Raw genomic sequence first — 144,179 nt, forward strand, 5'->3', positions numbered from 1 at the left:
GGTACATGATAAAAAAAAAAAAAAAAAAAAAAAATAAAAAACCTCTTTAAAAGATGGCTGTAGACAGAAGAACAACAAGGAAACTTTCAGGTAAAAAACAAACAACATAAATAAACCATTTGATGAGAAGGGTGCAAGACATCTGCCTTAATCCGACCTGAATTCGACTGTGAATGAAGACAATCAGTGGCTGGGCTGACAGGATATAAAACACACATTACAGCCAATCGTGACACAAAGATCGACTCCCACGTCTCAGACCGTGTGCCCCTGAGAGTGCACGCCTTTCACAGTCAGCCACCGAGCAACAAATGATCAGTGAAATCACAAGTTCTCCATGGCACATTTGAGACTCGTGCACGACGTGGAACTGAAGAACATGACGTCCTGGTGACAGATCTCAGCTGTCTCTCTGGTCTCAAGGTTGAAAATGGCAGCTGAGTCTACGTTCTGTAATAACTTCTGCCTGCTTCATTACATCACTGATATGGCCATGACAGGAGGCAAAGTGACTGACATCAAGTGCTGAACATATCACACATCACTTTGTACACACTTTTACACTGTTCCCAAGCACTTGCTTTTTTCTTGTTGTGTTTCACACTTGTTACCATTCTGCCAATCTGCTGTTTCTTGAGCCATGTCTTGCCATGGACAGGCAGAATTGAATTTGTACATTTGCTGTTTCATTTGTAGCGCATTATCACAAATGCTGTGTTACATTGTCTCATCAAAAATATACTCCTTCTACTCCCTGACTGAGTAAAGATTGTTCTGAGTTCTGCAGGCGAACAAAAGCCTGACAAAAGTCATAGATTCAATCATCACTATTTAAAGTTCAAGTACTTCATGAAAAGCTTATACTTCCTTGGTCAATAACAGTTTCTCTGTGTCCCGAGTCTTTCCCCTTGTCTGTCTGCAGACATGGCAGTGATATTGATCTTTTCTTCAAGCTGTCAGCTGGAAGTCAAATACGGGCATTACCCAAAAGGACTGAAAAAAAAAAAACTAAAAAAACTTCAGTCTGAACAGATAAAGAAAAAGGGCCTGAAACGTTTCCATAACTTGGTCCTCTGAAAAGTGTGAACTGCATTATAAGCTTCCTGAAGATATTTTGTGGTGCGATGCTTTGCTGCCACTCCATCCTGAGAGTGACCAAGCCTGGCGAGCACCTCCTGAGCAGCTGAAGAAGCATGACCCCGGTTGGCAGAAGATGTAAATGGCCAGTATGGCAGCTTGGCTTCTGACGGTGGTTGGAGATAGCAGCCAGCGCCACCAGGGTCAACGTTGTGTCTGCACCAGCCAAAAATATTCGTCCTGGGTGGGAGGCTCAATCTTCACCTTCCTCAGCGAATTTTCTGCACTTGTAGGACTTGAGGAGGCAGCAGCGTTTGGAGAAGGGACCGACTCTGTTTGCAGGAGGTGGTGGAACAGAGATTGTTTATACTTCTCATATACACCATTTTAGGATAAAGAACAGACAGCCTATAATGTCTTCAGACCCGCTTGAAAAGCTCACCATGAGATTCTAGTTTAGTAACAAATGGAGTCTTGAGATGTTTGCTGCTGTTGTCCTGAACATATGTGGGGCACAGTACAGTATATGTCACATTGAAGGAAAACCATCTGCTCTCTAAGCAGTGTCTCAACCCATGAGCATCCACTGTTTTCAGTTCCTCATTTTACGTGTATGTTTACAGTGTGTTTCTCCTCATGCTTCATTTCTAATGTGTGTGGACATGTGGACCCCTGAGGGTTTGGATAAGGCGCAGACTGTTGGAGCATGTTTTCATCTCCAGCGACAATCAGAGGCCAGCTGCAGATGTTTGATTTGACACGTTTAAAGGGTTGGTTCAACCAAATTACGCCAAAACTGATATATTCTCTCTTTCAGCTTAGAACTGAACCATGCTGATTTTGGTTTTATTTGCACCGGTTTTGAGATATCCATCTCTGAGACGTCTTCCGTCACAGCCAATGTTGTCAGTAAACTACGTCCTCTGAGAAATTAGTACGTATAAAGTTAGTTGGCAGGTTTTCTGGGGACAATCTACAGAAAAGTACAGAAAGTTGGATGTTACGAGCGGTCCATGGTCAGACCGTGACTTTAGGACTCTCCCTTTGTTTTTGTTATGAGCATGTTGTTGTTGTGTTTGTTTTTTTGTTTTTTTTCTTAGTCCGTGTCAAACTTTCACATAAATGCACATATTACAAGAAAAATAGAACCATGCAGTAGCCTGTTTTACATTTAATTTCACACAAGCAACAATGTAGTGAATCAGAGGCAGGCTTATAACGTACTGAACAATATCGAATCAGGCGAATTATTGTGTAGAGTGTGTGTTCTTGTGGGTATGATTCTCACAACTTTCTGACACGGTATTTTGCTGTGAAATGGTGATGTAGAATTGAAATGTAACGGTTCATATTAGTCTAAAAGACGCTTTAGGTTAATTTCGCTGCACAGGTTAAAATGGTGGGCAAAGTGGAAGTGAGCGCGGGTGCGTCCTTCACTGTGTGCTGCTTTGTCAGATGCTGCACGTCGCCTGCACATTCTGTAAACTATGACAGAGTATACGTTTAGTGGGGTGGGATCTGAACCCGCTCAGGTTGCCTCTGAGCCCTCTCCTCCTGCGTGCGCTGTCCTATCCGCTGTACTCCCTCCCTCCCTTCCTCTCTCCTCCTCACCGCTCGACGCGCACAGGCACAACAGATGGTACATTACTACAGGCTGCGGGAGCGCAAGAATCTGATGCACAAGTACTTTTATTTTTCTAAACTTCACAGGAACGTTTAGTATAATACGAGTAGGGGTGGGTTTCTCCGAGGACAAACTCGACTTTGACCGTCAGTGGATCCTACGTTTAGAGGTGGAATTTGGTGTCAAGGTAAGTTGTGATGTTATTTTCCCGAACAGCCGTTCAGATTTCGAAATCAATGAACTCAGCAGAAGGCACAGAAGAAGCACACAATGAGATTACTACAAGAACTTTCATTCCTTTTTCGATGCATTTAAATATATATATATATATATTTAAAAAATAACATTAATCGTAATTGTTTGAGTTAGTTACATAATATTTTACAGAATGAAGAACAATGCACTTAGGAAATTGCGCTCTGGCGTCAATTAACCCACCATTATATCGCCTTTACCATCAGGAAAAAGACAAATATGTTTGTAGACAGTTTAATCTAAGCATATTCACTATCTCAATCATGAGACTATTTGTCACCAATGACATGTTTATTTGAAATGGCACTTTGATGCAAACTTTACGGCTGCAGAATGGATAGAAACATCAGACCTTCTCATTATCCTGAATTCTTACGGGAGAAAGAGTCCAGGAGTTACAGCAGGAAGTCTCCACGGGATCCACAGGCACACGTCTTTTTAAGTGCTGATGCTGCAACTCTGTGGGGATGCTGATGCCACAACACTGAGCAACCTTTCAAATATACAATGATCATTTTTAGTGACTCATGCCGAGACCCCCGCCCTCCCACAAGGCAAAGTTTTCATGTGAAAAACCATGTGAGAGGACAGTAATGCTCCCTGACATCGTGTGTTTATGCTCCTTTTCATCTCCTGTGAGAAGCAGCTGAGGTTTAAAACCACAGACATGCTCTCATTGCTCAACATGAGAGGATGTTGATACAAGAGCTCTAAACATGAAGGCGAGAAATCCAGTTATGACTTTTGCAAATACCCTTGTCCTTCTACCTCAAATGTGTAATGAGGTAAAAGACTTTTTGGTGTTAATAGTCATGAAATACCACATGCAAAAAAAAACAAAACAAAAACAAAAACAAAGTAAGAAAGAAAAAAAGAAAAGAAAAAAAGATTTTTTTTGGGTTATTTAAAACAAGTGCTCTGACGACCTTCGCAGAGAATTTTAATGGGCTTTTTGAAAACATGGCATAATCAGTGTTTTACATTTTGCAAAGGCTCCAGTTCGTGAGGAATAACTCCTGATGCCAAGAGCATGCAGTGAATAGATAAAGCGTTTTACTTTAACAGCCTGTGAGACACTGACACTAATCTCTGTGAACTCTTGCATGTCGCCTGCCTCAGAAGAACATTAGGGAACACACACAGTCAATCTGACCTTCAGTTCCGGGACTTTATGAGAATAATCAGGTCTCAATCTGCCTCTTGACATTCATTATTATTATTATTAAGCTGCTACTCCTCATGTATAAATTCAGGTCTGTGCCTTTGGCAGTCCAGCAAGCCATCTGAGCCACAAAGGAGGGAAATAAATTCATCATGGGAGCATTTTTGCCATGGGTTGATGCCATTCATTCATATGTCACGTCCTTAAGGCCCTTTAAGATGACAGATGCACACTGGGTCATCAGTGAGTTGTATGCAGTGATTTGTTCAGCCCCAGAGGAAGTCCAGACCTGCGTTGGACCCCAGGTGGCTGCGTGGCAGCAGCAGCAGCTACAGGAGAGCGCAGCAGATTACCACATAGCCTCACAATTTGTACACAATTAGATCTCGGGGGAGAGCTGCTCGAACTTTGTGTTGCATCCGCTCTTGATTCTGTTGGAGCTTCTGGCACGGCAGAGAAGTGTGGAAATGTGGGGACTGCTTTGAAAATGTGACTGCAGATGTACAAATGTGAAAATACTGCTGAAATAATTAGGGTAACCGTGATGTTAATTTATGGAAAAAAAAAATAGTAGGAGTAGGCACTCCTGTATAAATAGCTGTTGAATCAATTTCTGGAAGTCTGCTCATCCAGATCTCTCCTTTCTCTAAAGGTCGTGCACTCATATATTACAATATACAGTATTTTTATTACTTATTGCTGTTACCTGTCCTGCAGCTCTCTATGCTGTGCAGCACATACTGTGCTGTGAAGTATCCTTGGTCACCACGATGTTATGCACATATTTTTCTCCTCCTTGCATGTGGCTTTATTTGTGCTCATTATTAAAAGTTTTTGTGGGACCTTTGAGAGTCGTTAATGCTTCTGTCAAAAGGCAAGCTCATTTTGCTGGGTGAGCTCTTACATAGTCAAGCAGTGTACTGTGCTATGTGCTTGTACAAGATCAAAACACACACTGTGCAGCAATATTGGAGCATAAATTGGTATGTACCGCAGGGAAGATAGACGTGTGTGTGTCTGTGTGGGGGGGATTATTCAATATCTGAGATACTCTGCTTTTCATTAATCAAAAGCACTCTGTTACAGTCAGAGGTTTCGGGTGCAGTGATGCTTAACAGAGAAGTTTCTGGGTTTATCCATCTTGATATCTGTTTTACCAACTTTTATGTGTCAACCTGGGAAGACAGGGTCATTTTCTCTGTGGAAAGTGAAGTACACATTTTGACACTAAAGCACAGGAATTGTCATCGAGTGGAGGCTCTGCTGCTGACATTATTGGAGTGCCAGATATGCTCTCAGTGTGGTATTTCATTATATTGTAGCTGCTGTTGTGAGAACAGAAGAACATCAAGCCTCTGAGTATGAGTGAGGGACTCGTATTATAGAAGAGAAGGGAGTTTAATGACTTAAGTCAGAGACAACATCCCTCAAGTGTGGAAGGGTTAGATCTAAAGTAATAAGATAGGACTGGCTCTTTTTATGAGAACTGTAGAGTGTGGACTGTGAGTGTAGTCTCTTGCTTTGAAGAGTGGAATCAAAAGCGTGTGGATACTCAGCCACTGCAGAGGCTGACTGTTGTATTGTCTTTACATAACCCACATGTGATGCACACTTCATAAATACAGAGTTTTGCCATATAAACGGCATCGTTTCCCAGACTCAAAAAGCAGCAAGGCATATAAAATACTCCGTTGCAGCAGGAGAATTTAAAAAACGTGATAGAGACTTGCCCATTTGAAAACATTTTCAAACAGCCTGCAGATGCATTCTGTTTCATAAGTGTGATGTCATGCAAATATGAATACGATGCTTTAAATATCTTTTCTTGTGGAGCAAACCGCATCCTGTAAACTAATAAAATAAATTATGTAGCCATTCGGTTCTACATATGTTAGAAATGGTAAAAGCGTAATCTTTAATCAAGGGTGGAATATTTTAACTAATGGACTCTGTTTGATGCTTGTCCAGTTTTACTACTGCTGCTGTCCATACATCAAACCCAAGCCACATGAATCCTCACGATTCAACCGTAGCTGTGCTTGTGCTCTTTCCATTTACAGTGGATCAATTTCCTGCTGTGAAAAGTGAGTGAGAGTAAAATGAGGGGGATACTACAGTGAATAAATCCTGCAGTGATACCTGTAGCAGCTGTGCCATACAGCATCCGACATTAAGCTACTAATCTCAACATGAAAGAGAGGATCCTGCTCTTTGTGACGGAGATGATGGACGCATTAAAAATGAACACACTAAACATGCAGTGTTTGCATACATTACTGGCTGATTGTCAACATCCTTGTTAACAGAGCTCATTCATGTGCATTGTTCTCTGACAGTTAATTATTAATCACAACGTGTCAGTAAAAGTCCGCTTCAACGCAAGCCCTCATTCAGATCATCGTCTCGATGTGAACGCACCTCGCAGAAGTTATCACAAGTACATTAACATTCTTCTCACTTTCTGGCTTACTCTCATTCAGCTGAAGTGCATTCTCAAACTTCATTTTTAATTAGATTTTTCCCTGTGGTGGAGGAGGTGGTGACTATACTCAGCCAATTGAGGAAAATGTGTGTGATGTCATCAAACCACAGAAATGGCCACAGTCACTCCCACGCCTCCCACACAGGCAACAGTCAGCATCTGCCTCTGGGCAAAAAGGCAAAAGAGAGAATATTTCTGTATGCTTCTTGTTGCTTTGCAATGTTAACTCACCAAATGATTCTCTGAATGAAATTTGTGATGAAATGTAAACATTTTACACACCAGTCTGGAGATTATGAAACCATAACCACTCAAGGCCTTATGAAACAGAGTTAAACTTTTAATTAATAATATATAAGGATTTTTTTAAATTTAACTTTTCTAATGTGTTGCAAAATGTAAGATTAAATTTTCAAGGGCTGTCAAATAGATTTATGTGCCTTCAGGCTTCCCCATTGTTGAGCTACATACAGTATGTATCGGGTAACTAATTTAATTTCTGGCTAAATTCAACTTCCGAAGATGATTAACCGCTGTCTGCTTCTTTATTTATATGCTACTTCATTTTTTCATTACTTGTTGAAGATATTTTGTTTCTTTACATCTTAATACTGAAGCTCCTCTTGTCCTTTGCAGACTTACTGAATTAGTTTTGCCACTGAGTGTTGGTTAGAGAGGTATTGTCATCAGTCCATATCCTCTGTAGGTATGGCAAGCTGTGCATTAGAGATGTTACTGATTCCGATGCCTGAACTTCAGTGAGTACCAGTCTGATAACAGTGCATTAAATAAGTTGTTGATGTTGACTCTGCCATCAGTCGTCGGTCAGAACATCATCTACAACAGTTAAGTCTTAATATGTTGCACTGGCTGTAATATTGAAGAAACAATTAGTGTTCATTTAAAAAAAAGAAATACAAGGCTGATTTTATGTCATCAGTCACAATTAAGACAGTGGAAGCATCCATCAAAAAAAATCAAACAGAAGGAGTTTTTCTGCCCTCGAACCTCATCTTTAGTGAAAGGGTTACTTGTGGCACCATGCAGCTTCAAAGAGCCACCCTGCCTAGCACCCACAAATAGAAAATTTGAAGGGGAATTTTAAATGGAAGTGGATTAATATTTCACCTCAACGTTGATTCATGCTGCCACTGTAGACATTTTCATCTGCGAGCGAGTCACTTATGCAAAGGCATGCAGTGACGTTACCACGATCTTGATCTGGCTCATCCTCTCCTTTCCACTGTGCATTAGAAGTAATGGGCCTCCTATGTGGCGTATTGCTGTCAACACCACTTAGACTGTCACCCCAGCTGCCTACTCTGTCATTTTCTCATTCACAACAGTGAAGAGAGATAACAGGGGTTGAGGCGTTAAAGGCTGTGATGGATGAAAGGTATTATTATTGACTTTTGGTGTTTTGATTGCGTCCTGAAGAGAAACACTGCACTTTCCATGATATTTGAGCATATGAGGTCATTTCTCAGCTAACATATTCTGTATCAGCTCAAGTCTGCAGCATGTCACTGCTCTGTGCAACAAAAACTGATGAAGCGCATTGAAATTTCCAGTCAAATCTTCTGTTGCTCACCAAAATCAGCAAAAACAAACAAAAAACCCAACAGAAATAAAAAAAAAAACACTCAAGCTACTGTACATTTCAAATTAAAATGGAGACAGAGATTAAAGGCTTCAGCTTCTGTTTCAACTGTCAGTTTAAATTCCCAGTCCCCTCTCCTTTACATGTTGTACTGGTCTTTACTGCATGTTGCTCAGGTGAAGGACAGGGGAAATCTATTTTCATTAAAGTTGTATGACACAGCCTGAAGACAACTGGCAGTTGCATGACTACAATCGATGTTTCTCCCTCATGCTCTGGCAGTTTGTCACCGTAGTGATGCTGGTAGAGATGTGCTTTGAGTTGACCCTTGGATCAGGACTTAATGATGCCCTGGCATTGGCCTGCCGTAATATACTACTGCGTGGTTTTTAGACATCTTGACGGGGAAGCGCATTGGAGGTTGAGCAGGATTTATGATCTGTGAGTTGTCTGTTTTTGAGCTGGATTTTAAGAAAGCTGACAAGCTCAGCTTTGTTGGTCTGCAATTTTGAATGGCACACCAGTGCAGTTTTGCGTTGTGGCAAAACAGGAAGAGGAGGAGGAGAAGGGGGCTTGGTAACAGAGCAGGCAACTTCTGTGCAGACAGCATGCAATTAAATCCAAAATGTTAAAGGAGGTCTGAGTCACCAGAGGGAACAGAAAGGAGTACATTTTTTTTTTTTTTAATTTATATTTTTATTTTTTAACAATACAAATTAATCATGTGTCCAGCAGGCTTGGTCACTTACATATGGTGTAAATTGCAAAGGAGTGATTTGCTAAAAAAAAAACAAACCAAATGATTTAATGGCTTAATTGCTATTTAAGGTGCATGACCAATTGCATTTATATCTGCCAGTATGTTTATTGCCTCAGTAAAACTGACTTTTTTGCCACTGGGTGGCAGCAGAAACAAGTTTTAAACACAACTTTGACATATCACAATTTAAGTTTACATATTGAACTTTGTGGAAAGCAGTTTACATAGCAGCATCATCATTCATTGAGGGTCATGTGTGCATCTATCCAGTGAATGCCTGAGCTCAGTTTCTTATATCCACCATATCTTGCTCTGTAGTGGCCAAATGCTCCATTGTGTTCACTAGCTTGTTGCTAACTGTGTCTGTCTGCTATTTGGTGCTTACCAGAGAGAGTACAATGGGTTTTCATTGAGCACAGCTGCTTGTTATTGCAGACAACAATGCTATGAGAGCGGTGAAGTGAACCAAAACAGTAAAGTTGTGGGCCAGACAGCTTAATAGTGTGCAGACAGCTGCAGATTCAGCTGATAATTCTTTGCAGGTTCATCACTAGGAGTGTTTCACTTTTCTGCAGGTTTTACATTGTCATTTCATACACTGTTATATAAAAAAAAACAGTGGTTCTAGTAATTTTAAAAAACAACCTTTTATGGTTTGCAAGATATTTCCCTCAATCTTTGCATGGAGAACTCTTTGAACAGGAGGTTTTGTTGACTCAGTCTGTCCCACACCCGAGTCCTCTGTCTAGGTACCCCAGACAGATCTCAAGTGTAGTACAGTAAACTGTGCACACTCTCACTGTGTCTGTCCTTGGATTTGTTGTGACAGAGGGAAGATATTTGAGGATACTATTTATAAAAACCAGAAATATGTTTCTCACCTGAGGGTGCTTTACTAATTGGACTCAAGTTTGCTTTCATGAGAAGCAGAAGTTTCACATTGAATGAGATCCACTTTGCAAAATCTTTGTCAACAGATAAGGAGGAGGGAAACTGGGCTGAGGGAACAGGTGGTAGACATTAATGAGCAGATCAAATAAGATTCATTCAAAGCAACTGTTCCCACACCTCTTGCATGAAAGACACAATAGTAGCACTGATTCCTGCGGTAATGCACATGAATGTTTTAGCAATTTGCTGTTTGAAGACATAAACAAACCTCTTGGACCTGCAAAAGATGAACGAGAAAAGAAAATCTTCTAAATTTAGCAGCAGGCACCACACAACATACACCCTCCTCCAAAGCAAATGATGCTGTTCTCTGCATTGAGCAGAAACGGTACTGTACTATGATGCCGCACTGAAAGACTTTGTAACCAAGGCAACTAACAACAGGCACAGAGAATGGTCAGATTAGCTGGTGAAGTGTGAAGAGGAAGCCTTTCAGATTTTACATAGAGCAAAATGGCCAAGCTGTCTTACAGTTTATTAAAAACTGATATAATCCATTCCACCTTGGTATATATTACTAGAGCCATCCTTATGGTGTTGTGTGTATCAGTTTTTTCAAATTGCATAAACAAACACAGCAGCTTTTGCCTGATAATCAAATGCATTGGAACAAAAAGAGATTTTATTCTACGAATTCGCTGAAGAATATTTAAACAGGGGTCTCGAAGGCTAAAGTCACATAGCTGTACACAAGGCTGGACATGAGATTATTGCATGCTTCAGGAAGAGAGCTTTGGTGGAGGTGGATGCCTCCATTAGCGACAAGGATTCACACCTCAGTCATTCATCTCACCACCTCCCACCGCACTGACCCCCCTGTCACATGTTCTGAGTCACCTGGATCCTTGCCACTCCTCCCTGCTTGTTCTCTCAGCGTGGTACGTCAGCCTCTTTCTTTCTCGCTCTCTCGTCATGGAGCACACCAACACACCAAGCGCAGATTAACTGTACCACTGCCTAGACAAAGCAAGAAAACAGAGGAAAGTATATTTAGGTACAGACTGCTACTATTGACTGAAGAAAGGCCTCAGGGATTGGATTTTCATTCACGTGGGACGAAAACAAGCATGAGTCCAGCTTTGTGGTAGATTGTAGGCTTTTGCAGAGCAGTGAGCCTGTCTTCCTTCCATATTAACTTGTACGAGAAAGGCCAACAGAGGACCAACCCCATGAGCTTTCAGTGTTGCGGCTTCCGTTTTCTCAGCACACATTTGTGCTGTGGACACTCATTTGTTTCCATGCTGCCCGGATTTACATGAGTAAATCAGTTCAGATTGACTCTCTTGTGCCAGCAGTGTCATGTTATCTCTGCCAGGAACATGTCGTCATGAAGATAAAATTAGAATAACAGGCTGCAGCACGGATACGTAATAACAGCAAATTTGTTGTATGTTGCATCAGTAAGGAACTAGAAGAACAATGATGATACAGCATATGGTATACCGTGTACTATTATATGCTATGCGTATAAAAATACAGTGTTTGAGTAGAGGTTCAGTGTTGGCCATGAAACCTCAAGGTCCATTTTGTAATTGTTAATGTGATGTTCATCAGCAGCGTTTGTCCAATTGTCATGAAAATGTAGATGATAAGAAACAAGACTAAGAGTCTAAAGTCATGCCAGCAGCTCTGTGAGACTGTCCTTTAGTTATGACAGTGCTAATCGCTAATGACAGCATGCTAGTATACTTAGAAATACTAAGATGCAGTTGAACAGGAGGGTTAGTGTAAACATCTTAGTTTAGTATGTTAGCATGCTAACAGATGAAACATGCATGTATATGGTCATAAAGAAAAGTATATAAATGTTTGATGGTACAGAAAAGCCAAAGGATTATCAGAGTTATCTTTAGATTCTGACTGTACAACATTGTGACTTAATGGATAACGTTGCATCTGTTGCAGCAAAAGTTGAGCCAGGTTCAACTTTTATGTTGGATGACCTGGAGCTGTTTTCCCCAGCACTGGCAATTCTGCTGGACTGGCTAAATTCAAGTGAATGAGTGGGTGTACTACTTAGTAACTGGACAGTGAATGTCCCTTAAAAATTTCATACTGTTCTGTCTTTGACTGGATTTCACCCTCCATCTACTAATGGAAATGGACCTGATGGACCTGATGGTGAGATTGTTTTTCAGTCAGTTTTTTGGTAAGTTCATATATCGCAATGCTATATGTGGTGCGTTTTCTAAATATTTTATATGATCATACCATAGATCAAACACATTGCGTAATAATGCTGGATACTACTTATAAAAACCAGAATAGTGCTTAATAATTTTATATGAAATAGACATGATCATGTAAGACAAAACTGTGGATATTCAGATATTTAATTCTACATTTTAAGCCATTCATTGCAACAGACCTTTATGTATATGAAGCTGAGAAAATGCAGAAATAAATGAAGTGTTGACTCCTGCGTTTGATGCGTTTGATGCAGAGTGCATATAAAATAGTTTCAAGTAGACATTACATCTTTTTCTTTAACTTTCTTCTACTTTCTTGATTTTAATCCCCCTCCCCAAAATTATTAAATTATTATCATATGATTCTTCATACAAACAAAAGTATAAAAGAGGAAATTTACTGCATGGATTTATTAGACAACAATCGCACAATAAGTAGAGACGAGCTGGAGTGCAGCATAGGACCAGTAAAGGTTTGGACCATGTTCTCTTTCAGTTTGAGGAGGACAAATGTGATCACACTGTGGGTGTGAAACATGCATGAATGCCTAGAACAATTTAAGCATTGGCTGAAATGCAAAATAGATGACGTTTTTTGAGCGGCTTGGTGTTTGCGTAAGTACAACAGGAAATCTAGCCAGCATGGGCATTGGGTTTGCTTGGCTCTGCGGAGGAGCAGGTGGGTCAGACTGGTGGGCAGGCGGTGCTGTGATTCCACTGGGACTATGAAGGCCATATGCAGGACAGCTCAGCACCCCTCACTGGGTCTGTGCTTACAGTGGGCCGCAACACATGTACTCACCCCAGTCTGAAGAACGAGAACGTGTCCTCTCAGCAGGAAAAGTTCTTTCTACACCAAGAACATGTCATCTTTAACAGCTAGAGGTGGTCCTCTTCTGCTGTTTCACCCATGTGACCACTGTGTAACCATGGAGACAGGGCTGTTACCTCGTATTTGGACTGATCTGACACTTTGAAGCCATTGCGGTGTTACTCAGTCTGTTATTATGACTTGGATTTTCTACAAGCCATTCAAAAGTGACTCTGACATCTGTTTACCTGCACACAGTGAGACATACAGCTGCTCCACTCTACTGTAATGTGCAAAGCAGCTAGAAATCTAATGCATGATGGCTTCTCTTGCTACGAATCCAAAAGCAAACAGCAGTGACACGATCCTAATTTTCATGAACATTCTGTCAAGAGAGATTACGCATCCCTCTTCCTGCTGGGTTTTCTCCCCAGAGAGAATAGCTTGTAAATATGATGAGGCTGTGGAGAAAATTACAGAACAGGCTTACATTAAGATAGTCTAGTGATTTGTGTAAAATGCTCGGTGGAAACAAGAGCTCAGTACCATTTAATGCATTTCTTGAAAAAGCCTGAAAGCGTCGAGGTATGACAATGTTTTGAAGACCTTTGCTAACAATAACACGATGAGCCACACTGTGCGTATGATATTTTCCACTAAACATATACAGTAATTTGAGTTCTTCCAGCAAGCTGTAATGCAGTAATGGAGCACTTCTGGCTGCACCAAGTCAAACCATGCCGCAGTGATTTGTATTTCCATTACCAGTTCAAATGGTGCAGAGCCACACCCCAGATGGAGCATCTACAGAGTGGGGCCACAGCCTGCCAGGCCCAGCTCCGAGCAGAGTGTGTGGTAACGTCTTTGCTGAGTGCGGTCAACCTGTGACACCCCCGCCCAAACAAGCATGTGTTGTGAGACTCAACTGCACAGGAGACCAGAGAGAAAAATGCTTTTAAAAGTCTCTGTGTGCTCAGCTCTCAGTGCTTTTATAGGGTTTGGTTCACAGTATGACAAACAAATCCAAGAGGGCAAATGAAGGGTCAAAAAAAAGGCAGTACAGACCAAAGCCAAACAACACAACAAGAAAGCTGGAACAAAAGGCAGGACGGCTTATATACATGAAGATAATGAGACACAGGTGAAACCAATCAGGGCGGGGCCTACAGTGAAAACTGGCTGGAAACTAAACAAAGACTGGAAGTGGGGGTAACAATAAGACAGACCAAATGAGTGCCAAAATAGATTAGGAAACAAAATAATACACAGAAATACCTACACATGACTGGATGTAACATCTGCAATGACTTGGAACAATTATTTTTCCAAATAAACTTTCTTCACAATATATTAAGAAAAGAGATTTCATTTAAATAAAAATATGTGACCTAACATAACAATTATATTTATTATCTGTGGACAGTTGTCATACATAATGTTTATAGGTGTAAGTTTAAAAAAAATGTTGAGTGGCCTTTTCTCTGGTTATTGGTCCACAAGCTCACAACGTATGGACAATAGAAAGAAAATTCAATTGGTCTTTCCATTCAGCCGTGAAAAGTAAATGACTTGGAATTGAAATGACATTGATGTCCTTGAAAGATTTTTTGTAACAAAATGTGAACTTTTTGACACCATTAAGAAGCGACAAAGTGACTATTATTGATCATCAATGCTTGCAAGTCACACACCCTCGGTACACACATACTGGCCCTTGGTGCAACAAGGCACCAAATCATGACTGATTAGTCTTTTAAACAGCCAGGATATTTCCAATCAAAAGAGTTTGCTTCACCACTGGTGTAGCAATAAGGAAATGTATATGTTTAATATATCATGTAATATATGAAATGGAATATATAAGTTGCAGTGTGAATCAACTAATCCATTGATTTGAGATTAAAAGTCAGGTCATACTATACTTACTACTGACATGTTGTGGTCTGTGAGCTTCTTTTAAACCAATCGTACTTGTATGTAACATTATGTCATATTTGGGGTGGGTAATTGTAACGCACTAGCAAATGAACCCATATCAGTGTTTTTCCCCACTGTTTGTTTTGTTTGGCCAACAATTTCAGCTTGGACTGCAGCTGAAACAGCAACAGCACACTGCCAAAATTTCAGTCCTTGCCCTGTTCTTTTTGAGTCTCAGATGAAAGCAGTTTCACTCAAACATTGCATTTTGTCCACCTGAGGCTTTACGTGAGCATTTACCTTGTGGTTCATGACTGGGCTAAAATGTCCAATCTTACCATGAAAGCTTTCTGTATAGGTTGTAATATACATGTGCATGGGCAAGCATACACAATATACATGCACTTGCACAGCTCAGACACGTACAAATTGTAGGTAAATTAATTAAAACTAAGATTAATAAAAGACAAGATCTGAATGTACATAAAGCAATTATTAACAACATTCCCCCCCTTCATTTTGGAGGCCCTTGTGGACAAAAGCCGTATGAGCACCATCCCCTCATGTTAGAAATATCTTGACTTGGCTAGTGAGTGCATTTGTTTTGGATGTGAATGAAATAAACCCACAACTTGCTTGTAAAACTGTTTTCCATTTTTAATAGCTGTTTGCAGAATGGAAAGAGATGATTATGTTATGAGCCAGTTTATCACAGACTTATACCAATGTACATCATATATTAAAGTAAAATCACATTTGGCATTTACTTCAGAAATTAAATAGACATATTACAGTCTGTCTCAGGTGAAAAGAGCTGGCAATTCAGGATCTGTTTTAAATTCTTTCAAATCCCACCGTGGTCTCCACCTGTTGAATCATTGAGCAAGGCTGATCTTCTCTCTCACTGGTTCAAGCTGGTTTAACTCTTATCCCATCTCTTGCACTGGTGTTTCGTCCTGCAGGTTTGGCTGGGTAATTGTTGCAATTGCAATTTCAAAGTTCTTTGTAGTACATTTATGGCACTTTACTGTACTACACTGTGCTATGAATGTTCAGCACCAGACAGAGTTGAGACAAGCATCAAATTAACTAACACGAACCGATACAATATCATTGTTCCATTTTCTAGGCTTCTTTCCAAAGCAGTAAGTGTTAGAGAGATACTTCTCTTTGATTTCACACCAAGTCCTCAGACAACAACAGCTCTGCTGCAATCCAAGCCATCACTTTCTCTCTACTCCAAGAACCTTGTAACACACTTCTAACAGGCAGCAGCATGGAGCCCTGGCCATGAAGTCTCTTCATGCTGTTGAGTTTTATTTGCTCTCCCAGAATAAAAGAGAATTTAAATGAACATTCAGTGTCTTTCAAGACTGGACTTAGATTGAGCTAACAAAATCTAAAACTACTTAACTTGTGAACAATGAGGGCGCCTGTGTACAAGATTTAATCCTTAGCTCCTAACTGGTTTTCATCTGTGACATTACATTGTGCTGATCTGATGCCTTGGAGTGAGCTGGATCGATGTCAGTTCGCCCTGCCTTAGCACAACAATGTTAAACCTTCCACTGCAGTGTTTCTGTTTTTGCTGACTCACTGTTTCGGCTGAATATCAAAATCTGCTCCACCAAAGCTCCAGTTCTGGCAGTTAGTCACAGGACCGAGACAGCAGATCTCTACTGCTCAGTCCTGTTAAAACCCTCGCCTTTTGCCCGATATTATTGACTTGAGCTGAATTTAGAAAATCCTGCAGTTGCATATTATTGTTCGCTTGCTTTTTCTTATGCATATTTTATATACATTTCAGCATAATTTGATTTCTTACATAACATATTTTGAAGTATTTTGCTAAAAAGTGAAGCCTTCACACTGCCCCACTCCCTGCGGATTGAGGCTATTTCATTAACAAAAAGACATCACATAGAATGAATCTAAACCATACAGATACCCACATCTTCATCATGCATGCACTGCCTTTGAGCAATTCATCACAGCACATTTGGTTTCAGTTGCGCTGGACTTCAGACAAAACCCTCCAGATCTGCCTTGTTTTAAACATCAGGCTCCGGGTGCAGCAGCGTCAGCCCCCCCTCTGTCAAAGGCATTTTCATGCTCTGAGTTTCCTATTTTCAGTTCAGTGAAACGATGATATAAGAAGCCTTCTCTCCCTGGTAGAGAATAGAGCTGTTCAAACTGAATGAGAAGTGAGAATAAAAGACGGAGCTAGCATGCAATGCTACACAGAGATACAGTGCAAACTAATGAGAGCATTTGACAAGATATGCTGTGTTTACTTTGCTCGGGGGGGTAAAGGGCAACAGATTGTATGAGAGCACAAGTAGAGGCTGCTGGGAAGAATTTTTTAATTATTTTAGAGTTTAAGTTGTAATCCTTCAGATTTCAGTTCTGGCAGATGGATCGACACCTGTAGCCACTGGTGGTGGTAATTTTACAGATCACATACACTGGGCACAGCAAAACAAACCATGTTTGTTTTAATGAAGAAGTTAAGCTTCAAGTCTGTTGATGACAGAGCACAGTGAGCGGAGTTGGTTACCTTGCTGAGAAGTTAGAGGTTTGAATCCTGTCGCCTGCAGCTCTTCATCCAACATCTGACTGTGGCTGCTTCTTCTTTTTCCATTGCTCCCTGCAGTACTATAACTGATCCACCATCATGCAAAAAAATGACCGTAGTTATGCATTGCCTACATCACATTTCATCTTAAGTCAACTCGTTTTCACCAATTAAACATTTTTAATGTGAAGCTGCAGCATAGCATCAGCAGTAAGTCAACATGGATTTTTTTCTGTATTATCACCACAGACACCCAGTGTTGCAACATTTCATTGGGAACCTTAGATGCTTCTGCAAAGTTTGATGCCAATCTTTTGAGTAAATGCTGAGATATTTCAGCAGATAAGTCAAAATTCTGACCTGGTGGGGGCACGAGATGAAAAGTCAGGGGATTGCCAAATTCATCCAAATTCATTAGTATTCAGCTTCTGAGAACCACGAATGTCTTTACAAAAATTTCAGCACTCAATCGCCAAAAGTAATTTGGCAATAGATAATGGCTCAACAGACATTTTCTTAAATGAAAAGGTTTGAGGTTGTTACTTTAAGCAAAAATGAGTTCTCTTTTTGTGCCTGCAGAAGAGGCAGAAAGATCATATCAGTCTCATACAGACGTACTTTTTTCTTAATGATGAAGCTGTGTTTCATCTTTATGGATGCCAAAGTCAGTCAGTGGATCAGTCCCCCTCTTTGTTCTAAAATGAAATATATGTATAAACTGTTTGATTGATGAAATCATTGATGAGTTGATGACATATTGCACAGACATTCATGGTTCTCAGAGGGTGAGTCCTAAGGACTTTGGTGATTCCCTGGCTTTTTCATGTAGTGTCATGTCCAGTCACAACGCAAAATACATTTTTGCCATGTTATGTGTGTACACCAGTACGCTAAATATAGACATAAAGACATTAAGCCTCTTCTTTGACTGATCTCAAAACTAATCAGAACTTCATTTATTTATTTTATTTTCCTCCAGACTCTGGGCTTTTTCCTGTGTATGTCTAGCTTATCAACAGACAGATTTTTCATTCAAGTTGGAATATTTGCACAGGTGGAGCTACTGGACCTGATAAAATACTGACATTGGTATCCTTCCTGGGATATCATGGCTAAGAGTTGTGAAAGCAGACTGAGGGAGTGGATGAGATTTCATGGCTTTCCCTGCACTTGAGGACTTAATGGAGCCTAAGACTATGGAGCATACAATATATCTGATGCAGAGACAAAGTTTCTCCACTGAGCTAATCTGATTTTCCATCTTTTCAACATCAAGAGATCTCAGTCAAGAAAAGAAATGCTCACATTATTGCAGACAAAACCGTCTTGATCCGAAATCTCTTAGGGTATACCCCTGTGCTCCCCCTCTTGTGTGAAGGCAGGCAGCAGGGACAGGTTAATGTTCTGTCATCTAGAAATATAGCTGTGTTAATAGCCTACAAGGTGTATCTGCACTCTTAACACCCTCTACACACACTATTAAACAGGGACTCAGGGACGATGTCATTAAAAAGTAGGAAACTTTATTGTACAGTGAGTTTAATGCTGTGCCTAACAAGACAATTATGTAATACAGAAATGTCATGAATGTGAGCCAGTGCATACATGTTGGATGATGTGGAGCTAGACGAGTCTACTATAGCCTGAGGTTGCCTTCTGCTGCGGTTCAACTACAGCACAACACATTTCCCTCAAGCTCGCCACAGGAAATAGTTCATCCCACTGTGTGGAAGCATTCATCATTATGTAGTATTATTTGCTTTCAAGTGTTATCAATTTACAGTCTCCTCCTGTCAGTTTCCTTCATGGTCTTTCTTGAATTTACTGCTCATAATTTGTGTCTCTTTTGCGCTATCAGTTACACAGTCAGCACACTGAGGGGACTTCCAATTAGTGTGAGCTTGACAATAAAACCGAGCACGCTTTATTTATCCCTGCCTTTAGATGATAATATTTCATGTAATGTAGATTTTATGCGTGGCAATTAAAGTTTCTGTCCACTGAAGCAGCACAGAGGAACTGAAGGCTAATGGGATCGATGTCGAGGCAAAGGCTTTTGTGTTGTGGAGGAGAAGCTGAGCCACTGGGTCTTCTCGTATAAACAACAAGTCAAGAGGAATTCACATGTTGGCCTGTATCTGCCAATCTTGCAATGATGTGACTTGACTGGGGAATGCAGTGAAACAGGCAGTGTGTAGTCTGTTTTTTTTTCCACAGGTTTTTATTTAAGAATAAGATTTTCTCCAGTGTGCAAGGCGCCAGGTGGCTCCTGTTCTGACTGACGATTTCCCCTGCCTTTTAAACATCCACCTCATGAGCATAATAAAAATTATAACGATAATGATCTTTATTACTAACAAAAATGAATAATGAACACCTTGGACATCCGACGTTGACAGGTTCACTGCTTCTGGCTTGGCCTGTGTGATAATCACCCTGCCTGGCACAAAGATGTCTGCGAGCGCAGCAAACACTTTGACTTTAACAACATTATCTTTTGCACATAGTAACATTAGTTGATGCACAATATTATCAGGTCAGGTTAAGATCAGACGGAAATGCTCCCAAACTTTTGTTTTCCAATAGTAACATTACAGATCTCACAAATGATCTCCTCTAAACCCAACACGCACACACAGCAATTGTTACAGATTAGCTAACATTAACTACTTGCAAAACCTTAGCTTTACATCTTAACACAGCGAAACAACAAAATGTGTATTACACTGTGGCTCTAAAAAATGACCTGTCACTCAAAAACTGATAAGCCAATGGGGTCACACACCTGAGAACCTGCCCGTGTGGCAGGTTTTTGTCAGAATTGCGAACCAAAAGTCACGCAGCAACGCAAACGAGAGAGCTGACTGCATAACCGCAAAGCTGACACCGAACACTCTGACGAGTGAGAAAGAAGCAGAAGAAACCGTAAACAGAAGAAGATAATTATTTTTAAAAAAGCAATCATTTACATGATCACACGAATAATTTGGCCACATGTTATAAGCTTTACTTTTGAGATGACCTTTTTTTTGCCTCAGTGAGTTCACGTGTTTCTCTCTCTCCTTACTCAGTTTTAATTTTATTGTTTCATATTAAATAAGTTTTGTTTGATTATATATTATGCTTCAGCATAAATATGTTGGAGCTGGCTGCACTCTTACAATTAATCTCAAACCCTTGTTGAAAATGTGCTCTTACCGCAGCATGATGTGATTCGCCATATTTACATCAACATTCTCCAGCACTGAACTAAATACTACATAAAGGCACAGGGGTTTTGACAGCCGAGACATTTCTTGAGCTAAAATTAGAGATAGCAACTGTATCCTTTGCAAATAGGAAAGGACACAAATGTCCATAGTATAGTGGAGAATATGGATTCACACTGTGTCTCCACACACGCACACACACACACACACACACACACTGTTCCCTCAGGAAGGATTGTATGTAGCTGTTTTATCAAAACAAGTTGGCCTTTGTTGTCACACACTCTCCCCATAGGGAAAACACTTATGGGCCATCTTACCTGAAGTGTAACATAATGTATTTATAGGCTGTTCGGGTCACGCTGAAGCGCCATTGTGGAGGTCGACAGTGGCCATGCAGCCGTGGGCAGACTACATTTCTAAACATATGATTTAGCATCTCTGGAGGATTCATTTGCCACTGTGACAACAAAAGATTATACAGACCAAACATGGATCTTTTTTTTGTTTTGTTGATTAATTAATTGATTTATATATTGATAGTTATTTGTAAAACACATCAGTAAAGTGCAGCAGACTTGAGTATTAGTTGTTAACAAAATAATATAAATCATACACCAAATATCTACTTACAGCACATTTTAAATGCAGGAACCCCCCTCCCCCCAGGCAAGTCAAGTCCACAATTACCATTCATCCACCAGTAGCAGTGTCAGCTAATTCACTAGCTATTAAAATTAGCAGTTTAATAATTGATGTAAGAAAACCACAACATCTCATATTCACAATGTCTCAATGATTTCCAGGTTAAAGAGAAAAAAAAAAAATAAGCCAGACAAAATGCAGCAAAAGGCCTTTTTTCCCCTGTTTAAATCGGCAGCTTACAGCTCTTGTTAAGTTGCTTCAGCTGTCCTGCAGGTCTTTGGTTATCTGCGTTATACAACCATTTTCTGTGTGGGGAGAGAAATGGAAGATGGATGTTGCTGGTGCTGGTAGCATTCATTAAAAGAAGACACAAAAAAACAGGTACAGTCATCGGTGCACAGTGGACAACTGTGCCGACAGAAATAATAAAGCAGCCACTGCATGTTGCCATCCTGCCTCCTCAGGTTGTAAGACACACCGGCTCTGAGATGTTGTTCACTGTTTTTTTTAATAACATGAGTGTAGCAGTGTATCTACTTTAAAGTTAAATACACTGACTTGTTGAGTTGAGGGCAACTCACCTAAGAAGGGAAAACAAAAGAGAAGTTTTCCCTGATTAAGCTCTCAAGTGTCTCCAAAACAGCTGGTTGCCAAGCAAGTACATACAGTTGCATATAAACGATAAGGACGATACACACATAGTGTAACTAAGACTTACTTCAGCAAACCATCTGTCAGTTACGTAAGGTTCCTCTAACTACTTAACTGGTCTCATCCACATGCAGAAGGTACACTTAAGCGTCAGTATAAGACACACCAGACTTGAAACTTCCTCCAGTGTAAAACCATCTGTGTTAATATGAGATGATCACAGCAACTGTACAAAGCAACATAGACAATCTCAAAGTTGGTGGAGGTGAGGTTTGAATCGACTGAGTCACACACTGGACTTCCACTCAAGATTTGCTTCCTGTGTGAAATCAAACATTACTGATCTTTCCATAAACCTGATTTTGTACTTTCTGCACCTTAACTTAACCAAAGTGGTTTTCATGTTAAACACGTGTTGCAAAGGTTTTATGGCAGGAAGGTTTTGCATGTTGCATACAGAACAACTTGTGTGACTGGTGCTGATATCTGACAACCTGAAGTAAGAACCTGTTGAGTCCTCGCGTCTTCCTGTTGATTCATTATCTTGACAAGACATTTTTCGGAGAGTTCAGCTTCTTGCCTAAACTTTAGGCAATTGATGCTTTTTCCTGTTGTAGATTAGCAAACTCATCACCAGATTCGAAGATCTTAGTAAAGTTTAAGGAAAACTTGCCCCATGGAAATTACACAGACTGGGAAGCTCAAAGGGGTCATCTCTGCAGCTTGATGAATGTCTGGGAGACGCTCATGAGTGTAGGTTTTTGTGCACCATCCTGCCTAATTAAGGCTGTGCTTTTTATGTCCCTGCTTTGGAGCAGAAAAATGCTACAGTGGTGTTGAGAGGGCCGTCCTTTTACAATACATGTGTTGTGATCCTGCACTCTCGCTTCCCCTTTAGAAGCTATCGTAGGAGGAGGCTCTAATTTGCCTTGTCAGTCTTGTAAAGTGTAAGGTTAAGCCTGTGGTGTCGCTGCAAGCAGTTCACCATCGTGAGGCTCCAAGTGTGACCGTGAGAGAGGGACGACGCAGGAAGACAGAAGGAAGTGGGATGGAAGTGAAGTGGACGAGAGCGAGGGTTTTCTCAAGCTCGCGCTCGGCTGCTGAAGAAAACACTGCAGTGCTTTCACGTTCAGTGAGGAAGGCAGCAATATGAGTCAGAGGCTTGTTTTGCATTGAGTGACAGTGTGTGATTGTGATCATTTTCTAAAGGAATGCTTAGGGTCCCTGGCCTTGAATAATTCCTTGAAAAACACATAAGGCTGATTGCATAGCCATCCGATCATCGCAATCCTAGAGAGGTTTGCTGTGTGTGAGGCTGATGCAGACCCTGACAAGCATTGCAGGGTACTGAACTGGGACTAGAGGGGGGCTGTGGAGAGGAGGCTGGTAATTATTACAGCACTGCCATAGCTGCCATGATTCTGCTCCCAGCACACTGTTAAGCAGGCACCTCGGGACACGGCTATTCCTCGATACAAGAAAGACACAAACCACAGGCCTGGTGAGACACACCGTGGAAAATTCCATGAATAATTCATTTAATTGTGCCTGCGCCCACTTTTGAAAACCTTTGCCACTGTGTTTATTCTGATCTCTCTCCACGTGTGCTGCTGATTGAAGCAACTTTCCAACTCTACATTTCTTTCTACACATCTCTGCTGCTGTTACGCTGCTCTTCTCGCCCTGTTGTAGACCTCACAGCTCCACTCTCTTCTTCTGGCCCTGCAAAGGTTAAAACAGCAAGCCTAATATGCTGCATTACAACTTTAATTAGTGCAGTAAAACACCCCTGACACAGTGCAAGCAAACATTTATGTCAACAATTCCAAGAAGCCATTTCTCTTTAAAGTCAAATGTAAAAAGACATAATTCTTGTGGGGTGCAGTAATCAGGCAGCGTGATGATGTTGCAGAATGTTGTTTCTTCTTCCCCAGTGAGTCGCTGAGAAGTGCTTCCATTAATACATAGAGGCACCATTGAGTTAATGCAGTTTTTATAGTTTACTGTGAAATAATATACATATAAAGCCCTTTGATTCACCCATTAGGAACTGATTGAATAGATAGAACTATCTGTTAAATAAATAATAAATAAAACATTAATTTGCCACTGTTGTCAGAGGCTCATTAGATTTATTGTGTAGCATCAATATTCCACCTTGAGTATAATGTTCGTGGAGTACATCTCAGTACTAATGGGTTGTCTTGGCCCTTGGTTCAGCCCTTCATCCATAAAAGTTCATTCAGAGTCTGACAGCTTTGGTGTTAATGAGGTTTTGCTGTAAAGCAAGCAATACTAATCATTAGCATATTTATATTTGCCTGTTGTTGTACCTTTGGAGCACAATAACTACAAGCGCAATATTACTTTTCAGTCAGAGTGAGTCTCCATGTGGTTAGAATTTAAAATGAATCTTATAAATAAATCTGATTATAAAAAGCAAGCGGCTGTCTGAATGTAGTATCTCCGATCATAGAGGGACTACTGTACTTCACTACTTGGTTTTTACAACCACATTGCAAAGCCTGGTCGAACCTGTTACAATAAACTTCTCGGTTTGAAATCTTATTGAAGTGTAACTGTAACCCTTGTATTGTTTAAAAGCTCTTTTACTTGACCCTGGTTTCCTTTCAGCATTGCCTGAATCTGAGGGATATCAGGTCAAGACAGAGCTGACATGCACAGAGTCCACAAGAACTTGCTTTCTTGGTTTGTGACATCCTGCATATAGTTTGCTTCTAGTTCAATTAGCACAGTCTCCTTGCAAGGTCTATTTGTCTCTTTTGGCAGGAAGAGATAGCGGGAGCATTTTTCTCTCCCTGAGCTCTTGTTGCCTTGCCCATTTCTGTTGACCTTATATTTGCCTTTCTGCTGAAGGCACAGTGCAATCACTGTCCCTTTGGCATTCCCAGGAGATCAGCAGGGATGTAAGAAAATGAATGCCAAGGATTTTATTTCCTAAAAGTTGTAGAGTCTGTCGGGGATCAGGCTCCAACCAATCCCCAGGAACAGACTGAGCGACAGTGGGAGGACGAGATGGTGTTTTAGATGGCTGAGCCAAGTCTTATCAAAACAGAATTACTAATTTGTCTAAAACATTAAAGAACTGAGCGGACTCCTGGGAATCAACACAAAATAGTAATGTGGAAAAATGCTCATTTCAAAGTTTTCACCAATTATCAACACCATTTCCTGGTTACCTTTCCACCCAAAATAATCCCCAGAAGAACCTCTAGCATTAGATTTGTGATTGCACTCATTGGTTTTGAATATTAAACCACTTGTTGCTGCAAGCAAACAAGTGAAGTGCCTAGAAAAATCTGAGTGTGTATCTGTTAGATTCATCTGACACAGAGCAATACTGGCGTACATTTGATGTTGTCTTTCGGGCTGCTTGATCATTCTACTCTAAGTGTGATCTTGACCAATTGATGGTGAGAGTGATCCAAAACAAGTTGGAGGCCTTCAAGCCCAAATAATGAGCTGGAATTTGCTAAAGTGCTCTCCAGTATTTATTAATGAATCTCTGTGGGTTTCTCACAATATTAAGGTGCTTGTCAAATACATGGATATATCCTTCTAAGTCTGGTCCTAGAGTTAAGGCCAGACTCCTTCCTAGCGTTCATATTGTGTTGTCCCGTTCCTCTCATTCAGCATGTTTAAAAAGCAATTCAATTCAAAATTTAAAGCACTGGGTGCATAGCACTGTGGACACTGTTGGCATGCCAAGGATACACGCATGGGTACAAGCATCCTTGAAAATTCTCTGAGCGATGGACTTGGTAGAATTTGAAGGATCCTGGACATCAGAACAGCTTGAGGATCCATATGATATTTTATTTGGCAAAGCCCATTCTGCAACATACAATGTGTAACTGTGTTTTAGAATAAGGCCCATGTAATCCAGCATATTTTATTGCTCAAGTGAATGTTGTTTATGTCGAATGTAGTTTGTACATAACTGTTTGGACTTGGACACGGTTTTGGTTCACTTCAGCGAATCTGTAATGGCCTAGAGTCAGCACAAGTGTGATGCATGGGGTCTGATCTTTATTGCGCATCCTCATTAAGGGGCTGTTGAGCCAGAGGGAGGATGAAAGAAGGACAGAGACAGAGATGAAAACAAAATAGTCAATAAAAGATTCCCAAAGACGAGGAAATGCTTGTCTGTCTCTGAGAAATTTCATGGTGGGATTAGTGCAAACAGCTGCTCCCTCACATACGAAAAGGCTTACCATACCAAACAGATACCTGCCATTTCCCCAAGGCGTATCTCAACATTATACCATAGCAGCAGGTAAAATAATCCCCCTTACTGCTACGTTAAACAGTCTTGACACAACGAACACTGCTTTTAGCCTAATCCTAAGCTTCACCCAGACGTGAACGCTACAAAAGTTTCTCACTGATTTCAACAGGTACAAGAAAAACCTCAAATGCTCATCGGCTTGCCTGGCCGGAGGAGCGCTTCGCTTAATAAGCCCAAAATCTTTATCGCTATCCATCTTCTATCCTGTAAATCTTCACTGTATCTGCAGAAAATCCGTTATGTAGCGGAATGGCCCCATGTGGGCCCTGCCAACAGACACCATAAAGCATTGCTAGACATCGATTGGTTCTTCTCTGGCAGATAACACTCTGAATATGAGGCCATAATGTTTGAATGTTGCGGATGGTAGTCAGTCCAAATGGGCCCATTATGCAGCCTCTGTTATATGATACAGCCAGCATCCTGCTCTTTCTACTTGAAGTGCTTCAGATATTCTTCATCCATGATGGCGCGTCACACTTTTGGGAAAATGGCTGAGCAAGATACTTTGATAAAGTACTTTTAGGTTTTTGCTGAACTAATTTGCCTTTGGATTGTGAAAGCTTTTCCAAAACCGAAAAGGCTATGTTTATTATTAGTTGTATTCCCTCGTTAGATTTATTACATTTTATCATCACCAGAATTGCTCTTTCACTCTCCTTTTCTCCAGTCTAGTCGCAGAATATAAATTTTCTAGTATAATTTAGGTTTTTCCTGACATGGTTTTTTTAAAGCATAGCTTCTGCTTACTTGCTCAGACCTAAGCCACTGGCCTTGCAGAATTTACCTTTTCTTCTTTGTGGCAAAGCATTTACCACAGAGAGTACACTGAGTATGAAAGAGAGAGATAGATAGCCAAGAAAGGTCAGTTCCTCGCACTGACTGAATAACACAGAAGTCCAGAGAGAGCAACGTTTTCTCAAGGCAATATGACACGTCTCTGTGCTGAGCCTCATTCGTTTAGACTGGAATACGAGCGGGTTCACAGAGCTACAGTGAACAGATTGCCCTTCTTACACATAATGCTATACTTCTCACGCTGGCTGCGCTCATTTACATGTGAACATCCATCACCCAGACTGTCCTCGCAGATGGATCTTGTGTGGCTATGAAATAAATATTTCTTACACTTTATTCATTTGGAGAAATTTTGCTGCACCGCCCTGCTTTATATTCACACAGCTTCACATAAAGAATATTCACGCCACTTCAGAGCTAGTCAGTAAGGTGGCAGTGATGCACTATAGTATTATTGCAGCATTACTGGAGTAATAAGCAGAGCAGTGCCTTCATCATCGGTGATAGAGGTGACAACCTCTTTCCTCATGATGACTATGTAACTTCCTGGAGTCAGTCAGACTGTTTGTCCTCATTCTTTCTCCCTTTTTCTCAACCACAAAAAAAGGAGAATGTGTTTTTTCTGTTGTGCTATAGTGTGTAGACTAGATTCTATGTTTTAGCTACACTGCTCCCATTCATACACACACGCTCACACAAACATGCACAATGTTGTATAAGCAGGAGAGGATGTTGTATTTTTGCATACTCCAGTTGATATCCTATTTTTCTTAGCATCTGTTGCAGCACAGGGAGAGAAAATGAAGAAAAAATCTTCCTTGGAAACAGACAACTCTAACTATAAAAGCTTTAATTTTCAGTAAGAAAAAAAAGAAAAAAGGTGCAGTAAAGTTGCAAAGGCTGATCTCAAATTTCACTCCATGCTGTTTGAGAGAGAGTCACAGGGAGGCTGTACCGCAATTAGGTGTTCAAGTGTTGGTGCAGAGCTGGTAAAGTACTGTAATTCCTCTCAGGGTCCTGGGCTGCTCTGCCTTTAATTGCTGGCTCCCTTTCTTGATTAGAAATGCTTCACTTGTTGCTGCAGCAGCCTCACTGGGCTCTCAGACCACATTAGCCTCTGTGCCTTCTGCTCCCTGATCCCCATTGTTTTCAACTTTCACCCCACAGAGGAGCACTGGTACATTCAGTCCAGACTTCTGCTTCACCGCAAAAAACATTCCCTTCACTGTTTTAATACTTACATACATTAGACAAAGCTGAGCCCACTATGGCTCAGCCCTTCATTAACGCAGGATCATGAAAGGCTCTGTTACAGTAATTGAAACAATCCACTGCACTCGCACTGCCTCTGGTGGCTCTTTAGCTCTTGCACTTTTGAAAGGCTTTCGTAGCATTAATGAAGTAATTCTTTATGACTGACTGAGGGACGGCCACAGTTCATTTTTCATTCCAAAGTTATCAACCTCTTCTGTTTCTCTTTCTGTTTCTCCTACCACAGGTCAGGAGTGGCCATGCCATTTGGCTGTTTGACAATCGGGGAAAAGAAGGATTATAACAATCCTTCAGACGTGACAGATAAATATGACATGGGCCAGCTTGTTAAATCGTGAGTGTTTCAACAGTTTCTTCAGACATCATCTATACAGATTTCTGACTGACGTTTTATCTTTTTCAAGACACCCTTACAATCTGTGTTTGTATCTCTGTAAATGCTTCTTTTCAGGGAGGAGTTCTGTGAGATATTCAGGGCCAAGGACAAAACCACAATGAAAATGTACACATGTAAAAAGTTCCTGAAAAAGGATGGAAGGAAAGTCCGCAAGGCTGCGAAAAATGAGATCCTCATCTTGAAGATGTAAGTTATTCACTGTGGTAAATGTTCTCCAGAGTCTTTATTTCTGAGTTAAATACTGCATGATTAGTTTGTGATGAGACTACTTTTTTGTTTTCCCTCTTTGCTACCCCTTGAATACTAATTTCACAGACAATAACAGTTTTTGTGATGAAAAACAAAAAAACAAATCGTGGTGTTTGCTTCATTAAAAAACAAAACAAAAAAAAATGAGTGAACATTAGTTTGCTGAGAGCTCGCACACAGCTGTTGTTTTGTATCTTCTGCCTTGATGTATCTGAGACATATTTTCTCATCTTCTCTGTAATTATTTTATTTGCCAACAAACATAATCATCAACCTAATTGTTTGATTGATATTGTCAAAGGCAGGGGTTAATTGCTGTCAAAACATAAAATGCAGTCTGAAAATGGACAATATTGGCATACAGGAGTTTTGTTTTTTTTTTGTTCTTTTATTTGTATTTTTTTGGACAAACTATATCAGCAAAAAAAAAAAAATATCCAAGCAGAGTATTTTAAATATATGTCTACATGGGATATTTTATGGTTCATTTTGTTGAACAGTGATACTGGAATGAGTAGCCCAATCCTATGGAATTTTTCTGAGGTTTAGATGAATGGACTAATGCATGCAGTACACTCACTCCTAGTTTCATTGTATACAAGCATACAGTGCTTACAGTAGCATTCAGTGCAGTGGCAATGCACTTATGAGCTGCAAAAACGACTCCACTGCCTCACGGTACCTGCTGGACTATATTTATTGTCCACCATTCTATTCCAGTGTTCAAATTTTAATTTCAGAATTTATATTCATGAGCTCTTAGAGATCCCAACAGTGAAACAAAAAAGAACAACACTGTGTAGCTTCAAATATTATAGCTTGAAATTCACCATGAAGTTGCCCATCTGGTACTGTGGTTGGATGCAGTCATCTGCTCTTCACCATGTTGCTGCATGTTTGTCTCTATGCCCACATGGATGCTGCAGATTACAGAAATTTGGCTATCTATGGATAGGCAGCTGTACCTGCAGGTCTCAGTGTTGTGAAGCAGTTAACTGCTTATGTTTTGCAATTCTTCATGGTCTCCCTCTGTTGGCCTGTTGTATGCTATTGTATGATGTTATTCACGAGCATTAAAGCAGGCATTCACATTATTCCTCGAACTGAATGAGTGATGCAGACATCATCTTCTATACGACTCCTGATATCATTCTGTCTCTTTGTGTTTCTCTCTCGCTATGTTTTGGGCTTTGTGACACATCCCCTCAGGGTGAAGCATCCCAATATTCTCCAGCTGGTGGACGTCTTCGAGACCAAAAAAGAGTACTTCCTCTTCCTTGAACTGTGAGTTCAGATGTCTGATGAGCTGAGGGAAAAGGCGCTCTGCTTGTCTTTGCAGTCGCTTGGGCCTGCTGAACTCAATGTGTTGATTATACACTCGTGGGGAATGAGCCGTTGTAGCCTGAGGCCTGGTAGATATGAGAACAGCTCTGAACTCCCCTCATTTGGTATTCAGATATTGCTTTCTAGCTGCTCCATTCTCATCAGCATGTGTTCTTGGGGAATTTGATGCATCTCTGCGTGTGCTAAATGTATGCTACTCGTCTCGTCCTTAGAGAACACTTGATTAGCAGGTTTAGGAATTCTGTCTAGAAAGAAAATAATCAAACTCATAAGAAACATCTGTGGGGTAAAGATTAAAAAAATTTCCCTTTAACAGGTGTTATGTGTTATGTAATCTTTTCAGAAATGTTTATTCTTGGAATAACTTCATTAGCATTTCACTGTGAATATAAAATCTAAAATTGCAATCAGAGGTTTCTATATTGTTCTCCTTTTGGCTTTTTCTGAATAGCTGTGAGTTTAGAGCAGATGGAAACCTGGGAAGGGGATGACAGAAAGGTTCTCAGTCATATTTAAACCAATAACAATGCGGTTACAGGGTGTTCTTCCACTACTGAGATAAAAAAAAAAAACAAGCATATAACACATTGTGGACTTTCATTTTCCACAGTGCAACAGGCAGAGAGGTATTTGACTGGATCCTGGACCAAGGTTACTACTCAGAGCGAGACACCAGCAATGTGGTTCGCCAGGTGTTGGAGGCTGTCGCCTACCTGCACTCCCTGCGTATTGTTCACAGAAACCTCAAGGTAACATGCCACAGTAGCACAGGATTTAGAAAATATAGCCTTGGCTGTTGGCAGAAGTAAACAAGTCACCATTAACTGTGGTGGGAACTCACTGTTAACCTGAACAATAAAACTGTAATTTAACCACTTATACCCACAAAAATGTCCAAGAGATTCTATAGAATCAGTTATGCTGTAAATCCAAATGTTAATGAAACAAAGACTCCAATCTAAGAAGTGCAAAACCCATCTCGCTCATTGCTGTTGTCAGCTTCTCCAGCGACAAACTTCAGCAGAATCCACAAGCTTTTGCTCAGTGAAATTAATATCACATAAATTCAACTGAGCAACCTGCTTATGGTGCATATGTTTGATGGTGTAGATCAGCCGATCAAAGCCAGCATCACACTGTGATGGCTGCCTGCAGTGTCCTGTTGGCTTGCAGATCCCTCGCAAGCTGAACCATAATTTTCAGTTTCCAATTTCAGATTTGTGGTGCAATAGACAACACAGATTCTCCTGTGAGGAAGACTATCAATGTCTCACACAGAGGACAGCCTTGTGTTAAATGGGAATGAAAGTGGGTAGCTTGCCTATAATGCTAAAAGTGTGATCGGCACACCCACAACACGCTGGGCAGGGGACTCAGAGTTCGTGAAAGGACAGCTCTTAATCTTGCTAGTCTGCTATTCAAAGCATGACCTTGACTGGCTTCTCTGCCTTGACACCTCTCATGTCTCTCTGTACAGGACAGTCAGTTAAAATGTAAATCAATGCATTACTTAAGTGGTAACACATCAAGATCTGGTTGAGGAATTTAGCTTTAGTCCAGTCAGAATAAAAACTGTCTCTCATTTGATTTGATTCACTTTAATCTGCGTTGGACAATTAAACTTTCGGAGATTCAAGTCCTCTCATTATACTTCTGTCAGAAAGTGATCTCACAACTGAGGTTTTAGCTGTGAGTTGTGTTCACCAGATGATAAACTATGGAAATGAATACCTTAGATATGAATATTATATGAACTATTGTCACTGTAATGTGTTTTTCTTTTTTTTTAGTTGGAGAACTTGGTCTATTACAACCGCCTGAAGCACTCTAAAATAGTCATCAGCGATTTCCATCTTGCCAAGCTTGAGAACGGACTAATCAAGGACCCCTGTGGGACACCAGAGTACCTGGGTGAGAATATTAATTTGCCAAGTGGCAAGTAAGACATTGTTACACAGGCATCCCACTGGCGGATATGATGTGACGTATCTGTGCTCTTGTGCAGCCCCAGAGGTGGTTGGCAGACAGCGATATGGCAGGCCTGTGGACTGCTGGGCAACAGGTGTCATCATGTACATACTGTAAGTTGTGACATAAAACATGAAGATAGAAGGTCATTACTGGTAATATAAGAGATAAGCTCCTTACACCCCATTTGGGGAATCGTTTTGGTGAAATTCAGACATGGTTGATAATGATAAAGAAATAATGTGATATTGCATAATAAGCTTTGCTTATATATGCAGATATTTTTTGACTCTTCGCTCTTTTGTTTCCTTTCACCTCAGGCTGTCAGGCAACCCTCCCTTCTACGATGAAACCGATGACGATGATTATGAAAACCACGACAAGAACCTGTTCCGAAAGATCCTGGCAGGCGATTATGAGTTTGACTCTCCATACTGGGATGACATCTCTGATTCAGGTACTTTGAGGGTAAACTTAACACTGTGAAGGAACACAAAGACAGCTTGCTGGGTAACCATTTCGAATTTGAGAGATTTTCTCCATTCTTACCTCTGTCATATTTACACTCCCCATCCTAAGGAGAGCAAACCTTTTTTTGTTGAGCTTCCTCTGTGATTTTTCTCTGACAGCTAAGAGCCTGGTTGCTCGTCTGATGGAGGTGGATCAAGACCAGAGACTGACAGCCCAGGAGGCTATAAACCATGAATGGTAGGCAACAATATATTGTGCAGACCATCTAAACCAGAGCAGTGTAATCAGACTGCATTAATGTGATCCAAACAGCTATAAAAGAGCAGATTTACTCATCATTTATTAGGCTGCAAGCTGCCAACAACATTGCTGCTTTATTTAACAATAAATCAATGCCGCTTGCCACATTAGCAAACAGATACTGAATGGATTGGTAGAAAATTTAGCAGAGATTCATGGTTCCCATACAACGTATTCCACTGACCCTGGTGATCCAATGACTGTAGTGCCACCATCATGTTAACATTTTCTTCTTCCTATTGAAATGTTCTGATCAATATTGGAAGGATTGCCTTTAGATTTGGTACAGTCATACTCCCCAAGGATGAGTTTGTGCAACACTTTTGTCAATAACTCAATGCCTGAAAAAATAATGGCATTCCTGTGATATTCAGTAATTAGAGTTTACTGGCAAACATTGGCATGCTAACACACTTAAACTTGTACTTGTATATTTTTTGGCTGCTTGGGGTCATGGAAAGCGATTTGTGGATGCAACATTTAAGTTGATATGGTGAGCTTGGTAGCAATCAGTCACATTTACACATCCAGCAGTTATGGAGGAACATTATCAGCCATCTCAAGTCATGTTTGTATCCACCTGGTAAATTTAAGTTCAGTATTCATTGTCTTTTAACTCTGTTTTTGGTCTTTCTCTGTTAAATGACCCACTAAAATGACTGGTTTTTGTACCTTTTTCTCTGAAAACAGCTGCCTGCTGCCACCTAAAATGACTGTTACTACTGTTTTAGATAAACAACAACAGTAGAGTTGCAGCAGATAATAAGCTAAAACTCACTATAATCCATAAAGCCAGGAGCAGTTGATAATTCCTTGCTGGGTCATCACTACAAACAACTTTCACATTGTCACGCTTCAGAGTGCGTTATTTCTTACGTTTCTTGCTGGTTGTTCATTTTAGACTATTTGAAGACATTATTGTATTAAAAAGGCATTTCCATCAAACCACATTTTGAACACAAATCAATTGTCACAGTGGCAAAAAGCGGCAATTTTATCAGGACAATTCTTAATGGCTAAACAGTTCTTGCAGAAAAAACAAACAACTGAGTAATACTGTGTGCAGTGGACGGTGACATCCAAAGATATGGGAGGTGAGCATAAAGCTCTGTTGTGAAAATGTGTTTGTCCCATTTTGTACTACAGGATCTCTGGCGGTGCAGCTTCGGATAAGAACATCAAGGAAAATGTGTGTGCACAAATAGAGAAGAACTTTGCCAGAGCTAAATGGAAGGTAAGACCTTTTGTTCTCTCTTTCAGGAAGTTTTTCTTCACAAAGAGGGAAGTATAATAGTGTACTGCTTCATATTGTGTAAGAGTTAAAGCAAGCAGTAGAGAGCTGATTTTCTTTTAGCAAGTTTTCAGGTTACAGCACCTATTTGAGTTCTCCTCTCCTTACAGAAAGCTGTGCGGGTCACCACCATCATGAAGAGACTGAGGGCACCTGAGCAGAGTGACTCGAGGGCAACCAGTCCTGCAGCAGCTGCCCCAACAGACACCGCAGCTCAGCAGCCTGCCACCGACCCCTCCGCAACTTTATCTGCTGCGACACCTGAGGGAGCGCCCGCTGCCGTCACAGAGCTCCCTGCCAGAGTGGAGATGAACCAGCCGGCACCCGAGGCTGGAGCTGGAGTGGCAGCCTCAGCTGCAGAGCCACAGCAGCCCAGCCTGGCGCCACAGGACGCCGAGCCCACATCGCGTTGTAACGGAGAAGCTTCGACCGCTCTCCATGCACCCACCGAGGGTGGGGATGAGCAGGGTTAGATGCCCCTTCCTCTCCTGTGTGACCTCTGCAGTCCCCACCAACTCCTGCACACTGTACATTAGCTGCTAGCATGGTGACACTGACTCTGCTTCTTTCTCACTTGCAGCATTAGTATCATCTCATGGAGGCTGTGTGCTACCTTTCCTGAGTGCTGCCTTGCTTTGGCTTTCTTTTACCATGTTTTGTGTCTTTTTTTCACTGACCCTCCAGTGTTTCATGTCAGATTATATAAACCACGTCTATCTCCGCAAACTTGAGGTTTTTGGGGCAAAAACAGATTTGCTGTCAAACTGTGGCTTACAGCTAAAGTCTTATTTCTGATTCTTCTCTTAGTGATGAGAGAATATAGGAAGACATAATTGCGTTGAAAATGGCTGTGATTTCTTTTTGATGAGCCAATCTGGGAAAGTTTTCTCTGCCAGTCTTACAAGTGAAGTACTTCTTCTTAAAATCAGGAGAAAAGTTTTGCTTCTGAAATTTTGACCTTGTACCATAATAATCAAGTGCTGGTTCTCACAAATGGAAAAGGTAATATGGTTGTCTTTCTCATCTGTTATTGTCTACACTAACCGATTATTGTGCGTTAAACAATGCTGGTGACTGGGAGTTATTGTGCCCAGTGATGTATTTTGAACTAGGCAGCTTCACACATAAGCACACGCACAAACACAATGTTCCTTTGCTAACTTCCTGCTCAGGAAAGAACCTCATAGCTGTAAGTGTAAACATTCTGTATATAGAGACCTTTGTAGAAGTAGCCAAAACAGCATGCGTTCTCACTTTTATTCATTTTACATTTACAGCCACTTGGTGGATAAAAACGTGCTACTGCCAACCTCGTCACTGGCCCCTGTACCCTCGCCTCCTGCCACAAGCCATGTTAAGGCTAATCTTCTTTTGAAAAGCACACTATACATTACTCTGTCTATTGCTATTGTTCATTTAGCGCCCCAAGCTGTCAATGTAAGCTATATGAAAAAATGTCTTTAAAAAAAGTCATTACATCGCAGTTCTATGCATCCAAATTAATTTGTAGCTTTTCTTTTTTAGAAACGTCACTTCATGGCATCTTTATCCATCACGTTTTTTTTTTTTTTTTTGCTAGGTCTTAGTCTACTTGTATCTACCTTGGTTCAGTCATGTCCTCTGTGTTAGGATATTGACTAAAATGCCATACATGTCTTAATAAATGGTTGTAACTGTAAAACAAAATGTGCATTAATTGACCACATGCGGCTGTTAAGGGAAGACATGCATCATCATTGTGACTTCGTGGTAATGAGGGTCATCTTCATCAATACAGCTTTGCTGACTTGTATTGAACTGATAAAATGTATGGAGCACATGTTTGACATTTCTGAACTTATTGTTTATTTATTTGTTTTTTTTTATTATTTCCCTCTTTGCCTTGTTTTTTACTTTTTTGTTTTTCCAACTTTTTCAGTTGTTTTTCAGCTTATACTTGACAAACAGTAATAACAATCTATCCTTTCCTGTCACTGGTCCCCTCGAGCATTAATACTGGGCTACAGATGGAGTTCTCTGTAATCACTCTAGAGGAAATTGAGCAATATTCGACTGGCTGCAGAAACTGTGATTTCTGGTGTCCTTTTCGATACAGTCCATGTACTTGTAAGTAGAAGTCTATAGTCCTCGCCACCTGTCAGGCCCATCAGGGCCACTAACACAAGGCTGCTGTCAGATAAGTGTGTGTGTGTGTGTGTGTGTGTGTGTGGAGGATGGTGAATAAGACCATATTTGCTCCTCTGGCCTGTGAGTGTCCACATGATACTGGACAATGGGCTCTCATACCCTGGTCACATAAAGACAGCAGCCACTGTCAATCTGATTATTAGATGATATAATTAAAGTATAATATGTTATGACTCGTGCACCACTTTGTCTGACTCTACCCAGTCTGTTGTCAAAAGTATTTACTGTGAACACCTGTGAATTTATATGAAAATGTCCATTTCAGATAAAAAGGGGCTCTGGATAAAACTTAAATTTATTAACCGTAGAATCTCAAGTTTAACTTTGTTGCTACAGTCTTTTATTTATACATGTATCTCCTTTACTTGTGCTACAGTAGATTGGTAGACACACCAATGATTCAGATTATACAACTATATTATTTCTTACATTGTTAAAGATAAATATTTAGATTTTAATGAGAGGCTTAAACAGACGAATATCAGAGATTTTTTTATGTGAATAGATTATTTTATGTGGTCCGTTCTCTTTGTTTAGATGGCAAATAAACACTGTTTAAATACTGTTCCACAGTTTAAAGCAATGCTTTTTTCCAATACATTTCTCATTGTATTTAATATTCATGTCTGTTCATTTTGCCATGCACTTACAGGTGTATTTGTAGATGTGATGTTTGCCAGGACCAGCAGTCACCTGCAGGTCCTGGCTTGCATTTGTGAGCTCTGTACTGTACTTCTTGACTGAGTTGATAACTTTGATGGTAATAAAATTCTAATTCATCTGTTTATTCTTCTGTGGCCCTCTTCATTTCTCGTCGAAGTAGGCAGTCAGTGGATCGAAGAGTGGGGCACAGCATCTCAGAAATGCAAGCTCTGTTAAAGATCTGCAGGATTATTTAGAGAAAATGTGAGAAAAAGCCTGCGTCATCACACTCGGCTTTTCCCCCTAACCCGGAGGACAGCATCTGTGTTACACGGTCTCAATTAGCACAAGCTTAGCACCCATCCTGGTGGGGTGTGAACTCGCATTTGAAGAATCCCAGCAGTGCCATTTGGTGACACTTTCCAGGATACTTGAATTGCATCACACTGGAATAATAATGTGGGAAGCTCACTTTCTAGGCCCTCTGGGGTTTCAATAGGCTTCCTCTTCAGAGATGTTCTCTTTTTCAAGCCCATTGTACAGTGATATGCAGCCAACCATAACCTTACTGGGGCTCAGGGGGATCCTAACTCTGTATCTCTCTGTGTCATTGGATGACTTCATTAAGAATGGTAGGGTGAGAGAAGTGTCAGTTTCCTGTTTGTCTCAACTAGCAAAGTAGAGATGAAAGACTGCTGATCGGTGTCCTTGCCGAGAGGAAGAGAGCATTTTAGAAGGAATACTAAAATATAATATCCTCTGGGCAAAACCAAACCGACACACTAACTAAATTAAAACAGCAGCTAAAATAGCTACTGCATGTTGAGCGGATATGTAGGAGAATCGATACAGAAGTACTTGAGTAACGGCAAGCAAGAATTAATCTACTTACATAACTGACTGGGTTTAACACAGCTCTGTTTATTAGAAGCGCCTCCATCTTTCAGTTAAATCGGTCATACATCAGATTCAAGCTGATGACAATATTCCAAGTGAAGAATTGAGATAGTGATGGATGGATGCATGCAGTATGTGCCATTGATTTATTTGAGTGCTGAGGTTAAAATGCAATCAATGACATCAGTTCCCCTGCAGAAGTCCTGCAGACAACACATGAATGGATGCAGTTTTTCCATTAATAAAATGTAATTAATAGCAGTGGATGTGCTTCATCAATACTGAAACATGTCAGAAGCAATCAAAAGCAAATCAGCCTACAGTAATTAAGTTTTGTATTATAAGACTGGTTGGCTAAATGGGTTAGATGGGATGAGAATGCTGTGCAATTACAATAAACTGTGGTTTACCAGCGAGTGATTGTTACACTTTCTATAAATTTAAATGTTGTAGTGCATAACCACTATTTTCAGTGGAAAGTAACTAAATCAAGTGGTCTGCTTAAGTACATTTTGAGGTTCTTCTACTTTGCTTATACATACACTTCAGTTCAGAGGGAAGTGTACTCCACAGCATTTGACAGCTGATTGTTTTTCAGATGAACATATTTAAAAAAGCATATGACACAAAATGTATATAAAATATATGTGTAAAATAAATGTACATACAAAATCAGCGATCCCCAATCTTTCTGGCTTCTGGACCCTTCTCATGTTTCGAATGTCTATGAGATGCAAGCAGTTCCAGCAAAGAGACATTTCCCCACTGAACTTTGTAGATGGTCTTTCATGTTCACGGCCCAAAGAGATAAAATTATCCAACATGAGAATACAGAAAAGTACAAAAGTACAAAACTGTTTTTTTGTAGTAGAAATGTTTAACCTCTTCCGTGCTTCATTACTGGTAAATAACCTCAAGACCACAAATTTTTCTTGTGACCCTTTGCAGGGACCAGCCTCTGTTTGGGTTACTACTTTAAATGCACTTTGATGTACTTTTACTCAAATCTGGTAGCAGGACTTTTACTTGGTATGGGGTAATTTTACTTGGTGAAAATATCTGACTACTTCTTTCAGCACTGACTAGTTTCATGTCCAACATATCACAGACAATATAACAAGACATATATTCATAACTTTATACATATGGCTCAGTTTATTCTCTACATGTTTTAATATAAGATTTTGTATGCTCAAACAACAAGGCTTATCATTCCATATGAACAATACAGATGATGCTGTTGCATCCTGCCATCTGCTGGTTGACAACATGTAATGCCGTTTTGAGCAACACTCCAGTTGTGGTTGCATAGAAGCAGCAGAGAGCAGTATTGCTCCTTCTTTTCACTGCTTTACTTTGGAGGGCATTGGTGGTCGACAATGGCTATTCCACACTTTCCCCAGAGTCTCATCTGCGTATAGTTACTTCATGAGAAAGTCTGACAATATTAGAGTTGGGAGTTCATCAAGGCCAGTATGTGGTGTATCAGATAAAACACCCAGACATTTTAAGAGCTTGACTCTTCAGCTTAGTTTGTGACAAATCCCAGGTTGAGGTATTAAATGAATGTCGGCTCATCAAGCCTGAAATGCACTTAGTTTAGTTTTCAACAGTGGCCAAGTCCATAGGTCTTCAGAAGGATGCCTGTGAACAAAGAGCCAGTTTCATGGCTTGCCAAATGTCTGCCTCTCACTAGCCGACTTCTGAGCGTCTGAGCTCCAACAATGCAGTAAGTGTCGGGCAGCTCTCACTGCAAGAGAGACGGAGCAGATAACCAGAGAATGTCATGACTGCCTCTCTGCCACCAGATCAGACGCAACGATAAGGTCCGAACTGGATGCCACATCTGAAAAGTCAACTGAATGATGCTAGTGATGCCATGTCTTGGCTTTATGTCATGCGATATGCCATCATGGACATAATGCCCCACAGAACTACATCTCTGTTGTGTTGTGAAGAATGGTTCACAGAAACGTCTGATCATTTTCGAATCGGTCAACCTTTCCTGTGGGCTGTTTTGAATTTCCAAAGTGTGGATCAGCTTCTTGGTTTTGAGCCTGTTTCTGATTCAGATGCGGAGGTGGATGGACTTAGATTGATGTGATGTTGATACAGATATAATTTTAACAGCCACTGTGGGGGAGGCTGACCCAGAATATTAGTGCTCTCTATTCAGGACTATTCAAATTCCCACCATGTTCTCTCCTTGTCTGCTCTGCTGTGTCTTGGTGGGGATCAGATAAGCAAAGGGAACAGAGCCTGGTCTATGGGGAGGAATGAAAAAGGGGACAACAGAGTTCTGTAGAGCCCAGTTGTCATCTGATGCCTTGAATGGTCCATGATGGTTTTCAAAACCGTCTGACCTAATGCCTGCATTGTCCTGAAACAAACCCATGCTTGGGTGAAAAGGTATCTCAAGTTATGTTCTCTTCTCTGTGTTTTACAATATGGCATCAGGGCTAAACCGAGCAGATAAAGTTCTCTTTGTTAGATGGCCTGTGTGACAGACACATTGCATGAAAGGTAAGGTATGTAACGAGGGTTGACAAATTTGTGGAGTCACAGTCAGATACAGGAACAGAACACATGCAACTAAGGAACACATGTTATCTGCACTCTTGTCTTCATTATGTATGCATGTAAAAACAAGAATGCAACATGTTTTGCATCACTGGGTTTCCCGTTTCCTCATTATGTCTTAACATACATGAATTATGAACCATCTGAGTTGGTCTGAGAGTTCAGCAAACATTTATTCTTATTACTTATTCACATCCCAGTTTGTTATGGCATCCTTTACTTCTATATTTAAACTTGACGGTGCCATGTGTGGCATTTAAGTATCAGTACATTCTATTACAGTGCAGTAAAAATTATAAGAATTGTCTGCAACATTCATTTGACTGATAGTCTTTATGAACCAAACCACTAACACTGTATTTGCTGAGCTTTATCAAAATGACATTGATTTTGTGGCATATCAGAGATATTAACACAGATGTTCCAGGGAGAACAGGTTCTCAGCCTTTTTTGCACGTTACTCAATAATATTTTGAGACCCCTTGCAAGTGTCAAGGCGAACAAAACTCAAGCACGCACAGATCAATAGTCTTCTTGTAAGTTCTCTTATTCATCATGCCGATGATGGCTTCTAGCTGAAATATGTTTGTTCTCATGCCCACAGTTAATAAGACTATTGATCTGTGAGTGCTAGAGTTTTGCTTGTTCTGATTTCTGCCACTACTGTGCACTCAATACACTGTTCCAGGTTTTGAGCAGTGCATGCTGCTATTATTCAGACCATTGCAGTCAGACATTACTTACAGAGTAAACTGTGAGCAATTCAGTTTCATTTGAAGTGTTTTTGGAGGTTTGAAGAGATATAATTATAAAATCAAAGAGTAGAAAAAATTATTTCATGATCTCTTAAGGCATTAGTATTCTTCAAACAAACTGAAAGCACCTCAAACTGTTAGGTTGTTTTAGACTAGGACCCCAAAGCAGAGACAAACTCACTGGTGAGAGGGAACAAAGGTTCTTTTAATAAACTCCACAAACTAAATACAGGAACTAAGCAGGCTGTGGAAGCAAGGCGCTGGCTGACTGAAGGATAACCTCGACAGGAGAATCCAGGTAACTTCTGATGTGCATGCATGGGTAGAGCGAGCAATAATCTGGCAGCAAGCAGGAGTGAAGGCCAGGTTTAAATAGAGGAGAGAATGGGCTGATACAACTCAGGTGTGTCTAAGCTGTCAACAGGAGGAGTCAGCCACACCCCCTGCCACCACAGACTCTGCAAAAGGAACAGAAAATGGAAAGGTAAACAGAGAGAACACAAAAAGAGAAGCACAACAGAAAACATGCAACGCCAAACCATAACACAAACACCCTTCCACCATACCTTTCCAACATCAGAACTGGGGGATCAAATTGTGTTTTCTCCGAAATGACAATTTGACAAGCACTCTCAATTCTTCCTGGTGTGTGAAGTTTGTATTGTGACATTTGAACTTGGCCCAATCAATCAAATAAATTCTTGAATAATGGGATGTTCTTTTATACCCCTAAACGCAACACCATGGCCGCCTTCCAGGACAGACTGTACCATATTCAGATTTGTATGATCATTGCTTTTGTCCTTGTTTGTCTTGTCTGAGAGGGAACATTTGGAACAGGTATAAACACGTTTGCCCTGAACATTTCAAGCATACTCTGACCTTTAGATTCTCCTGATGACCCTTTGTATGGGTTCCACTGCTATAAAGATTAACATTGTCTTAAATATTCTCACATTTCTTTGATATATTAATTACACCAAGGTATTCCAATTAATGCTGCATATGATCGCCTTTTAGTATGAGATTGTATATGCATTTTATTTACATGATAACACACCTATGCTGCCCTTGAAGATATTGGACTGGACACAGTGTATGAGGTGCTCTTCCTGAATAGTCTTTGTCTTTTCTTTCTCTCCTCTTCTTTGCCACTTTATTCCTGACCTAGATGGTTGTAGGAGAATATGAGTCACTCTTGGGCTGATCAGGTTAGCCCCGCCATCAAGGCTTTTATGAGCTGAGCCCCGATATGCTTCAGTAAAGCAGGTGTGCTGTGAGCCAAACTTGCTTTTATGAATTTCCATCGCACATTTATTATTACTCATTACGGGATGGAAGCAACGCTGCAGACCAAGTGTTCCTGATAGTTGTAAACACAGAGATTCATGCTCAGTAGATGTAGAAAAATTGTAGGCCATAATGACCTCATTTAGGCATATACTGACTGTAAGAGACTCTGGTGTTAAATTATAAGTGCATTTCTCAGGCACTTAAAGGGGCAGTGAGTAATTTTGTTTGAGATCCTTGAGTCCCTGAAGGGCCATGAGGTGTGTCATTTCCTTTAAAGTCCGGAGAAGTGGGGTGTACCACTTCCTTTTCTGACACAAATGCATAAAAGTAAATGGGTTTACAAATAAGTTACCATTAATATGACTCTTCTTTTACAGTAGGTCTAAGGTAACTTCAGTGTCAAAAATCTACTACAAGTGAAATGAAATTCCATCTGTTAAAGTTAAATGTTGAGGTTGAATTTGCTGTGGGTGTGTTGATTGAGCAGTGGCTGAGACACAGGCCTCTCACAATAAATACGTTGACTTGCAGAATACACCATGATAACTCTGTTTTGTTATTACCCTCTGCACTACACTTTATCAGTGAGCAGTTGAAAATGTGAGATGGTGTGCTTAGTGCGATTTTTTTAAATGTAGACTCATCGCTTCTGCTCAGTTTGCTGAGAAATCAGTATTGATTAACAACCGAATTGATCTCTCAATGGTATATTCTGTCCAGCACTATTTAACATGCAAAATCAGAGTTAATGAACCTTTAAGTACCACTCAAGCTTCTTCTCAACATATTAACCGATGGGTATTAGGAACTCAAATAATCCATACCTATTAGGTCCAGAGGTAAAGACGCTCTGTTGGAAACCAATCTCTTCCTGTGTCCTTTCACTGGAGGTGTTTTACCTTCCAATAATGTCATTAAAAACACAAATGCAGTGTGCATGTTTTATACAAATGTGCATACATGTCTCTTTAACAGGTACAACTTTATTCCAAGGATCCAGAGGATTCTGGGCAGAACATGGAAAACATCCAGTATCAAGCCAATCACAATGAAGGGGGGGAGCATTCCATTCTTATAAAATATAGAGCTTTAATTTATTAGTCTGCAACAACAATGGAAAGGGAAGATAGAGTAATTTACACAAGTCATTACAATAACATCACCTCTGTGCATTTTGTTTTTTTTTCCCATAAAGTTTGATGATGCAAAAATACAAAACAAACAAAAACACTCAAAAACTACAGACACAGTTTTTTTTAAAAAATACCAACAAATTGTACAACCTCTCTTTGCAGTTTTTGCTGTATAACATCTGGTCTCGTGTGAAGGAGACAATCAGGAGCTGCGATTGAATTCAGACAGACATCCCAAATTGAGGAGTGGATACAGATACCCCCTGTATGAATCATGGATGCCTCCAATTGTCAGAATGATATGAAACTAATTTCCACCTCATTCCAGAGTTTTTTTTTTCCTGTTAATATATTCTTATACAATGAAAATGTCATCCTGGAGGAGTGTTTTTAATAGCACGGCATACTATGTGTGAGTATAAAAATTCTAATCAATAGAACTATCACTCATCTTGTATTAACAGCCCTCTGATGAAATCCAAACTATCTTTGTGTACATAATTAATATGCCACTGTATGATTTGTAGACACTTTCCCATATTAATGTGTTATCCAAAACACATACTCAAGATAATTTCACTGCATACTCTGACAAAACCTATATCATGCTTTATACAGGGTATATCTGAAATGAGGGCATCTTTAAAGCATTTGTTTCCCACATTTTCCCATTCTGAAATGGACAACGTACTGTACAGCCCTAGAGATGATAAACAGAAAAAAACGACCACACAGTATCTTATCAGAATTACAGTACAAATACAGGTTCATGCACACAATGAAAGCCAGCTTCCCAATATTTTGGTTAGTGTCACAACATTGTTACGATGCTCTGTTGTGTATATGGGCAGTTATTTTTTTCCACATATGAATGTCAAAGGAAGAAAGAATAAAAGATGTTGCGTGTGCTCTTAGATAACAACGGCTGCCTGATCTGGACTCCTCTTACATCTTAATCTGGACTTGTTTTTTTTTTTTCTTTTTCTTTTTACAGAAGTAAACTGTAACTTGCCAGAGTGTGTTTGTAGCATTTGGCCTCGGCCAATGTCCCTTAAAGTAAAAGAATAATGCCCTTTGTGCAGAACCTTCACCTTTTATTGCACCTCACTGCAAAGGTTGTTTGCATTTGAAAAGATCCTAACCACTGTGTTTGCTAAAAGATTTCAGAAAAATGGAGCTGATGCTTGTTTCCTCAATCTACATATCTTTTTTAAAGTTAATGGCCACAAGAAGCCACCACAGGTCACTCACAAGTACATCTGGGATTTAGGAAATCATAGTATGTGGGCTGAAAAATAGCAAAAACGTTGTATCATTTTACAATCAATCCTCCAATTAAGAAGGCAATAGAAGAAAAATAAAGGTTCCTATTGAAAAGGCCAGATTATACCAGTGAGAATTTCTGAACAGTCATCTGAACATCTTGGTTCCCATGGGGAAAGGACTGTTTCCCCACAATAACTGGGACCACGTATCGATGGTCCCCTTGCAATATGAAGTCTCTGTCCACATGCAACCATGAGGAGATTGCGTCACAGGCATTCCTGGAGTGTCCAGAAATAAAAAAGTCTTGGCGTTGAGGCAAAGTAAGCACGAAAACAACAGAGATCCCGTCACCCCTCGTCAACATCTCGTTTCCCCGTTATGGAGAGCTCCTCTGAGCTCGCCCCCACAGCTTACACGCCTGATAACACATTCCAAACAATCTGACAGATGAGCTTTGTGATGACAGTAACAGCAACAATAAAATTAACAACATCAATAATAACAATAATATTTGCCCCAAAGGTACCTATACACAAAGAGCATGTTTTTTTTCTATAAGTACAAAGAAATCCACAGAATGATACTATATACAACCTACAATAAATACTGTGTATCATATATCTTACTGTTTGAGAGGATGTATGTGGGGTTTTGTGTGTGTGCCTACTTTTTATCAGTTTGCTTTTTTTCGGTTTGTGGATTTTTTCACGTTGCTACTCTCAGTGAGTCTCTCCCAGTCTTCACAGGGTCGGGGGGGAAGGGTGGTTGAGGGTGTTTCAGACACAAAGCTGGGCTCCTCATGTCTCTACCTCCTCCAGCTCCTCTTTCTCCTCCCCCTCCCCGTGATGCCGGCGGTTGCGGGGCTTCTTTTGCTCCTTGAGCTCTTTCAGGTCTTTAGCCTTGAGGGCACCTAGCAGCGGGTCTCCAAACTGCCAGTAGTCCTGGCAGTATTGATTGATCAGGGTCATCTCTGGCTGGCTCAGGATGGTCAGCAGGTCCTTGTACTGGCCTGCGCTGGGGGTCCATTGGGTGCTGCTGGAGTGGAGAGAAGACGACACCAACCCTCCTGCGCCCTCCACCAGCACGTTGTTGACCGCCCGGCTCGACAGTACCACCAACTGCAGCTTGACCAGTGAGTGTTTGAAGTTCTTCTCTGTAGCCGTACACTGGTACATGCCAGAGTCAGAGGAATGCAGAGACCGCAGGAGTAGACCTTGCTCTGTCTTCAAAATTCGACCATCAGAACGCATCTGCAGAGACAGAGTGAAAAACAGTTTGTGAAATCAGCTGCTTTAACTACCAGCAGTTCCTGTTCCCTCACTTCTGATTGTGATGACTCTGAGCCAAGACGTTATACAGAGTGACTTTTTATGTGATTTCCAAACAGATTTATGGATACCTGGCCTTGATGGTCATCTGAGACTACTGTAAACAGTGAATTATATTTTGTATAGGTTTTTCCCACTAAGAGCTGTCGCTATTGGGTTTATCCCTCGCACCCATGCACAGTAATCCAATAGCAACAGCTCTTAGAAGGCTATGTCTTTACTCATAGAATCCAGGGATACAATACGTAACCAATGTTCAATGTGTATACTGTCTCTGGGTTTTAATTTGACTGAGAAGTGTTGGAATGCAAACTGTGTAACAGGGAGATGGGCTATAACAAATATTCCTGCAAAGAATGTCAATGCTGTTCGTATCGGTTCATATCCAAATAATCTTTTTATTCCTTTACATCTGTACTGCCTTGGCCTCTATGCTAGTATTTAAAAAAATCAGTCGACAAAAATGTAATCAAACAGTAATCCTAGGTGTGACTCTAGCAGTCCATCTCTTTCTGTACATCCACATCCTGATAAGGTGATGACAGCTTTGCAGGTCATAATCAGATGTCAGAGTCAGCTCTGCTTGTAGGAAACAAGACGATCCAACAGAATAGTCAATAAAAAAGAGGCAACTGCACTACATAGCTTCACAATAAAACTTTAACAGTGCCTCAGGGTTATATATCTTAGCAGAGGGCTTTTTCATAGCTCCCTTGTATGTGTCCTTCACTCAGGCCTGAGGATCGTTGGAGGTCTGTGTGAGAAATCAGCCAGCATTCAATCAGAGCCTGAATTACTTAATTGTATTTACAGATGATCGGAAAAGAATTATTCTGGGGTCATGATTTAAATGTGTCACACTGCATATAAATCTCCAGCTCTCCATGACAACAAAGTAACAAAATGAAACAAAATATTGTGATTGTTGAGCGGCTCACCCCCACATGGAAAAAGACGAAAAAATAACATTCATCTTTGGAAAATACTGTGCTCAAAAAAATTATGCATTTGAGTAAACAGACTGAAAAAAATATGCTTGATTAACCACCATTTTTGATAAATACACTGTGTGGCAGCACACCTCTTTCCTGCGGTCGCTGTTATCTCTCTGCAGATGCCACTTGATGACAGCATGTGGAGAGCGGGCCTGACACTCCAGGAAGGTACTGCTTCCCTCCACCCCATACTGCACCATCTCCAGAGTGTTCTTATTGGCTGCAGGGCAGAGAGAGAGAGGGACATCCATAGCAACCAAAACACTCATTACCATGAACTCCTTATGAAAATCTCATCTGTGGCAAATCAAAGTCCTTTTAGTGATACAGCCTTCACAGATTACCATAAAGCTGCCAGAATACAGTCATTACAGCCCATAACAGTGAAAACCATGAGCCGCTTGGAGAAGCAATAAGAAGACATGTAATTATTTTCAACCTTCTGTGTTCATTAATAAGCAAACAGAAGCAAAAGAAGCACAAAAGAAAATTCAGGAGGTTAAAGAACAGGCAACTCACCGTTAGAGTTGAAGCCTCGGCACTGGCGGATGGGGTTCCCGTACTTGACGTCCTGCCTCCGGCTACGTCTAAAGGGGTCAGACCAGTGTTGCCGAATAAGGAGAGAAAAAAATCATAAAGCAACCGCAAGCCATTCAAAGCCATTCAACAACATATAAAGTCACTAAAGTATCAGATTTAACAACACAAACCACAAACCACCACCTCATCATGCTATCATGTTACTACATTACAAGGAGGTGAATTTACAACACTTAAACTTTTAAAAGTATATGATTAATCAATTAGTAGTGCGTTAATCACAGTGCCAATTAAACAGCCATTCAGCCACCCAGGCAGTCGAATGTGAGCTTCATTCAACACACCAACTGAGTCAGTCATTTAGTTATGAAATTAGTTTGGCTCATGCCAATACTGCTGTTGGTGCTCACCTCTTCTGCGAGGCGGAGTAACGGGAGCAGGACTTGCCATCCCAGGCACAGTAAGGGTCTCTGGCCAGACAGCAGTCAGCACAGGCCTCACCGTACACATCACAGCGGTGAAGAGCCAACTGGGTCAGCCCTACCACAGATGATACGTATAGCTGTTGCTGTTGAGGGGAACAGGATGCAAAATGGCATTATAACACTTTCATATTGAAACTGAAATAAGAGAATGAGAAAACATCCCGAGGTTGAGCAGAGCCAAATATATGTGAGCAAATAATGGCGTCAACTTCAAGCTGTGCAATTTCTTGTAAATTGCTGCATTTCAGTGAGCTCAATTCAAATCTAATTATGCAAGACCAGCCAAACAAACTGGTCACCCAAATGCAAACACTAAAATTCAAGATATGAGACTGAGTTCTGGACATGTTGGATTCCAAGGACCTCCAATCAAGCCTGGGTACTTCAATTTTCTATCTGAATTTGTGAACCCTAGAAAAACATGGTAAGACTCAAATCTTCATGGCCATTATTTACTTCCATACAAAGACTTCACAGACCCAGATGTGTGTAATGAGATAAAATCATGGTCCTGCACTGTGCTGAAACAGCAGCAGCAGATGATCTGAGAGAATATTGAGCTCATCCCTCTCAGGTTGCCATCATAATTTTATGATCAGCTGTTTGAAATTCATCAGTCTGGCAGGCTGTCTGTGAGATGATCTCATACCATGTAGAATAGGCCAAGTATTTTAATCACATTGAAAGACAACACTCTCTTCATTGTCTCCCTCAGACTTTCAGCTATTGTATGACTTATGAAGAGAAGTAACAGTGAAGTACAACTGTGTACATGTAGCTTGTAACCATTCCAAATTACATTAAATTAATTGCACTTGTTTGGAAGATGGTTTCTTTTCTGTTTATGTGAGTGAAGCTGAGGAGCTCAGTTGTACAAACATGCTTACTCTTTTGGACGAGATCTTCATTGTTGTAATCGGAGTAGGGACCTTGACAGAGAAAATAATTTATTGTCAGTACACCTTTATAGAGCGTGAAAATGTGTATACAAAGAGACAAGCTAATATGGGGAAAAAAAGATAAGAAAGGGCCAGAAAATTATGACAAAGCAGTGAGCAAACCAGAGGACAAGGCAAGGTAAGATAAGGTAAAGTGCAGCGATTTAGAATAACAGAAAAAGTATGTGTGAAAAAGAGTGACTAAAAGCGCACCTTGAAAACCTCTACCTCCTCCAGGACCAGCTCCTCAGTCTGCAGGTCATCTCTGGGCAGAACGATGACTTTCTGAACTGTTCCCTTGTCTGTGGGCCACAACACATACCTGTCAGCTACATTCCTGCAACCACACACCCCTCTGCCTTTCAACAGCCCCTTAGATAACCATTTTATTCTCTCAGCAACCTCCAACAAGGGATAATCCTCATATCAAAAGGTTCCACTGTACTCTTCACCTTCACTATGTAGTTTCCCCCTCCAGTTCAACCTTTACTCAGCAATGTGAAGCTCTGTTCCACTTTAGTGTACTCACTGCCTCCATCATGACAAACCATTTCCATCATCCTCAGCTCCCTTCTTGCCTTGACCTATTCATCTGAATACCATAAGACATTCCCTAGCCTTCTCTGGTATGTTTGATTTCTGTAAAGAGTACGGCATTCCTGTGAGCGGGATACCTGAGATTTATTATGACTTCTGCAATGAGCCCCAGTGCAGGGCTGAATGGCGGCCTTTGACAGCAGCTGAAAGAGCATGCATTCCTCCTCAGTGGCCGCCATCACACACAAACCCATTAGTCTGCTCCTCGTTATGCACACATGAACAAAGAAGTCAGTTAAGCTGTGTCATATGCAACATGTGAGGGCTGCATAATGTACTGTCGCTTCTGTTGTCATACTGGGGCTTTATTAAAGGTTCAAGACATGCAGACAAACAGATAATCTCTCTTACACCAGTGGGCAAGATTAAGGTGATGGATATCCTAACTGTAAGCCCCCTGTACTTCCACCTCCTCCTCTCCGTCTTACCCCCCATTTCTTTTCTTTCCCTGTCGATCCACCCCTGCCCTCCAGGTACAAATCTCCTGTTGTTTACTTCATGTGAATAGAGAGAGGTACAAACCCTTTGGTGGTTAACTTTTCACTCAAGCACAAAAGACGAGAATGCTTTTCTCTTAATGATAAATGATTGCAGGGGAGACAAGCCCTCCACTTACATGGGATTTATTTCCATGGGGGGGGGAATTTTTTCCCTCCATTATTCAACTTCCCACTGTCATTCTCCATTCTGACTCTGATCAAAGGGTTCATGGTCTCAGACTGACTTCATGCTCACGTTAGTCACTTCAAAATTAAGTTTAAAAAGCTGGATAAAACACAAAAGAACAGGCATTTGTCTCCTTCCCTCATTTCATAAATCAAATTAAATCAAATTTAAAGTCTAGGAAAGACTCACCGGTTCCTAAGAAGAGTACTTCGTAGTTGCCATCTGCAGCTGTCACCTGGTCCACAGTGATGGTGGTGAACTCGTAGTCCACGTTTGTTCGAACCACCAGGGGGCGCTTGTGTATCGGGTACACAGCATTGTACATGGCAGGGTGATTCCTCATGAAGTTAATCACTTCATCTGGATAGTCCTTTGTGGACTTCATGTTGGGGGTGAACGTACCTCCAGGGCACTGAAAGAAAAAGAAAAAATGAACACTGAGTATAGGGCCAAACCCAAGGAAAAAAATTAATATAATCTTAGAAAATAGGTTATTTGAGAGCCTGTTTTGTAACTATAACATCCTGCATTCAGTTGTGCTGATGCCTGCATCTTATTCAGATGGTTTCTATTTGAGTCTATGCCATCTTACTGTGGGATCCACATGTGAGGTCAATGAGGATTTGAAACTCACTGTGCCAGGTCGAGGGTAGGGGATCTTCCCAGTGTAGGCTACCCACTGGTAATTTGGACCCTCTTTGTGGGCAAAGGGTCCGTTGAAGACCATGCGGATGTCGGCCATGGAGTAAACACAAACTGCTGAGCCTTTAAAGACAGAGCTGTGAAGAGAAAGCAAAGAAAGAGACAAATAAAAAGGTCAGGAAAATCTATCCAAAAAAAGAACCAATTTGGAAAATCTTAAAACAGAGCCAATTACACATGTTGTGCATGTACAGTACACTGACCCAGAGACTGAGAAGACTCCATATATCACAGGATTTTTTGTGTCCTGTGTTGGTTGTATATAAACATCTCCTGCAAGAGAAAAGAGAAAATCACATCACTACAAACAGAACTGGTGAAGGAAACATCACGCTTCATAGCACAAGCACTCTTCTTTACTAATATTTACACAGCTTTCAGTCATTCCAATGTCTCTTAGCAAGAGAGACCTTTAGGCTAAATGTCGCCGGAAAGGCAGATGCGCAAACAAAGAACCTGAACCCCATCTTTGCTGTTTTGCAGCCCACTACTGGATTTAGATAATGAGTAAAGTGGGATCTTGTGTTGTGTATTTATGTATGTGAGAGTCCATGAAATCCAGAAGAATTAAGGGTCAGGGGTTCATGTGAGAATTTTTGTGCTGCCTAGTAAGTGTTTGTGTGAGTCTGTGTGACTAATCACCTTCAGCTTGGCCACATAACAAGACTAAGTCTACAGTCGTGGTAATGACTCTGTATACACAGCAGCAGTTATATTGCAATGTCAGCATGCCAACATGCTCATAATGACAAGGCTATTATGCCACTGAGAGGTTATATGGTTCATCGTACTTATTAATTTAGTAAGTTAGCATGCTAACATTTGCTAACTAACCATAACAAACCAATCAGCTGAGGTTGGTTGAAAATGTATTAATTTTGCAGGACTTTGGTCAAAAAGCACTGGATAAATTAAGATTTTGACCCACTGATGGCGCAAAATAAAAAAATATTGGTAGTCAATTGTTCAGACTTGGATAAAGGATCTGAATACTTCTTCCACCACTGAAAACAACACATCCAAACTGAACCTTGAGAAACTTTACCACCTAACCATCCTTAACAAAGCACTTCAATCCAAGCACCAGAGCAATGATATTCAACAGTGGAGCAGTTAAATCAAACAGTCTGGTTCTCCACAGTCTAGACTGGAACAACATGATTGCTAAACCACCTGAGACTGCTCCTGAGGAGACAGAAAATTTAAACACTGTGTGGTGAGATTCCCATCTTCCTGCATCCATAGTTCATGTCTTCCACTTCGAGGGAAAGGAAATATCTCCCCTCTCCCAAAGGAGAACTGCCATCATATCCTCTTAAGCCAATTGTGGAGGTCTGTAAATCAACTACTCTGTCCTACAGGGCTCTGACATTGCACACTGCCTGATTTAGATTATCCTTTTGTTGATGCTGAGGAAAGGTCCACAGCAACAAATAAAGAGGAGCTAAACACGTGATGGGTGATAAGTCTCTCTCTCCTGTTCGGTACCTGACCTAAATACTCATCCCAGGGGGCATGTTCACTGCCAACAATAGAACGAGGGCCTTCAACACAAAACAGAGAATGTGGCCTCAACCTATTTGGGAGGAAAATGACTGTAGAGTGCAGATGTGATTGGCGAGAGAGTCAACAAGCGAGAGACAGAAGGTTCAGCCTATAAAATATAATTAGATTTCATAAAGTGTGAAAACAGAAGGAGAACTAATTGATGCAAAAAATACAAATTCAGATTTATGGACTTGTAGTCCCATATAGACCAGCATGAGAAATTAGCTGTGTGGCTGCTGTGAGGGGGCTCAGATTGTGTTTGAATCGGTACTGATGGGATCCACTTCTGTTCACGTTTGAGAAGTAAAGTCTTCCTGTGGGGACTGTCTACAGTCATGAGCTCATTCCTGAAGAAAAGGATAAAGCTGAGACATAACAAGCAAAATATTCATATATCCACAAGTTACCAAATTCCCCAAAGTCACATCTAGACACACACAGCACCATCATGCCATCTTCCACAGCTGCCATAGTCAGAGCAGTGGAACGGTCATGGATTATCATGGACACAGCGTGGTGGGCTGTCATGGGTGTCACACAGCAGATGATCCTTGTCATGGCATACAGCTGTTGTGCTGCAGAAAAGGCCGATTTGCACGCAAGAACACGTAAGTGTGCATATATGCATTCAAGATATCGCTGAGGCCAAGATAGAGCTATCATAGACAGACGCTAAAAACAGATCAAGGCTTGGGGAAACATGGTGGAAAAAAGCTATGTCATTTGCAATAAAAGCTATCTTGACAGGGCAGTGATGACTTAGCTCCAGGGGATCTTGTGTGTTAATAACAACTAGGAAAAGATCCAGATTCCACAACCATTTCCTATGTTTGTACGGCAATAAAATCTCAGCCACTATATATCCCATTTCTTCCAAAAGATTGTATTGTTTGCTTCATCAGCCTTTGAATCTGAATTGCCTGTTCCTCTCAGTCTCTCCACTTCTTTCTCATCTTGTCTCTTTTCTCTCGCTCTCTGCCTTTTCATCTCTAGGTATTGATTATAGAGCTGTTTTAAAGCCTTCCACATCTAAAATGCAGGAGAGTCTTACTATTTTTGTAGGCTATATTGAGTTAAAAAAAAACAAATTAAAAAAAAACATTTTAACACTGTCCCTCAAGTCATTATGGGTCATTTGGTATAATGTTGTCAGGTATAGCCAATAAGTGCTACATATTTAACTGTAATAACTCCCCCAGTTCACAGGTGTACTTTGCTATAGTGCCTTTTAACATGTGACAATCATGGCAGGAATAAAGCTGGTCAGGACATTTCATCAAACTTCTTAGAAATGACTTGTAGAGGTGTTTTATTAAAACTCTTAAAGAAAAGTGAGGACGTTTAAGAATCTTCTCACTCAGGCACGGCACAGAGATCTTTCTGAACTTGTCCTGGCTTGAAACCGTCTTCAGCTGTGTAGTGTAAAGCTTCTACAGTGTCTCATTACTACATGCCATGTGTATGTTAGAGAATAAGTTTGACATTTTGGGAAACATGCTTGTTAGCTTTTTGCCAAGAGTTCGATGACTCAGTGTCATATCTATATGGGAAATATTAAGCACTAGCCGGCAGCCATTTAGTGTAGCTTAGCATTAATACGGAGAATGGTAGAGCCAGTATAGCTCCCTCCGAAGGCAAAAACATTCACTTCCAGCACATTTAAAGTCCATTGCAAGCCAAGTGTAAAAGACACTGTTTGTGATTTTATGTAGAGTTAAAGTGTGCAAGAATATTCCTTAATCAGGTGCAGATACTTCCTGGAGTCTCCACTGTTTTCTCTGCAATTTTACCACAGATCAAACTAACCATACACAACATGTTAGTCAGCTTCAGTTAAGTGAGCCTCTGACATATTGGTAGGTTGATTTTGTTACCTTAGGATGTAGTCTGGCCAGATGTTTACCCTGTCTCCAGTCTATATGCTGTCTCCTGACAGTTGTTCCATAGTAGTTTCATATTTAATGTACAGTCATGATATCAGTTATAATATCTTCTTTTCTAACTCTCAGCAAGAAAGTAGAAAGGCAGATCAAAATGTCCAACTATTCAGTGTGAAATAGTTAAAAGACCAATTTGCCTGTGTGAAATCCTTAAAATCTCCACTTTCCTCTATAAAGACAACATGTTGTAAACATTCAAACTAGTCAGTAAATGGGAAGCCATTAGCACGAAACTCAGTCATGTCCAATTTACTGTCCCCTCTAAGAGTCCTTGGCAGGGATGGCTGCTCTGCAAACTGACGTGCAGTCTTTCCTTCATGTCTACCCTGTCATGCCAGTCCTTGGTCATTCCTCAGCCTGTTCCACTACACATTTGCAGCCTAATTCAAGCAATATCCAGAAAATCATCATCAGACACTGACAACTGTGCACAGCACATCCGTGTAAAGACAGTACCTTCCCAATCAGAGCTGCTTTCACATTATTTAGGCAGCTGACCACACAATAAGTCCAGAATTTTTAAGTGTGTGTCATGTTTTCAGTTGCTCAAAGAGGGAAAAGATAAATGTCACCTGTAACAGCAAAGCAGTGGCAGTGTTCCTAGAACTGCAGTCAGGTTGACATAAAAGCAAGAAATATGTCAGCCAGATAAAGAGACAAAAGACTATCATCTGATTCGACCGGCATGGCACTTTTCATTCTTGAGATTAGTTCAAGAGCAACAGTGGCCCCACGCATCAGTCCTCTGTCCTCTATCTTTTCTATTTTAATCCTGTGAGACAAAAAAAGCTTCTCCTGGTCTCAAAGTCAAACATTCCTACTTGGAGATCTGATCACCATCAGGCCACAGCGACACACACACACACACACACACACACACACAGAAGCAACACGGAGGCTTTTGTTTAAAACATTTTGAAAGAAAATGACGACAGCAGTGGTGGGATTATGTGTGTCATTCTCATTTCAGTACACTGTATGGGCCATAGGATGGGAGTGGGCTGCCATATGGGCCAAGGACCGAGGTATGGCGTGTGTGAGTGTGTTTGCACAAGTATGCTCTTGGCAGGTGCTGCTGTATAAACTGCAGTAGACTGTTCACTACTTAATATTTCAGATGTGATCATACATGACAGGAACCTGAAAAGGAATATGTCTGAAATAAATCCAGTCATGTCATTTTTGTGTTTTTCCTTTGCCATTCGATACCCACTGTCAAAATGATTAACTGCACAAAGAAGGAGATTTCGTTTCTTTTTCAAAAAATTGGGTGTAACAAAAGGTCTTGGTTAATAAAAAGGATTGGAAATACCGATCAAGATTTTGAGAATTTTGCCACTTGCAGTCACAGATATATTTAGAAATGTTTTAATAACTGAAATATATACATATAATCCTTTACATTACCTGTTCTAAAAACCTGATTAATGTCAGATAACACAAAATAAATCTCTACAGCAGAGATATTTTTAAATTATGATAATAATAATAATGACAATATTATCAATAATAATAATCATTAGCTGCAGCCCTGGATGCGTAGGATGTAATCTGGCAAAAGACCAGTGACACAGCAGCTACAGAAAAATCAGAGGAAAAGACATCACTAGGCTGATAACATGTTTGATTGAAAGGGAGGCTATACAACACCCCCCCACCACCAAGCAACCTGGAGTTCACCACCTCATCTTAAAATAGTGAACAGAGCCACAGAATAATCTCAAGGTCTTTGTACTCACGGAGCTCATCGAAGTGCGTCTCCATGCCGTCAGCCCCTGGCACTGAGCAGATGAGCCTGGCCTTCAGGAAGGTGCTCCACTTGTTAACCAGACAGCAGTGGCCTCCATCATCATTCTGTATTTGAGAGGGTGGAGACACAGAATAGTTTCTCCATCTATCAAACTCACATCCTCCTCTGTCTTCCTACTGAAAACAAATCCAGGTGGAGCCACCCACACACACACTCTATACAGTACATGTTGGTTTGGAAAGCCAGGAAGCTAAGAGGAAGGGGGTGGGGGTGAGATGGTAAACACTGTCTCCTCCTATTTAGTCTCCTCCATCTGTGGTGGAGTGAGGCCAGAATCTATCCCAGTACGAAAGAGCTGAGACCAGTATGTGCTTCATATTCCTCATCCTCTTCTGCTGAATCCCGTTTTTGGGAGATGAAATGTTTTCGCAGTTTCCAGAGTAATTACAGTATAATGCTGAGTGTATTCCTGGTGGTGTGCAGGGTGTAGAAGAATGGCAGTAAGAGCATCCAGATGTGTGTCCAAGTAAGAGTGACAGGACCGGGCCTCTGGAGGCCGTGGCAGAGCCCACTGAGAGGGGGATGAGCGTTTGTGTGCTGGGTCAGCGCCTGACCCCCTTAAATAAATACAATGGTGAACAGCTGAGGCGACGAGCACACGTAAGCAACATTTTCTCACTCGTATCCGTGCTCCTACACTCACTGTGATGCTCAAACATGCACGCAAATCCAAAAGGCACACATACACTCACATTCACACCGTATAAACACTATACGATGCCCTGTGAGCTTTCCAGAGACATCTGTTGTAATCTTTAGCGTGGTTCACTTTGCATTTCGAGGGCACCCAGGCTTTTGTAGAGACTAAATGAGAACTTTTTTTCAAGTCTGTGAGTTATTCACTGCCATGTACACTAAAAGCTCCAAGCAGTTTAGGACTACCAGGGAGAAGAGGTCAGAAGATCACAGGGTCAGAGGTCGGAGGGCAATCTCACAGACAGAGGGATGCATTGTAGACAGGAAGGTTAAAGACACATGTGGATTCCAGCACATCAGCGTTGACCAAATACTGGTTCCGCGCCTGTAAACATTCGAACACAGTGGGTGACTCGCCTCAGGAGTCTCCGGCCTGTTTTTCCATATCGACGCAGGTTTTCTTTTCATTATGTTTACGCCACGAAACAAACATGCCTCTCACTGTGTACACACCAGGCAGATACGTCCAATACGGGACTGGGTCACAGGACTCTGGCCCATCTCTGAGGACTTCTCCCGGAAGAAGAAATACAGTTTGTCGTCGTTTCTCTCTGCACTGTCAGGGATGAGGTGTACATGGATGAAACTGGGGTCTGTGGGGAGAAGAGGTGATGAGATAATTAGGTGGAAGATGAATTTGGGAAAGCATCTGGCTGAAATCTTTTATAAACGGTCAGCATTTCCCGTTTATCGCTTGTTGAAGGATTCTAAACATATGCACACATCAGACTCTTTACATTTTAGCCATACATTCGGAATCCTGTTTGTTGGAAGGCAGGTTGGTTGAAGGTGGTTGAAAGCCCCACAAATCTCTTGTAGGCTACATAGGACAGTTACCATTTAACCATCTGGAGTTGTACTGATCCGTTCGCATGGCAGTCTTTGTCCCCAAAGTACGGAAAATGGCAGAGTCTGTTCCCATAAAGTCAACATAGACCCCAGCATACAGTTCACCATCTGAGAAAGAGAGAAAACAGTTCAGTTTAGTAAAATTCCTCGACTCTGACATTATTCCAGCACCACCCTTGGCATAAAACACCAAGGCTTCTATTTCAAAATGTATATTTAGAACCCAACATCTCAGGACTCCTTATTCCACAAAGTCATCATCTACACATTTGTCTTCATTTAGACACAAACTGGGTGGAAGTGTAACTCAAGATGCAAGTGATCAATCCTTGAAAGTCTGCAAAGCAGAATGATACTTCATTTCATGGGTCCCACAATTTATTAAAGTTTCCTAGAAAAGAGCTTTTAATGTAACTGTGCTATGTAATTTGTTATTAATTAGGGAAAATGGAAACAGTGTTCAATTGACTATTCACCAAGCACTCTGATCCTTTGCCTGGCAAACTTTGTATTCCCGCTTGCGAAAGGAGGCATTTCGCAATGAAAGTGTGGAAAATTTACCAAAATATCTCATTAATTTTGGAAAGAATTACTCTTTGACTTCACAAAAACCTGTTTCAAAAACTTGTTTCAAACTACCATACGTCTTGTCTGGTGAAATGACGACTGTCACACCCGTCATTTACTTTAACAGTTACCTCACATCATCAAAATAATGTAGTTTGGAAATGATGTTAGACTACTTCTTTAGGTAGTGACATGCTAATTAATTACAATTATTGGTTCTGTAACCTTCCTGTAATAATGTTAGTTTTACCAAATTTTTTGTTTTTAATTTGTAGTACAGTTGTAAATTGTGCACAAGAATCATAAATAACAAATGTAGATAATTACTAAACTAAGCTTTAGTTAAAATGGCTCTTTATTAGTTAGTACTGTTATTAATATCTAATCATTTCTGTTAAGGTATTTCCTTTGGAAATCAACAGCTGTGTGTAAACCCCTCCCAACTACTAAACCACTGTAACACTTTCTGGTTCCTTTTCTAGTTTTCTTCTGAAAAATTTTCTAAAAATAAAATAATAAGTCAGATAACACAAATTAAATCCAAATAAAAATTTATGTATGGGTATTTACTACATTTACTGCCCATATTTTCCCTGTAATTAGTATCAACTTACATTGTTCTTTCCAGGAAACCAGTACAAAATTACAGGGCGTAAAATAAACCGTTACTGAAACCATCACTCAAGCTCCCTGAAGCAGCTTTCACACACACTCCATAAAGACATAAAATATGAGCACATCCATGTGTGCAAACTGACAAATGTATGCAACAGCCTTGTTAAGCCACAGGAAGTCAAGGTGCTGGTTCTCCAGCTGCTGTAAGGGCCCCACTGGGGAGCAGGTGTGACTGTCAGAGCTCACGGAGATGGAGTGAGGAGACAGCAGGAGGTGCAGCAGAGGAAACAAAAAACATTGTCCTGCCACCATTATATTCAATGTCATGGTCCTCAGCAGCGCTATATGGAGATTGATGACATATCATTAAAATGTTCACGGATGATGGGATGTCTAATGTGGTGGAGAGCTGTTGCAGCACAGGGTTTTGTAATCCTTATCAGCACTAACTACAGTGTGGCTTGAATGATGCTAACTGGTGGAAGTGGGAGGTAAATCCATCTTGGATGACAGTACTGGTTCCATACTGGTCAGCTGGCACTGCGCTAATGTGGGAAAGCAGTGCCAGTGATTTACACCCGCTGTCTCACCCCACAGAGAGATCGCCTTTCACTGGTGGCAACTGTGTGGTCCGGACCTGACTAAGTGACCTTGGGCAAAGGGACAGAGGACACTGCCGTGAATGTTACAACAGATGATAAGCTACAGTATCCAGACTAAACTGTGTCACATGTAAATTTACTAGTACAGGATGGATAGACAGTGAATAAAAGTGGGATCCACACTTTATTTTTGAGTCTTTGGCCCAGTGGCTTTTCCTTTTAATTCGCACTCACATTATAACAGAGTACATACACATGTGGAGAAAATGAAATGAAAATCCAACAGTGTTCCAAAGTGTTTTTGTAGGGTTTTGATCAGCTTCCTGATCGTTGATTCTAAAAACAGTCCTCTTCTGGACACTACTTCTGCAAAAAATGTTCTCTCAGTGTTTTGATTGTTAAATTTATTGTTTTTGATGGTGTTAGTGAATGTATGATGATCCAAAGTCTCCCACATCGGCTTAAGAGCTGGTAACTTCAAAGACATGTGAGTCACTACTCATTGAAACAACCAGTGACCCCTTCATTCCCTTAATGGAAGAGTTTGTCTTTGTTATGTTTTTCTACCCATTTATTCTAGTCTTCTCTTTAATTTGTCATCCATCTGTAAATATGATAGTTTGGAAGTATTTGTGAAAATACTTCAAGGTCCATGCAAAGATGAGAATAAAGAGTATTTTACTATTCAAATGTTGTTATAATCATTGAAACATTTTCCAAACATGCCGTTCGTGTTCTCATTGGAAGCCACTAAATCCCAAGTGAAGGATTCACATATTAATAGGCACATATTATTGCATTTACATCCCCCTAATGAGAACGAAAAGATCCTCAGGATATAATGATTAGGCTGATTAGACTAAGCAATTCACTGTGGGAAATAGGGACAGGATGGAAAGGACACTTGGCCCGACCTTCTTGACTTCTTTTTTGATGGCAGACAATAAATATTTTCTGTTAACAAAGTTTGCCAAAAATATAAAAATTGTGCTCATAGAAAAAGCCATATAAAGAAACAGGAGATACAAGATGAAGAATCCATATGGGGGGGACGACACTGCCATTGCTATAAAGCCCACTGGGTCCAGACAGTACCCATGCCTACGCCCTCCTGTGACCAAACTAAGATGATACTCACTGATCAAAGCTGACACACTGTTAAGCTTCGGGTCATAAGAGCACTTTCCCTTCCCAGATTCCACTTTGCCCGGCTCCAAATGGAAGATTTCTTCCTGAAATGGAAAAATCACATGGAGACGGCAATAAATTCAGCGCTCTTCATCTTGTCACTGTGGTTCCCTTGTGTAGGGAAAATGAGGCAGGGAATGAGCTCCCCTCGACTCCTGTGGGACAAATACGGCCTGATGGGGGATGAAGTATTAGAATAATGAGCATGCGTTCATACAGAAAAATACATGCGGGGAAAGTAAGGAATTTCTAATCCATCTCTATGCCATTCTAGTGCGGAAAACATTGTGTCGTGTGCTGCTTCTCTTGGTATAATAAGCTGCATGCCAAACATCTTTCAGCCTCTCGGTGCCTACTGCTGACGCTTATAATCCAGCAAAGGGAAAACAAACCTGGGATGGAGGCTAGATAGCTGATGCTCACTGCTTGTGGCATTCCTGCATGCAAGCATTAAAAGGAGATTGGCAGGAACTTGTGAATGAGAGTGGGGGGAAATGAATCAATGGCATGTGATGACATGTCCTGCAGCTCCACCTCAAAGACCAGAACATGTCTAATCCCCATTTTTTACTCCCAATGGGTACAAAGATGGAGACATGTCATTGTCCATCAGCACTAAATCAGGGGAGAGAATATGGCACAGTGCCAAACCCACATCATTCGATCACAGACACACCCTTGTGCAATACACTACTCATCTTTGATTAAAATCACCACTCGTGCAAATAAGAAGGTGCCAGCAGCTCACTCCCAGCTTTGCCACATGTTCATGTGTAAAAAAGGTCACAAACATTTATGTGTACCAGAGGGAAAGTGTGTCCTGCACATGTTTTTACAGTTCAGCTGTAAAATATGACCCCTTAGAAAAGTTGCAACATTTGAACGAAAAAAATGGAGCAGAAAAAAAAAATCGAAGTGTTCCACTTCAGTTAAAGCCCTTATGTCCTTCAAAAGTCCCTTTCTGTGTTTTAAAGTGCTTGGAGAGCTCAAACAGTGGAGATGTGTTCAAGTATGTGGCTCTTTTATTTCCTGCACTGCACAGCTAGTTGGCTACAGATGGCTGGTGTTTGCTCTGGGCTAATAGAGCCTGCTGTGGGAGTGGGTCAGATGCTGACTAGTCCTGCCGCTTCTGTGGGAGTGACTGCACCACATTCCTACAGAAGGTGGAGGGCTCAGTGGGGTGAAGGACTGATGGATGGGACATCCTGCATTGTCTTAGATAAGCGGGATGAATGATTCTGGTATCTGTCATTAAATAAAGGCTAAATAAATGCTACATAAAATGAATATGCCATGCATTCAACCGCAGTGAAAGCCTATTTAATTAAATTTGTGCCTAACAAAAGTCAACAGTATTTTTTAGCAGCCTGATAAGCCATTGCCACTTGATAACCCAGCTCTCATGCAAAATATGACATTTAGCACAAGAACAAAAAGGACAATGTCAAATAGGAAAGGGTGCTTAGACAATGAGCCTTGCACAAAGAAAATGTGGGTGAAACGCTGGAGAGACAAAATGACATGAAATTAAATGCAGTTCCACATTACACAAGACCTTAAGATTGTGCAGCGATGGGAAAAGATGCATGCCAAATGTTATGGAGATAAACACATGATGGGCACGTTTAAGACGGTGTTGTTATAATGTGCTCAGACACAAAAAGAGGGAGCATGCTGCTGGAGACCACGAGCCCAGGCAGTATGCAGGGCTGCGGTGCAGACAGGGCCCACATCGCACCTTTAGTCCAAGTGTCTCGTGCACCGCACTGGGTTCAGCTGCGCGGTTAGCCCTTCCTCTGGATTGGGCCATCTGCAGATACATGGACGTCTAAAACAGGAGACAGCAACACAGTCTGGATGTTACGCCACTGATGAGGAAGGATCAAGGACCTTCCTTAACTTTGCATCGCTTGAATCTGTCCTGACTTCCAGACACAGCGAGAAACTCCTCAAAGCAATACTATTACCATTATTATATTGCAAGTGCATGAGGAAAATTTATGTGAGTGCGAGAGACTGTTAAGGGAATGTCTGTAGTTTTATTTGAACATATGGTGGGAAAGGCAACAACTGTTCTCTTTCCTGTGGTTGAGTCAACAAAGGCTCTCACAGTATGGCACATATTCTCCTCAAAGCTTATGCCAAAGTAAAACATTTGGCTATTACAGTTTACAAAAGCTACAAGGCTCCTACTTACAACTCTGGATAACTTAAGAATCAGCATATGTGTGTGCATGCAACTGCATAGAGTGTATTATTACATGTTTTTGCAATCATAGTTAACTCCCCAGCCCAGCTGAGAAAGGTGCTCATGGGGAGACAACTCAGACCTGTCTGTTAAATGTGACGGAGAAAACCAACCCTCTTGTTAATGGTCTAGAACTGGAACATTCCACTGGCACCCCATAATGGGAGCTCCCACATCCAATTACCCAACATCTCACATGGTGGAGGCTGGCGGGTGGCCTGAATGGTTGCATGAAGGGGTGCACGGATAGGTGATGGAACGGATGGAAGCCCTTCATTAGGTCAGGATGCAACAACTGACTGGTGCGAGCTTTGCTTACCGTTGCAAATTTTCTGCCCAGTACTGTATATCTCAAGGAAGAGTCCAATGAAATGTGTTTTTAAGAAGTCCCTTGGTCATCATTAGGGAACAAGTGTGATATTTAAAGAAGAGTGAGGTGTTAACCAGGAGCACGGCAAAGTAGTGATGTCTGGCTTGATTTAGGAAATTCAAGAGGTCCCATTAAAGGTTGAGACTAAACAGAGTAGCTTTAACAGCTCACTGGGGATGACAGCTGTGTGCTGGTGAAGCTGTGCTGGCTGCCAGACGCTGAGATATGGTACCATGGGCAGGCTTAATGATGGAGGGAAATCATCGTAAAAGGAACCTAGCATAGGGTGGATGAGAGCAGGAACTTGGGTAAAAAAAAGAAAAGGGCAAAGCTATGCCATTCAAAATGCGGATGGAGAAAGCTGTTTGCTAAGCTGATGTACTGGGAGATCACCTTCCTGTACATTCCACACTTTTTTAATCCTAACCTGAGGTTTGCGTCCGCGATTGACAAAAGTGCAGACTGGATTGTAAGCTCCTGTCCCACAGACGTACAGCTGAGTGCGATTCCATGGCTCGATCAGACGGATGAAGTTCGCACACTCCTCCTGGAGATACAATGAAAAGAATCAAATGAAATCTTAATTAAAGGCCAGTTGTAACCATAGTTTCCTAGAAAACCTTCTGCTGGTGTATCCAGTGCTCAAGTCTAAGTGATAAAGAAAGTATTGCTGTACTGCATATATACATTTGGACAATATATCAAAATTTAGGTGTGGGGCTTCCCACCCTGGCCTGACAGAGGAGGAATGTCAGACTGACAGGGCTTCTCTAATCCAACCCAATCCATGTAACCTTTGGCTAGTCATAAAGGAACCAGTGTTTTTACCGAACCCCACAGGTGAGTGGAATTTTTCCTCACATTAAAGTGCACAATGGACGGAGCTCTGCTATTTAAGCTATACATCTGAAAAACCACATATTTTCTTTTGTTAGTCTATCAAGTTGATGAAAATCACCTCTGCCCAACAATCCTGCTGAGGTTCTGAATGCTGTCGACTGGCATACTTACATTGGCGTCCTTCCCACTCACAAGGCACTCCATCCTTCTTCGTTCGGAGACTGGCCAGTGGATCTGCCAGGGGTAACAGAGGACTTTTTATAGTTACAGTCCAACCGGTTATACATCACTGGCATTTATGAGATTTCTGGGCTAAAACTGCAAATGGGATATCCACCCAGACTAATATTAGTCCTGTTGGGATTGTCATAACCCAATTAATATGTTTTAATGACCCAATACAAGAAAAAGTGCACTCCAAAAAAAATAAATGCAAAATAGCTAAAATGATTTGCTGCTGGGGCAATAGCAGAGAACACTCTGTCCCTGGGGTGGCTGTTGTAATGCAAAGGTGAAGGCATTTGCTTCATCCCAGTATAACAGCATATTTGAGGGGCCAGAGTTTAGGGTTAGAAGAGGCAGGGCATGGGAATGGTCTTACGATATGTGGGTCCTTGTTGATGTCATGGAGGTCCAGGGACAGGATGTGGTCCTTGCTGCCAACATACATGCGGTCATGGTCCTCATCCATACGCAGGATCCGGTAGTCGGATGTATTGAGGAGGTAGGCGAAGTGATGAGCGGTACCGGTGGATCTCAGCTCTGTTTAGAGACAGAAATATATCCATTAATGACAGCTGCCGTGCACATGCACAATTTCACACACACATGCATGCACAACTGATACATTCCTCATGCCACTCCTGCATACCCGTGTGGAGTTATCTGATGGTTTCCCACAAACACTGCTGTAACTTAACACCGCACATTAGACACAAGTGCTACTGAGAGTCTGTCATACTGTGTTGATGGCTTAATACCACCTGAGTGGATCAGAAGATCTAGTCTCTCATCATCTCTCTGTCTGTGACTTTGAGTTGGAGCTCAGGAGAGAAAGACAAATAGTTTGACAGACACAATGTTTACTATAAATTCACACTATAAGGCAGGGCAAGGTGGAATACTGAGTTTAGGTGGGTTTAAACTGTTCCATCCCTGTTCGGACATGAGGTCAGAGGAGTATGTGGCTTTGCTGACACAATGCAGTCGACACGTCCTCTCATGTCGAGAGTAACCCAATCTTCCTATAGCTTTGTGTTGGAGTGTTTGTTTGATATGTTCGTCTTGGTTCAGCAACCACGTACAGGCAGGGCAAAGAGGCCACTGCTAAGAGAGCAGAAGGCCCCACGCCTCACCATAGACAAACACACTCCTTCACAATCTATAGGGGAGAGGCATTAGAGGGTGCATACTGTAGGACAAACACAGGTTTCACTCAAACAGCAGGAAAGCTTTGTTTCACTGTTCAGCTTTATTCTACAGCCAGCAGACCACAGAGAGCTGAAACAGAGAGCCACACTTTGAGGTTAATCTCTGTTCTTTAGTGTTGATTTACCAGCCAAAAGTGTGGTGACCGGAAACCAGAGAATAAAGCGTCAGTTAGCTTTATTCGACTGTTTCCAAATGACATATCAGAACGGGGGTGTGGCCTTGTATATTAAAAGGAAGGAAGTGCTAAATGTAGTTATTGTGAGGTGTCAGACTTGAAAAAAACACCTCAGACTTCGAAAAATAAGAGTTATTTTAAGGTGGTTGTGCGAAAGAGGTCTGGACACCGAAGCATGCAAAGCCATCAGCATGTCCACCATTGAACCTTAAAATAAACACCATCTAGAGACGTTTTTAAACAGACTCCGTATGGAATCCGATATTACCAGTCTTTCCAGCCAGATCTAAAATTAACATGGGGTTACGTCAATAAGCAAAGATTAATAGCGTCAGATTTGCTATATTTGTACAGTTTGATTTAATAACTGTGCCCACCAGAGGAATGTTTACAGGTCAGCGGAGTGATTGACAGCTGCCAGAGCCCAGACAAGAGGAGCTGCAACATGTGGTGGACTGTGGTGATTATTTGTGTTGGAGGCTTAGGCTGAATGATGAGTCCCACTACACTCTAGCTGCATTTATGCGTGTGTGCAGGGCAGAGTGAACCACAGATAGGACTACATTGTACACACACACACACACACACACACACACACACACACACACACACACATTCCAAGGGCCAGTCGAAGCCCTTCCTGAGGCAGGTTGTCAGCAACTCCACAGTGTGTGTTTGCTGTTAGAGGGTAGCTGGATTGGTCCAGCTGTCAGCTGAAGAGGGAACATGAACTGCACATAAAAGTAATACACTCTAAAGAGCACCACACAATGAGAAACAAACACATATGTAATCTAATCTCATAATCATATGATAACTGCCCCGGGTTTGCTGTGTGTGTGTGCACGTCACTTGGGTGGATTAAATGCAGAGCACAAATTTCGTTGGAGTGAGTTCCCTCCAATGACAAAATATGTCACTTTCTTCTTTCTTCTTCTTAATGCACAGGTAGTCTGTTCTCGGAGTACACCACAGCATGTCCAAATTTTATATTTTCCTGCTTCACTTATCCTCCATATCTAATTATAATATACACTACGGCACAGGGAACTACACCTATTAGATGATGGTGCCACAGCTGAAGCAGACTTTCTAAGACTGTGTACATGTGGAGTTCCTGCCTAAATGCCACTGGGCCTTCTGATACCATAATGAAAATGAAAGTGTTGAAACCTCTCTCCACAAGTTTAAAAAAAGAAAGAAAAACAGTGAAAGAAATCTGGTCCAAAAAGTGTGAAGTCATTCGTGCTATTACACATCATTCCCTTGCCTTTCTCAATTCAGTCCCAAAGTCAACCTTCGCCTCAGGCAGGGGCACACGGCATTGTGCTCATATGAAATGTTGATCGAGGACGCTTAATGGCAGCAGACTGCTACAGTGCTTCGGAGGTCAGGCCGTCTGTGGAAATAAGCCCAGCAGGTCCCTGGACTGAGACCGGTGCCAGGCAAACACCCAGTCACAATCAGCTTGGACCGTGGGGAGACGGCGCTGCTATGTGCCAGATCAAGACTGATGCTGAGGAGTGGCTCTTGTGGTCCCTCCGTTGAAAAGGAAACGAGAGATCTGTAGGTTTGGGTTAGAAACCGCAGAGCCATGTTTTTCCTGCATTAAAATTTGAAAAGCTTGCCGTAAGCTAGTTTCAAATGACCATTCAATTTGCAAAAAAAAAAAATCCCTGGTGTATTCAATCAGTCATATATTATTGAGCTCAGATATATTCAATTGTATGCTCAATCCAATGCATCCACTGCAGCACACAACTACATTCTGAGAGATTACAATTCGAGCAGGAGAGTCCCACGGAAGCTGAATTACTGTGCTATTTGTCAGCAACATTAGGGCATGGCAACATTCTCTGCACACATAGACTTATCCTGGAGATTTAGAGGCTGAGGGTAGTGTACAAGTGTGTCTATTAGAGCCAGATAAACTCTTAAAGTAGCCCATTACTGCATGTATGGTTTAGGTTCACTCTGGGGGGTCGACGCACACACACACACACACACACACAGCGGGTGCTTTGTTTCGAGGAACGCACCCCCCCCACCACCACCACCACCACCCATGGAATGGCAATGGCTCTATTAGAGGTGAAAGTAAGCTGGTGAGGGAACCTGATCCTCACATTCAGTGTCTCTGCCTTTACTCTCACTCATTCACATATATATGTACATATATATATATATCTACGCTTGTACTCCTGCACTTCATTTTACGACTCTCACATAGAAAGTTAGGTTGGATTTCTCTGTCCAATCCATGTCCACTCTCCTCAGTCTGTCGGCCACAGAAAACCTTCTCCTCCTTCCCAGCATCTCAAGGTGCTACTGGCTGACATAGCCAGGTGCCAGTTCCCTCAACTCCACACTCTGCTCTGGCTGCAAAAAAAGGTTTCTGCCAGTGTTTGAGAGCAGGCAGCTGAGTAACATGACTGCTGAACACATGCAAGTTTAATGGCAGCATCAGTGCCAACAGACTGAGTCAATAACATGAAGTTTCTTCTACTATCAGAATCAGAAATACTTTATACTATATTGGTACTATCTTCAGTTAACAGCTGTAATCACTTAATTGATTGTGATTTTACATAAAAAAACAAGATTATCTAAAATACAGCTTTGTTGTTGGAGATTAAACCAGTGTTCAAACATTTTTGGTGTGTTACCCTGTACAAAAAAGCTGTGGCCCCCCGTCAGGTTTCAGACTGTGAGCTGTGAGGACTTCCATCAAAGAGTGACTTGGATTTAAAACTCTTGGAAGGTTTCGTCTCAATAACTATTCACGGGGTCTTTTCTTAGATCACTTTTTACCTTTTTTACTTTTGTTGAGACAGCGAGAGGCACACAGGAAACAGGAGAGAGTGCTGCTTGGAGGGGATGACCCATAATTTGGAACCACTAGCTACTTCCATATAAAGTAGTTGGGACATGTTTCCTTAGAATGAATTTGGTATTTTAAGTAAAATCAGCTACAACTTCTGTACTTCTACACTGGATAAAATAAAATACCGGTACCCAAACCAAATCTTTCTTCTTGAAACATTTAACAATAACCCTGTCCATAAAAAAGCTCCAAAAGCTCATTTACTGTCCAGGGTTTATGATTAGAAACATTGGTTCTTTGCACAGATTATAATACTAATGGCATCTGGCATGCATGTTCATACATGTACAGTTTCTTCCAGGGAATACTCATGAGACTCTCCGCACACTTAAACCCCTTAAAAGAGATACTTATCCTCACACTCATCAGGCCTAAAACATCTCACACACCTTCACTACCTGAGCCAACTCAAAATCTGATCTTTTGAAGTTACTCGCTTTATCTCTCTGTCTGCACGAACAACTGCAACATCTCATCTACAAATATGAAAAAAATGCTGTTTTTTCTTTAGCAGGGAAGTCTATCCCACGACACTGAAGCAATGCCAACACTGAAACAATGAGCCAAATAACAAAAAGTACACAGATGGTTTATTTTATTTATTGTCCAATATAGTTTTACTGCATTCATAACATTTTCTGGGATTGAAAAAAAGGTTGCTTTGACCAAGTTTCCGAGCACTTGTAAATTCTGTTTTGGTAAATGCAACACTGTCTGCCTGTGTGTACATTAACGTCACGCTAATGTAAAGTTGGTCAGTGGCTTGTAGTGCAATACAGAGGTTGGACTGATAAACACTCGATGTGTTCCACTATATGACTGCGGCCCTTTGCCCTGACCATTATAAATAAGTATGTATTTTTGTCAGTCTGCCTGGTTAAATGAGGGATAGAAGCACAGTAGAAAGACATGCCTCGCTGTCAGACTGAGCCAGGCCTCCTCCTCCTGAGAGAATACTTGGCTGCTGACAGTGATCTCAGGGGCTGCAGGCCTGCATGTTATAGCATATCTCTCCATTTTAAATTAATAGCCAAAGGGCCGAGTTTACTTTGGAAATATGTTTGGACAGGAAAAGTTCATCGGCATGCGGTGCACTCTCAAGATCACATCTCCAGAAACAAGAAAGCACACTGGTTAATTGTATCTGATATAAAATGATTTCCCACCGTACTGTCGCACAAGGGAGAAAGGAGACTGGATTTGATGTATCATATTCAGCTGTTAATGCATCCTACTCTGCCGGTAACATCAGAACTTCCTCTCATTAAGGAACGATTACTGCACTGAGCGTGACTTAACAGTACACAGACAACCCCACTCATAACTTTCCTGGCAAATTCACAAGAAGCATCGGGGAAGTGACTGGATCATGGAAAACTCTGAACTGTGTTTTGTTTAAACGCTGAAGAGAGAGAGAGAGAATCAAGAGAGAGTAGATACACATCCTGCCACTTGACAGCACAGTGCACACTTGCAACATGACACCGATATGGGTGTCCCACCCCACTGCATATTTCTCTGGTTTCAAATTGGGTAAATTAAAAGCACAGGTCGCTGCCAATGACACGCAGAGCATGTTACTGCTTGAAGCCTGCACTACTCCCTGTAGAGAATTACGAAAGGTAAAGAGAATGGGGGATGGTTAGAGGGAGAGACAAAAGTGTGTTGCTGTGACACTCAACAGGAAGGGAGTGATGAGCAATGAGGAGCAAAGTCTGCAGCGATCACCTGCTGAATTCACAGGCCTGTGGTTTTCCCTTGTGGGAAGTGTGGCTGATAATGCAGCCACTGTATCATCCCATCCATTTGTCCAAAGATCAGTTAGGCACAAAAGCTGGAACACATACGTTTTAATCTAATCGACCACAATGACACCAAATTGAAAAATTGTCGTGCTGTATAGGATTTACTTCAATGTTCTAAGGCTGTGTGATAAAGTGACAGAAATATCCCGTTAGCCCCTGGCACATCGTAAACAAGCTGCACTACCTGAGCAGTGTCCTGAGGCAGTTTCCAACTCGTCAGAAAGAGGTGTGTTAGTTCACACACACCGGAGTGGCAGGAGTGATAATTGGGGTGTTTAAGAGGGGGCGGGAGAGGTGGCATGCTCTTACACATCAAAGGTAGCACTTGTCAGGAATCCCGGCCAAATATTTTAAATGCTGTCAATGCAGAGGAAGAAAACTCCAGTTAAGACAGTCTTGTTGTTCTTCAAAAGGCACACTTCATTTTAACAACAATGACAAGGTTTTGCACAATAGCAGGCTGCCTAGTTGGCAGTTGGGTCAACCTTTCAGGGAAAAGGAGCAGCAATGAATTGAGAAGCCACAGGTGACAGTCCCTCAGGTTTGAGAGACTTGCTTGAAATGGCACTCATTACCTAGTGGAAGTCTCAGACTTTCTCAGGGTCGTCTAATGTTGTTTCAGCAAATGTCTGTCTACTAATTTATTAGAGACATGCAACTCTTTTTTTATTCAGAGAATATTTTGGGCTTTTCTGTGGGTGATGCTTTGGCTCAGACTTGAATAAGTTGGGAAAATTACTATGTAGTTAAAGAAAATTACATTTTATGTGAGCATGTTGACTGACTGTGTGGCAATTAATTGTCTGGGATGGATGGATGGATGGATGAATCTGGATCCTGACAAAGTCATGCAAATCATAAAAGTGCACCTTCTTGTACACCAGCTTTTTGTGTGTACATCTCACGAAGTTATTTTTTAGATGCGTTCTTATTGTTATTGTTATTCAAAATGTTACTAAATTTACACCGTAGGAGTGGAGTTGGCTTGTATCCAGATGATTGTATCTGAGAAGTCCAGTGATTTTCTCTCTTATCTTAATCTAGTAAAACTTTCTCACAGTGATTTCCTGTATCCACTGGATAAGGAAGTCCCTAATATAGGGACAGTCACTGACCTCACAATCATATTGCTCATGGACAAGTGTGTTGCTGCTAGAAGACTAAACTAGCACCTGCACTGCTATCTTGTTAGCAGAGTCACCTCTAATCAGCCATTCTCTGGGCTCACAGTGCCTTCCTTTGCTCCCCTTCAACAGCTCCTTTCAACACAACTTGTCTTCATGTCAGATATTTACAGGAGTTATTCGGGTTTGTGTAAGCTGCACGCTTCAAAGCCAGTGGAGAAGTGACACAGTTGTTAAAGAATGCCTGTGTGATTACTGGAGAGTGGGTATGAGGTTAGCTGTGCTGCTAAATGAAAAGGAACGATAACAGCATGTGAACACAGCAGCTGCTTGCCTCGGCTTAGTCACTCTGTGGGACGAAGGATAATAAAAGCAGCCAGGGGCTCGGCCACTGTGTCACATCAGATAGGACGCGCCATTCAGCACATAACAAATATGCAAGGGCACAGGATCCAGAGATATCATCTGACCCACTGGTAATGCCAAAGAGCCTGGCCCACAAAGGAATGATAATCTTTTGTGTTGTGCTCTCAGCGACGTGGTCAAGCTTTGCTGAATCCTGTGTGTGTGTGTGTGTGTGTGTGTGTGCATCTTGGGAGGCACTGTAGCTTGCTGCTAGGGAGAGAAAAATACAGACATATCAGCATGCCTGTACAAACACTTGCCTCATACATACTTACATAGGGCTGGGGGACCCCAAAAAAAATTTTGTTTTAAGGGGAATCGTAGAGATTGTGGTATTTAATGTTGTCTTAGTGTTTATAGTTATTCCAGGTGGCCTCAGCCAAAGGCGGGACAAAATTTACCTGGTCCAGCTGCAAGACTATGTAAGATGATGGCACTCAGTCAGTCTTCCACTCTCCCCTGACTTCTACCCTTTTTGATTTTGCTAAATTCAGTTTTGTCTGGTTTTTGGTTACACCTCCTGTGTGGCCTTTGCTCTTTTGTCCAGCCAGCATTCACAGTGCTGCACTCACTCGTACGTATGAGAAGTACTTGTGTGGAAAAAGAAATGAGACCATAAAAGAGACTTTTTCACCTCCGCACACCTGGTCAGTCACTGCATGAAGTAGGCGTGAGTTTTGGATTGCTGGTTTTGGAAAGTTACAAAAATTGTCAGATGCATTTTCAATTCCAGTGTCAGTAAGGTATTGGGGGAGGGGGTTTCAGGCTTTATTTGACCAGATGACGAGCACACACTTTTTGTGCTCTCACAGGCTGTATCAGTCAAACTGGAAACACCTGACGTTACATGCAGATCCCACATACTTTAACAGTGCCAAATGAATCCCAAAACAGAATATTGCTAAACACATCAAAGTGTGACTCCATGCCAGGCTTCACCAGCGATTAAAGCACAATAAGGCAAAGCTACAGAACTATTTTTGGCATGTTGTTTGTATTCTGTTGCTGTGAGCTCCCTCACTAGGGAAAAGGTGTGACCCTCTCTTGTCTCAACACATGTTGAATGTGATCCATCATAATGGATACGCACTTAGAGCACTCTCATATCACACTTCATTAAGCAACACACAATATCCAGAAAGTTGCACCATGATGCTCAGTGAGACATGACACCTTACTGTTTACCATCGTTGTCACCTCGTTACCACTGCACCCCCTGCACCCACCCACTTCCCTTTGACTTAGTGGGGCACACCCAGTCTATAATTAGGAGCCACTGTAGGGCCCCGATCCTTCTCTGTCCAACCCCACCCCCCTTGCTAATGGCACCAATTTGTAGTCACTGTCAGCTCTGATGAGCTCTCATGCGGAGAGATGGCCTTATCACAGGGCCTCTGGCTCCCATCACCTAAGCCCCTCTCCTGCTGCCTGCCAAGCCCAGCACATTGATGGACAGACAGAGTGGATGCGGTGGTGGGGGTGTTTGTGGGGGAGATGGCACATATAAACTCTTGTATCATCAGATAAATGTGCTCTGGTATGAAATTGGTTGAATAATCCAAAAAAGAGACAATGAACAATGCTTTTTAATCCTCCACTTGTTTTGACCTCAAACTATAGCCCTTAATACATTCACAGCCAATCATGTGTATCGCTAGACCTGAGTTCTCTCTCCAAAGAAATGCACACCTTTCCTCCTCAACCTAGAAATGTATAAAGGTGGAGGTCCAGCTGAGAAGGATGTGAAATGTGGAGAACAAGTTGGGAAGGAGATCCTCCCATGAGACTCTTGATCTAATCGCACACATCTGCACAAACAGGATTCTGTTTTAACTGACGTGTTTTATTAACAGTCTCCAGATCAACAGTGACACATCTTGCCTCAGTCCCATCCCACATGTCAATTCCTGCAATCATTCTGCAACGTCTACATGCCAACTGTTGTTGTGAATCAATTGCATTTTTCTGTCAGAGTGGACTTTACTATAACTTTGCTGGCTTCTCCCTCCATGTGAAGCAATCTGAGCTCTTTAGATTATTTTAAATGGTACAGATGCTGCTTTCCCAAGTGCTGGTCAGCAGAGCTACAGCAGCCTGGGCCAGGAGACGTGAGGAGGTCAAAGGTTGCTGGGCAGCAGTAGTGGCGCTTTATGTTCTGGTTTAATCTGGGATTAGCTCAGGGTCAGGGTTATCTCTCCTCAGCCTGAGTGGAATCAGGAAACAGGGATTGCCTGGGGTAAAGTGGCATTACTGCATGGCCTGTCCAGAATTGCAATGAGCCTGTGTTCAACGGGGATAACGGAAAGAAAGAGGGAGAGAGAATGTCTAACATGACTTGCCGGGCACAGGGTTGTAACCACTCTGCCATCACTCTAATAACACTTCCTAGCCATGAGTTCCAGCTCAGCAGAGATCTGCATGCTCTAAGACTGAATTACTACACCCACTGAACCAATGAATCACTGGTATATGGTATCTGTCTAGCCACAGTTATGTGCATACCTTCTGGTTTCCTGAGTACATTTAGCATGGTAAATTCATTTTAATGCTGATGTAGTTCAGAAGCCACGGGAGGTAACAGGCAAGCATGCACTCAAGTGTTTGTATCAGGGGAACAAAGGAGCAGCACTGCAGAATTAGGGGAAGAACTTCGAGGGAGCTGCCAGAAAGACTAAACATAAAGCCCTGAGTGAAAGAGCCCTGTTACCTTTAGCCTTGCTTATCTTAACCTGGCATGTCTCCGCTTCGTGTCAGACTATAATCCCCACATACTGGACACACTCAAAGGCAGTGACACACTCCACCATCTCTGGCTCTGCTGTCTGGTTCCAGAAGGTAGTGCACCTGGGAGCTAGAGACCAGCTCAGCCTTGTTGTAATGAAGATGGATCTCCCTCGGTCTCCCTCTCTCTGTTAAATGTTAAAGCAAGTGAAAATGGAGAGGTCTTAAACTCAGGCTCTATGGGAATGCTGAAAGAAAAAAAAATGAACCCTGCTGTGCTTAACCAGAAACAGAAGTAGAATAGATGGTAGAGAGACTGAAAGACAGTACTCCACGAGAACTGAATTAATCTACTGTCAGTCGTGGGGCAGTCGTGGATCAGCGGTTAGGGTGTCGGACCCGTAACCGGTGGATCGCTGGTTCGATTCCCCGTCCCGGTGTCCATGGCTGAGGTACCCTTGAGCAAGGTACCTAACCCCCACTGCTCCCCGGGCGCTGCACGCGGTCGCCCACTGCCCCGGGTTTGCTGTGTGTGTGTGCACGTCACTTGGGTGGGTTAAATGCAGAGCACGAATTTCATTGGAGTGAGTTCCCTCCAATGACAAAATATGTCACTTTCATCTTTCTTTCATCTTTCATCTGTCTTACAACACTTAATGTCACAAACTCAACTTCTACAAAATCTGTTGTCAAGTTTCAGTTCCAAAGTGTTTTGTTTTGTTTTGTTTTTTTTATAACTGAATCTACAGTCTGTCACTTTTGTAAAAATTGGCTCTAGGGGTTTCCATGGGAAAATGTTTACTTTTATCATGAACAATACTGTATCTCATAAGTATTATTCATTGTTGATCTTTGTGGTTAATATCAACTGACAGACACGACAAATTGCATCAAAAGGCATTAAAACAGGCTGACTTCCACCAGAGGTTTCTTTTTTGTTATTAACTTCATGTCAGTGTTTTCCACACTGTGTGCTCTGGTAAAGTAAGTCTGTTCCTCTGCAGTCCAAGTAGTTTCCATCCAAATAGAGAAAGTAACTATTTTTTTTAAATCAGTGGAGCAACATATTCTCTTTGAAAAAAAAATAAATTTATAGAAGTCTTGGTGACTTGAATCCACCACTGAAAAAACTATGTTAGGCCGTGCTGACGAATGTCTCAATTCGACAATACATCTTTGTGTCTCTCAGGTGCATCCTGAAAGGCTGGTGAAAGATTTACAATTGAACAGACACAGGATTTGCTAACCAAATGTATGTGACACTGGTGACCCACCATCATGCCCTGTGGTCATGAATGCCGTATTTGTTGGAGCGGTATGGGGTCGCAGTGTAGGAGGCCAGTTGTTGTCCCTGTTCCTCCTGAGAATGACAGGAAGGCAGGAAGGATTGTGACAGCAGCCATTGTGGCTCTTCTCCAGGTCTCTTCCTCCCACAAGGCTCCCGCTGCTTCTTCACTCTGAGTGAGTGCACACGGTGCCACCTCAGCACTTATATTCCTGCTTCTTGGGGGGCAGGGTGAAGGAGAAGTTGTCCGTGGTGGCAGGAAAGAAATTAATTCGCCATGTAGAGTTTCTCTGGCTTATCAACATACATCAGCTTTAAAAAGAGGCAGATGATGTTTCAAGGAATCAAAGGCTGATGGCACATTTCCTTTGTTCATCCCTTCTTTGAATGAAGGCAGGCAATCGGTTGGCTTCCGATGCGTCCCTGATTCCCAAGCCTTGCGGACAGGAAGTAGGATTAGAAGACAAATCCCATTTTCCACACATATGACAGCAGTGTCATCGTATTTTGCCTCATCACTTACTTTCTCTATTCAAAGTGCGCTCATCTGAAATGAAGGTGATTAGCCTTTTATAAACAGCTTTGTTCTCGGCTACAGCTGCATCACTGGGCCCGTCAGCCAGAGTAAGCCCAAAATGGCCTGCATCTCTAACACATGCTCCCATGGGAATGGAGAGTCACGGGGATACAGCGGCCATGATGATCATCAGAAGTGCTTGTTTGATGGTCAAATGGATGGCAGGTTGTCCGCCAATCTCTGTATCATTCTGAAACTAGAAACACTGACTTCCACTTCACACTGCGATGAGGGGAGAAGGAAGCCAAGAGTCCCCCCCCGACCGCCTCATGACTCCAAATTCCAGTGTGGCCATCCAGGAGCTATAAACCCAACTGATTTCCGACATGCTGTACAAACTTCTGTTCAACAATATCCTACCCGAACCCCGTCTGAGCCAGTTGTGTAGCCACTAAAGGAGACCTGTTCAGAAGTCACAACACAGTAAAGAGCAAAAGTCACCGATTCCATCGTGTTCTCTGAGTCTATAAACCTGCTGTTCGTAAAACCATGGTCGTTTTAAGGACCTTCTAAGACTCTGCACTCTTATCCTCTTTCCAAGTCAGAACGAGATAATAGGTTCCCTTAAGACTAGGAATCAGTCTGCTGGGAGAGGCTCTACCCCACCTGACCAATTTAAGTTTCTGGGTCTTTTCAGTGTTTCTATTTTGGTTGGTGGCTTAAAAGTATAACTCACACTTTTGATAAATTAATATCTGAAATGTCAGTTGTTATTAACAAATCAGTTACCTCTATTCACTATGAGTTGCACTATGAGATCATTACGTCGGACTGGTTTTTTGTGTGTGCATCATTTTCATTCAGGTTTCACATACATAGTTCCTCCAAGCTTTATCAGTGTTGAGACTGTTATTTTGGCAGAGCACACTCTATGCCCATGTAAGGTGGTGTTAAGGAGATAGTAGGCACAGGGAGGGGGTGGTGGTTTTCAGGGTCAGCGAGTTTACCAAGCCGATTTAGCCATCCCAGTTTGTCACTGGTAATCTCCCTGCAGCTAACGCCGTGATAAAATCAGCCTGATAACTGCAGGAGATGGATAAAGAGAGAAGCAGACAGAGTGGGTGAGAGAGCTGTGTGCATCTGTATGTGTGTGTGTGCATGACTTCTTGGACCTCATCCCTCTGTTTCTCACACACACGTACAGATAATATGCATAGCATGCACAGAAACACACGCAAGTTAAGTACCTCACACACAAGTGTGACTCATGATGGTTTAGACACGTGGCAGCTGGAGAAATTTAAACACAGTGTAATCATGAGATGCAACAATGCTGTAACTGATATAAATGGAAAGTGTCACAGCAGTTCCTCTGCGCATGCAAAACCAGCAAGCAAACTGAGCAGAAATGAAGTAAGTCCAGATGGAAGATACAGAACAGGCGAAAGCAAGAAGCGTGTGAAAGGTTCATATTGGTTCCTCTGAGGTGGAATATGGAGGTGTTTGCTTTGGAAATGTTGACCAAAACCTCAGCCCTTGGAGAGCAAAAGAGCGACACACAGCCAAAGCATCCTCGCTCTCTTCTTTTAACCCCCCCACCCCTGAATATGGCCTCTTTTTGCCCCATCATAAACTCTAAATTTCTATCCCAACTCAGGCAATATGTTTTCTAAATCAGGGCAAGCTTCTTGTTTTCTCACATATTCCCCACCAAACAGAATTATTCTGAAAAGGCGGAACATTTCTAAGCAAAACTCTGCCTGTCTGCGCTGGGAGTTGTACAGAAACGTAATCTTAAGTAAGAAGCACATAAGGGGTGAAGTTGATTGGTTCTTACCTTTCACTGACAGCACAGCAAAACCTCATTTACTCACTAGCTTTCATTTCAACACATTTGGAGGAAATGTGCATGTCAGAATGTATTTAGTGACTTCAGGTGTAACCAGGTTAAACAGTAATATTTAGCAACTTTTGGGGTGAAATGCCACTCCACAGGCTGAGCTGGCTGACCTCTAACTACAGGGCCATGCATGTTGTTTTCAATAATGTGTATATATTACAGGAATCAAATGGCTAAGAATAACACATTCAGAAGTGTGATTTACTCATTCTGACTGCACTTAATTGCACAGAAACTGCACTGTGGTTGTGTCTCCCAGTTCAATTAGCTATAGCTGCAATGGCAGACTGAAACAGCACCTCCAAGCAGCATTAGGTATGTCTAGCTGGGTGCAGATATACTCATGGCACAAAGATCGATTTTCCTCATTTCTCCTCTCAGTCGTGTTCTGTCCTGCTCTTGGAGCTGAAGTACTACCGTGCTTGAAAGTCATTCTCCCAGCTCGACCTCGCTCTAGTACTGCAAAATCTAAAGAGACAAAGCAAACCCTCTTTCTCACTCATCATTTGATTGCCCTGCAGCTCTTCTACACACTGAAATTGGCAAAGTGACCTTGATGAGGGAAACACCAACTGTCAATCAATGATTGCCAGGACTTTTTACACATTCACTTAAGGGCTCCCCTTTCAAGTTTGATCAATATCAGCCAAAAAGTAGTCAGAGGGTAACACATAGGAGTGGCTATTAATGGAGCATTGAGCCTCAGGAAAGACAAGGCATTTTAAATGGACAACCTATGCAGGAGAATGAGACTGGGAGGTCCACAGTACACAACCCATCAAACTGTACCAACAATTCTCTAAAATAAAGACCCACACATAATCCATTCACAGACTCATACAACTAATGAGTCTCATTTCTGTCATGATGACCATCATTTCTATCAGTTATGACACCATTGCACTAATCAAGTTTATTAAAATCTGGGAATGCAGCTCAAAAGAAGCCCAAAATGTGCAACAAACACAAGCAGTCAGATCGTCAGACAGGTTGTTAGCAAACCTCCTGGTTAGCCAAGCTTATTTGGAAGAGTAAATTGAAGTCAGGAGTTAAGTTAATATCCCAACTGTCTGTTGTAAATGTCCATCACACACCAACTGCCTGGCTCACCTTTGACCTACTGCACACAAGGCTTTCTGTGCAATGACAGATTATTACCAATGTTCTTCGTGTGCACTTAAATTGTAAATAAACCAAACTGATCCTTTAAAAGCTTTCAACAGTGAACTCAGCTGGGTTAAAACACCTGTTAAGTATCTATCTTTTGCCAGCCAGTTTTTTTGTCAACAGAAGCTAAGTCCTCTTTTCACATGAAAGAACACCTGAAAGCACAGGGCAAAGAAATGAGCCAAGCTTTACGTGTAACCATCGCATTCCACAGAAAAGCAGAATCCATAAATGGGAATTAAAGTAAACCATGTCAAGGTTAGAAATCCAATGGCTGCTCTGCCAATCTGAAAAAGTGTCAGGTGAAAAGGTTGATGCCCCGTTTCATTTTTCCTGGATAGCATATTTGACATGGAATCAACCGTTAATCCACAGAAAATCCTGTTGGGTTTTTCTACCAAGATGGCCTCACTGAAGGTTGGTGGGAAGTGGCTGAGGGATTGGAGCGTTGATGCTAAGCCGTGACTATAAGCATCTCGCTCTGGCGGCGTTTGCGGCCAGAGCTCTGCACTCCCCATAATGACTCATTGATCTGAGCTTCTCAATCCTTGCCTGCCTTATCTCAGCTAATGGGGCGGCATCATGGTCTGTCACAGGCAGCAATCTCTCCGGGAGACTGAGTGCACTTAGAGGTCAGTACTGCCGCTCCGCTTACCAGTTGTGCTGCACTACAGCCAGGTGGGAAAAAAAGCTTTTCATATCTTTCTGAACACTTGTTCTTCTTCTTTGACAGGTCTACACTCCCTCCAACAACATTTCTGTTGTTTTTTTGGAGTGGGAGGATATACTATCCCTCGAGGACTTTCTTTTATCATTTCAATAACAAACTCACACTTCACACATCCATGATTCTTTTGAGCGCATGCCTTGCCTTGACCCCCCGAGATTTGAAGCTTACAAAGGGACTCCCCTACATAACCCCATGAAAGGCTCCCAAAAACACAGTCATTTATAACTTTTGACGCTGGCATGACAGCAGCAAGCAGGAGGGGAGGACAGGGCTGATGGGAGGAGAAGAGTAAATGAAGAGCCGAAAAGAAGCAGAAAAGTTCACTGTACTCAGGATTTCCCATACATCCATTTGTTTGCAGCGGCAGAATGACGCCATCTGTGATCGATTAACTAGTGGGCAATCTGCCTTTGCTCTGCCCCTCCCATCGACTGTCAATCGCTCTGCAGAGAAACATGGAGACACATTCACTGGTTTTACATCCCTGGAGAAATGCACTGATTATGTCATGACCGCTCCTATTTAATGTAGGCCTGCTTGTGCCATTGTTTTAAGCTTGTATGAGCACTTTGTTGGTGCAGTGTCATTCAGTACCACATTGGCTTCAGTCATTTTGGTAGGGTATGTCATTACAGACAAGTGTCCTCCACACACAATCAAAAATTAAATCACAGCTGAAAAAAACTGTAAATCCTGTAGTACTCAGTGCACAAAAACTCCACATCCATTAACTGGTCACAACATCCGAGGTCACCATCACATCTACATAAAAAAGAGAAGAGCTGATCACATCTCCCCCGACAGCTCCTCATCTCTGTCCCCGCATCATCATTCCTCTTCCTCATTAACCCAGAGGAAAGCTGTCTCTCTCAACCTCATGCCTGAGGTGACATCCACACGTGGCAGCAGACATACAGACAGCTTGACAGCTGCGGAAATATACTGAGCTTCGGCAAAAATCAAAACTCTGCCTCCCTGTGAGATTTTAATGACTAGTCAGTCATTTCCCGCTTGGTTTTAAATCTGTAACAGTGAGACACACCTGACAGCCCTGACGTTTGACTGACAGGCAGGATATCCTGTGCTGTGACCCTGCAGTACTCCTCTTGAGCAGTTCTGGCAGCGGGTAATGAGCTATGGGAGAGGTCGGAAGTATAGACCGCAAAGTGGCCAAAATACAGCTTTTGTTCAGAGTGAATTCCAAGATGATAAAGACAAGAAACCAGCAGGGAAGAGGTATCCCAGGCACAAAAGTTATTCAGTGGGAGACAAGGGTATCTGACATAATTGCAGTTATTTTTCCGTTATCCCAGTTTGGGGCAATACTCTGCTTTGACAGACCCTGAGGGCTCCTCTTTGCAGGTAAGGCCTTAGTGGGTGTTCAGATAATATATAGCATGCTGTTAAAAAATGCAACAATCTGTGTTCATGGAGTGTGTTGTTGAAGGTATAGTTAATATTAAATATGTCCTAGGAAGTTCAGTTTGAGAGCTAGGTCCAACAGTTTGAGTACTCATCAGCCGCAACACAAAGCACAGTTGGTCATACTATGCTGGAGTATCTTATGATAAAACTTATCACCCTTCTTATCTACCATGAGAGTAATTGTACCATAGTCATTAGTGTGAGTGAGCCAGTGAGTAGATCTGTGTTGTGACAAAAGCTGAGTTAAACTTTTTCGCTGGATGACTCGCGTTTGCTTTCTTCATTCTTTTCAGACATTATGCAGATTATATTTCTCAAAGCATCTGTGATAACATTCTTTCACTTAGTTTTTTACATAAATAACGGAGGGAGGATCTGCCTTGTTTCACTACCAAATATGAGAATATTCCATGCAGTATTTAATGATGCTTTATTTATTGTGACAGAGAAACATCACAGAAGTTTTGCTAAATGTGTATGACTGAAAGGAAAAGATAAAATAAACTTTTGCAAGACTGAACCACAGACTGCATTCTCAGCAATGTCTGAGACTACATACAGAGTCCTGATGAGTAGTTACATTTTTTTGAGGCGGAACCTCTTACAAACACACTTGAATCAAACTATGGGTTTTATTAAGTACCAAAGAGCCAGCATAATCCACCGCTGAAGGAATTGCCCTGTTCCCACCCCCCTTTCATGGCCCTGCAGCATTCAGAAATTAATCACCAATTTTGGTATGAAACCCGTCATGCGGTCGAGTCCTTCTTGTCCCAGAAGACAATATTAATAGATTTTTTACACTTTGCCAAACAGAACAAAACTCTGCTCCAATGTTTAAGCAGTTAATATGGCATGTTATCATTGGCCCCACTGATGCACAGCAGATACACAGAAAACCATGGTGATAAATAAAGTCCATCTTACTTCACAGTAGATCTAGACTCCCTTAAGCAACAGCACACCAGGCTTTATCTCATGCTTTACACACTCTGCATTTACATCTTGGTGACTGCTATCTCAGAACTGTATGTTAAAAGGACTTGGACAGGAAAACATAGCTAATGCATGTGTTTGGCTGCTCTCCACATTAGATACCCAGCAAGCCAACCTCATTTTCTCTCACTCTCTCCACATCAGCACTGCAGGCAACGCACAGCTGTGAACAAGACCGAGCCTCTCACGCTCCTTTCCTGCCTACATGATGCTTCTGAAAAATATTTTAATTGACACAGCAATTAAGCAAGACAAGTCAAAACAGTGCTCCTCTGGAACCTCCATGTGAGGAGAGAGTAATCTGCCTCCCTTGGCAAGTTTATCTTGAGAATGTCGAGTATTCACCAGAGAAGCATGGCTAGTGTTTCAGAGAGTTTACTGCAAAGAAAATATTTGGGAATAATGTGTAATTGACTGCAGTATATCACCACTGAGTGTGAGTGAGAGTGAGAGATGGAGATGTGGGAGTGGGAGATGAATTTTTGTGTATCACCATTCAAGGGTCCTGCCAGTGCTCTCATATATTTTAGTCCATTTACTACAAATCAAGCCTGTGTTGAATAATTGCTGACCTTTAAAGAAACCAGATTATTCATTTTAATCCGTTTTTATAAACTTTCTTGCAAGTTTTCTTTCACTTCTGTGTGAGAAACTACTTACATAGGCTGGAAACTTGCTGAAACAATTAGAGATCATTTAACATAATGTCCAGTTTTATTTTCATACAACCTCCAACTTCAAGACCAAAAACTGCACATGCAAACACAAACTTTTACGTGTGAAATTATTGAGAATTCCTGGAGTAAAAAGGTTGCTATTCAGAAGTTAATTCATAACTCTGACCTTCATTTACTTGGAACAGTAATTATGAAATAGAATCAAAGCTGACAGCATCTCAAACAAGTTTCAGTTTGATTTTCAAAAGCACACTCATGTTGGTGGATGTCATGAAGCGACAACATGACACACATATTACAAAATATAAAATTCATGGTTAAGATTATGGTCAGGAGTAAAGTCAAGTGGTTGGCAGTTGGTGGAGTAAGACATACATTACTGGAATGATTCTTTAAAGACCATTTGCATAAACTGCTTTTGGTTTGGCACCGACACAATGTGGGTGAGCTGCTCTGTACCACTGACAGAAAAGACCTGGGAACATTCACTGTAGTACTGTATTATGATGCAGACAGTGAATTAAAAGATATTTTACATCTGCACATTATGTTTATTTTACTCTATATTCCCAAAGATAATATGATGCATAGCTTTTATAGCAGCAGTTCCAATAAGTAGTTTTCCTGGCATGAAGGAGGTATAAGTCATAAATAAATACCCACTCACTCAATAGTCCAGTGAAGTTAACAATGATGTATTGCTGGTAAGGGCTCTTTTTTCAGATGATAGCTATCACAATCAACCTCAAGGCCTTTTTATTTCCTAACAACCATGTGAAGGATGAAGTCTGAACCGAGGCTGCAGCCCATTTAACACAACACTTCCCTTCATAAACATTCATCTCTTGCCAGTCCTTATTTTCACATTGAAGTGAATAAAGATTTAATAGAAATGGGGTACAGTCAAGTATCTTACATCTCCCATGGACATAGCATTTAATGAAAGTGAAATGCAAGAGATTGGTCACAGTAGACCTAAAGTGAGACACACAAAGAATGATAATGTCCACAGGCGTATCAACACGTATTTAATAACACATAAAACTATCTGTCACAATAAACTCACATTATAAGGGTGAAATAAAAAGGAATCTCTGACAGGTAAACTATCAGGTGTGTCAGTGGTCATCCAGAGTCATGACAGATCCCTAGAGAGCTAATTCAGACTTTCCCTACGATCAAGACATGAAAGTAAATTTTCTTGACATCTCAAGAGGCGACCATTGCCAAACAGCTGAAGCATGCTGCTAAGAGAGAGAACTGGGGATGTGTAGAAGGATAAAGAGGCCCCAGCTGTGAAAAGAGTCATTGCTGCATCTCTCAGCATTTTTTTTGGACCTTGAATTCTATAAGAAGTCTTTCTTACTGCCATGTTTTGACAAGATGAAAATAGCAAGCTGATATTACACAACTTAAATAGCATATAATTTAAAAACACTATGGTCTATACTCCCTTGTTGATTTAATTTCATCAGGTTACAATATGCTGTTGCTCTGACTACCACCAGATTGACGTTCCTCTTTTCCCTCCAAGCATGTAAATCATAATAAATGAAGCCATCACGCAATTACTTGAGTTGTGGACGTTATGTTGTGTTTGTTCCAATCTTGAAACAGAATGTGATGTGTCAGTGTTCTTTCTGGTGAGAAGCCATAGACACATATAGGAAAATTAGCCGCACAGTTGAATTGTTCCTGTCTCAAAGCTGTTCCAAAGCTGCAGGATTACGGTACATGCAACAAGTCTCTGAAAGCAGGAAGCACTCCTGAAAAGGTACAAGCAAAACAGACATTCCCAACAGTATTTTTTTTTTCCAATGCAATACTTCACCACAAAAAAAGTCTTTCGGATCGTAACTCAAAAGCAGCTCAAGAGTCAAGACAGAAAATTTGCTTGATTTGCCCATGATTTCCACATACTCCAGTGCAGCCAGTGAGTCCCAAGGTGCCTTGGAGATTAACCCACAAACACAAACACATGACTGAGCTTTACCGTGTGCTTGCACCCTCGACAGTCTCACTGAAGAGTTAATTCCACCGTGCATTCCGTCCCCACAGTGCATCATTAAAAGCGCAGCATCTCACCTAACCATCATTTATCTCTCCGCCGCTAATTAGTTCCGATCAATTTCCTTTACTCAATGCTGCTTCCACTTTTATGAAAACAGGAAGAGCTGCTTATTCATTGCTGCTCTTTTGCCAGTCTTTTAAATATTCCCTCGGGTTGGTTCCACTAACTAGGGCTTTTTTTCTACTGGGAGGCCTCCATTAAAAAGCCATCGCTCACCACTGGGTCCAACATGTGACAGAGGTGGGCGCTGGGACCCCCTGGAGCCCCTCTCCGGTCGTGCATTTTTATGGGAAAAAGGGAAGGTTAACTGACTTAATTAGAGGCTTTAAAACAGCAAACACTCATCACAGCTGAGCTGCATTTCTGAGTTCCATCTGACAGAGTTATGAGCTGGAGAGGAGAAACACTGCAAAGGTGGGTGATGATATCAGTCATTATCCACCTGAGGTGGAGTTGGAAAGTTTGCTCTAGCAGTGAATGCAGCAGAAACACAAGCACAATAGTGACAAATGCATGGATGTCTGCCTGATCACACACCAATGGAGCTCAACTCTAGATAAGTGAGGGTCCAAGAGTGTACGGTTACCGACAGGACTCTCTGTGATGGGAAGCTCATCCAACAAATTTCTTCTGCACTTTTTTCTAACTCCATTCCTCAGTGAGCACCCTTGCTGGCTGTCTTTTATTTCCAGCCTGGAAGATGAAACATAAGCATGTCAAAACCGGGTAGGTGGGAGAGAACAAGTAAGGGTAAAACTTGATCCACACTGTAGCCCACGAGAGAGACTTTGGACTGATTCAGAGCTTGGAGGGAAAGAAGTAGGAGTGAAATCCTAGCCTGCACTCTCTTCCTCTCTCTTCCCCCTTTTCTCTGTCTCTCCCTCCCTCTGTCAGAGTGGTTCATCTTGGACTCTCGGCCCGTTTGTCTTCTCACAGAAAGGAAATGCAAAGTAGGCTACTCCGAAACTCTGGGAAACGCCACAGGACGTCCCTGAGGGGACATTAAATACGGCCACTAAGATCCACAGAGTAAAGTAGCAATAAAGTATTCATTAACCCTCTATTGAAGAGCTAAGCAGGAAAACAAGCAACTGAGTTAAGAAGTCAAACAGGGATTTAGCGCACACAGTAACACCACCCCCTCTCATCGCAAGATTCACAAAACAATAAGAGGACTTGCAGAGCTCAAAAGTATGTACATCTCGCTCAGACAAGCAAGGAGATCAGAGAAACAAAAGGGGGGTGGGGGTGGGGGGGTGAGTGGCTGAACAAAGTGAACATGATTAGGGCATTAACAAATAGTTTCACAACAACTACCCTTGATACTCATAATCCTCAGTGCTTTCATATTGCAACACTTGGCCCACTACTGGTTTGGCAGCATGCCAGACTGGAGTAGAGGATGTAAACAGTGACCACCACTCCTCTTGACTTTCATTTTCCCTCCATACGAGGACCTCATTTTTCACCTCCATTCTAAACCGCTGTCCTCCCTTTGCAGCTCCACAGTGGTGCTCCTTGGACCTGGACTGAGGAATCTATAGGCAGCACAGAGAAAGGCCTGCGGGATGCTGTGCACCGCATTAATTGACAAAAAAGGCCTGATGCCAGTTTGACGTCCACCCCCAGGTCTCCCAGAATGTGAATGAACTTCTGTGAATAAGAAGCAAACCTACACAAACACCCCTGCAGCTATAGGACCTTCACATGAGGAAGAGTGTGTGGGCGACGCCAAACAACAACAACAACAACAAGGGGAATTGCATGCCAGGGTTCCTCTTTTTCACTCCTTCACCAATCAAGAGGAGGCACCGACGCAGGAGGGGGCTTGAAAGGATGGGTGGTTGACAAAAACGGCCTGTCGGGGGGTCACCACTGGCCCCGGTACAGCCTCAATGGATGTGAATGAGAGTCCATCCCCACACACTGCAATTAACACCTACTCCACCAACAAGCAGGAGGCAGCAATAGGGACATCTCAAAATCAGCATTTCAAAACCACACAACTACAAAAGCATCAAAGTGCATGCATTGTAATATGCCTGAGTGCTCTTGTGGGCTGAACTCTTCAGTGTGTCTTCCAAATAACCTCATTTCCCCTTACAAAAGTGGAAGAGTATATGACCTCATCACTGACCAGATGAGGAGGTGGGAAGCAGTGACAAACGTGCTGAAGGGATTGGGTGAAATGTTGACTGCAATTTACAACTTGAGAGAACTTAAACAATGATCAGGAAAGCACCCAGTTTCTGACAGAAAGCTCCTGACTTTCTCACAAAACCATATGAGTGTGGCTTGATACGAAGTACATGTTGGTCTGAAATACTGAGCTATAGCTTGTGAACTGTGAATCTTTATGTTTCATTTAATACTGAAAATGCTGCATTGTGTTTGCATTTGATCATTTAGGTAAAAGTCTTTGAGACTTGTAATATAAAGTCACACTGCACCATGTATGGCTTCAATCAGTCTATGTTTCAGCTTTAGATCCGATACCTAACCGAACCAAACTGTCAATGCAAAGATTAACTACTGATTAACAGCAACCAGAGACATCATGCTCTGAGAACAAGGAGCAGAGGGAGAGTTTATTTATACAGGGATACTATTCTTGCATACTAAACATTTATAGCGATGTGTTTGAAAATGCGCAGCCAGTGCAATAACTGCTTAATCCACATTTCAGCAAATTACTTCTCTGGTATGACATTGATTGTAATCAGCATTTGTGCAACCTTTCAAGATTATCATCAGTGGCAGCTAAGTGTAAACAATTTATTTGCTGTTTTTATTATTCAGTAAATAACTTCGCTTCACTTTAAATTTTAAATACTTAACTTAAATCTTAACTTAAAAACTAATACAAACTAATGCTTCTGTCTATTGAAACCTCCCAACTGTTTACCTGTTACGTAGTACTAACTTGTACATGTTGCAAGTTCTGCTATATAGCTGCATAACTAACTATAACTTTTGCCAAGATTTTAGCAAATGTTTAAATGGAAATAGACTCAACTGTATCTTTGCAGGGCCTAGCACACACTTGGTTAGTATGCACAATATTTATGTCTCAGCTATAAACAAAGTGATTGTCCAGTGCAGCATTTAGCTGCACTGGCAAAATGTGAAGCCTATCAATGGTGCATAGACTGTAAATGATATACGATTATCTTCCACCTCAATCTGAGGTTACAGCATAGTCTGCACTGTCTAGAGTATTTACTGTAGACTGCAAAGAAGAGCGGTCACATGAGTGGGCCCAAGTCTCAACTCAGAGGCGGCAAAACACATCTGAAACTCAATCGCCCACTGACAGAGGGTGAGAAATTATGTTGAGGTTGTAGATCAGAGAGGGGCAGTGGCCTTGACCTCCCCAGTCAGGGTCACACCCTCCCACTTGACCTTTCTGAGAGACTCTCTTATACTTAACAGCTTCAGGGATTCATACATGCATGAGGAAAGGCTTTAAGCAAACCTTCACTTTCACTCCTGTTGACCAGGAAGTACACAGTCATCTACACAGATCAATCTTTAACCCAGAGCTTTCGAAAACATAAGAAAATCCTCAGATGATCTGCATTTACATTAAAGGCCAACAGAGGACAAATATTTGAAGCAGTACTATGACCTTTAATCTTAAAGTAACAAAATTACAGAAAGCTGCTCCTAAGGATTGACAGGATCCAATACATGCTGTATGCCTATAACTACAGAATGTCCATGTAAAGAAAAAACGGTGAGTAGTAAGATAGTGAAAGTAAACAGTCAGATCTAGGGACACAATTAGAGAAACTAGTGTGAACGAAAGAATTTTGAGAGAATATGATTCAGAGTTTCAAAAGTGATATGAAGTACTTCTGGAGACGACAACTTCAAAGCCTTTAACTGCAGAAGGGAGTGACTCTGCTGTTCAGAATGAAGTGCTGTAACCATTTGGGAGCCAGAAGGAAGGAACAAGAGTGAACAAGTGATGACTTGGCTCTTGTAGCAAAGAGTGAGCTTCTTGTACCTTAACACAGAGGAGAGAGGGGGTGGTGTGGTGTGTAGGACTGGAGCCACAGGCCTGGAAGTATGGGGTTGCAGATCCCATCAAAAGCTGGTATGCCACCACTGGACTTCGAATATGATATGAGGGACGATAGACAGCCACCGGAGGGAGGGAGTTTTTATGGGAGAATTTGCAGAAATTGAAGACAAGGCAGCCTGCAGTATTCAGGATGAACTGTGGGACTGAATGAAGTAATTTGTTGGGTTGGTTATTTGGCAACTGCTAAAACCCAGACAGAAGATGGCTAAAACTTTAATATTACCCACATTTTTATGCACTACATTATCAAGCACAATACCTTGTCTGATGATCTAAGATAACACAATTTGTCTGTGAGTAGCTCATTGAGTCCAGACAAGTGTCACAATACGGACTGATTTTGCCTTGCATATTTAAACCCTACCTCTACTGACTCTACTTCTCTTCTTTTCTGCTATTTCACTTTCAGAAAAGATCTCAAAGTAGGTAACAAGTCTAAACCCTTTCTGAAACTTGGGTTGGATCCATGAACACGTCTAATCTGTCTGGACCATTATTCTACCTGACACCTTAATCTGCCACAAGAGAAACACTAGTGCTAAGAATATACAGTGTTCAGCCCCATTGGTGTTACAGAGACAAAGCTAGTCTGAGTCCCCAACCTGTTTATCCAGTCTCCACTAATGCCCTGTTTTCACAGGTAAGAAAAGACACAAAATCCCACAGGAAGTCTTAATTATGCCAACTAGAAAAAGGACCAACCTTGAAGCTTGGCAGTTGTACTACATATCAAGTCACAGGATCAGATAAACCTGGTTGCCCGCTTGGTACGACCAATATGTCAAGCCTGAGAATGCTACATTAATGTCTATTAACACTCTCCTGAATAAAGGGATAACATAACAACAAAAGCTGGTGAGTGACAGTTTTCTCCACATCACTGAAAAGTTCCATAAAGTTAATCACACCTGACGGGTTCCCATGATGTGACCGACATGGTCTACTGCAACATACTGAATGAAAAGCTTTGCTTTGGCAGGTTTTGTGATTACAAGAAATAACCAGTACTGACAGTGGCTCAGGAGGCAGAGCAGCCATCAACCAATCAGCAGACTGGTGATTTGATCACCAGTCTACATGTTAAAGTTTTCCTTGGCCAAGATACTGAACCCCAAATTGCTCCTGATGGCTATTCTATCAGTGTGTGAGTATTTGTGTGAATGGTTATCGCTGAGGAACAGGTGGCTCCTTGGGTGTAGCGTGTGTGTGTGTGTGTGTGTGTGTGGATGGGTGAATGCTGGCTCATGTTGTAAAGCACTGAGTGGTCTGTAGACTGGAAAAGCACAATATAAATACAGTTAATTTACCATTCTATTTACTGCTCCAACATATTTGCCTTTCTTCTGCACAGACATAAAATACATTACTGCATCAGCTGGTTGTTCCAATTCTTTCATGTAAAGCTGGAAAAAGTACAATTGTAGTTCGATAAATAAAAACACAGAGAAGGAGATGAGGAGAAAGTGAATCATATTATCTGAACAATTTGGCTGGTATTTTCCAGTCTGGTCTGAGGAGAGGTTCAAGGGTGGGTGGGTGGAGGAGTGACAGATGCAACAACATGTCCATGAAAGACAAGACGGACACACAACACTGGGTCCTCAGTCTTTTTGAGAGACGATCTTGGTTTCACTGGAGGCAAGGCTTTGACAGAGACTGTAACCCGACTCAGGAGACTGTTCCACAGGAAACCCTGACCAAAGCGGGAACACCACACTCTCAACACAACATAGCCTGCTTCTGTAGATGCTAAAAGAGAACAGGATTTCCATGCCAGGAATCTCAAAGAGAAGAGAAATGAGTTGTAAAGGGAAGACAGACAGAATTGCAGCAGGAAACCAAGCATTCAAAAGAAGAGTTACGCTATATTTAGATGGCACTCTGTCACCTTCAGTTTCCCCTGCCTGCGATAATCCCCTGGAGATGTGTAAGAACCTTGTTACCTACTAACACACCTGCACACACAATATATCTAGTAACCACTGGCTTGATGTTGGAGAACCCAGAAAAAACACCAATACTGTTTCCCCTTCTTATCAAACATCAGGACCACCCAGGCTGCCTGCGATGCACTTAAGAAACTTGCAGCCATATGGCATGAGAATCAAGTAGAGCAAGGTGCCAAGTGGCCATATTCTATAACACTCAAATACAGTGGCTCAATTCATCAGCCACCATAAAGAAAGGCTTGTGTGCATTTAACAACCATGAGAAAGAGAATAAAACAGATATTCCAGGAGCTTCAGCATCCGAGCTGGGTGGGAGGCACAGACAGCATTAATGGCTGGCTGACACAGCTATGGGATGACACCGTGACCGCGATTTTATTTGCAGAGGGAAACTGGCACCATCGGAGATGGACAAGAGATTACTGCTGGTTTCGGGGGCAATGTGCTGAAAGGCGCCAACATGCTCATCTTTTTTTGAGGAATATCACACTTCTGTCCCACACATACACCTGACAACGAGAGGGGTGAGAATAGGAGCAGTACTGTCTTCTATAATATGATGCACATAGCTGACAGATTTAATAGATTGGATTAATTGCAAAGCTTGAAGGAGATGGATTTGTGTAACGTAACATTGCTTTTTATTATTGATGAACTGGTGAATACTTGTCGTCACCATGTTGGAGAGGTCAAGATCCACGAAATGTTTTCTTTTAATTGTCTTTAACATTTCTCATTCAAACTATGTCCCATTCAACACTCCATTATCCAAGTGTGAAGTCAATGGAATGACCAGCTCTCAAGATATGTGAAGGACACAAAAACAGACATTCCTTGCTTTATAGTTGGATTAATCTCTACACCAATAAGCAAGGAGTGGAGGTTTGCTTAAAAAGCAAAGGTCGGAATTGTATGGACCTGAAGTACCACACAGATAAATCAACACCACTGATGTTGTGCTTGAAATATGATCAAGGTTTTTCTCTTGCTTTCTGTTCATCTTCACTGCATTCCAATGAAAACAATAAAAAATACCAATTGGTCTGGAAATAAGTGTAAACATGGCCCTATCAGTCATACACCAAACAGGGTGAAGAGTTTAGGTAACAGGGGCTCAGAGGCTGACAGCTAATCAATTCCTGATTTCTGACTTGTCAATCTAAGACTACTGGACGTACGTTTAACGATTACCTCTGACTAGATAATCATCCATGCTTCGAGTATGGATGACGACCAAGGCCAGCCAGCAATTGCATTTCATTTCAGGATGATTTGCTGCATGATTTCGATGGAAATGAACTGAGGAGTACCATGACAGTTTCAGAAACAAAACAACACGGTCTGAATTCGGCTTTGTCAAGGAGATAAATGCATTTCACTCTGACATGTATTAAGAATTTAGTTCTTTCAAAACATCTCACTGCTCCTTGCACAGAGATAAGGTAACATGACTTTTTGGTCTAAAAAACAAGTAAAGACACGTTTCATGCATCAATTTGATATTGTTACATTGTGACTCATTTTCCACTCCATAGAGTTGGGGAGCTGCTGTTGATAGGAAAGCACACATCTCCACATGCATTAGGTAGACTGGATTGTGATTCTAAAGTCATGTGCACCATAGTAGAGGATTAACACGGTTTCTGGAACATTGGGCTCTCAGTCTGGACCTCTCAAGGCAGCCTCCTTTTGCTTCAACAAGTACTATCTTCTCTACGCCTCTTCAATCAAGCTTGTTTTACACAGTTAAGGATGGCTTCAGGGCCTAACTGTAAAGTGACAGTCTTGACAGCTGAGTCACAGCAGAGAGCAAGCTGTGCTGGACCAATGCGAGCTGCATTTGTACTTAAACCACCGTCACCACCCCGCCGGCCGTGTTCAATGGTTAAACATGGTGCTACAACTGACTGCTGTGTTCCTGCTGAGAGAGAGAGAGGAGTTTTACACTAAATATAACCTTGCTTAGCCACTGTGGAGAGAAGCTGAGGTCTGGGATATGGCCAATGTAATAGTGGTTGTCAACGCTTTGTCAGTTATTACTTCGCTGCCGTGGGATATGGACCCAGCCTCCACAAACAGCAATTAGAGATCACGGCCAAGCATCAGCAGCAGTGCCAGACAACAAGGCCAGTGGTGTTGTGGCTTCTACATGTAGTTCGACAATACTGCAATATTACAGTTTGGATGAAGGTGTGCCAATATTATTGAGGTATCCTGCAAGTCAGAAAGAGAAAGAGAGAAGAGAAAGAAACCACATTGTGGTTGTTCAATCAAACAGTCAATATTGACTAAACACTCAGCTCAGGCCTCAAAAAATGCATGTTGTCACAATCAGCTCAGCAGTGACAAGAGTGTCAGATAATTCTGACCACTAATGTATGCCTCTGGAAAAGAAGAAAGTGACCACTGCGAGGTATTGTGTGAACAACAATAATAACAGTTTAAACATTTACTACTCTAAGTGTTAAGGCGGCAGTAAAAGGGGCAAACCCACAGATGAACTGATAGCAAAATGCTGACTTATAAAAACAACTACCTCACTGTATGGATGCACTAAGCTGCTTTTAACTCACATTTTCAGATTTAATCCTCATCTGTTGTTACTGCATGAAAAGCTCCCCAAAAAGCACACAAAAATATAACTACTGCATAAGGGCTAACGCATATCAGAGTGCCTGCCATTTAACCCCAGAGGGGGGGTTTCTAACCCTCTACACCGCCAACCACTCACACAAACACACACAATCACACAGAATGTTGACTAAAGGAGGAATATAAATAGGAGCCTGCCGTTGGCCCTTCACAGGTGAGAGCCCAGATGAGAAATATTTGGAAAAATGATGAGCCAGAGCAGCTTCCTTTCATTGCCACCTGCCCTGGCAACAGTGAACCTGTTTGTTGTGGCAAATTTGTCCCAAATTCTGGTGTCGTCTCTGCGGATTTGGCCTTGTGTTTACTCAGTAGGGTGGGGGATGCAGGGGTGGGGGGTGTATTCTCTAATCCTGTGTGCTGTTATGGACTCTTCCTTTGTACTGACAGACCATAATTCCATTGCTGTAGTTGCCAGAGGAGCCGTTTCAAATTTCATTAACACCAAGTGAGTGGTGTGCTGTGTTAATTCTCACATGGCTCCACCCTCGACAGTATATTACATCTGCGTAGCTTTTCAAAGTGAAAATTTACTGTCATTAAGATTCTTGACCCTGTGCCTCCATTCATTTGGAACCAGTGTTTACCTGCTGTCTGTTTATCTAAGCAGACGGACAAAAACTCTTGTTTACAGATCTATAAAATGTCACTTAAGGCTTTTAGTCGCCGGCCTCCTTGTGAACAATTTCATAACAGGCATGAACAGCACCTTGCTTCAATCAGTAATGGAGTTGTGTGTAGTGCAATGATGTTTTGTAATGAACTGATGTGAATGAAGTTGTGGCAGCCAGACGAGGCAGGGGTTCACGCGTGGTTTGAGGCCTAAGACAGCAGTGCCATAAGTGTGGATTTAGATTTCAATCTGCTTAATGCATGAACCCAATGTGCCATAGAGGGAATGTGGGCCAACAGTAGTTATGTTAACAACTCTTCCAAAACTTCCCTCAGGAGTGCTTTGTCCATTCAGAAAATGTTGTGCTTTCACACAGTGCGATAAAAAACCAAGGGTCTAAAAAAAAAGACCTGCAGATATAAATCAGTTTACCTCTTAATGGATTTATGCTACAAAGGCCTTGCATGACTTATGAGTGTCACGGAGAGGCGATGCTGGCACACAATCCCTTTCACATGTTAATTCAGTGTTTCACTTAAGTGATGGACAGCTTAAAAAACGGACCATTTTGGTAGCACTAAATTTGAACTGAATTAAACCAGGCATGATGGCCCTGCTATATGCTTCACTATACTAGAATTCTGCTCATGGACACAAAGAACAATCAGGATCACTAAATTACGGCTCCAGAGAACAGAAGATGTCAGATTGAGATTGTTTCGTTGCCAAAACGCCTGTCACCACAAAATGTGGCCAATTGCAAAAATTGCTACTTCAGTCAAATGTCAGAGGTATAACCTGCAGTTGTTTTGATGTGCTCATTTATGTTTCCTATATGACACCAAACTGAATAAAACTGATGGGTGACCAAAATAAGTGATTCGAATACATCACCTTGAGCTGAGACATTACAACAGACATTTTTTGCAATTTTCTGACATTCCATCTGGAAAACAATTTATTGACTTATAGAGTGAATAACCAATAGTGAAAATAATCATTACTTATAGCCCTCCCTGAAATAAGAGAAAAAAAATGAGATTCTCCCTAAAAGTGAACTGTTTTACAATCAAAAGTTGTGACTTCACCTTTCTGGCCCACAGATTTCTTACATTTGATGCCGGGAGTCACTTTGAGTGTTCACTCAGATCAGAATCAGATTCTCAGCACTTGCAGGTTGACTTTTTAATATGAGTCCTCTCTTGGGGGTTACTGGCGACAGCAGTCTTGTCTCAACTAACCTTAAAATGTCAACTGATTATCTATGGCGCATTTGCTTCACTCGCTCTCCTCATTCAGTGAAACACCCAGTTTGCTCATCTGACACTGATTACACTTGCTTGCTGTCTAAACTCAGACAGACTTCTTTCTTCTTACTAACTCTGCCCTTTCTCCTCAGCTTACTCACACAGAGGAGGTGATAAGCCTGAACAAAGTCTACTTCCAAGGTTTATATGCCAGACTTGACAAACTCTAGTGTTACTGAAATGCGATTTTATTTCATCTTCTATCCCCTGAATGTTTTGCGTCTTCCCAACACCACAGAAGGTGTTCTCCACGCCATAAAAGTTGGGCACGCTGCTTGAAGCCCAAGCACAGCAATTAGGTCCCATGATTTACTCTACCTGCTTTAATAGGGAAGTGTGGGCCTCCCAGATGGAGGTCATGGTTCTTAACCTCACTCCTTTGCTACCGAGTTAATCAGTTTGAAACAAGTGTTTAGTTCAACGCGGAGAGAGAAATGTTCACCTTTATAACAGCAATTTAGCTTTTTCTTCACAGTGTGACACGCTGCCATAGTGATCAATAATTAAAAACAAGGGCTAATAATTGCCACATTCTTTCATTCATACCTGCATATTGTCCACACTTTTCAGCATACTGTGTTCCATTAAAGTTGCTGCTCAGAGGCAAAAAGCCTCCCCAAACAGCTCAAGCAAAAAACTTAACACCATCATGATGCATCAGGGGAAGTGCAGCCAGCTTGCCAAGGTAAGGACTACATGGGCCTCTCAAAAAGCAATTAAGGGAGAGAGAGTCATAATATTGAATGGAGAGGGGGTGCATTCCTCTGAGAGAGGCAGCTGCAGTAGACTGTGAAATTCATATTGACTGGAGAGGCAAACACACACAGGTAAGCAGGAGACGCAAGCCTTTTTCCACCCTGCGTGTCAGCCGAAGAATAGTGCCTACAGTCCGCTGCTCTCAGACATATTTCGGGTGAGCTCAGCCATCCAAAGATGCACCTATAAACGCCTATAGAGCAATAGCAAAACACAATTTGCAGAGTTCTCCAAAAACAACACAGCGTTTGTGTAAAGAACTGACTAAAATGATATTTGTTTAAAAAAAAAAGTGCTCAGCCCTGGATGTGAGACCACTGATGTGTTAAATCCTACTTGATTAAACCAGGAAAACGCCTTCAACAATGGACTGTGCCAGTCCACTTAATTAAGTCAACTTGTACTATGGAGCGCTGGGAAATGGAAAGCAAAGCAAACAGGGGCGCTGCTGCTCGCTCCCTCGGCTTTTCTCTGGATGCTAATCAAAGGCTTGATCTCCGGGCAGGACAGGCCTCGGGGACGTCGCTCTGCTTGGCTGATCCTGGCAATTTGCTCTTGATAATACCCTCTCTCACTCTGCACCCCTCAGAACCCCGCAACCCATCTCACCTAATCTGCACAGCCGCTGGAACGCACAAACACAGTCCCCCTAAAGTACACGTCTGCCTCACCAGGGAAAAAAATCACATAATGGCTATAGAGTTATTACATGCTCCTTATTATCCAGTCTCTCTTTGTGGCTCCAATTTAGGGATCCCATAATAAAGATGATTGAGGATAAAGATGCATGCATATCATTAACTAAAACTATAATCATGTATACTGTTTCAAAATGGGAACAAACAAGACACGCACAATATCTTCAAAATGCCTGCTCAGTCACTGTTTGCGTTTTTAATTGTTTGGACAATATACGAGAGTGGAAGCATCTGGTGATTATTACAATGCCTGGGGGTCTGAGGAGGGGGCAGCAAATGAGAAATGCATGATTTGTTTGCGGTCTGCTCTGTGGTGTAACATGAGAGTCTGGTTCTTCCTCTGCAAAAGAAAACTTCAGCACTTACCAAAACCTCAATCGTTCCTATTACCCAACTGTCATGCCATCAATCATACACTAAGCAAACAGAGTTTAAGAACAGAATGAGAAGAGTTGGAAACGTCAAAACACCAGTTGCGAATAAAGACTGAGAGACGGGTGGGAATAAGAGAATAAGAGAGAGGAGGATGAAGTTCAGGTTCCTACCCTTGAAGGAGATGAAGACGCGGGGTGCAGCCAAAGGCTCGTTGATCACTGAGCTCCCGAGAGCGAAGCTGGACAGTGCCAGGAGGGCGTGGACCGTCCACAGACCATCCAGCTGCATGGTTGACCAACCTCCAGTAGCGCACAAAGAGCGTCTTAAAAAAAATCTCTGCAGAAACAACAATAACAAAAAACACATGAGAAGACGCTTTCTGAGCTCAACATTGCAAAAAAAAAAAAAAAAGCTACCACAAGTCTGTTTTTGTTGCATTAATTTATGTGACATGTCAAATCACTGGCTCCCAGGGGCCACATCCCTATGAGTTTTTGGTGATGCAGCATTGAGGTGTCGAGATTACGCCCAGAGCTTCACAAAACTGATGAGTGAGGAGCCAAGCTGTAAGAGATGTGCACACACTTCCATTTGGTAAAAATTATGCTTGTTTTTCAAAGTGTGTGCCTGTGTGACAAACTGATGGGAAGATCACGCTGACTCCAGTGAGAGAAGCGTTTCTTCTGCTCTTCTCCAAGCACCCAAAACGCATTCCTACTTCATGACACTATATGTATGTGCTGCTCTGTAATTATAGCTTGAGCCAATGCTGAGTTACACCACGTCGTCAGAGAAAGACACAAAAAACACTGTCACTGGTGCAATCTAAAATGATATATTAACTTTTGCTAAAAGGCTTGCTAAAAGGGGTTACAAATGATGACGGGCTCTAACGGTAAATGCAACAGTTTAACAAGTCTTCCAAACAATGCAGCGGTGGTCATCAGTAAAGATTCGAGTTAATGAATGATGGACACCAGGGAGCAACCACAATGATCCACACATATGTCACAAACCATCAGAAAGACTTGTCTAGCAGGTCACCTCTTGCCCTTGCCCATTCTCAATCAAATCGGCTCACAAAAACTCCCATGAAACTTTTTTTTCCCACCACACTGTAAGCCCACAACATCGTCCTGGCCTCGCTGGTCCAACCCTCACAGTCCACACAGCTCTTCTCCCCACATTCATTACTACAAACACTGGACGTATGGGTCGGGTCTCCTTCTCTGACACACCTTTGGAGACATCAACACATCCAAAGAGTCCTCAGACTGGTTGCCTGAAGTGGCTTTATGAGCAAAACCAGCTGTTTAAACCTCGGCGATTTACTGACAATTTGTTTAGCTGTTTATTCTGAGACTGCAGCCAAGTCCTTCACACAAGCAGATGAAATCAAACAAGGCACCGCTCACAAACGACACTGAGGAGCCCGAAAGACACAGAGAGCCCAGTCACACCATACTATAAAGGTAATTACATCTACTCTGAGTAGTTTGTGTCATAGACTGAGCAAATAAGAAAAAGTTCATGTTATGTTGGATAACAATAAAAAAAGAACCATTAAAATCCATGTTCAAACAGCTTTCTACCTACTGAAGAAAAAACATATCACATCCACTGATGATGATGTCTTCAATGTTTGTGTCTGAAAGTTATTAAGTGCCACATGTTGGACAAATGTAATGAAACCATTAAAACTTATTCTGGTCCAATACAAAAAGCACAAGTTGGTCAGGGCTCAGCTTGTTAAGTCGTAATATCAAGCCCCTAACACTGAACAACAAATGAGACAAATGAAAAGACTCCATCCCCAGTATGAATGCCAAAACTGAAAACAATATCAAACTTTATATTACTATATATATTTATATATATTCATTTATTTTCATTAATATATTATTCGGTAAAGTATAAAAAAGGAGCAGAATTTTTAAAATGTTGCTGAAACATGATGCACGTTGACTGAAATCTGTGTGTAACAGACTGGCAGCCTTGGCTACACATGGACGACAGAACTGTAAACAGTCTGGTGTGGTATTAGAGCGCACGGTAAACTGAATGGTATTTAAATAAACAGCAATAACGATTCCTGTGCGAATTATGGTTGTGATCTATCGGAAATTAAAATTGTGATTAAATATTCCCATTCAAATGTTTATGAGAGAAAACGAAACAATAATTGTGGGATTTTCAAAATAATAATATCAGAAATAACATTTTTAAAAAGCGTGCAGCTGCAAACAGGTAACCCTTTTTATTTTTCCGTTAATAATATAGCAGGTCAGATCGAAAATAATAAGCAAAAACAACAGCACAGCAATGCTTACCTTATTATTACAGCTTTCCTAATATAACTTCCGATCCAACCCTACAAGTTACTGAAGAAACCAATTCCAACAGATCGGTCACTTTGGTCTCCAAGTTGAAATCAGTAATAACAATAGAAAATCCCGGTGCAGCCTCTGGACAGTCCCCGTTCAGGAGGAGTGCAGTGTTACCTGTGCGCACTGCGCGGTTATTGGCCCCGGGGTTGTCAGTGTACAGTGAGAAAATGACAGTTAAAAACAAAAGAGAAAATGTTTCTCTAGTTCAGTCTTGTGCGAGACGGCGACGCGAGGAAATATCGTCTCCGCACGACCGCAATCACCATCTCGTGGGGGAAAAACAGCAGTTGGAAACAAAGTCCCCGTGGCGTTCAGAGGTCCAGGAACGCAACGCGTGCTCCTCGGGAAACTTGGGCGCTCCTGAATGTAAGGAGGCAGGGCGCTAGCAGGTGGATGCAGAGGCCCATTTGCCTTAAACACACCCACAGGGCGGGCAGCGCTCAGCCGAGCCGCCCATCAGCCAGCCGGAGGGAGACGTGATTTACTACCTTATTATAGCAGTGTGTCCTGTCAGAGGAGCATGCTGGGGCTAAGAATGGATTCTACTCACAGAAGAGTCCGAAGTTTTATAATTACTAATTTTTTAATTGATAAAATTGCAAATATTTGTGGTCGAGGCTACCACTTTCAAACAAGGTGCCTTTAATTAATCTGTAATTAATCGATTATTCAGCGAGTAGTGATTAATGATTAATGTAATTTATGGGCCAGTTACAAGACGTTAAAAACTGCTGATTGTAAAAATGCAGTTCTAAATGTTAGTAATCCCTCCATGTTTGTTGGTTTCTCACATAATAAGCCACAAAGTCTGCAGTCAAAGGAGGCTGAAGTTTTGGTCCAGATTGTTAGTCCTTTACTTGAAATAAATGCTCAAATCGTCTCACAATCAAAAGGAGTTTCCACATCCTGCCAGCAAACAATGTTGTCTTATTTATGGCTTCTAACTGGCCTACAGTTCAAAGCATTAGTAAATACAGGTATGTCAGTTTACTAAAATATTACTTGTATGGGCACTTTTTAAAAGCATATGAACACATGCACATGAGATTCACTGGATCCAGTCTGTACAACATAAATAAAACATAACATAATTATTGTTGATCCTTTGGACATATACTCAAGCACACAGACAGTAAATTAATGTTTTACCTCATCACCTCCATTGATTTTTTGTAAATAAATGCTTATCGTGAATCTGCTGCCAGCAACAGATTTTAAACAAGTTGTGACAGGAGTAACAAATGACTGGGAAAGTCACTAAATGCTCAAAACAAACAAAAAACACCACTTTGGAATATTCCAGCAGGTACATTGGTAACAAGTGATTGTATCATGATTGGTTATGAAAGGGACATCCTTGAAAGTCTCCGTCAGCTAGGCGGAGCTTCACCAAGTTTGGTGATAATTCTCTGTGGGTTTGTCACCAAGAGCCACACCTTTCACACTGCACATTGTCTGAAAAGCGATAAGCTGCGAGGTGTGATGAACAAAGATTTCTGATTTATTGATTGGCTGTGGCGATGAGATGCTGATATTCAGCAAGAGTATATATTGCTAGCAGTTACCAGGAAAACGCAAATCTATACAGGCTATACATACAGACTATACAGGATATAATGCAATTGTTAATCCCATCAATTAATTACCAGGATGCTTGGATGCAAACTGATAAAAGAAATCAGCTCCCGTGTGAATACATGATCAGCTCAGCTCTCCTGTCCCTTCTGCAGCTCCTGTAATACGGCGGCGCGTCCTTCACAAAGACGGTGTTTGAGTCAGTCTGTCTTCTATCGCTGTGACAACCAGCAAGCTACCATCTGCCGCCCACACACGAGGTGTGGAAGGAAAATGTTCAGCAGGATTTGGCTTAAATGGCGCCTACGTGTGTTCTTTCAATCAACAAGTGAGTGTCTTTAATATAAATCCTTTTCACACCTTGTTACGTGCCCACAAGTTCACTTTAACTGATCTGAGTTATACTTTTTAAAAATGTGTATTATGGAGACCATTCAGCAGGGAAAAGTTTCATTAGTTTATCACAATGTTGTACTGACTTCATTCCACTGGATATTTGACCTACCAAGTTAATTTTAGTGACTTTGGGTGCAGACAATGTAATGATTGTTGGGTCCAACTTATCAGAAATTAAAAAGTCTTATCTTGGTTATGTACCCACTGGTTTGAAAAAAAAAATGGTAAAAATGTAATTCATTTGATGATACATGGAAATGGCAATTAAAATGCTTAATTTGCTGCTCTATTCAAACACTGATTGGACGCTTCAAAGTCGCAGAGTCACGGCCTGTGAAGATTTTCTAAAGCTCATTGAGAAAATTAAACATCTTCCAATTTTTAATCATATTCGATTCAGTGCCTTTTCACACCTGCATTATCTGTCCCTCATTCAATCTGGAGCTTTAAATTATGTGTACTCAATTCACCATTAAGCCTATGAGGAGAGAAAGTTTGTCAGGTTTTCATGAGTTGGCTCAATGGGATCAAAAGAAGCTGTCCAGCTGAACTTTTCTTCCATATGAAGACGAGACGTTGGCTCTGTAGCCTTCACACTTCAGTCTGACCCAACATAAAGGTTCTTTTTTTAAATGTGACTTGGCAGAAGTCAAATAAAAAGCAGACTTCTTCTTCTTTAGGACAAGTTATCTATTCAGTAAGGACACGGCAGATTTTGTGAGAAGCAGGGCCTTTAGCTTCTCCAAGGCCACATCGCTGCACATTGCTCATACGGTCCAGTTTTCTGACAGAAGCAAAACAACAACAAAAAAAAAAGTCAGCCATCAGCCCTGATTATCTGTAGTTGATTTTTTCCTGCTTGATGGAAACCCAAGGTGAGCTGCTATACATTTCTCAGAGAGATTTCTGGCTCCTCAGTGGGCCTGAACTGTAATATTTGAGATGGAAATCTTGCCTGTGCATGATTCCAAGCTGCTGTTGACATCTATCTAAGTGGTGTATGAAGTTGTTTTAATGTTCTGCAGAGGAACCTGCATTCCAGCTGAGGTGTGAACAGTGCTTTCTGTGGGGCTCTGCCTGCGGGGCGTGAACAGATGCCAGGCGTTTGCCTCATCTTTTGTGATTCTTACACAGTTCAAGAGATCATCTGTAATGCAATCCAAGTTTCAGTGTGTGTGGAGAGATGTGTCACTTGCACGCTCTATAACATTTGTCTTTATCGTAAAGGTTCAAGCTTGTACCTTGGCCTGGTGAGGCGAGAATGAGGAGATTCCTCGAGTCCTAAGTTGTCAAAGTAAAAGTAATAAGTCGTTGGGATAAAACTAATGTTACTACTGAATTTCTCATTCTAATCACTACTTTTTGCTGGCAAAGGGGAATCACGTTATAACATGCTACTCAGTAATGCCTTTCTGATCACAGCCTGAAGTTCTGGACAGACCTTGGTCTGAAAAAAGTGAATTGAAACCACAATGTGCTCTTTGTAACACGTTGGCTACGACCAGTACTAACTTCCAGGCATCTGACCTTAATACCGATTCCTGAAGTATTATGTCTGCAGCTAACACACACTCTATCACACGCAAACACACCCACATATTTGTGCGCATGGACACCTCCAAAAACCTTTCAAACAAAGCTAAAAGCGCCTTGTTGAGCCAACAAGGAGTTTTAGTGGTATTTCAAAATCAGCAGGCAGGTGCTCACCTTGTGCTGCCACCAGATAGGAAAAAGCTTTGCTCCCAGCACTTTCTGTAGATGATGTCCTCAAAGCTATTAGCATTTAAATGAGAAAAGAAAAGCATCGTATCTAGATCACAGAAAGACTCTCGGTAATATAAAACTTGTTCAAAAATTCCAGTTGTGTTTAGAACAAACTTTTCTCATCTCCTGAGGTGAGTGACTGCATGTGAGCGAGTTAGTGACTCACTTAAACAAGCAAATGAACAAATTAGGTGGGAAAGGAGGGAAGAGGGGGATTTCAGGCTCTGTGATCACACTGAATGAAAGTATGCAACTCCTCGGAGCGGAGATTACAATTCAGCATTGGACCACCTTCCTTTTCCTCCACATGCGGTTGGTGACTTTGACCAACAGTTTCCTCTGTTGTTTTTGGCAACGTGTGGTGCTCCATACACTTCCCAGACTCTGCAGGCTCAACGATACTTTACTGCCAGTCTCGCCCCTCCAGCCCCAGGGAACCACAACCCACATAGGCCAGAGTGAAGGAAATGGCTTTGATTTCCTTCCACTTTTCACACATCAAATGGGGAAGGGAATGAGCAGTGTATGCTGGTCCTGACCGAGCTGGATAAACAAACTCGCGCCACAGTGTGTGCGCATATGTAATTCTGTGTCATTTAAATTTTGTGTATGTGTTGGAAACAATATAATGCGTGTGTAGGGGAACAGGTGAGTTCATTTCTAGCCGCCGCTGCTCTACATCAGTGTTGACATTATGCGAAAGGTAAATACTCTGTAATTGAATAAAATCACAAACCGAGACATCAGCTCAGGGAGAAATGGCCAAGCCACTTTGAGATTCTCAATACACCTCTGTTCTCCGAGGCTGGCCGCCTGGAGTCTCTTTTTGGCTGTCACTGCAAAGTTGAGTGGCAAAATTTGAACAAATAATCCTTCTACCCAAGTTTGACTGGTGATTTCATTCAGTAGAGGACTGGGTCTGATTGTAAAAAAAAAAAAAAAAAAAACCCAAAAAAGAAACAGTCCTCTAGGTGGGTCATATGTGATTCATACTTAGTATGTGTCATACTTGTTCTTCACATGACTTTCTGGGAGGTACTGAATAGGACAGAGTTTATGTTGTGCTGCAGGACCCCTGAGAGAGGTAAAAACTGGATTACATCACTGAGCCGCTGAAGCTTTTAGATACGCTCGTAGCAGAAATCATTTCCACACATGCAATGATTGTGTATCACCAACTGTAAAACTAATTATCTGGAAGGTCCTGCTACCACCCCAGGACAATCTAACCATAAAGTTTACAGAAAAATGGGACAGATTACTATATACTGTGAGATACCGCATGCCTAACTATTTGAAAAGACTGGAGTATTTCAGCACCAAAAGGATTGTTTCTGCCTTGAGCTTCTCTGTTGATTACATTAAAGTCTCAAATCTTAGAATTTCATGTTTGAATGTGGCCCAAGATTAAGCTATTCAACTGATGGCTTTTTAAATATGTCAAAGAAAAATCGATTGTTCAACTAATAAAACATGAAATCTCTATTTGGTTAAAGCAACAATTTGACTGAGATTATTTATGAATTTTTTTTCACTTTCTTGGTGAAAGATCAATAAAAGGATCAATTTCAGTCCTTGCAAAAACCCATCAAAAACACATCATTTTAAATTAAATTAAACAAGATATAATGTGTTATTCAGTGATCTTTAAAGGTGCCAGAGTCAGGCTAACTGTTTCAAACTGTTTCCTGTCTTTATGCTAAGAACAACCCGCTGCTGGTTCAAACTTCAACGTACACGTAAACAACAAATAAACAGTTTTGTATTGTTTATATAGCGCATTTCTACCTTTTAAGTACATCTTTCTCTTTTTTCGTTTAGGTAGTTCCATTGCCAGATCAGGGGGTGGTCAGTTTATTCCATGTTTCTGATATGTTGAAGTGTTCCCTCATCTTGTGCTGACCATATTAAAAAGCAGGCCACATAATACCCACTTTGGTCCCACGGCTGCAGTAGTTGATACTACAACTCTCAAACGCTTAGCAGAAAGCCATTACCCAACCACCACTCTAATAACTACTACCACTCATTCTGCCTCAGTCAGCAGCCCAAGTATTGTGCGTTCTCTTCAGGGTGACAGTCAGGCTTGCTCACAGGAAGCAGCAAGTCCATGTCATAAATTTACCTCCACAAAGTTAAACCTTTCTCTGCTCTGCCTAAAACTTGACAAGCACAATGGCTTTGCAGTAAAAAAAACGTGTGCACTCTTTCCCACTGGCTTGTTATCTATTGTGTTGGCTTGGCACTGCTCAGCTTCATGGATTCTTCCTGAGGATGTCATGGGATTCGTACTGGGTGAGAGTGCAGTACTTCCTCTAGACACAGATACATTTCCTGCCTTTCGATAGGACTCTGAGGTCATGACCCCATCAATCGAACCAGAATTCAGGTTCTAGTAATCTGACTGAGCTCCTGTTGTGTTTGCTTTGGGGGTAAGTGCTGTTCAAAACCTGCTCAGCCAGTTGCACCTTTGGTGCATGTCATGATTTGATTGTCGACATCATTAGGAAAGACAGATGAGTTCAAATGAATGTCAACATTGTTAACATGTACTGAAGCACAGTCAGAGAGCAGATCACCTGAAGGACCAACCCCATGACAAGAGCCTGATTAAGCACACTGCATCTGAAAGTAGAGTGAAGGATGACTTGAACCTGAAGCTTCCTCTTTGATGTATCATTTTTATTTTCCATGTTACTATTCATTTATGTGATTCAGTGTTCAGTAAATCCCTGACATCACTTATTGAAAAAGAGAAGCTAACCATGAAAATTCATTGCATCTTATACGTTTCTGAGCTTTACTTCTTCGCTTTCCTTCTAAATGAACTGAAGAAAAAGCTGAAATAGTTCCATTCCTTATCGATACTCAATGCAACAATCAGTGGAGTGAATCCACCCACGAAAACCACAAACATGGTGCCACTTTTGTTTTTCTGTGTGTCTATTTCCATGCCAACCATGTAAACTATAGCTTGTTGATGTGTTGGGAGTTGGTGCAGCCAGAGCTGAAAGGCTATCTTAAACTCGCCATGGGAACTAATCCTGCAAGCTCTCAGTACTGGCTTGTTCAACTACTGTATTGTTTCTGCACGGACAGGATACTCCCTTCCTCTCCCACACCCTCACCCATTGCACCATGAAGTCACCCCCAGAATCTTAACCAGTTATATTTACTTAATTTTATTCCAGTCTGCAAGCTGACTGCTGTCGATAATAATAATAGTATTAATGATAATTACACGTCATGTTACCGTGGTGGACATTATACTCATTTTCAACCATCATATTCAAAATTTAAAAAAAAACATAATATATATAATATCATAGCAGGAACAGGGTTATCTACTTGTTCATTTCTTCAGGAACATAACCTCAACAGACCAGAATGCAATAAAGCTTCTAATAAAGGGCTTAATTTTTTTTCACCAGGTAAATCTCGTGCTCTTTTGCTCTTATTATTGCTATCTCCACCTAAATGAGGAGCCAAAATGCAGCTGGAGTAAAGGTCAGGCGTGTCCTCAAGGAGCTGGAGAGTTGCTTGAGGAGATCTCTAAAAGTAGAGGTAAACAAAACAGTTTAAGGTGAAGTGGGCACATTCATCACACTTTAAAGTATAGATTTCATATTTTGTGTAACAGAATACGAACTGTAATGATACTAAAGCTTTGGTGCATATTGTATTGATTATCCAAAAGAGGACAAAACCTTTTTGACATATGCATTTATGTTTTAGATGTGTGAGTGGGTCCTTTGAATGAAAGGGGCTGACTTTGCTTGAAGACCTGCTATCATCTTCCCTGGTTCACTTCTGATTGGTCAACAATTAGAGAAGATCAGTTGTACAGACTAAACACCCTTTCTAAACACCCGCTCTATTACTTTTTGTTCATGTTTCATTTCAACACCTAAGAAATCTCCTGTGCACTCAGAGTTCATCAATGAAATGGGTTCTTGTCTTTTAAAATTCACAGCAACAAGAAGTCATGAAACCTCAGCAGTCTGTGTCTTAATTTGTGTGATAGTGATAGTCATAGCTATTTTATTGTTGGTCCCCATATCGTCAATTGGAATGAAAAGTTCATGTTGTCTGGTGAACAATGTGAGAGTGCTATCATAACGGAAAAATAAATAAAGCTAAAGATGTTCTTGTCTTTAATAAATTTTAGGCTTATTAAGACCAAATAAGTCTAAAAAAAACCCCATCAAGAATATAGTATCTAAGCAAAAACTGATTTTAATTTCAATTCAACTTTACCATGAAGCAGATCATCTCCGTCATAATAAAGCACTTGCTCTCGGGTCTCATGGGCTGAGACATTAAGAGTATTAAGGCACATTATCCAGAAAGTGTTTTGATAGAAAGGTGTGTTCTGTTAACGAGGATCGTTGCAGACCGTTAATCATATCACACAGTGAAACCATAAAGGAAGGATGATGAAGTACCCTCCCTGTTTCCCCTTCCCTACGGACATTGGCCTCTTTCCTCTTTAACAGCTCATAGGATACCAGCGTTATGGTTGCCATGGTTCCAGTATTCAAGGGTGTGCCTTGCACACATCAGTGGGTGACTTCCACGTGCACCACCCAATACTGATGGAAACTTATTATAAAGGGCATAAGTTGTTACAACATGGCATCCCGAAACCAACTGTTCCTTTCCGCGCCAGTTCCATGTATGCTGACTCATATCTCTTTGTCGCTGTGACACTCTGACTGAGATACAGTAGGTATGAGCCTGAGGAAATAACAAAAACACACGTACTGGCACTGGTGTCTCCCATAAATCTCTCAGCAAGAGTCCAATAAAAACTGGCAGCAGGAAGTACTTGCACACTCATTGTCAAAATTATCTTGTAGCCATCTTCAACTGTAGCACTTAGACATCCTTCACCTTAACAATAACCCCACATCACCCCACAAGGACAGCATAGATAAATGCCTGCATTGGAATTTTGTATTGTGAAAACTCTTGGTCTCTATATGAGGTACTGGAGTGTTGTTTGCCATAGGGCTGGAGGGGCTGTGGGCCCTGCATGTCTGGGCTTCTACCTCTCAGTTTGTAGACTACACAGCGCCAGCAGCACTAAAGGCCAAATCCTGGAGTGAATTAATTTCTTTGGGAACTGAGTAACACTGTCAACATCACCAAAGGATACACATACTTTAACACTTTGAAGTTTGGATTTATATTTAATCACCAACATAGATTTTAGCGGACTTTACACAAACATGATCGATCCTTTTTAATACATTAGTCCTGAACTGTGTTTGGGTGTGAACAAACCCCGCTGGGATTGAATGATGTCATGGGAGTGGCTGCCAAGATGAACACTGTGTGCCCCTGGATGTCTTCAGCAACACTTCATGGCTTTTCTGAAAAGACAGTGATATGACAAGGGCAATTATCAGGTGTTAAAACCAAAAACAGCAATGCATTACCAAAAAAAATAAAAGGGGCCGTGCTGGTGTGAATATGTTGTTTCCCGTAGCTTCAAAACAATGAAATACACTCTAGATAAAGTCACGTTTGAGTCACAGACTTGTGAGTTTCATCGTAACTTCCATGGTAATACCATTGTATGCTATCATACAGCCCTATCTTGGAGGCACTGCCATGCCGTTACATGCATGGCAAACATGAAAGTTGATCTTAAAACAGTTTTGATATTTGTGTGCATCTTACATCTACCGGGAATCTGCATGCTTTTACAGAAATTCCTAGATTTCAGTTGTCATGAAACTGAAATGAACTTTTGACACCCAAAATCTCAAAACCTTTGCTTTTCTAACATCATTTAGGCTATTTATCTACGTATAACAAATGTATTAGGTTGATAGTGCAGTATGTAAAATTAGTACCTTCAAACCAAATTAATATGGGATCTCCAAAATATGCTCATGATGATGTCCCCAAGGCAACAGCCAAACAGCTAATCAAGGTCAGCATTGAAAGTGACGAGTTAAAGGAGGAAGACATCAGCTACTGTATGTTCCATTCCCACTGTCAAAATCTCAGAAGTCAACTTGACAAGTGAGAAAGTGTTAAGCAGTTGTTAACATGTAGTGAGGCTTGAGCTCCTGCATATCACATCCCTGTGCTTGCAGGAGTCCATTTGTGTTTGCAGAAATGGTTTTCCCCTCGCAGATGCTGTTCTGTTGAGACAAATTAAACACTATAGTTCCAGATAACCCAGAGATCTCACTGTGAGCAGTGTTCACTGGGATTACTTTCTACCCAGAAAAAGTCCTTAACTGCTGACAGTATGCTCTGTGGACTCTGCTTCTGGAAAGAAATGCTGTTGTTAAACTTTTGCAGTTTTTCAAGGCTGTAAGCTTCAGAGACACCTCATCTCTATTGTATTAGTGTGGCAATAGAAATCTCAAAAGCCCAGATACCACTACAGCTGGAAAATATGATTTTTTTCTCTTTTCTTTCTGTTCCTAATTGGGACAACCCAAGCCTTTAATTACAACCAATCGTATTATTTTTCCATCACAGGCAAATTTGTATTCTTTTCCACTAACAACAGTAAAGCGAAGTCTCTGAGAGTTAGTTCAAATGTGAATGGACGACCCAGCAGACAGCTGGAAAAGACATCATGATCAGATGTCATCCCATGCCCATATACTATAGATGTTTTACCCAGGGTTTCAGGTAATTAGGCTTTATGCACTTCTACTTATTGAGTGCCACAGTGGATGGCCCTGTACTAAGATGATGTATGAGTAAGTTACATGAAGAGCTATGCCAAATGCCCCTACCCCATACGCTTCTCGACACCATCTGTCATGTCCTTTAATAATAGTCAATTTAGCTCCTGTCAGTAACATGCTGTTTGAAATGACACTGGCTTTCATTTTTTTCAAAACAAGAACAGGAGACTTAATCAAACAGTGCTCTGCATGAACCTTTTGAACCGCAAACTGTTTTGGTTTCAAGGCTTGGCTGGATTTTTGTCCTTCCCTGGAAACCCTTTGTGTTTTCCTTATATGACCTATTGGCACTGCCACCTCGAGAGGGTTTTCCAGCATGGATCTGTTCCCTGGCATCAAACATTACCCCAATGCACGAAATTCACAAAGACTTTTGGCATGTTAGCATGACTCATACTCGAACACCCTTTCACCCACCATTAGAAAATACTTGTAACTTCAAAGCTGCCTCTTTGGTTTTGGATAAGGAAAACATATTTGCACAACTGCCTCAGGAGTTTATATCTAATTATTTTATACAGTGTGAAGGGATTTTGGGGACAATGTAAGAATGTCACCAGGTCGGACTTATGCCAGGTCATTAAAACAGGCCACAGATGGAACATATTCAAAATACACTACTTATTTCCAAGGGTGGGTCAGTTGCCTTTTGTTCTCTGCCAGCAATATTGATGACAGGCAAAGCACTCTTTATAAACGTGTCATAAAAAGTAAAAGGAAAAAATAAATCTGCTGTGAAGATAGACTGTCCTGATCCATTACGTGATTGATGAGCACCTCACTGCAGCGCAGACTAGAACCAGTTGCTAAGCATGCTGGGCTGGATCTAATTGAAGGGAGGATTACTGTTTGCATGTGTTGGGGTGAAGGTTTAAAAGATCTGTCCCGACTTTGCCTACAATGTACAGAACTTTTGACTTTGATTTAGAAGTAAATAGACAGTGCTGTTGTTATATGGCCAGTATGTTAGTGTGCTATCTGACTTGAATGTTTATACCACTGGTAAGTATTACAGTAGGAAATGACCTACTACAGGAATGTGTTAGCAAATATCTCCAGGGCACACAGACATTACCCTCTCGAATAAGAAAGGATGAAAGGCTCTTTTGTTAGACTCTGAGGAAGAACTTTTTACCGTGAGAAATACCTGCAGGGATGCATGCAAATTTATGGGTTAAATAGTGTCTGTCAAGAGTTGAGGAACTTGAGGACTGTCCCTACTTAGCAGGTGAGAAAAGGTAATGAGGGAACACAACGGAGGGAGGGCTGAAGAGGAAAACACCACCTGCAACTAAAATGTGCAGCTTTCCCAGAGAGTGAGGGAATGCAGCGTGGAACAGGTGATCAGATAATCCCCGTATCCCAGCAGGCAGCCTGGCAGTATACTCAAGTATTAGCAAGTACCTCTCTGATGGAGGTCTGGATAGTGACACACAGCTGAGCGATAAGAGAGGAAAGATGCTTTATTGAACATAAAAGATAAAAGAGACGGATGTAAAAGACAACACCACTTTATATAGTCTTTATATTTTAGTATATATACACAATATGGACAAAAGTATTGGGATACCTTGCCATTACACCAACAGGGACTTTAATGACATCACATTCTAAATACATAGACAACAGCTTGTAACAGCTTCCACTCTTCCAAGAAGGGTTTTCACAAGATTTGGTGTTGTTTCTGTGGGATTTTTTCCCATTCATGCAGTAGAGCATTTGTGAGCTCAGGCACTGATGTTAGATGAAAAGGTCTGGCTCACAATCTCTGTTACAGTTCATGTACAATATGTTCGATGGGGTTAAGGTCAGGGCTCTGTGTGGGCCAGTCAAGTTCCTTCACACCAAACTCATCTAAACATGTCTTTATGGGTGTTGCTTTGTGCACTGGGACACAGTCATGCTGGAATAGAAAAGGGCCTTCACCAAACTGTTGCCACAAAGCTGGAAGCATAGCATTGTCCAAAATTTCCCTTCATTGGAAGTAAGGGGCCGAGCCCAACCCCTGAAAAGCAACTCCATACCACACCAGAATTCAATAATAAAAGTGTTTCCCAATACTTTTGTCTCTCTGTCTATATATATATACATATACATATATATATATATATACATATAGTTTGTTTGTTGGTTTGTTGGTTTGTTTTTTTTAACTACTAGAGAAATAAGTGCATTGTTGGTATCAATGTGTGATTAGTGTGTTGTTCAGAATTTGCAAATTAAATGTTTCTAGTTTTAACATTAAGAAAAGCTGTAATTATCTATTTTTTCGGTATTCTGAAACAATTTGCTTGTGAGAAAAGCCACAGGGATTTGTTATGATAAAACAACAATTAAAATGAACCAGGTATAATAATTTATACACGAATTAATAATACCAGGCTAAGAGTCTGCAGCCAACCAGCAACTCTGTGATGCTGTTAACAGTGACAATGCTGTTAGTGATTCATTTGTTTCTCCAGCAATCTACTTGGTCATTAACCAAATTGAAAATTACCTGATGATGGGTCTAAATCACCAGAGTAATTAAATGTTCCTGCAAGGAGCACGGACATCTGTACACCTCTGTGTAAAAAATCTTAGAAGAGTGAACTAAATTTGAAGTTAGAGGAAACCTGGGAAAAAAAGGTTCAGCAGAACTGAGATATTAAGTTGAATCCACAAACATTTAGTTATATGGATATTCAACAATCAGATCCTATAGGACCCTGCTGCTTTGGCTGAAATCATGTCATCAAAAATGTTGAGCAATATTTAAAATGGATGTAATCATAAGTAAGAATTTGTATCAGCTGATGCGCTGATTAAATAATAACAATATCACAATGTATTAAGCCTGTCTGATTTGTTTGTTGAACGATCATTTACTGTTACATATAACTTTCAGTCACTAATGACTGACAGAGGTTGTAGTGAGTATGTTGCTCAGTGAACTCTGACCAGAAGTCTTGCTCTGTCTCTTTCATCCATTCCTCTTATTGTTTCTTTCCTCTTTCATGCTGACACTCGCACTCCACCCATTCATTTGACCACTACCTGTGCCTCACCTCTGGTCTTTCCTGCTGTGTGCGTATTTACATCACAAGCAGCTGCAGGACGCTGGTGGTCCATTGAGAGGGTAATGCCTTTCATTTGGAAACGGTGCAATATTAACCCGCACCACACAAACATCAGTAAAAGCGTCTGTGCAGGAGCAGCAGCTCAGTGTTGCATTATGGACTTTTTCTGTTTTTTTACTTTCACAGTTGCTGACTGCTCTCCTGCCTCAAGGTTTTTCGCTTGTTTGCTTTTGATGTGAGCTGGCTTTAACATGATATATGCATTTATGTGTCATGTCCCTTGTTGTTGTTGTTGTTGTTTTTTGTTTTGTTTTTTTTTTACTACTGCTGCTGCTGCAAGGTGAGTTTCACTGGAAGGGACAATGAAATGAAGTGATGCAAAAAGTGAAGTCAAAGTTAGCCCTGGAATAAGATGTTGTTCTAACTGGCTAATGTTGTATAACGTGAATAGCACAATTGCATTTAGGGTGTATCCAACTTCCTTTTGCTATGGAAAAAAGTAAAGGCACGAAGCATTAAGAGGTTGTATTTATTCTCTTAATTAATCATATGTGTGTTTTGGTTGAAACATAAATTAAACCAAGGAGGTGTTAAGGGATTAACCCAAACCTCTGAACAGAATACAAAGGTCCTTTCAAATCCATATCGTAGGTCAGTAGATGTTCCTGTGGTCTTCTTGACCTCCAACTAACTTTTTAAATTAAAAAAAAAAGTAAGACTTTGGCCACGGCAGGTTAGGTGAGTTGGAGCTGACGAGCTGCCACTGTTTGATCCAGACTGACATGGAGATGGAAGAGGCGAAATGAATAAACCAGATTGAAATTCTCCAGCCTTGCACTGTTGCTCCCTGGAGAGGCAACCAAGCAAAAGGAATATCTGATAAAAACAGAGAAGAGAAACAGGCAGCGAAACTTTGGGCTTTGAATTATTGAGGCATTTTGAGGTTGTAGCGTGTGCATAAGATTGTATTTCATGTAGGAGACCTCATGAATGGATGTGTACAGGCAGGATCGTAGTAACACATGTTGAAGGAGTGCTGTGGAGTTAACATGTCTGACTCAAATTCAAATCCCTCCTAATCCAGTTACACCTCCAATTTTCATCATGTTCAAAGCAATATTCGTGGCTCATGCATGACAAGATGAAGTCGGTAACAGTCGGTTTGATCACGACCTCCATCCTGAGATAGTTCACCGGGCATGAAGAGTCAAAGCTTTCATTTCTGATGCTTTGAGATGGATTTCTGAGGTAGTGTGGCCTTCACACAGTGCCATGTGGAGAGTAATAGAAATTGGTTTTGAGTATGTGGTATCCATGGTGACCACCACATCGTTAAAGGAAGGAATTCTCTGCCAGCATTGTGTGTCTAGACCATGCAAGTGTCTCCAGTTGGGTGAAGCAAGTATGGTGCATCTCGCTTTCATGTGCTAGATCAGAGCCATGCTAATGTTACTTTCAGCAGCGTTAGCAGCTCTCAGCTCAGCCTCACTTTCATTGTCATGTGCCCATAGCAACTGATGATTTTGAATAACACATTTGGCTTTTTATTTATTGGTATAAGAGCAATGCCAAAATCAGCAGGTCACTAAACCTGTTCCCTGTTACATTGTGATTTCAGGACCAAATTTAGAAATTAAAACTGAATACTAAAAAAATCAGTTTTCAAGCTATTTGACAGTCTCACTGGTAAGTGGCTCACTTGAACTGAAGCTGCAATAAATTAAACCTGTCATCTTATTTTGGAATACTATGTTTGTGCATGAAAGAAACATCCATGTGTGATTTTTAAATAATGTCTTTATTTCTGAGCCCTGAACCCACTGAAGTGAGGCATCTTTAAAAGAGAAATCAAACTTTTACCAGTGAGAGAGAGGCCATCAGAGCAGGTTTATGAGCACTTAAAAATTTCCTCCTGCACATGCCTGATTTTATACACACCAACAGACTTGCTCTGCATATTGTAGACCTACAGCGTAATCAACATGAAATCAGAGAGTCATGAACGAAGGATAGTTTTTGCTCCTGACTCTTCAGTTCAACACAGATCTGCCAAGTCTGTCCTATCATGCACACATTATGAATTATGAATAGTAATAGTAATTAACAGCTTGTGTCTTGTAGAGCTGATTTGTCTCTCTCATAAAAGGCTATTATTCACCACCCTGTCATGTCAGCAGTGTGCCAAACATTCAGCCTGACCGCAAGCAGACTTGTCCAAGAGCAGCACTGATGTCTGCTATCTCTGTCTGATATCTCGAAATGTGGGTGTGTCTAGGTAGGAGTGGGCATAATACATTATTGGCCACAGCACAATATGTTATTGTTATAGGAAACCTAAAGACATAAGTTAATCAAATAAGTATCTTTTAAGCTCATAACCATTTTATGAGAAACACACAAGACATCTTGCCTCACTGGGGAATTTAAAGGTCATATTTCTTATCTTTCTTGCATTCTGTGCAAACTAAAACTCACACTGCATAATACTTCAGATACATAACAATGTCTACAAAATAAAAAATGCAGTGCCGATTTTGCAATTGGAGTCTTTATTTTTCTCAGAATCTGAGCCAATATAAAACAAGTTGCAACACTTCTAGATTCAGCCAGACAGCAGGAGAGCAATACGGTAACATGTAAATTTATTCATCCTTTCTTCCAGGGCAGCATCAGGTCATAGAGCTCATCGGTGTAGCCAAAAGACTCATAAATAATAAAATAATAATAAAACATAGTCTGTTCTGGTTACAGTTGCTTAATTGTACGCTTTTAGTCCAAATATATTTAACTGCTGCCTTTCCAAGAAAACTGAGAGAGCACAACTGCTCATTCAAAAATCAGTTCACCAATGTAAAAACGTGAATACACACTGAGGGATTTGTCAGAATTAGGCCTGTATTTGGGAAGATTTCTGCAGATATGGCACTTTGAAGTTATGACCTGAATACCTGTGAGCAGCAATAGGATGTAAATCTGTCTATTAGGAAGCTACATAAACTACCGAGTTACTTTCTCCCAAAAAATATTACCCAGTTTCACTAAAATCTGTGAAGGAATTTGCAACATATGAAGTCGCATTTTTGTACAGTAAGAACTGACGCCCAGCCGCCAGTATCAGTGTTTTTCCAGCCTGTTTCTTGTGGTCTTTTAAAAAGTATTTGAATTCTTCTTTGAATTCAGCGCCAAATATTGCTATTTCCAAAATTACCCCAGGATCGATGTGCGGGGTAGGAAAAATTAAACGCACACTAAAAATATCAAGCTGGCGTCTTCTTAGTTGAAGACCCAAACGTGCTGGTGAGTAGCATCCTGTGATGTAAAGTGAGATCGTACTCAGGACCCAAAATAGTGCTAGAAGAGGTTTTAAGGTAAAATAGCTGAATAATGTTTCTTTAGGAAAGTGTTATCATGAACATGGTAACACTGATTATTTACCTGTGATCTTAGGATCCCATAGACATGAATTTCCTTCTTATGCATGTTAACACAGCCAAGACAATAGCCCACAAAATAATAACAACAATAAAACAGAGTAGTTACATTATATTAGGCAAGCATCTGCAGACTGGTGGGGTTGGGGAGGGGACCTCTTCAGAGTCTTGATAAGCATTTACCACCTGTTCCCCAGAGCCGCAGATCTTGGCATTTGATAGCAGCTCAATCGACATGGCATTACTGGTATTTGGCAGCGTTATCAAGTGACAGATAATCACCTCATTGTACTGCATCCATGCCCTGCCACCACGCAATACCAGGGCTGGAGTGAAATCAGCCAACCAGCAGTGCCCCTTAATGAAATACTGTATTCCAGCATCGCTCTGCTAATCCAGTCAGGTATCTCATTAGCTATCTGGTTGTGTGGTATTTGGAGCAGGTGGGCAGCCTTGTTGCGGATGCTGACTGACATCCCCTTTCATCTCAGGCCCAGACCTGCTCTTTCTTCTTTATGTCTCAGAAGCTACAGAAAAAGAGATGGAGACTACATTATATCTCGGCAGCAACAGTGATACACAATACCTGGCTTTTTATACGGCACAGGAGGTATGGACAAGGTTTTTTGGCTAAAACAGAGAAACTCTGGAATACTACATACATGCTTAACGCTTCAGAAAATTTAATGCTGTTAAATCTGGGACAAACTGTATCGTATTGATCTAACAATGACTGACGAATGTGTTAAAACGCTGCTTGTCACAGGACTATTCATGGTATCTGGGGCAGCCCAGGGTTATGACCTATCACACACATTCACACACACGGACTGACAAGCTTTCCCACACACTGATCTCATGGCTGGCACACATGTTACAGTGTTTTATCATGGAGTCGTAGAGGCAGGAGACAGCTGTGGACACAGCAGGACAGTAACACGCACAAGTGACAGGCAACACACAAAACATAAAGTAGACATAAATTACAGGTGTCATCTATAATTTATACTCCTGTGGAACCAATCTCACCACTGCTTAGGGTCTGCAGCTGCATGAAATTATCTAATCATCAGTGAAAATAAAATCTTTTTATTTTATATGGGGAACTGACTGTATAATACATACTGTTCCTAGCAACGTATTTTATCATACTTAAGCTACAGAACTGCAACTATCAGAGATTATTAATTCAATTATTAATTGAGCTTAAATGTCAATTAATTACTTACCAAATATTTATTTAAGAGAAAATAAAATAAAATTCCAAGAACAAATTTTATTTAGTTTTGTTAACTTTCTTAGTTAAATTGTTTGTCATCGTCAATAGTCATCAGTTGATTTTCTTTAAATAATAACTCACCACTGCTAAGTATGACCTGAAAGGCTATGATTGTGTTTTAGTTATAATGCGTATTGCATATCATGGATGATAATAAAAGTGCATGTTGTAAACACAGACCTTACTGCACTTTAACTTCTCTCTGTAGATCTGATGTGGCTTTTAGCTTCTAGTAGTTTGTAGAAGGAGTGGTTTTACAGAGGAGGCCACAAACTGGAGATTTGGAGATCTCAGATGTAAGAAAACAAGGAGGACAGCAAAATAGGACATTGGTAAAAAAAAAAAAAAGGTCAACATTTTCTAACGATGGAGTATTAGGACTCTGTCCAAGTTAATCAGCAGACACAATTATCCAGATTCACTGTGGAACGAGCTATGCTGATGTGAAACAACTCTAGTTTTAATCAGCTCCATATGGTAAGCAGATAAGGTCTTTAGATGAACTGCAGGTCAGACTGTGTTTGTACTGAGCAGCTTCCAGGTGTGAACGTGTAACTGTGTAGCTGTGATGAGAGCAATCCTGACAAAACACGGCAAGAGTCTCAGGGAAGCGTCCCTGAAAAAATAAAGGTTAAAGTAAGTAGTGTTTTGTGTGGCCCGTTATGCAATCGTACCACTATCTCCACATGTCAGACTCTAAACATCCATTTTATTAAAAATATTGCCTTCTACATGATGACAAGGTAAGACATGAAGATGTTCCCAGTGTGAAGAGTCACCTCTGGATCACAGTCGGTCTGTAGCAGGTAGCAATCTGAGGCTATAACAGGCATTTCTCTCTGACCTCTGTGGCTTCTCTCTTCAAACCACTCTGTAATTACTTTGACCTACAAAGACTAAGTGGCTTCACACTTCAAAAGAGAGCAGCCCTCACACATGCTCCCTAAAGATGAATACAGCTGTTACAATATCATCTGAGGTGAACACCCCAGAGAGGTCAAATTCCTACATTTCGCTGGATTTTGTGTGTGTTTTCTGGCTCTTCAGTCAATATAATATTTTTATCGTTTTGGTGACAGTGTGCAGAGGAGGTCGCCTGGAATGAAAGCATTACTGTATGTTGAAACCCCACAAACCTTCTGGAGGTTTGGATACTCAGGATGGTACCATTCGTGAAATTTCCTAAACACAGCTATATTTCACCAACACTAAAATCAACACAGAAATTAAAATATTAAAAAGAAATATTGTAATTAGGCTTATTAAACTACAGTCCATTCACAAGACCTGTTACTTTTTGGTCCACAGTAACTACTGTTCAGTGCTTTGGCAGAGGAAGATTACAGTTCCTCTACTGCAGCCACAGACAACAGCATGGCATTCTTTTACAAAGTGATGTATTAAAACCAAAGCTTCCTTTATCTATTAAAGGTGCCACGATGTAAGCAGTGTGTAGCAGCAAGCACTCGGTTGGCCTCCTGTGATTTCCAATTACGTTTGCTGTGTGCAGAGCTGCATGGCGTTGGTTCAAAGCAACAATTCGTAAAGCTGTCTAAAAACACATTTCTTCAAATGTGTTGCACATTTATTAACTCACTGGCAATGAAAGGTAGCATATTATGTTCATTTGTCCTGTTGCACGGCAGAACCAAGCAACCCCCTGCAATTAAACCTATTAAACCCTTGGCAAACTTTGAATAATTGATCATATACATACAGTCTGAATAGGAACAAAATGCAAAGAATTTTTCTTTTTTTTCATCCCAGTTAAAGTGAGTGTGCCACCATCTTGGATTAGTTCAAATATCGAAGCCAGTTTTTGATGCTACTACTGTTCTACTATGGCTGTTGTTGACTTTTCTACAGCCATGAATTGTATTTGCAACCGTTAGTTATTTGAGTCAGACATTCCTGCAGTGAACCCAGATGGTTGAGCAGACACAAGGGATTCACGCATGCAAGTGCTGGACGAGAGCTGGCACATGGCATGTAATTTACATGCATATTTTTGAGGGTTTATTTATTTATCTATTTTTATTGTTGTCTTAATTAAGCAAGCATCATTGCAGTAGCGTAATGCAATCAATGTTCTCAGCCTTAAGTCTGTTTGAATGCAATGTAAACTAACAGAGTTGCACTTCTTCTATTGTGTTCTTGACAGAGTGGCTGCTCAGTGCCACACTTTCTGCCATCAGTGACTGTAATTTTGAGGAGAAATTCTTCTGCTTCTCACCTAAATCGGTTTGTATGTTTCAAAGGTAAGCATGTCACTCATTCTGTATTGTTTTTTCTATTCTGAAATTGCTAAAACACTTGAATAAACAGATTCTTTAAAACATTCAGTGCCTTTGTTGCCCTCACTCACTTAGAAGACAAGCTCAGGATGACTGAATCTGCAGGCCTCATTAAGAAGTGAAAAGAAAAAGAAACTGCCAACTTCCTCCCCTCAGTTTTTCCATTCTTCGTCAGCTGGCTGATTATCCGAACAAGTCCAAACCTTTTCTACTCTCGCTTATGACAGTCCATTACTGCCAGGCTTAGCATGAGCCTTTTTCAAAGCAGAGAGGATTGGAGGATAATTAAAATGAACAAGTTGATGTCATCTAAACATACTTGTTTGGCACCATCTAACACTGTTCTATTGAATCCCCCTGTTCACCCTTATTCCTGGGTGCAATTAGATGCCACACTTGTTCCATGTGAGAAGTCACACAGGATACTGTGGTGACTGGCTGGAGTCCCTGTGGACTACAATACTTCTTCTGCCCAAATAATGTGGACAGAGCTCTTGCTGGTTGAAATCAGTAAGTAAAAATATCCAATAGCCAGGAAAGATAATATCTTAACACAGGAATGCCACTCTTCACTCTTGGAGGCACAGCTGTAACTCACTGTCTTCAGTTAAAATACCAGTTGTCGTTTTGTAATAAAATGTAGTGACCTTTCTTGTAATTTGTAGTGACCCTACCTTGAACTCAGCTTGAAAGCATCATCAAATACAGATGTGCATGTGGCGGCGGGGCAGCAACCATAGAGTAAAATTATGAGCAAAAATGTTAGCAGTGTAGCAAGACCTGATGCTGCATTGCAGAGAATTCACACAATGGTACATGTCAAGGTTAGAGGGCGGTTTGACTGATACCTTCCTATGTACGCTACAACCAAAGAATTCAATCGGCAGGACCCACAAACAAATATATAAATACAAATAGGGTCACGGTTATTCACAACTAAGTGTTAAGTTAAAAGTCAGTCACTGAAGAGGAGTTGAGTCAGATGAAACAACAACGGTGAAGGGAGCTGTGCCTTGTTTTCAGCATGTGACAGATATTCACCATCACTTTGGCTGATGCACAACAGGATCTGCATCAGAGAAACTTCATTTCATTCCCAGTTTCCCTCATGTTGAAGATTTCAATGCACCTACCACCTCCTTGTGAATACATGAGTAAAGTTTGCCCCTCCTCCCTGGCTCAGTGGCACCAGGAGAATGCTCTAATACCCTGTGCACTGTTATTGATTTGTGTGTGTGTGTGTGTGGGGTTCACACACACATATCTGAATGTTGACTCCCAGAAATGTCTTGAACACATCAAAATTAGACAATGCAGGTAGAGGTTGGGGGCAGGGATCACGAGATTTTCAGAAGGGGCGTGAGGTTCATCATGGTGACTTACTATTGCACAATTTACCACAGCAGAAACGTGCATTATATGACCAACTTGTAAAATTTCATCGACCCCCTACAGTGCAACATGCCCACAGGTCACACTCTTCCATCTCTGGAGGAATAACAGGATAGAACTGTGATTCTACAGCAAGTGAAGTGTCAAAAGTCTGGCAAAAAGTGAGCAAAACAAAATAATTTAAAAACACGACAATGAGCTGAAGCATCTTGTCACTCTTTCTTGAAAAAATTGCTTTTACAGCTGTAATCTGATACTTAAATCCCCATATCTCAATTACCCTTTCCCTCTAAATCTTTACTGATAGATAAGAATTTATTTTCCCGCTTCCCCCTGAAGAATCAGAAGCAGATGTAAGGGAAACACTACTGCTGGCAAAACAACACAGCATGATTAGAAAAGGAGGTTGAATGACAACGTAAGGGGCCCCAAAACCTATAAATGGACACTGTGCAGGACAGGCAACATTTGTGTGATCTGGAGCAGAGGTCCAGTCGCTTCGTGCCAGCATAGGCTCAATGGAACTTTAAAGAAGTGAACTCTGAGAAAGGCGTGACCCAGCATTCAGATGAGTTTGCTCTGCATCCTACTTTCATCAGGGAATAAGCATGAATTTCACGCTGTGTGACAGGAAAGACAAGCCAGAGCAGCGTTCTGTGTTTTACATTGACAGAAAGGTTTGACTCTCCTGTTGGTTCATCATATTACAGTGAAGAGGATTTCTGAGTTTAAGACATTGACCTTTGGCTGCAGTCTGTGGTGTTAAACTCAGTCAATGTGGAGCAGAGTTTGGATGATTTTAGTGCAAGCTGGTAGCAGCTGACTGCGCTGTGACAAGCCTCGGACCATGTTTTCCCACCCCTCTGTTTCTGCAGACAGACTCCAAAGCAGACTTGTTGAGCCCAGGGGTCTGGTTAATGCACTCTCATCCACTCAATCATATACATACACACACACACACACACACACACACACACCTTTTCACTTTACCTCTGAAGAAACTAACACCATCTTGGTCAAGGTAAACACATTGCCAAGTCTCCTATATCAGATTGGGAATATTTGCAAAGGCTTACATATGAGGTGTTCTACTAAATAATGCATATTTCAATCATGGATATGTTAATGACATTCCCAGAACAAACTGAAATGAAGGTGTTTGAGTTTGTCTAGAATATTTGATGCCCCATGCTCTGGTCCTTTTTCAAAAGCCACTAATGCTTTGGGAATTTTGTTTCCCCCCAACTTTCCTGTACTTGTGTCCATCTGTTATAATAATATTTTAATCACTGAAGTAATTGCTGAGATGTGAATGAGACAAATTCATAACAATAAGTCAGAAAGGGCTATGAATGAGTGCAGGAAGGAATTCAGAGCCCGCATGTTGTAATCAAACTGCCATGTTAGCAAAACATTGTTAACAAAACATATTTGGAAGAGAAAACAAAGGCAAACAATAACATCATTGTCCAAAATGTTTACACGGGGCACTGACTCCACTGGTACTCCAGATTTTTCATACCCACTCGCGATTGTGGCATTGTCCTGACCATTATCTGATGAAGGTGGCAAAATGGCAAAAAAAAAATAAATAAATAAAAAAATATGGCAAAGCAAAACACTTTTTTGTATTTAGCCACATTTGCATCAGCTTGTAAACCTCAGGCAGTAACTTTCAAACCAAAGCCCTTGCAGAGTGCAATAACAAATAAAACGTTCTACTCATTAATATCCATCAAAAACCATTTTGAAAACTTTCGGGAACAGCAGGGGCTGAAGCATGTATGCAGTGAATGTGTGTGTGAGATTCAGTGTACAGTAGGTTTGCTGAAAACCACTCAGCCTGGATTTGTGCTGTCATCGATTTGCATTGGTAGTAGTTATATGTACTCATGGTTATAAGTTGGTTGTTTTGACTTTTAAACTGATATTTTATAGTTATTTTTCTTTGTGCAGTAGGCTTTATATAATCCTAGATATATCCTGTCCTGTGGGCACCCCATGGGAAACAATAAATTTGTCGCCTGTGATTGTAAATTACCACGATTGTGCCGTTGACAGGCTGACATTTCGGTTCAACTTTCTCCTAGCAAACTTGCTTAATTGTTTGAATACACTGTTTCCACAAGTAATGAGGGTTTATTATTCAAATTTCTATGTGCTCTCTTTGGCTGCATCACAGCTGCAATAGTCTTATTAAACTGTTGGGTTGTTCACAACCTCTATGATTGTCAGACCACTCATTTCTTACCCTCAAGGCTCAGTTGTATTGTTCCCACTTAAGAATATCCATCGTTATCATAACTGATAGAAATGATTCCCCAAACTTTTTTTTTCTTTAAATATGAAAGGAAAAAGTCACTTGAGTGAATCTGTAGAAAGCCCATGAAAGCTCCCAGTTTGCCCAGATGAGGATTACAGTTGCTGAACTCTAAATTGGGAGTATGCAGAACTCGCTATCACAGCTATCATCTCTCCACTTTTATCAGTCAAGCGTTCTCTGAAAGCAAAAGAACTCAAGACTGAATCCAAGGCATGATGGTTTGCACTGCATGCAAAATTCCACTGGTTTACATTTATACTGTATATGGCAGCTTGGGCTGCCCATGCTTCTGGTTTGGAAGTTTTTCAGCAATGTATCATGTTTCATCACAGAAATAGCAATAAGATAAAGTTGTTGGAAAATGGAAAAAGTACCAAAAGTTCTTCAAGGATGAATCAAAGTTTGGTGTGCAGGGCCTATTGATTAATTCCATCATGTGTTCAAGGCATGAGGCTAACATCAGCTATATTTAATAGAAGTCTTCATTGGTTGTGATTTATTTATGATTGACTGCTCAGAGTTATGTCACCGTGTGAGGGCACTAGGGGAACAAAAAGTCCCTCACTCAGTCCATCAAGTGAAACAGAGGGGTGAACCATCACTATTTTAGTATGATATGTGTGAGATCAGGTTTAATTCATTTGTTCAGTATCCTTGAAAAAGCAGGGGAAAATCAAATTTCTCCCACTTCAGCACTACAACACAATGCATCTGTTTTGCAAAAACAATGCACATATTTGTTGTATTTAGTTCTATGGAATCATCATATTCCCATGGGAAAACACAAGAGATTGTGAATAAATTCACTTGGATTGTTTCCCCAAGATTCCCTTCAGAAATGTTAATCGTTAACAGTGAGGGATTCCAATCTCTGTTTTAGGGGCTCTCGAACCTTCTCAGCCCATAATGAATAAATCTGGCCCCATCCTGAACTTTATTAAAACCACTTGGTGCTCTTGTGACACAGGGATTCCTAAGCCCGTGACCTAGAATATTGATTTCTGCTCTTAACACAGTTGTGAAACAGGCTAGCAGACCCTGTGTGTTTCATTATTAGAGGTACTGGGAACACAACAGAATGAGGGTCTAAAGTTTAGTTGGAGTCTTGATTAGGTGAAGCATGATCATATTTATTTTTCTCAATAGTTCGATCATACTTGCCCTGCACAGCTCAGGCAGGAAGTCCATTACACATTATGACCATCAGCGTGAAGTGTTGGGTAAGTTACTTTCAAACCATAACATATTATATACTACTAGTTACTTTCATTTGAAAGTCACAAGTTACTTTACTATATTACTGTCCGCTTCAGGGCATGTCACAGCACATAGTCAACTCTATTTAAAAGCTCCAAAGATCTACTGTTTTCTCTGGTAAATGTGCCATACTGTTTCTTTTAGATCTCAGCTCCGCCTTCAATAAAGATGACCACTTTATACTCCAGAACAATCTTGACCACCATGATGGTATCCAGGTTAGCACCATCCAGCGATTTGCCTCTGACCTAACAAATTCATATTTCTCTGTCTCTGTCTCCAGGGCTCCAGAAAGAGAGACATCACACATGTAATGGTTCTGGCTGCCAGGCAGTACTCAGTTTAAGGTTCTATTATTTCTTTTAAAAGTGGCTACATGACCTACGTCCCACTACATCTTTAAGCCCCTCTGCCTGCTGTCCAACCCCTGATTTCTCAGCTCTTCAGACTGGCTGCTCCTGGCTGTCCCGCAACCAAGACTAAAGGGGAACTGTAATCATGCTTTTGCAGCAGTCGCTCAAAAGCTCCACAAAAGTCTACCACTTTCAATGAAATTTATCTGTGTTGTCATGTTATTTTTTTCCCTACAGCATTTTGGTAAACCCCGGTTGTTTTTAATTTTGCTTTATTGATATCGTACAGCCTAATGAAGGCTCTCGGTTAAAGCAGAGGCTCTGATTGGTTGACAGACTCAACACATGCTCGATGGGATTTCCAGTGGATGACTACCAATCAGGTTAACTAAAATAATTACTGTATTCAACACAGATACATGGATGAATAAATAATCACTGAAGACATTGAGAAGTGGATTTATTGTGAATTTCTTTAACATAGTCTCCAAAAACACAGTGTGGTTAAAGGCTGGATTCCAAAGATTTAAAATAATCTGGGAACTAAAATAATCTAAATCCGCATCTCCCAAGCAAAAAGTCAGTAGGCCTATCCTCATCGGCTGATGATCCAGGTGGATGACATGAAAATAATAAAAGCATTGTGCAGTGTGGAGCTGGTTAATCCTAGTATTTGATAATTATATCAATTAATTATAATTATACTTGTATATTTTTCTCATGTCACCCTTTTTGGCAGCCTGGCTTAGTTTAGCATACTTCAGACTGTATGTTTTCACTTTAACAAGAACTCTGCTAGTAAAATGTGGGCATCTGTATGCCCACAAATGAAAGTACAGCAGTTAATTAAAGAATTAGTTAAAGATGTGCTTCTTTATCTTAGAAGTAAGTAATCCTAACCAATATCTCTATCTACCACGCTAAATAAATGAACATGCCACTCCCTGCATGAGGTGCAAATGAAGGATTCAGGTGTGAATCTGTCATATATGGACTTAATGCCTACAGGTTACATCAGCAGGGAAACTAACCTCTGGTACCTTTATCGCTTTTGCTTTAATACACAGTCTACAGTTAACGGAATGAAAGGATTTGCATTTCCTCTGCTCACCAAATGCTAATGTTTGTACAACGTCTGATTAAAGCAAATAAGGAATCTACTGTACATCTTAGGTCTGCACTGTGTCAAAACACTGTGAGTTCAGCTTGTGTGAGTAAATGAACAAAACACTGCTCCATCTGAGCGTGACTCCCGTGTGACTGCTCAGTGTTTACACCCATCATGCCCTGTTAATTACCTGCATGTCTCAGGAGCCTTCACTTATATCCCCAGTGATAACTGGCATTAAACAACCATATTTCATAAGCTGATCTTATCTTTCAATCGCTTTAATTGCCTGTATTGCTTTGAGGATTACCGGCCTTATTCCTGGTGAGTCTTAATCTCTGGACTTCAAAACAAAGAACAGAAGTAAAACAATGCCTGATATAAAGGAGGAGAGACTTCACCCTGCTGTGGGTCGAAGCATCTTCACGCAAGTTCTCCGCACGGAATACCAAGTGCTGCTGGGAAAACCTTTGTTGTGCCACGATGGAGAATAGGGGTATTTGACTTAGATCTCCATGATTGCTTGTGGGTTGTGGCTACACACCATTTGCTGCAGCTCTCAATAGTTTTCTGCAGGGGAATGCTTATTGGGCAAGCATTTCTTTCAGCAAAAGCGTTAATAATTTATCTTCACCTTAGCTCCAACATCATACAGTACAACATGAGGAGACGAGGAAAACTGTATTTCTGAGTGGTGATGTTTATTCTCCAAAATGGTTACATATGAATGGTTATTGTTTTTTATCCTGATTTTTTGTTTTTTTTTTCTTTTTCACTTTTGTTTCTGCTGTGACTAACTGGGGTTATGTAGAGAGTTGACCCCAGTCTGTCAGACACTGATGCAGGCACACATGGAACCAAGCCTTATCATTACTGTGAGAATGCTGAGGTTCTCACACATAGAGATGTCATCTCATACGTCTTTTGTTTGGATGGTTTTACATGTTTATCACTCATACGTGGAGCCTGTCTGACCACACTGCTCACGCACACACTGCATGCCTCCCATAAACTCACAGCCTTCCAGTTATCTGCCTCAGAAGCTATTACTGTACGCCAGTCACATGGGTCATACGACCACAAGGGTTTTGCCACATTGTTCATCATCTTTTCGTCTTACTTTTTGTTATGTTTCTGTACATCTGCTTTTCATCAGACAGCTGCTTGCACTTGATTTTTCACAGACGTTCACAGTATCAGGTCTCCATACAAATTCCGCAAATGGCTTGTCGCTTAACAGATTATCAGGTGAAAATAGAATTCATATGGGAACAATGACTGAAAATGTATAGTTCATAACAAACTGCTGATGAGGTGTCACTTCCAAGCAAGCAAAAACATCAAAATGGCACAATAGAAATGTTGTACTGGAAACTGGGCAGATGTTAGATGCTTGTGTCCTATTTGCTAATGATACTGACATACATATACATGTATGACACGGGAAATTACAGGAGTAACAATCATTTAAACTTATACTGAATTTAAAATGTGGTTAAATCTAAATTAAAATATGGATATCTAGATCTGATAGTCTTTATAATATATCAGGTCCAAGAGTTTCATTTTAGTCCGATTTAATTTTTAAAGTCCATTTACGGGTACCATCTACAGCTATGTCATTACTCCTGAGACTTGCAACATACAGCAGTGATAACGCAGTCCTGATAAACCCACCACTGATTGAAAACAGTGAACCCTACACCTCTGGTTGTTGTCTGGAAATGGAGAGCCACGGAGCTTGTTTGGCTGACCTTTCCCATCATTAATCAACCAGACCAGACACCACTCTGCGTGTGCCTGACATGCCGCCCCAAACAACACCATGCTACAGTTAAACCTTCCCATAGCACACAGATAATCTGTAATCAATGTTAGTATGGTAATGAGATTTGAGTGAGCTAAAGGTCATTTCTGTCCAAGCTGTGGATGACGACTGGCAAACACAGCCTCTATTTGCACTTTATAATCCATGTTGTGTAATGGAAAGTAGTAATTAGAGGTACAACGTTCTCCCTTTGACAATTTCAGAATTTTTTTTTTTTTTAATAAATTGTGTCAGCTATCGATGTGGGCTACGTGAAGAGTTTTGATATTTAATATAGAGTTGAGGACAGCTACCAACCTCTAAAATAGGACACAGATCATTTGGAAACTATACCACATTTCTATGATCAGTGTGTTAGGTCAGTGTTGATTCTGCGGTCACATGTACACGATCCGGTTGCATATGCTGAAACAAATCCAGAAAGTACATAAAACAGGAAGGCTCACCAAAGGCTCCCCTTTCTTTGGCGTATTTTCAAACTGCCATACTTGGAAAGTAACTGATGATCCCCCCTCCTCCTTACAACTTCCCGCAGAGCTTCGCATCTGCCCTTGGGCCATCATTGACAGAGTACACACTATCCAGTGTAACACGAGAGGTGGCAACTTGACCGCGATAGAAAAGCTGGAGTGGTGGGCTATAAGAGGCTTCCCACATCACCTAACAGGGGACTTCATGCAGGGAAAGACAGACAAGAGAGTGGGGAGACGCCATGTAGATCAGGGCGGCCCTTTCTGAAGGAGGAGCGGCTGGCTGCCGGCAAGAAGATTGGGTTTCCCTACAACTTGTTGCCTGGTGCTAAATAAACGCTGGCATGCTGTGTGAAGACACCCTACACTCTTGCTGGAAAGGCTTCTCACCCCAAGTTGTTCACAACACCCAATTTCTGACCCTTCCTTTGCCCTCTTAACCCTTTCATTCTCTTTTCTCTTTGTGACTTTTCATCCCTCTCTTGCCCGTTGCTACTCCTGTCATGTCTGACCTGCCAACACTTGCTTCCTAACTGGTAGGGTATGAACGCTTGTCCCTAACAAAGTAACAAGGATGTAACACAAAGACAGTGTATGCACTAGTATGCATGCATCAGTCTTGGTGATCAGGCATTAAAATTCACAAATTTTATGAAGATTGCTGCAAATTATCTGCCTGCTCTGCACAAGCTAACTGTGGACTCCCTCCCTTTAGTGTTGCTATGCTTCAAGACTCAAGGCCAGCTGTGGGCAGCACACAGAGAGGTGCCACTGACTCTCCTGATTCAGATATCCAAGAATATGCCCCAATATTTTTCTTTTGCAAAATCCATTTCACAAAGAAAAGGTCTACCAGTACTACAGACCTCACTAACTGGCTTCTGTAGCACAAAGGGAATTTATCATTAAAGAAGCACAATCAATATCTCTCATCCCCTGCATGGCAAAGCAAAGCAAGGCCCTGATAGCGAAGCCTGGTGGTGAGCTTCGAGAAGGGAATGCAGGGTGCCAGAGGAGCTAATTAGAGACTGAATGTCGGCTATCTGGTTAGCCCACATCCAGCTGTGGGACTGGTGCTAATGAGGCATGCTGTACCAACATAGACAGGCTGTTATTGCAACATGGAAGATCACTGCACTTCCTAATCTCGTATGCTTGTATAATCATTCAGATAATGTATAATTAATGCTTTTATTCCCTTTTGGAGCCTCATGTAGGCAAGCAAAGGAATTCTGCCAGCTACATGTACATAACATGGAATATCGTGTCTGACACCATGTAGGCACTTGAGAAATGCTCCAAACATTGCTGAGGCATACAGAAAGCTCTTCTCAGAAACAACATTCATGTAAGAATATGTTCGCACATGCAAATGATAAAATAACATGTTTTAAGTATTTCAAACACGAACACCAAGTTGGAATGTGTTTTGAACTCAACACACTGTCCAGAGACAGCAAACATTTAATACTATACTTCCATAAATTTAAAAACCTGCCAAAGGTACCTTGTTTGATGATGAATCTAGTAATTACCAATTAGCTGTGGTAATGGCTTGCATCCAGGCAGACTGCGGTGCAGCACGCCTGCTTTATCTTCATTAGAAAGAAGAAGGCTGTGAGCGGCGAGGCACATTTTGACCCCTCTCTCCTGGGATACATCACTTGGCAGCAGGTCAGACTTCATATCAGACTAAAAGTAATTCCCCATTCCCCCCCTACCTTTCCTTGTTCTTAAAGCACACACTTCCTACATGCTCTCCTGGGAGAGGTTAAATAAAGGTCTTTACTAACCTTCCCCAATGTTTTCCTTCCATTCATTTAAAAGAACAGTCATAAACTAACATTAGCTGTTCAAATCAGCCTAATCAACTGTAAGGTTAATACGATAAAGTGTATATCAGTACATCTCGACCACTCAAAGCTCAGCAGGAACTCTGTAATGAGAAATCTTTGTAGGGGGCACTATGAAAGTACTCATCTGAAGTGTATTACTCCCCCCACTTAAGCCCCTCCAGCTATGAGCTTGACTTGAGGGCATATTACTACAACTTCTACCACCAGATTTAATGGCCACATCCTAAAGTTTGGGTTTAGACTTCCTCCAAGGCTTTTCTGTGAAACTGGAATGTGCTGCATTACAGCAGCATCTTTTCAACACGACCTCTGAGACTGAACACACAGGCTGATTCGGAGGCCAATATCTGCTGCTCTGTCAGCGTCGCCATCGATTGTGCTCCTCCCCAAGATTCATAGGCTCCCTACCAGAGTAAATATTTACAAATGTGCTCTCAATAACATCTGCTGCGGTTTGGGCTCAGCAGCATGGTGGAGCAGGGTAGATGAAGCACATGAACTCATGGGAACGTACATGGTCTCAGGTTCCATCCGTTCATTGGTAGGCTTCAAATGCCACAAACAACTGGTCCCAGATGTATACCATGATGCAACAGAGATGAATTAAAAGCTCAGGGAATATCTATGATTGTTTACTGTAAGGAATAGAAAAGTGGCAGTTGGCAGAATTATCAGCAGATGGGTCTCATGCAAAATGTTTGTTGAAACAAAAGAGTTTTCTTTCACAACATCACATGAAGCATGTGTGTGGCAACTTAATCAAAATATGCACTCAATAAGTAAGTCTTAAAAAATAATATAATAAGGAAAATGGAGTACCAAGTGCTAAGAAGAACCACTGAACAGTTTTTTTCCGAAAATATATACAGTTTGGCTAAATTACGGAGAATATCCCACACAATAAATATTACTCAATTTTCTTACAACCACCAATAAGTTAAAATATGTCAAAACAAAAGCTGTCATACTGCAAGCATGTGAAACTGACAATATCTTCAGATTTGCAGCTAATCATGGTTTTTGTTCTCCATGGCTAACAAATGAGGCTTGCTCAGATGCTAATTTAAAATACTGAAAATTTGTAAAACTGCTGGTAAACATAAAGAACTACAAATCTCCTAATCAATGTATTTATCTACTTTATCCTTGAATTTCCCTCGGGATCAATAAAATATCTATCTATCTATACACGAGTGCACATTATAAACATAAAGCAATGCAGGATGTTTTGCTTTTTACTTAAGACAGATGTAATTGCAGTGCTTAATGCAGGTGCAAAAACATCTAAATTCTAAACAAATGTGTACTAACATCAAGTCTTAAACCTGTGCATTCAGCAAACTATCAGTGAACACAGACCGAGGGTACACACACGATGCACCTCTGACAGGTGTATGAATACACCCTGATAAGAGCTTTTCATGCTTTATGATGGGAACCTAATTGTATCTGTGTATTTTCTATGAGCACAAGTGCAGTCTAATGTTAAGCTTTGATGGAGTGAAGTTAACATATCTGACAAATGGGACTGCTGGAAGAGGAGACATCAGCTGGAAGTTATGTTGTCAACTCTCTAGGGTTGTCACACTCCTTTATGTGTTATATACATTCACGGGTAAAGATGAGGTTGTCCTTTTTGATTTACAGCCCAAGGTTTTCTAGTTTGGGTTTAAAGTACAGCTGTTAAACCAACTAGGTACCCTTTGGCATCTGTGACCGACCCAAGTCTTACCTGTAGCATCTGTGGGTGACATGTCCTGCCATGCCTTTCGAACACGTGCTCAGCATGAAACGACACTTTGGTTAAGTTTAAGTGAAAAAAAAAAACTACGTCGTTGGGTTCAGGAAAAGATCGTCAGTAGTATGTGGTGGGTGGCTCCAAATTCAGCCTGACTTTATTACAGTTTTATTACTCTTACTTCCTGCAGAAAAGCAAAAACAGCCCGGAACCTCTGGCTTATGATGCTAAACAATTCATAGGTAGTCGTAGTGAAAATGCGGATATGAGGTTGACATGTCTCAGCTTTGGTCACTGCTGAATCATTCTTGAAGAAAGGGATGATTCAGTGGTGGACACTAACAAATTAACTGAGGCTCTATGATGTGGATTCATCAAGCCCACTGACGTATTGCTCATACCGCAAACATACATATATCCTTTCAGAATACATCCGATACGGGAAAGAGATGAGCAACAAGAGCTAAGGCTTATGATTAAGAGGTCCAACAAACACATAAATTACCGTCTTTGCCCATGTTACAACTAACAGAGTTGGAATTTTTGAGTTTGCGGTTGTGAGCAGTATGCGGATGTAGCCATGTTATGTGTGTGTGTTTATATGGAGGTTAAAAAGGTCATGGTCTCTGGGACTCCAATCTCCACACACACTTTGGACAATACACCGTAAAAAACCTCCACATAACCTGATGGTTAGTCTCGTTTCCCACGCCGATGTGAACAGGGGCCCCTGGCACCAAAGGCTTATAAAACAGAGCCCAGGTTGGACCCCTCCAGCCTTATGACAGACAGGGCACCAAACAGTTCTTACCAACCCCTCGCACACCCCCAGCATAAATAATGCCTGTGTAAGTGAGCTGTGTAGCCCCCACAGCTGCTTTGACCATGTTTTTTTATGAGTCTTGGTATGACACCGTGCCCCCTGTGCACCATAATGAGCCCTCCTACCATTGCTTGCTTAGTGGATCAGGTAAGGGTGGGAATACTTTGTCTTTATTGGGTATGCTGTTGAGTGTTAAGTTACTCTGCTATTAAAGTGACAGATGGCAATTAAGGAGTGGATGTTGCAGGCTGTCTGACACCACCCTGGCCTACTGCTTACCCGCAAATAAAACCAAATAAAAAAATGAAAATTATTTCAATGTACTAGGTATGATGCTGGTGTTAATGGTCATTTTACCAGATAACCTGTCTTTTTCATCACTTGTGTAAGCATGCACAGTTATAGGCACAGCAAGGTACAGCTATGTAATATTTAATAAGAAAATGCCATAGCATACTGAAGGACTCAAACAGCTTCCTGTCGTTTCCTGGCCAGGGACGACAAAGTGTGCTTGGGTCAAACAGAGTATCACAAACAGCACCGAGTGCTGGCCACAACAGAGTGTCTCTTCTCTTGCTGTTATTATAGTTACTATTACTGGCTGGCTACTCAGTGTGAGGTCTATTAAAAATGTAATGCTTCTTTAATGTTTCCATGGCACCAGTCCATTTATCCCCTCTTTCACAAATGACCCTAAAGATCTCACAAATATGTTGCACTGGTTAAACCAAGAGAGCACAACAAATGAATACTGAAATCACTCGAGGAGAGCTAATGGACTAATTGTACTACTTGTACTACTTGTACTAATTGTACTTGTTCTAGTTGTACATGGCTTGCTAAGTTATATCTTGTGCTGTAACTCACTTGATGACTGGCTATGTTAGCAAAGCTGTCAACTTGCTTGTTTCTGATGAAGAGCCAAGTCAGAGGTTTAGCCTTTGGCATGTTAGCCAGGGTTACTGGTTGAGGTTACTTCACATGCTATAGCATTGTGTAAAGCTTGTGTAGTGCCACCGCAATAAAAATGGTCTTGCTCTGCCCCATGTTGCACTCAGGGTGTATTTTGAAAAAATAAGCTGAGCTACCATTAGCGAGTTAGCTAGCTATACCTGATTCTACCAGCAACAACAGTCGTCTTAGCCAAAAAATTTTACCTTTCCCTACTAGAAATGAGATAGCTGCAACCTCCCATTGTCTGAAATAGATGCTAATTCCAAGTGGTAAATATGTCATTATCATTGTAAACTGTATACAAGCTGTGACAGTCCCAGCAGCAGTGGAAAAAAATGGATCAGGGCTCAGCAAAGGGTCTCTTAAACTCTTACAAAACATACGGTAGGACCCTATTGTATTGCTTATATATCCATCTATACTTGCATAGTCTTCATGTAAGACATCCCTCCAATAACCCTGACAGCTACAGGCCTAATCTATAAACGTCATTGTTAGCAAACACTGAGGGGAAGTTGTGAGAAAGGAAGGAAAATGTTTGAACAGACTTGTTAGCCAACACTTTGGAAAGCTGAAGGCTTGAAGGTGGAGGCTCCACTCTCCCTCGTTTCCATTAAAGTCACACAAGCAGAGTTAATGCCCTTAAACTTGTGGTGTAGCATTACAGTGAACCCCACGAAACTATGCTGGCTGTGCATTAATCAGTGTCACGTGTTTACTGAGCGATGGGACGTTCTGCCCTGAGACGTCTTAAAACCCATTCATGACTCTAAGACAGCAGGAGGGCTTTTAAATACTGATTCGAGGAGGCACTGAGAGACAAGTCATGTGAGTTTGAGATGTTATTGTATGTCTTTGTCAATCTGAGGTGAGCCAGCAGTTAAAGGTCCTCTATAAGGTGAAAGTCTAACACAAGTAAGCATCTCAGGACACGCTGTTCATCACTTTTATGAGGGTCAAGTGGGCATGGCCGTGCAGAAGAGACATAGGAGGATGTGACTAATGACTGCATATTTACTCCGAGACACACACTGCAAGACCATTGGTTCAGCTCATACCCTTTTTGCGCCACCCTAACACTATGGCATTGAACAGGAACCATTTGTACTATATTTACTTAACCTGTCTCATTGTGTTACTCATAAACAATGCTGATATCTTCTACTTTATCACAGTCAGAAAGTGACCATTTACTAATAATTTCCAACAAACTTTGCTTAACCTGTTACACTTTGGATTTCTCCACATGGGTCTGTTGTAAAAGTGATACTTCATGTAAACAACATATGAAATAGTGTGTTTATCCTCTGTATTGCAAGCTACAAAATTTAGCATTCCCAGCCCACTACCTTACCAGCTACAGTGGTGAGTTAACCCAAGGATACTCCCATGGTGAAGGATCAAATCATTGGCTAACAACATTAGTTTGTGGAATTATTACGTCATTAAAATCGCTCTTTTTTTGAGCCAAAATGCCATTAAAATGGCACATAATGAATGTATAAAGAGAACAGGAATAGTGTTCAAAGATGTCGCTCCATTCATTATCTTATTTAAGTTGCTCATTTGGCACAGATGCCAACCGTGTTTCCATGTTTTTGGGGGAGTCTTTTTCCTGCAGAGCTGATTAAGAGCAGTTTAGTTGGAGACTCCTGCTACTAGTTGACTTACTTGTGGCTCACTGTACATGAATGGGGTAAATAAATTAATACATACAGCTTTCTAAATGTTTTTGGTGCAAATTAAAGTCCATTTATAGTTTTACAGCTGCTCCTTTTCCAGTAGTAATATAAGTTTTGAGCCAGTGTGCATCATGTGATGAATGTTGAAGTTGCAGTACCCCATGCAGCCATCAAAATTGCTTCACATCGATGTTTGGTGTGCCACTGAAAGGGGTGTTTGTATGACTGTTAAGTCCAAACAGCCTCAGTAGTTGATGAGTTGAAAATGCTGTGTGGTCTGTTTTGTGTCACACAGGTGTTACTTTGTCATGTGTCACACTGAGAGAGGAAATGTTCATTTTGATAGACAGCAGACATGTTCCTCCCATCCAGTTCATCTGAAAGCACCACAGTGTGCTGTACGCATTTTTAAAATGAGCAACTGTTAAGTATTTAAAACATGCAGAGGGGGCCCCCTTTGACAGACATACAAGTCGTAGGCAGGCTCTCTCAGGTCATTATGAGTGACAATGTAAAGGGATCGAGGTCAGTGGGGACTCGATACCTTTGCCCCTCTCACTTCTTCCAGGGTGAAGTCCCCTCTTGCCTCTTCGTCTCAGGCCAAGAGATGCCTGATGAAACCCAGGGAGAGGGCAAACCACAGCTCTGACATGGAAACCTCTGCAAATTCTGCACATACCAAGCTCTGTTCATCCATAACAGGACGGGCCAAGGTGTTGAGGCAACCATGCCAAGAGATTAATACAGTATATAATGTGTGGTCATGTGCTGTCACTGTTTCCATGCTTAATCTGCAAGACAACAATGTGTGTACCAGCGCGTAAAGACTGTGCCAGGAAGTGTTCCGGAGCAGGGAAACTTAAGGATTTCTTGCAGTGTACATGTTCAGCATCACAGTGCAAATCTGACACAAAGAGGTCTTCATGCTACTCTCCCTCATCTTGTTCCTGTAAGGCTTAAAGATTTCCTTCCACACTGCCCCCCTGAACAGTATCAGTTCCAGGTCAACCAACCCGAATGTCCTGCCTTTGAAACCCAGACTAGTCCACTGGACTGTTACTCCCTGTAATGAGAGATGTACTGTGATTTTCATCATTGTCAGCAATGGCTCATTTAGCCCACCACCAGATAATGGCTGTCTTTTGGTGTCTGTCTCCTGTGTAGAGGGTGAAACATCATGAGGAGAACAAAAAAGGTGAAGAGCGATTCAAGATGAATAAAGTTGTTTGTTCTGTGTGTTCTAGGTCATACAGTGTACGTCTTTGTGTGTACCTGAGGGGCTGCAGAGAGGTCAGAGCACTGACAGATACACAGGTGTGGCTGCTGTTGATGAGCAGCATTGCCAAGTCTGAACAGAGAGACAATACTTAATTTCTGGAGGGCCAACAGGGTGGAGAAAGAGGGCTGAGGCAGATGTGTGACACTGCATCAAAATGGGCCTTGTAAGTCCTGATCAAATTTATGTTAAAGACATTGAGGCTCACCACTCAAGGCTCATTAGACAATATTAGCATAACAAACTGGAGATTTTGACTGAGCTGTAAGTAGTCACAGTGTACTGTGGGTAAAGTAGACACTAAATTTTGACAAGGAATAAGAATGCATTGAACAATGAAACAGGCAGTGTTTTTGCTACTCTTTCAAACTGTCCACTGTGAGCGTGACAGTGTGAAAGGAGCGCATTGCTAAATTGACCTACTCTTTTAAGACAGTGCTGGCTTGTGGTAGTGCAATTCTGTTTCTCTCTTGTAGCCAGTCAAAAAGAAGATGACCCTGATAGAAGAAACTCATCACTTTTTTGGTCCATCCATCCAACCATCTTTGATCTGTTTCTTTGAAGGAGAGGTTGCGGTCACTACTGCTGCCATCCATCTTCAGGCAATTAAAAAAAAAACTGTGAGCAAACCCCTACAATCCCTTTATTGTGCAGTCCCTTCAACCTATCAAGACCTACTTTGTTTTCAGTGTCCACACTATGTCTGTGTCACTGTGTCAGCTCCACACAAAAATCTAGTCTTCTGCGGTTAAGAGCTGCCGAAACAAAACCCCATTGCCGGCTTCGCATGAGAACACTGAGATCCTCATGTGATATTGATGAAAAGCTCCGCCCAGACGGGATATAGATTTTTCTCGGCCTCCTTTGAAGAAAATCAGAATCTCCTGTTTTTGTTCAGAGATTTATCAGGAATAGAGATGAAAACCTGTTCTCTGGGGATCGCCGTCGAGATCAGAGATATGTGCTCTCTTCTCTCTCGAACACGGACGCACCCACATGTTGAGGACGTCTCTGAGTATATCCAGGGTTGGCAAAAATGATCAAACAGAACTGCAAACTCTGACTTGAGAGTGCTGACCAGTTGTCCAAACTCTCAAGTCTGAATGAGAGGAAAGAGCCTCAGCTTTTTATGCTCTCATCCCAGGGATGAATGACAGCAAAGTTTTCTCTTCCTGAATCATCCTTCATCTTGGCCCAAGAGAACTGTAGCTCTGAAGAATGTTTTAAAGGGTTCTCAGTAGGACATTATACTCATGTAGCTTCTCAAAACAATCAGTTGTTATTTCCTTCTTTCAAATCCCTTTCTTTACCACTCCTTTCCTCTCCTCTCTGGAGTCCCTCTTTAACCGCTCTGTCTGGTAAGACTTAAACATAAGTATATCCTGTCACCATTAATTCACTAACAGTCATGGTGGCGGCGCGTTTCTTGCAGCAGACCAGGGGTAAATAACTTGAGAGCAGCTCATACTTTTCCAATTCAGAGGTTTTGGCTCCAGATTCATCATGTTATTGTGAACGTTTTCCTGTAAGACTGAAGAGTTTGGATGCTGATGAGGCTGCAACTGCTGACCTCCTAAATAACTGAACCTTGACCACAGGATCTCAGACAGTGCCAGCAAGTACTGTTCCAATGCACACACTTGCATATACAGTATACACAAAAAATTTTATTCTAGATCCTACGGTATTTCAGTGCAGATTTTGTACTATATAGAACAGGAGAGGCCGACAAGCAAAACACTTATCTTTTACACAATAGACATTCATCCACAAATCACTTAAGACTAGAATGATTGCACAGAGTGGAATCTTCAAATCCAACATGTTGTTTTTTACATCTTGGATATATTTTTGATCCATAACAACAGCAGAAACATAACAGGAAATGAGGGGAGAGATAGAAGAAATTACATTAAGCAAAGTTCCCTGGCCAGAGTCAAAAAACAAATCTGTGGATGTTGATGTCATGTAGCATGTACTGGATATATTTCAGCTACCAGGGCACTCTGGAAATATGAGTATATAACCATTTTTTTCAACAACAAAAGAAACACAACCTGTGCTTGGTTCAAGCCTGATCACATGCCACATCTGTTCCCATCCAGGTTGTCAAATGCTGACGTTTTGTCACGTCCCTTCAGCGTCTCTGTGAGACGCAAGGCTCATAAGGCTTACAAGGCTTTTTCAAATAACAGCGATGTAAATCTATCCATGGCAACACTGGAAGCTCATAGCAAGTCAGGTGATGTAGTATAAAGAGCTACAATGTCCGTGTTGGTATTTAATGACCTGGGAATGAGAACTGCTTGCGTGCTCCACTGTAAACAAAGCTGTAGTGTATATCCAGGTCAACCTGCAGGTTGAACCCAGAGGGACATTAGCTCTGTAGTGCATATGCCAGCAGTATTAATCCTGCTGTCACAGCAACAGGACTACAGGACCATTTTTGCTCTCTTGTTGTGAAGTACCTTAAATTTAAAAAGATCATGTTTAGTGAAGAGCTATGGCCACAGACTTGCTTAAAGCCTTTAGTGGCACTTCTCTGCTAATTAGCTTATAGCCACAGCAGTTAACATTTTAGGCATATTTATGTGATTCTTAAGACCATGTGCACAAGTACAAATCCCTCACAATCACTTTAAAGATGTTCCAGCCAGGGTTGAGTATCTTTATCATTACACAACAATTTATTAGTGGATTCGAATGAGGTACATCTCTTCACTTCACAGCTGTCTGGGGTTGCTGTAGCCCAACAGTCATTGGTCTTACTGTCCACAGTTTCTGTTCTTAGAAAACTACAGGATCTTGCCAGCAGGACTGTCCCTTGAGGGACACATAGGAGGGATGTGACTGTGTCAGTGTTTTAACCACTGTGTCTGTGCTGAGTGCTTATCTTCACAGAGTCATCCACGAGCCTGACCGCATGCATCCCAGCATCCACATCTGGACGCCACATGTTCCTGGGTGGACTGTAGCCAGACTGAGCCCAGAACAGCTCAGGGGGACATTTTATGCAAGGCTGGAATTGCTGAATTAACCTGCTTGTCAATCATTTTTAATTACCAGGACTGCTTATTGATGTGAACTCTTTTGAGGTATTTGGCTGAACAGTGAGGTGAGGTGGAGCATTTGGTTATTAGCAGGGGGTTATACATGGCATTTCCTCTTCCCCAACTTGATAGAGCCCTTGTCTGAAAAATTAGGCTTAAGTTCCAACTGCAATCTGTAGCCAAACACATTCACTGCTTTGTTGTAACCTCATTGTTTTATCATTTTTGCAAATCAAGGGATACCCCAAAACCAAATGCACTGCTCTACAAAGCACAAATAATCTTTAATCATTTATTTAACTAATAGCATATGTATCAAGGACAGAGGAAATCTGAGCTGCAGGGCACCGAAAAAATCAATTTATCCCTTTTAATTTTTCTTAAAACAGCAAACGTTCCAGTACGTTTATCCACATATGACACCAGTCATTTTTCCAAAGCATAAAATATTGTTTCAAACTGCTGAACATGTTTTTTTGCTCTTCAGCAGCCATTTGGTTCCACAGAGCTTTGAAAACTTGTTTGAGCCAAGTAAAGCCTTACAGTAAGCATATCCTGTTTTGTGTCTGTCTGACTTATGGAGCATTGTTGTGCTGGGGAGAAGCTCTAGCATCTCACCCATATGTAAATTCAAGCCCAGAAGGCACAGATAAATCATAAGTGTCGTTAAAAAAAGTTTATACACTAAACTTATTGCTGCATTGCTGCTTGTAATGATAGTAATAAAAATGCTCAATAGTAATAAAAGTGTTACTTCATGTCTCAGTTACTTTGTGTTCATGTTATTCAGAGCAACAAGCAGACAAATCAGCAGATGCATTTCAGCACGTGTCCTGCAGCAGAGCACTGCTGGTGATTTCCTACGCTACCTTATAAAATGAACTGAAATGTTTCACCTGTAGTCAAGATAAACAATGACTCACTCCAACCAAACCAGCCTGTCAAAACCAAATTACCAAAGAATTATCCAGACACAAATATTTACTTGATGAGGACCCAAATAAGAAGCAAAGTTAAATATTGAGAGAGGAAGATGGGGTGCAATGTGTCTTCTTCCTTTACTTTTACAAACAGAAATAATATAATTTAAAAAAAAACAGCTTAATGTTTCCACATGTTTAGAGACAAATAAGGGTGAACTTTTAGTTGTGAACTTTGGACTCATCACTGATTAATTCAGCATGACTAGATTGTCATGTCTGTTCCCATGCTGAGTTCATGTTATCTCAGGACTTTTTCAAGCCAACTTTGACAAAATACACTAACTGACACAAGCTACATGGCACACCGTTAGTAAACAGATATTAAAGATCTTTCCGAACAGCCGTGACACAACTTCAGTTTGATGTCCAAGCTCTCCTATTTCACAACAATGCTCTCTGCTCTTTGATCAGTAATGACTCTTGTCCTGATGCTTGTGAACACCACTTATGTGTGCTGACATATTTACAACTGTTCTTGGAAGATTAAAACTAAGTCTCTTCATAACAGGCTGTCTGCTGTCTCAAAATGGAGACACAAGCCATGCTTTTTCTCTTTGACCTTTGTTGAGTTTTATTCAGCAGTTATGTAACTAAAGGAGATTTTGTCGTATGAGAAGCTGATGTTACCTGTAATCAGACAAGAAGAGCTGACATCTAAATTTTACTGTGGCATTAGTAAATAAGCACATGTGAATTCCAATTTGAAAATTTACTTTGCATGAAGGTCCGTACCAGTGCTATTTTAATGATTTATTAGCACTCTAAAAATCCAAAAACTGTTGGAAAAACATCCCTACTTTCCAGGGCACTCATGCACATAGTGAGAATTTCCAAGAGTTCACCGACTTGTACTCTAACATTACAAGAAAATGTAACACTGCTGCCTATGTCCACTCAGTTGGAAAGAAATGGACATACAGAGAGACCTCAAAAGCTTTTCGCATCTAGCTGTTAGGTCTGTAGTGGCTGGAGACTTTCAGTGTAGATTAGTGTCAGCAGGTAACAGAGTGTGGAGCTGCTAAACCTCCTGGGACCAACATCTTCAGGCGAGACAGCATTAGGCAGTGAAACAAGGGGACATGTTGGGTGGAATAAGAAGAACATCACAGAGCTTGGTGCTAAACAGGAATAGTTGAGTTGTTAAAGGGTATCGAGACAGCCATTGTTTAATACTTTGATGTATTTATAGATTTCTTTCTTTGGTTATTGACCAGACAAAACTTTTTGTTCTGTTCTGTTGTTAAAGCTGCATTATGGATCATTTATGGATTGATTGGCCAAAGTTCAGTGGCAAAAGTCATGTCAGAATTTCAAAATAACTTCTGGCTGCATTCCTCTTCACCCTAATTTAAAACTGCCGTGTGCAGAAGCCCATGCATCCTAACAAAGACTGAGAGGCAAAGGCGTGACTCTACCCCGTCAATCTCTCCTTGCCTATTAGGTAGCCAGCAGGGAGCCAGGAGATTGTTTCTTGATTTGTTCTCAGTATCTGGAAACTGGAATTCCTTTCCTCACAAATAGTCCTTACACAGCTTTAGGATGGAATAAAAATCTAATATATTTAAAGATCAATCCATAAATCCATCCAATCCATTCCCAGTGGCAGAATCTTTTTTGTTCCACTACATCTGATATGATGCCATAGCGAATGTCTGATTTGTTCCAAAAAATGTGAGGAAATTGTTGGAATCAGTTCAAGTATTAGGTGTGGCTGAAACAGCTTGTCAGTTTGAAAAAGTCAAGGTGACTTTTGTTTCGCAGATATGAAATCATTTTTAACCTGCAGTAACCACCGTTTTTAAGTGCTTGGGGTTTGCATGCAAAGTGTGTGAAAAAGAATAGAGCTGCTCCTTG

General features: G+C 41.2%; 2 protein-coding genes across 5 annotated transcripts; one reads left to right on the plus strand and one right to left on the minus strand.

The window, feature by feature from the left end:
* Positions 1 to 2,662: 2,662 nt before the first annotated feature.
* On the plus strand, positions 2,663 to 37,251 carry LOC124056853 (caM kinase-like vesicle-associated protein). Its single transcript, XM_046384715.1, has 11 exons — positions 2,663 to 2,888; positions 28,514 to 28,621; positions 28,739 to 28,870; positions 30,143 to 30,217; positions 30,888 to 31,026; positions 32,068 to 32,188; positions 32,283 to 32,358; positions 32,566 to 32,702; positions 32,875 to 32,953; positions 34,163 to 34,250; positions 34,418 to 37,251. The coding sequence occupies exons 2-11, from the start codon at positions 28,527 to 28,529 to the stop codon at positions 34,778 to 34,780; spliced, it is 1,305 nt and encodes a 434-aa protein (XP_046240671.1). The 5' UTR covers positions 2,663 to 2,888; positions 28,514 to 28,526; the 3' UTR covers positions 34,781 to 37,251.
* A 6,373-nt stretch (positions 37,252 to 43,624) lies between these two features.
* sema3fb (sema domain, immunoglobulin domain (Ig), short basic domain, secreted, (semaphorin) 3Fb) lies at positions 43,625 to 101,230 on the minus strand. 4 transcript variants are annotated; one of them, XM_046384717.1, is made up of 19 exons: positions 100,662 to 101,230; positions 98,502 to 98,667; positions 65,186 to 65,346; positions 64,756 to 64,818; positions 64,172 to 64,291; positions 62,865 to 62,954; positions 61,077 to 61,170; positions 58,143 to 58,262; positions 57,759 to 57,898; positions 56,539 to 56,653; positions 51,515 to 51,584; positions 51,244 to 51,388; positions 50,799 to 51,021; positions 49,560 to 49,648; positions 49,296 to 49,337; positions 48,334 to 48,491; positions 47,903 to 47,970; positions 47,470 to 47,603; positions 43,625 to 46,310 (listed from the first exon to the last, which is right to left on the minus strand). In XM_046384717.1, the coding sequence occupies exons 2-19, from the start codon at positions 98,617 to 98,619 to the stop codon at positions 45,858 to 45,860; spliced, it is 2,403 nt and encodes an 800-aa protein (XP_046240673.1). In that variant the 5' UTR covers positions 98,620 to 98,667; positions 100,662 to 101,230; the 3' UTR covers positions 43,625 to 45,857. The 4 variants fall into 4 exon arrangements, with proteins under 4 accessions (XP_046240673.1, XP_046240672.1, XP_046240675.1 ...); XM_046384716.1 differs by having other exon boundaries at positions 47,903 to 47,985; positions 100,662 to 101,228; XM_046384719.1 differs by lacking the exon at positions 62,865 to 62,954.
* Between the last annotated feature and the right edge of the window lie 42,949 nt (positions 101,231 to 144,179).

Source organism: Scatophagus argus, chromosome 3, assembly GCF_020382885.2.
Source record: "Scatophagus argus isolate fScaArg1 chromosome 3, fScaArg1.pri, whole genome shotgun sequence".
Lineage (NCBI taxonomy): Eukaryota > Metazoa > Chordata > Actinopteri > Scatophagidae > Scatophagus > Scatophagus argus.

Coding starts and splice junctions, on each gene's coding strand:
- LOC124056853 (XM_046384715.1), top strand. CDS start 28,527: ATGCCATTTGGCTGTTTGACAATCGGGGAAAAGAAGGATTATAACAAT. Junction 30,218..30,887: donor TACTTCCTCTTCCTTGAACT/GTGAGTTCAGAT, acceptor CATTTTCCACAG/TGCAACAGGCAGAGAGGTAT. Junction 34,251..34,417: donor TTGCCAGAGCTAAATGGAAG/GTAAGACCTTTT, acceptor CTCTCCTTACAG/AAAGCTGTGCGGGTCACCAC.
- sema3fb (XM_046384716.1), bottom strand. CDS start 98,619: ATGCAGCTGGATGGTCTGTGGACGGTCCACGCCCTCCTGGCACTGTCC. Junction 65,347..98,501: donor CGTCTTCATCTCCTTCAAGG/GTAGGAACCTGA, acceptor GTCTCTAAACAG/AGCTGAGATCCACCGGTACC. Junction 64,292..64,755: donor TGAGTGGGAAGGACGCCAAT/GTAAGTATGCCA, acceptor TTGTATCTCCAG/GAGGAGTGTGCGAACTTCAT.